The sequence below is a fragment of the Salvelinus alpinus genome, chromosome 20 (genome assembly GCF_045679555.1).
Source record: "Salvelinus alpinus chromosome 20, SLU_Salpinus.1, whole genome shotgun sequence".
Classification (NCBI taxonomy): domain Eukaryota; kingdom Metazoa; phylum Chordata; class Actinopteri; order Salmoniformes; family Salmonidae; genus Salvelinus; species Salvelinus alpinus.
This window is the reverse complement of record NC_092105.1, coordinates 28,608,763-28,738,347: the sequence shown is the minus strand read 5'-3', so window position 1 is coordinate 28,738,347 and position 129,585 is coordinate 28,608,763. Positions and strand designations below refer to the sequence as shown.

Here is a 129,585-nt window from a genome sequence, read left to right as displayed (position 1 = left end):
GAAGGAAATTGCTGACGTTAATTAAAAAAATACCTGTTCAGTTGCCTTTTGGATTATCCCAGTGTTAGAGGTTGGGTTTTTAACTTGTTCAGGATGCACATTTGAGGTACAAGTGACATGTTGTACCAGTACAGGGCTCTCTTTAACTAAGTAAAAGTAATTTGTTATTTTGAAAGTCAAGTATAAATCTATGTCTGTTGGTTAATGTTTTGTAGGCCTACACATTTTGGATCCATCTTTATTCCTTCTACGCACCACTTAAATAAATACCACCATTTTGCACCTGAATCCTGCTGATGCTTCCCACCCTGCAGACATAGACTGTAGGGTCCACTATCTTACATGATCAGAGACTTTAAAAATGATGTAAGTGATTTGTGCTGTTTAACTCAGAAGCAAATAGACCAACTGTATAGTTCTCCATGTCTATCACAACTCAGGATATGACTCAGATGCAGACACAGGAGGCAGATAGTACAGTTTTCAGATTATTTATTGTAAACACGGGGCAGGCAAAGGGCAGGTCGAGGACAGGCAGGGGTTTGTGATCAGGTCAGAGTCAGGCTGGTACAGGACGGCAGGCTGACTCAGGGTCAGGGCAGGCAGGGGTTCATAATCAGGTCAGAGTCAGGCTGGTACAGGACGGCAGGCTGACTCAGGGTCAGGGCAGGCAGGGGTTCGTAATCAGGACAGAGTCAGGCTGGTACAGGACAGCAGGCTGACTCGGGTTCAGGGCAGGCAGAGGTTCGTGATCAGGTCAAAGTCAGGCAGGTACAGGATGGCAGGCAGAATAGTCAGAACCTGGAAAACTAGGAAACAGAACTTGAGAAACAGGAAGACGGGAAAGCACGCTGGTAAGACCTGACCAGATAAGACGAACTGCCAACAGACAAAGAGAGAACACAGGTATAAATACACAGGGGATAATGGGGAAGATGGGCGACACCTGGAGGGGGGTGGAGACAAGCACAAAGACAGCTGAAACAGATCAGGGTGTCACAATGTCACTAAGATCTATTGGTTGTCTGAAGTCTCCATCAGCCCAAAATGAAAATACAGGCAGCATTGCCTACTCTGTTCTATCTTGTTTATTTATTGAGCACACAAAGCAAAGTCACACACTTTTGTTGTTACAAATGAACTAAAAGCCTAATTTCCCACATTTAAAGTTCAAAATAATAATGTTTGCAATTTGACTTTTGGTTTCAAAAGCAACTCAAACATAGAACAATGTAAGAATGAACTCCATAGTCACTGAATTATACCATGCATTATAGGGAAATAATGCACGCTCTGGAATGCCCTTCTAGCCTATCAGAATTGAGTATTCAACAATGCCATGATATAATTAAGCAATAAGGCTCGAGGGAGTGTGGTATATGGCCAATATACCATGGCTAAGGGCTGTTCTTAAGCACGACGCAACGGTAGAGTGCGTGGATACAGCCCTTAGCCATGGTATATTGGCCATTTACCACAAACCCCTGGAGGTGCCTTATTGCTATTATGAACAAATATAAATAAATAAATAGATTTATAGAATTACTCATTTGTAAAAGAGAAAGCATGGTTATCACATTGAAACCTACTTAATGGATCAGTTTCACAGACCCAGATTAAATAAATGGGCGGTTCCACACCAGGAATGCCCAAAAATGTTTTGGATATCTCAGATTGTTCAGGCAATTCTCACATATAAATCTCATTGGGAGGAAGGATGTTTGATACTCTTTAAAAAATTTGTATCAGAATCATTTTTTTTGAAAATCATGGTGAAAGTGGCTATTTTAGGTCCTTTTTAGACCTAAACATGCCTCTTGTGAGACGCTATCATCCATGAACCACATATGATACAGACAACATCTTGATGTCATTCTACCCCTTATAATGTGCTCTAAAATATAGATTATGTCTAGATGTCTGGAATAAAAAAATTGACATTAACATTAAAGATATTAATATCTCAAAAGTACTTTTTGATTTAGCTTAATTTTTTACATATTGTCTGGAACAATATACTCGTCAAACATGTGACATTTCCAGAGTGTGTGCTCTGCTACCTTTGACATTATGAGCCATTTTATAGATAGAAATTTACATTATAGGTTATTAAACAATCACATTCTGCAAATCACCAGCAGAGGGAGTTCCCTTTGAATCCATTTTCCCATTCACTGTTGTCGTGTCTTTGGCTATGCCGGATTAAGTGATATGACATGCTATTCTATGAAATCCTTTCTCCGTAATTAATATTACCTGATTGAGCTAATCATGTAAATGTAATTAACTAGAGAGTCGGGGCACCACAAAATAATATTTATAGAGCTGTCATCTTCCGAATAAACTCTTAAAGACCTAGTAATATTTTACATCAATAGCAGTCAATATTAATCGACACCTTATTTCAGTCTCATCTGAAAGTTGTAAATTCTTGGTTATCTTCACGAACCCTGGCTAACAAGTTGAATCAACAATACAAAATTGGGTTTAATTATTTATTTACTAAATACCTAACTAATCACACATAATGACATATACACAGAATGAATCATACCTTGATTACAAATTATGTCATAAAGGAAAACGTCCCTAGCGGGCGGAACAGATATGACAGCTGGTTACACAAAAGAAAAGGGGGCTGGGTTTGAGTGAAAGAGCGGGAAGACTTGAGGAACCAAGGGAGAAGCCATGCTATCGTAAATACAGTATCTTATGCATTCTAAATTACCGCCCATTTGGAAAAGGAAAGTGCATTAAATATTTACTCTGAGCTGCGCTTCGGTAGGTTGGTGGTAGATGGAAGGCCGTGTTGCCCAACCGAGTCCTTTGTCCTTTGAAGAATGTCTCTGCTGGTAAATTGGGTACGTTGTAGTAACGTCGTTGTGTGGTAGACGGGATACTCTGTCTGTTCTTTCCTAATTTACGTTTGCAGCTGCTGTTGCTAACTCAACGTCTAGGAGGTATCACGTCTGTAGTGAATAAGAGTTCAAGGTTCATACCATTCGCAACCAAAGCTCACGCTGATGTTGGCTTAGTTCTGTAGTTGACATATTAGTACTTTTAACGCAGAGGCTGCAGACCTCACGTACTTGGAACAGGAGGTTATATTTTCGTCAAGGCTTTATATAGTGGAGCGAGAAGGGTGTGTCTGAAAAGTTTATAAACCATGTCTCTTCACAGGGGCGGGCCAGGTTGAGCAGAGCCCTAACCTTATGAACACCCAAATCTCTCATTTGGAAGCTAAAATTAAATTTCATCTCTTCACCAATAATTTTATATTCAAACATTTAAATTGAACAACAATTCCATGTGACTCCGATAACTACAATGTGCAGACTTTCCACTGTAGAGTTTATGTCATCCTATCATTGATGAGTATTTCCCAGATGACAACCGAACTGACATCATATTCATTAAGTACCACCGCATATGTTCAATTGGTCTGATTACCAGAATATAGTTCATTTCCCCCCACCTTCTGATGTTCCCAGAATCTCTATGTTAACCAAGGGGTTTTCAAATTTCACATCAGTAGGGTAGAGAGAGGAAAAAAGGGGGGAAGAGGTATTTATGACTGTCATAAACCTACCCCCAGGCCAACATCATGACACTGTATTGGTGCTGCTCATAAAATAGATCATAACTTAAAAAGTATAATAGCACCCACTTTGTAAATTGGATGTACTAGTAGAGTATATTGTTCCAAACAATGTCTTAAAATTAACAAAATAAATACATGTGAAAAATTGTATTTCAGAACCTAGTCATGCTCCATATTTTAGAGCACATTCTAAGGTGTATAATGACATCAAGATGGTGTCTGTGTCGTGTACGGTTCAGTAATCATGGGGTCTTACAGGAGACATGTATAGGTCCAAAAAAGGCGTAAAATGGCCACTTTCATAATGATTTTCTCAAAAATGGTGTGCGATACAAATACATATAAAATATCTTTCCTCCCATTTAAGTTTCTATGTGAGAAATGGCAGAAAAATCAAGAACTAAACATTTAATTTCACAGACATACAAAATTCCAGATTTAACCCTTAGCCTGTGTTCTGTGATTCAATATTTCCAGAGGAAGATTATTAACCATAGTCCAGGAATAACTGATGCAATGTACTGAATATGAAGTCAAGGTGCCATTATAATATTGATCAAATCCGATATTAATGTGCGTCCATGAAGCTGGCCCTTTATCTTCATTTTTATCTTAACACAATGTCTTACAACTGCGATTGTTTCATCCTTTATCCACACAACCTCTATGACATTACAGCTTGTTGGGATTTGAGCCAAATATCAGCTGCCCTCTGTCTGAAAACAGACTGACCAATACCAAGGTGAACAGTGGTGACAAGCATGTAGAGAGAGACGACTGTGTGGAAAATATTCAAATTATTGTCAAAGTCTGTACTAAGTCAAATTTTGGAGCTGATGAAATCAGCGACAATCTACAGAACCCAAAGGAAGTAGAGAATTCCCTGCAGGATCCCAGTGATGGTGACCCTCATCTGACTCTTCAGTCAGGGAGAGGAGAAAGGGCTGCCGCTCTCTTTCATGACAAAGACATGCCTCCTTTGTGTAATAAAATAAAACCAAAATGTATTCATCACATGATTCCTAAACAAGAGGTGTACTTACAGGTCTTTCCTAACAATGCAAAGAGAAAGAAAACTGATAAATAATAGAAAAGTTAAACACATAACTGTTTAGCAGTCATATGGCTTGGAGGAAGATGATGACGGCCCCAGTAGATGATGATTTTGATGTTCCTCTTCACCCAGATGAAGCGCGCCAGCTGGGCTGGGACAATCTGGGTGTAGTAGAAAAAACCTGCCTAACAGAGGTTGAAATGCTGGGGGATAAAGTGTACCCCACTGTCAGAGAAGCAGCAAAGCAGAGCTCCAACTGTTCAGTGAAGGGGAATCAACACAAACATTTCACTGCAATAAGAGAGACCACGTAAACAGTTGTGCAGCAAACCAAGAATCCCAGGAGTATCTTTATAGGATGTTTCAGTCTCTCTCTGCCTCACGGTGGACAGAACAGAAAGCAAAAAACAAGTTGGCCAATATGTTGAGAATAGCGAGAGGCCTATTGACTGTGGCAAAGGCCAAGATATCCATTTTGATTTAGGCATGCTGCATGGAATATGTTTGCAGTGTTATCTTCTCTCTCAGCTTCCAGGTGCTCAAATGCTGAACACCTCACCAGTGCCAGGGATTTCAGGGTGTCTCACTCAGGCAACAAAAGAACAAAGTAAATGTAGCATAAACTCTTTACATTGCAACTTTTTATTGGGGCCTGCTGGACTACAACAACAATTCTGAAGGGATCTTGTCCAACTCACAGACTCACAGTTTTCTGAGGTATATCTATCAGGGAGGCATGGTATATCGTCCTTCATATCTTTATCAGACGATAATGGCTTAAAAATATAATATCATTACTGAATCACCTGGAATGAGTTATCCATCTTTTTAAACTTTTACAAAACTGATAGATGTCCAACTGAAGGAGTTATGATGGAAAAACAAATGAAGTACAGTGTAGCACATGCTGGGATATGGAAAACACCTTAAATGTACCGTAACCTGGTTTGCATCTCGGATAAAGATGGAAAACACAGGACCAAGTCAACAAGTAAACCAAAATGAAATTAAAAATAAATTAACACACTATATTACTCATTTGTAAAATGTTATATAGATTATCACATTATAGCTACATTATGGGCCAGATTAAATAAAGTGAACTAACTACCACTCTAAAGTATTCATCTCTAATGGACAGCAACGAGTAGCTGATGCCATTTTACATGATTGTAGTTTTGGGGTTTCTGATATTACTTTAATGTCATTCAACTGTATTTCAGATTTGCTGTTGTAGTCTCAGTACCATTCATCTCAGATACCCAGAACTAAAATATTACGTAATTGCGTCAGATGCTCAATTAAATTCTGGGGGAGACATGTTAGAAAATGTACTAACGAGACTAGCAAAGTCTCCAGCTCTCTAAACCGAAACTCTCAACCAGTTTCGGGCAAGTCTGCGGCCAAATGTCCTTTTCCCTTTAGAAATTAGAAAGACGCAAGCACCTGTAAAACCATGATTTGTTCAAATCATCAGTGACACAAAATCTTTATACCGGAACAAAGTTCATTGTTAGTCGACAGATGCTACTACCATTTATGTTACTTGTATATGTCCAAGAGAGATTACAGTACCACAGTGACAGTATCAGCCACACAACTTCAATGACCTTACAGCCTGTTGAGCTTTGAGCCAAATATCAGCTGCCCTCTGTCTGAAAACAGACTGACCGATACCAAGGTTAACAGTGGTGCCAAACATGTAGAGAGAGATGACAGTGTAGTAAATATTATAGTCGAATACTATATAGAAGTATATGCTGAAGAAAATTGTCAAGATCCAAAGAGCACAAAGGAAGTAGAGAATTCCCTGCAGGATCCCAGTGATGGTGACCCTCATCTGATGGTGCAGGCGGAGAGAGGAGGTGCTGCCGCTCTCTTTCATACTCTTCATGTGTCTATGCAGGTAGCACACTGTGACCCAGCTCGACCCCACCATCACACACAGACAAAAAAACATGTAGATCATTTTGGAATAGAAACACACCAGGTCAGTGTAATGCAGTCCATCTGTAGAGCCAGAAACAGTGTCATTTGTTGATGTGTAAGTGATGTTATCGTTTCCTTCGGTAATGGTGAAATTAACTTCTAATGCCAAGGCAAACAGAAAGAAAACTCTGTCGACAAACAGGCCCCAGTAAATTAGGATTTTGATGTTCCTCTTCACCCAGATGAAGAGAGCTCGCTGGGCTGGGACGATCTGGGTGTAGTAGAAGAAATTCAGCCAAACGGAGGTTGACATGCTGGTAAATGCAGCAAACGATACAAACGCATTAACAAACTGGGACTCTTTGCTTTTAGAGAGTAGCCACAAGCATTCCGCCGTGAATAGAGAGACCAGGAAAAGTGTGGTGCAGCAAACCAAGAATCCCAGGAGTAACTTCACAGGCTGTTTGAGTCCCTCTCTGCCTCGCGGTGGACAGAAGAGGCAAAAAGCAAAAAACAAGTTTGCCAATATGTTGAGAATAGCCAGAGGCCCATTGACTATGGTATAAGCCAATTCATCCATCACGATATAGGTAAACGACATTTCTGAAAATCAAGATGTTTATTGTATGTGTACAGGGAGTTACTCTGGGTGCTCAAGTGATGGAAAATAAACCCTGTCAATATCTGAGGGTATGAGGCACCAACAAGGAATACTAATTCAAATAGAACCTATTTACATTGTAAATATGTAAATGATTGGTCAGCAACAGAAACCAAAAAGGAAGGAATATTTGAATGTAGCATTGTATAAGCTTCCCGAATGGTTAAAACATAGCTAATTTGCTTTTGTTATGGTATATACGTGTCTTTATGATATGGAGCTGTGGACAGGAATAATCTGGGTGTAGTATAAAGAAATCATCCACATGGAAGTTGGAAGTAGATAAATCAAATCAAACTGCATTTGTCACATGCGCCGAACACAACAGCTGTAGACCTTGCAGTGAAATGCTTACTTACAAGCCCTTAACCATTAATTTAAGGTGTGGATCAACTTTAATATTGCGGATAGATTGTTGCTTCCATCAATGTAATTGTCTGTATCATTTACAATCCCCCATATATTTTTGGTGTAAATATATCTATATACATACAGTGAGGGAAAAAAGTATTTGATCCCCTGCTGATTTTGTTCGTTTGCCCACTGACATTGAAATGATCAGTCTGTAATTTTAATGGTAGGTTTATTTGAACAGTGAGAGACAGAATATCAACAAAAAAATCCAGAAAAACGCATGTCAAAAAATTTATAAATTGATTTGCATTTTAATGAGGGAAATAAGTATTTGACCCCTCTGCAAAACATGACTTAGTACTTGGTGGCAAAACCCTTGTTGGCAATCACAGAGGTCAGATGTTTCTTGTAGTTGGCCACAAGGTTTGCACACATCTCAGGAGGGATTTTGTCCCACTCCTCTTTGCAGATCTTCTTCAAGTCATTAAGGTTTCGAGGCTGACGTTTGGCAACTCGAACCTTCAGCTCCCTCCACAGATTTTCTATGGGATTAAGGTCTGGAGACTGGCTAGGCCACTCCAGGACCTTAATGTGCTTTTTCTTGAGCCACTCCTTTGTTGCCTTGGCCGTGTGTTTTGGGTCATTGTCATGCTGGAATACCCATCCACGACCCATTTTCAATACCCTGGCTGAGGGAAGGAGGTTTTCACCCAAGATTTGACGGTACATGGCCCCGTCCATCGTCCCTTTGATGCGGTGAAGTTGTCCTGTCCCCTTAGCAGAAAAACACCCCCAAAGCATAATGTTTCCACCTCCATGTTTGACGGTGGGGATGGTTTCTTGGGGTCATAGGCAGCATTCCTCCTCCTCCAAACACGACAAGTTGAGTTGATGCCAAAGAACTCCATTTTGGTCTCGTCTGACCACAACACGTTCACCCAGTTGTCCTCTGAATCATTCAGATGTTCATTGGCAAACTTCAGACGGGCATGTATATGTGCTTTCTTGAGCAGGGGGACCTTGCGGGCGCTGCAGGATTTCAGTCCTTCACGGCGTAGTGTGTTACCAATTGTTTTCTTGGTGACTATGGTCCCAGCTGCCTTGATATCATTGACAAGATCCTCCTGTGTAGTTCTGGGCTGATTCCTCACCATTCTCATGATCATTGCAACTCCACGAGGTGAGATCTTGCATGGAGCCCTAGGCCAAGGGAGATTGACAGTTCTTTTGTGTTTCTTCCATTTGCGAATAATCACACCAACTGTTGTCACCTTCTCACCAAGCTGCTTGGCAATGGTCTTGTAGCCCATTCCAGCCTTGTGTAGATCTACAATCTTGTCCCTGACATCCTTGGAGAGCTCTTTGGTCTTGGCCATGGTGGAGAGTTTGGAATCTGATTGATTGATTGCTTCTGTGGACAGGTGTCTTTTATACAGGTAAGAAACTGAGATTAGGAGCACTCCCTTTAAGAGTGTGCTCCTAATCTCAGCTCGTTACCTGTATGAAAGACACCTGGGAGCCAGAAATCTTTCTGATTGAGAGGGGGTCAAATACTTATTTCCCTCATTAAAATGCAAATCAATTTATAACATTTTTAACATGCGTTTTTCTGGATATTTTTGTTGTTATTCTGTCTCTCACTGTTCAAATAAACCTACCATTAAAATTATAGACTGATCATTTCTTTGTCAGTGGGCAAACGTACAAAATCAGCAGGGGATCAAATACTTTTTTCCCTCACTGTATATATACATAAACATATATGCATACGGCCGCTGCCAACATACTGACTCAACTCCAGCCACTTTAAAAATGGGAATTGATGGAAATTATGTAAAAATGTACCACTAGCCACTTTAAACAATGCCACTTAATATAATGTTTACATACCCTACATTACCCATCTCATATGTATATACTGTACTCTATATCATCTACTGCATCTTGCCATCTTTATGTAATACATGTACCACTAGCCACTTTAAACTATGCCACTTTATGTTTACATACCCTACAGTACTCATCTCATATGTATATACCGTACTCTATACCATCTACTGCATCTTGCCATGCCGTTCTGTACCACCACTCATTCATATATCTTTATGTACATATTCTTTATCCTTTTACACTTGTGTGTGTGTATAAGGTAGTAGTTGTGGAATTGTTAGGTTAGATTACTTGTTGGTTATTACTGCATTGTCGGAACTAGAAGCACAAGCATTTCGCTACACTCGCATTAACATCTGCTAACCATGTGTATGTGACTAATAAAATTTGATTTGATTTGATACACATAAATACATACCTTTATTACAATGCAGTTTTAAGAAAAATAAGTGTTAAAAAAGGTATCTATTTTTTACTTATTTTTTAAAGTTACAAATAAATAAAGAACAGCAGTAAAATAACAGTAGCGAGGCTATATACAGGGGGTACCGTTAGAGTCGATGTGCGGGGGCACCAGATTATTGAGGTAATATGTACATGTAGGTCGAGTTAAAGTGACTCTGCATAGATAATAAACAGAGAGTAGCAGCAGCGTAAAAGAGGTGGGGGGGGCAATGCAAATAGTCTGGGTTGCCATTTGATTAGCTGTTCAGGAGTCTTTTGGCTTGGGGGTAGAAGCTGTTAAGAAGCCTTTTGGACCTAGACTTGGTGCTCCGGTACCGCTTGCTGTGGGGTAACAGAGAGAACAGTCTATGTCTAGGGTGGCTGGAGTCTTTGGCAATTTTTAGAGGTCCTGGATGGCAGGAAGCTTGGCCCCAGTGATGTACTGGGCTGTACACACTACCCTCTGCAGTGCCTTGCGGTCAGAGGCCAAGCAGTTGCCACACCAGGCGGTGCTGCAAACAGTCAGTTGTTCACTTGTTCACTTCAGTGAAGAGAAGTGAACAAGTGCACACTTTGGGAGGAAGTAGCAGATAATTTGGACAAAGCTCATATCACTATGAGATGAACAACACATACAGTCTGTATTCATTAACAGTCTCTGAGTAGGAGTGCTGATCTAGGATCAGGTCCCCCCTGACCATATAATTGTATTCATTATAATCTAAAAACACTCCTATTCTGAGACGCTTTATAAATATGGGCCCTGAGCTTGAGTGTGATCATTCAAATACATCTTCCCAAAATGATCGCCTTTAAAGAGTCAGACAGGTAGTTGTACAGAACTTTATTTTAATAATTATTAAATACACGTCTGACTAAAACACCAGAGGTAAGAGACCATTCATATTAGAAGGAAGATACTGCATCTAAAAATAGCAGGCTTAATTACAAATAATAGTACATCTTTATACAAACAACAAGATCTGAAACTAGGCATGGTGATTGATCTGAATTCAGCCAAGATTCTCACTCACAAATATATACAAACAAACACACACCCTTTTGTGGTCCAAACTTCAGATGTTACTTCTTATAGAATAGGGTGGGGTATGAGTCCCTCTTACAATGCAAGATGTTGAAAATGTCTTCATACATTTCTAACAGTTGAAATATTCAATAAATAACAACTGTTCTACTGTTCAGACCAACAGACTGCAGCAGACTTGACCATCATTCAATCTGTCATATCAAACCCAAGAAGCTTCATCCTTGCGCCTTCTTCTCTCACCGGCTTACCCCGGCCGAGAGGAATTACGATGTGGGGGATCGTGAACTCCTAGCGGTTAAGATGGCATTGAAGGAATGGAGACACTGGCTCGAGGGGGCTTCTCAACCGTTTCAAGTGCTTACGGACCACAAAAATCTGGAGTATATCCAGCAGGCGAAGCGGTTGAACTCCAGACAAGCTCAATAGTCTCTTTTCTTCAGCCGATTTCAGTTTATCCTCACCTATAGACCCGGGTCGAAGAATCTCAAACCGGACGCCTTGTCACGAATCTACTCTCCTGCCATTCGAGAAGATACTGACATGACTGTCCTTCCGGCCGCTAAGATCGTGGCTCCGATCTCGTGGCAAGTGGAGGATACCGTGAAACAAGCCCAAGCCATCGAACCGGGCCCTGGAGGAGGTCCTGCCAATCGGTTGTTTGTTCCCAAGGCAGCAAGGTCCCAAGTCCTTCTGTGGGGGCACTCCTCTCGCCTCACCTGTCACCCGGGCGTAGGTCGCACCTTGGAGTTCATCCAGCGTAAGTTCTGGTGGCCCACCATAAAAGAAGACGTTGCCACTTTCGTCAAGGCCTGTTCCGTGTGCTGCCAGGGCAAATCTTCTCACCTCCGCCCTCAAGGACTCCTTCACCCTCTATCTATTCCCCACCGACCCTGGTCCCATATCTCATTGGACTTTATTACTGGCCTTCCTCCGTCCCATGGTAATACAACTATCCTAGTCATCATCGACAGGTTTTCTAAGGCGGCCAGGTTGATTCCCTTGACTAAGTTACCTTCTGCCAAGGAAACGGCTGAGTTGGTGATTAACCATGTGTTCCGAGTCTTCGGCATTCCGCAAGATATGGTTTCCGACAGAGGTCCCCAGTTCGCCTCAAGGTTTTGGAAGGCCTTCTGCCAACTCATAGGGGCCACTGCCAGTCTATCTTCAGGGTACCATCCGGAGTCCAATGGCCAAACCGAGAGGATGAATCAAGAGCTGGAAACCACCCTCAGATGTATGGTCTCCAACAACCCGTCCACATGGTCGTCCTTCATGGTTTGGGCCGAGTACGCGCACAACACCTTGTGCTCCTCCTCCACTGGTATGTCCCCGCACGAGTGTCAGTTTGGCTATGCTCCTCCATTGTTCCCGGACCAGGAGGCAGAAGTCAGTGTGCCTTCAGCCTCGAGGTTCATCAGACGCTGTCGGCTTACGTGGAAGAAGGCCCGTCTTAATCTTCTGCGTTCCTCACAGAGGTACCAACAACAAGCCAACAGACGTCGCCGTCCCGGGCCTACCCTGCGCCTCGGCCAGAGAGTATGGCTCTCAACCAAGAATTTACCGCTACGGGTGGAGTCTCGCAAACTGTCCCAGAAATTCATCGGTCCCTTTAAGGTTGCCAGAAGAGTGAACCCCGTTACTTTTCGCCTGCACTTACCCAGATCCCTTAAAATTAATCCCACGTTTCACATTTCTTTATTAAAACCTGTTGTTTTTTCTCCCCTTATCCCGGCAGGCAGACCTCCCCCTCCGCCCCGTATCATCGGAGGCCAGTCGGCTTATACCGTCCATCGGATACTGGATTCCCGCCGGGTGCAGCGGTCCTGGCAGTATCTGGTGGACTGGGAAGGCTACGGTCCCGAGGAGCGCTCCTGGGTTCCTGCCAAGGACATACTGGACCCTGACCTCATTCGTCAGTTCAGGGTCCTCCACCCTGAGAAGGCTGGTAGGAACGTCAGGAGCCGTTCCTAGGGGGGGGATTCTGTCAGGTTTTGGCCAGGACTGTTCAGGTTTTGTTCACTAGATGTCCCCCTTGCACCTTTTTTGTACCTTTTGTTTTTTCTTGCCCTAATTATTGTTTGCACCTGTAAGTCATTCCCTTGTTAGTATTTAAACCCTGTGTGTTCCTCAGTTCCTTGCTCAGTGTTTGTAAGTTAGCACCCAGCCCCAGCCCAAGCCTTGTTTTATATAGAGATTTCTCTTGTTGGATTTTCCAGAGGTTCTCTGGTTTAGTTCTGGTGTATTATTTGAGTAGTCTTTTGAGGTTTGTTTTTCCCTGCTGTTTTTTACCACTTTGTGGAGTTTCTTTTGTATTTTGGAGGATTTCCATTTTGTGCCTTTTGGCTTTATTTTTGGACATTGTGGATTTAGTTTCTTTGCCTGAAGATTTTGTTCTTTAATTAAACCACCATCTCTAGTACTGCTGTGTCTGCCTCATCTTCTGGGTTCTGACGATTATTAGTGACTGTTTCTCGCACCGGGTCCTGACATTATGTAATCAAAGTCTGTCATTCTCTGGATTGATGGTGCTTTCAAGACAACTGGGATCTCGGAAAAAAACAAGGTCAAATCATGACGTCAGTGATCTTCAGGTTGGAGCTCTAGAAAGATGCTCAAGTACCCGACTTGGTATTCCAAGTTGAATGACCGTTCAAAATGTATTTTCCCAGTCGGAGCCAGAGTTCCCAGTTGAACTCACTGAACTCTGAGATTTCCCAGTTCCAAGTTTCCAGTTGTTTTGAATGCAGCAGAAGTCATGCTGGTTTGAGAGCATGGCCAATGTATTCACTCTTTTAGGTGAATTATAGCTCCAATATTTTCATTACATGCCTGTACCAACGTTATCTTAGCCTATATTGTTGAGCAATTGACACTAAGAAAACTCACTACAATGCAAAACCCAAACTCACCTCTTTTACCAAACTAATTTGATCCAAATCAACCCGTGCTGCAGTTCTGACCTCCTCTGTCCTGCGTTTTGCCCAGTGTTGAAAGAGCCAGCTGTCTTATTCCCTTTCCTCGAGCTGACGTAATAACTGCGTCAAAAGAGTTTCCCTTTTCAAACAGCGAGCCCGTCCACAATGAATCAAAACATTTTGACAGTAAACAACTCCTTCACTTGTGCTGTATTCAACCTTTTCTGGCCCATAGTGTCACGTCTGCTCCCGCTCTTCCCTTCCCCTGGCGCTTGAGGGCGCCAGATTACCCTGCATCACACGCTCCTGCCATCATCACTCACACCTGCCTTCCCTCGTCACTCGCTTCAGCTTTATTGGACTCACCTGGACTCACTTATCACCTGTTATTTACTCCGCTATATTTGTCAGATCCCCAGCTCTGTTCCCCGCTGCTGCATTGTATTGTTTTTGTCTTTTGAATTTGTTTCTGACGCTGTTCCAGTCTCTGTCCGTTATAATTAAGTGTTTTACTCCCCGTACCTGCTTAGTCTCTCCAGCATCATTCCGCGTGACACATGGTATTGCATGTGAATGTTTAGCCTTTTATCCTTGGAAAAGAGACCCTTAAACCCAGACTTGGACCACATACCCACTTCACTGAAAATTGGACTAGTGATTGCTTTTCAACACTTGCAGTTAGCCACTGATTCCTTGTTGAATTTGCGATTTCCAACTTGTTGTTATGTCCAATGGCCAAAATACCAGCAACAGTGTGTGAAAACCTTGTGAAGACTTACAGAACACGTTTGACCTCTGTCATTGCCAACAAAGGGTATATAACAAAGTATTGAGATAAACTTTTGTTATTGTCACGCGGGACTAGGTTGGCGAAAGAACCAGACGCAGAGAGAGAGAGAGCCGCTTGGGAAAAAATATTCCTTATATTTATTCTTAAGGAAAAACTGAATAAGCCCGAACATCCAGGGCGTAAAGAGCAACACTTGCCAAACACCCAAAATACACACACGTAACAAAAAACAATCCCGCACAAAACAAGGGCGGGTCAAACTCCTAATTATAGGGAAGCTCATTACGAAACAAAAAACAGGTGCAACTAATAAGACAAAACAAGCAGACAAACGAAAAAGGGATCGGTAGCGGCTAGTAGGACGGTGACGACGACCGCTGAGCACCGCCCGAACAGGCAGGGGAGTCAACTTCGGCGGAAGTCGTGACATTACCCCCCTCCTGACGCGCGGCTCCCGCAGCGCGCCGCCACCGGCCTCGAGGACGACCCGGAAGGCGAGGTGCCGGGCGATCCGGGTGGAGGCGGTGGAAGTCTCTCAGTAAAGTAGGATCTAAAATGTCCCCCACCGGAACCCAGCATCTCTCCTCCGGACCGTACCCCTCCCAGTCCACGAGGTACTGTAGGCCCCTCACCCGGCGTCTCGAGTCCAGAATGGCACGTACAGTGTACGCCGGGGACCCCTCGATCTCCAGAGGGGGTGGAGGGACCTCAGGCACCTCACCATCTTGCAGGGGACCAGCCACCACCGGCCTGAGGAGAGACACATGAAACGAGGGGTTAATACGGTAATACCTAGGGAGTTGTAACCTATAACACACCTCGTTTATTCTCCTCAGGACTTTAAACGGCCCCACACACTGCGGCCCCAGCTTCCGACAGGGCAGGCGGAGAGGCAGGTTTCGGGTCGAGAGCCAGACCCTGTCCCCCGGTGTGAACACGGGGGCCTCACTGCGGTGCTGGTCAGCGCTCCTCTTCTGCCGTTGTCCTGCTAACTTTAGCGATTCCTGGACGGCTTTCCAGGTGTCCTTGGAGCGCTGTACCCATTCCTCTACCGCAGGAGCCTCGGTCTGACTCTGGTGCCATGGGGCCAGGACCGGCTGGTACCCTAACACACACTCAAACGGGGACATGTTCGTTGAGGAGTGGCGGAGGGAGTTCTGAGCGAGCTCAGCCCAAGGAACATACCTCGCCCACTCACCAGGCCGGTCCCGGCAATATGACCGCAGAAACCTGCCCACATCCTGGTTTACGCGCTCCACCTGCCCATTACTCTCGGGGTGAAAACCCGAGGTCAAGCTGACCGAGACCCCCAGTCTTTCCATAAACGCCCTCCAAACTCTGGACGTGAATTGGGGGCCCCGATCAGAAACGATATCCTCAGGCACCCCATAGTGCCGGAAGACATGGGTAAACAAGGCTTCCGCAGTCTGCAGGGCCGTAGGGAGACCGGGCAACGGGAGGAGACGGCAGGACTTGGAAAACCGATCCACAACGACCAAAATCGTAGTACTTCCCTGGGACGGGGGAAGATCGGTAAGAAAGTCCACCGATAAGTGTGTCCACGGCCGTTGTGGAACGGGGAGGGGCTGTAACTTCCCTCTAGGCAAGTGCCGAGGAGCCTTGCTCTGAGCACACACCGAGCAGGAGGAGACATAAAATCTCACGTCCTTAGCTAACGTGGGCCACCAGTATCTCCCTCTAAGACTCCGCACTGTCCTCTCGATGCCAGGATGACCCGAGGAGGGGAGAGTATGAGCCCAACGGATTAGCTTATCCCGGACCCCTCCCGGCACGTACTGAACCCCCGCTGGACAGTTAGGAGGGGTCTGCTCTAACCGTGAGGATCTCTCTATCTCCACGTCCACCTCCCATACCACAGGTGCCACGAGACATGACGGTGGAATGATGGGAGTTGGCTCAACGGACCGCTCCTCGGTATCATAGAGACGGGACAGCGCGTCGGCCTTGGTGTTTTGGGAGCCTGGTCGGTACGAGATGGTGAACTGAAACCGGGTGAAAAACATAGCCCATCTAGCTTGACGCGGATTTAGTCTCCTCGCCTCCCGGATGTACTCGAGATTACGATGGTCAGTCCAGATGAGAAAAGGGTGTTTCGCCCCCTCAAGCCAATGTCTCCACACCTTCAGAGCCTTGACTACAGCTAACAACTCCCGGTCCCCCACATCATAGTTTCGCTCCGCCGGACCGAGCTTCCTCGAAAAGAAGGCACAAGGGCGGAGCTTGGGTGGTTCGCCCGAGCGCTGGGACAGCACGGCCCCGACCCCCGCCTCGGACGCGTCCACCTCCACTATGAACGCTAAAGAGGGGTCCGGATGCGCCAACACGGGCGCATTGGTAAACAGCTCCTTCAGACGACTGAAAGCTCTGTCCGCCTCTGCTGACCAACGCAAGCGCACCGGTCCTCCCTTCAGCAGTGAGGTAATGGGAGCAGCCACCTGACCAAAACCCCGGATAAACCTCCGGTAGTAATTGGCAAACCCTAAAAACCGCTGCACCTCTTTCACCGTGGTCGGAGTCAGCCAATTACGCACGGCTGTAACGCGGTCATCCTCCATCACCACCCCGTAGGTGGAAATACGATAACCCAGGAAGGAAACGGCCTGTTTGAAGAACTCACATTTCTCCGCCTTGCAATACAGGTCATGCTCCAGGAGTCGCCCAAGTACCTTACGCACCAGAGACACATGCGCCGCGCGGGTGGCAGAGTAGATCAAGATGTCATCAATGTACACTACCACTCCCTGCCCGAGCAGATCTCGGAGAATCTCATCTACGAAGGATTGAAAGACAGCTGGAGCATTTTTTAACCCATATGGCATGACGCGGTACTCATAATGGCCAGATGTAGTACTAAATGCGGTTTTCCACTCATCTCCTCCCCGGATACGCACCAGATTATACGCACTCCTCAGGTCCAATTTTGTGAAGAAGCGTGCCCCGTGAAATGATTCCACCGCCGTAGCGATGAGAGGTAGTGGGTAACTAAACCCCACTGTGATGGAATTTAGACCTCGATAATCAATGCACGGGCGTAAACCGCCATCCTTCTTCTTCACAAAAAAGAAGCTCGAGGAGACAGGTGATGCGGAGGGCCGAATGTATCCCTGTCCCAGTGATTCAGTAACATATGTCTCCATAGCCGCTGTCTCCTCCTGGGCCAAAGGATACACGTGACTCCTAGGAAGTGCAGCGTTCTCCAGGAGGTTTATCGCGCAGTCCCCTCGTCGATGGGGTGGTAATTGGGTCGCCTTCCTTTTACTGAAGGCGATAGCCAAATCGGCATATTCAGAGGGAATGCGCACGGTGGAAACCTGGTCTGGACTCTCCACCGTAGTCGCACCAACGGCAACTCCTAAACACCTGCCTGAACACTCCTCTGACCACCCCTTAAGAGCCCCCTGTTTCCAGGAAATCACCGGGTTGTGCTGAGCTAGCCAGGGAATTCCCAATACCACTGGAAACGCAGGTGAGTCGATAAGGAACAGACTAATCTGCTCCTTATGACTACCCTGCGTTACCATGTCCAGTGGTACCGTGGCCTCCCTGACCATTCCTGACCCTAATGGTCGGCTATCTAAGGAGTGCACAGGGAAAGGTAGGTCTAACGACACAAGGGGAATCCCTAGCCTTAATGCGAGCCCCCGATCAATGAAATTCCCAGCTGCGCCTGAATCGACTAGCGCCTTATGCTGTAGAGAGGGAGAAAACCCGGGGAAATAGGTTAACACATACATATGACTAACAGGAAGCTCTGGGTAAGTCTGGTGCTGACTCACCTGGGGTGATCGAGTAGTGTTCCGCCTGCCCTCCCGACTCCCAGAAGAGTTCCTCCAGCACCGGTCGGCCGTGTGCCCTCGCCGACCACAACTGGTGCAGGAGGACACTCCTCCTCCGGTTCCCCTTGACGCTGCCCCCCCTAACTCCATAGGGATAGGAGCAGGAGGGCTGGGAGGTGGAAACGACAGGACCTGTTCCGAACGTCCGCGGGCAGCCAGCAGGTTGTCGAGACGGATGGCCATGTCAATAAGTTCGTCCAGCGTGAGTGTGGTGTCCCGACACGCTAGCTCCCTGCGGACGTCCTCCCGAAGGCTGCATCGGAAATGGTCTATTAAGGCCCTGTCGTTCCACCCTGCTCCTGCAGCCAAGGTCCTGAACTCCAGGGCAAAGTCCTGTACGCTCCTCGTCTCCTGACGCAGGTGGAACAGCCGTTCACCCGCCGCACGACCCTCTGGTGGGTGGTCAAACACAGCTCGGAATCGGCGGGTGAACTCAGGGTAATGATCCCTCGCCGAGTCTGGGCCATTCCACACTGCGTTGGCCCATTCAAGAGCTCGTCCAGTCAAACAGGAGACGAGGGCGCTCACGCTCTCCTCTCCGGAGGGAGTAGGACGAACGGTCGCCAGGTAAAGCTCCAGCTGGAGAAGAAACCCCTGACACCCGGCCGCCGTTCCATCATATTCCCGTGGGAGCGCCAGCCGAAGAGCCCCGGAACCGGATGCTGAAACAGGAACAGGAGGTGTTGGAGGAGGGGGTGCTAGAGATGAGGTGGGAAGGCCACTCCTCTCCCATCGATCCATCCTCTCCATCATTTGGTCCATAGCCGACCCAATTCTGTGGAGAACACTGGTGTGATGGAGGACCCTTTCCTCCATCGATGGGAGAGGAGACGCGGCTGCTCCTGCTGGTTCCATTTTGATGGTGCGGGATTCTGTCACGCGGGACTAGGTTGGCGAAAGAACCAGACGCAGAGAGAGAGAGAGCCGCTTGGGAAAAAATATTCCTTATATTTATTCTTAAGGAAAAACTGAATAAGCCCGAACATCCAGGGCGTAAAGAGCAACACTTGCCAAACACCCAAAATACACACACGTAACAAAAAACAATCCCGCACAAAACAAGGGCAGGTCAAACTCCTAATTATAGGGAAGCTCATTACGAAACAAAAAACAGGTGCAACTAATAAGACAAAACAAGCAGACAAACGAAAAAGGGATCGGTAGCGGCTAGTAGGACGGTGACGACGACCGCCGAGCACCTCCCGAACAGGCAGGGGAGTCAACTTCGGCGGAAGTCGTGACAGTTATTGACCAAATACTTATTTTCCACCACAATTTGCAAATAAATTCATTAAAAATCCTACAATGTGATTTTCTGGATTTTCTTTTCTCATTTTGTCTGTCATAGTTGAAGTGTACCTATGATGAAAATTACAGGCCTCTCTAATCTTTTCAAGTGGGAGAACTTGCACAATTGGTGGCTGACTAAATACTTTTTTGCCCCACTGTATATAAAAAAAATCTGAGTTTACATTGGCGCGTTGCGTTCACTAGTTCCAAAAACATCCAGTGATTTTGCATAGCCACATCAATTTTACAGAAATACTCATCATAAATGTTGATGAAAATACAATTGTTACACATGGAATTATAGATATACTTCTCCTTAATGCAACCGCTGTATCAGATTTCAAAAAAACTTTACGGAAAAAGCAAACCATGCAATAATCTGAGAACGGCGCTCAGAATTTATTTTTAATTATCCGCCATGTCGGAGTCAACAGAAATCAGAAATAACATTATAAATATTCCCTTACCTTTGATGATCTTCATCAGAATGCACTTCCAGGAATCCTAGTTCCACAATAAATGTTTGATTTGTTCGATAATGTCCATTATTTATGTCCAAGTAGCTACTTTTGTTAGGGCGTTTAGTACACAAATCGAAATGCTCGTGCAGGTCCAGCCGAACGTCAGACGGAAAGTTCAAAAAGTTATATTACAGGTCGTAGAAACATTTCAAACTAAGTGTTGAATCAATCTTTAGGATGTTTTTATCATAAATCTTCAATAACGTTCCAACCGGAGAATTCCATTGTCTGTAGAAAAGCCATGGAACGCAGGTCGCTATCATATGAAATGCGCGTGACCAGGACATGGCTCTCTGCCAGACCACTGACTCAAAGAGCTCTCATCCGGCCCCACATCACAGTAGAAGCCTCATTCAAGTTTCTAAAGACGGTTGACATCTAGTGGAAGCCTTAGGAAGTGCAACATAACCAATATCCCACTGTGTATTCAATAGGGGCTGGGTTGAAAATCGACCAATTTCAGATTTCCCACTTCCTGTTTGGATTTCTTCTCAGGTTTTTGCCTGCCATATGAGTTCTGTTATACTCACAGACATCATTCAAACAGTTTTAGAAACTTCAGAGTGTTTTCTATCCAATACTACTAATAATATGCATATATTAGCAACTGGGACTGAGGAGCAGGCCGTTTACTCTGCACACCTCTGGGCACCTTTCATCCAAGCTACTCAATACTGCCCCTGCAGCCATAAGAAGTTTTAACAAGTCACATAAGTTGCATGGACTCTGTGTGCAATAATAGTGTTTAACATTATTTTTGAATGACCACATCATCTCAGTACCCCACACATACAATTATCTGCAAGATCCGTCAGTCAAGCATAGAAACCCGGGTTGGGTTTCCCAAAAGCATCGTAGCACTAAGATCATCTTTCGTTCATTTAGATTCAACAGAATCTATTGGTAGATGGGGGGAAGAAAAGCAGGCATTGAATATCCCTTTGAGCATGGGGAAGTTATTAATTGCACTTTGGAAGGGGTATCAACACACCCAGTCACTACAAAGACACAGGCGTCTTTCCTAACTCATTGGCTGGAGAGGAAGGACAACCGCTCAGGGATTTCATCATGATGCCAATGGTGACTTTAAAACAGTTACAGAGTTTAATGGCTGTGATAGGAGAAAACTGAGGATGAATCAACAACACTGTAGTTACTCCACAATACTAACCTAAATGACAGACTGAATATATAAACTCAGCAAAAAAAGAAACGTCCCTTTTTCAGGACCCTGTCTTTCAAAGATAAATCGTAGAAATCCAAATATCTTCACAGATGTTCATTGTAAAGGGTTTAAACACTGTTTCCCATGCTTGTTCAATGAACCATAAACAAATAATGAACATGCACCTGTAGAACAGTCGTTAAGACAAGCTTACAGACAGTAGGCAATTAAGATCACAGTTATGAAAACTTAGGACACTAAAGAGGCCTTTCTACTGACTCTGAAAAACACCAAAAGAAAGATGCCCAGGGTCCGTGCTCATCTGTGTGAACGTGCCTCAGGCATGCTGCAAGGAGGCATGAAGACTGCAGATGTGGCCAGGGCAATAAATTGCAATGTCCGTACTGTGAGACGCCTAAGACAGCGCTACAGGGAGACAGGACGGACAGCTGATCGTCCTCGCAGTGGCAGACCACGTGTAACAACACCTGCACAGGATCGGTACAACCGAACATCACACCTGCGGGACAGGTACAGGATGGCAACAACAAATGCCCGAGTTACACCAGGAATGCACAATCCCTCTATCAGTGCTCAGACTGTCCGCAATTGGCTGAGAGAGGCTGGACTGAGGGCTTGTAGGCCTGTTGTAAGGCAGGTCCTCACCAGACATTACCGGCAACAACGTCGCCTATGGGCACAAACCCACCGTCGCTGGGCCAGACAGGACTGGCAAAAAGTGCTCTTCACTGACAAATCGCGGTTTTGTCTCACCGGGGTGATGTTCAGATTCGTGTTTTTCGTCGAAGGAATGAGCATTACACGAAGGCCTGTACTCTGGAGCCGGATCGGTGTGGAGGTGGAGGGTCCGTCATGGTCTGGGGCGGTGTGTCACAGCATCATTGGACTGAGGTTGTTGTCATTGCAGGCAATCTCAATGCTGTGCATTACAGGGAAGACATCCTCCTCCCTCATGTGGTACGCTTCCTACAGGCTCATCCTGACATGACCCTCCTTCATGACAATGCCACCAGCCATACTGCTCGTTCTGTGCGTGATTCCCTGCAAGACAGGAATGTCAGTGTTCTACCTTGGCCAGCGAAAAGCCCGGATCTCAATCCCATTGAGCACGTCTGGGACCTGTTGGATCGGAGGGTGAGGGCTAGGACCATTCCCCCCAGAAATGTCCAGGAACTCGCAGGTGCCTTGGTGGAAGAGTGGGGTAATATCTCACAGCAAGAACTGGCAAATCTGGTGTAGTCCATGAGGAGGAGATGCACTACAGTGCTTAATGCAGCTGGTGGCCACACCAGATACTGACTGTTACTTTTTATTTTGACCCCCCTTTGTTCAGGGACACATTTTAACATTTCTGTTAGTCACATGTCTGTGAAACTTGTTCAGCTTTTTTCTCAGTTGTTGAATCTTGTTATGTTCATACAAATATTTACACATGTTAAGTTTGCTGAAAATAGATGCAGTTGACAGTGAGAGGACGTTTCTTTTTTTGCTGAGTTTATATATAATTATTTTTTATTTAACCTTTATTTAACTAGGCAAGTCAGTTAATTAAGAATAATATCTTATTTACAATGACGGCCAACCACAAGTCAAAAGGCCTCCTGCGGGGACGGTGGCTGGGATTAAAAATTTAAAATATAGGACTTAACACACATCATGACAAGAGAGACACCACAACACTACATAAAGAGAGACCTAAGACAACAGCATGGCAGCAACACATGACAACAAAGCACGGTGCAACACAACATGACAACAACATGGAAGCAGCACAAAACATGGTACAAACATTATTGGGCACAGACAACAGCACAAAGGGCAAGAATGTAGAGACAACAATACATCACGTGAAAAAGCCACAACTGTCAGTAAGAGTGTCCATGATTGAGTCTTTGAATGAAGGAATGGAGAAAAACCTGTCCAGTTTGAGTGTTTGTTGCAGCTCGTCCCAGTCGCTAGTTGCAGCGAATTGAAAAGAGGAGCGACGCATTGATGTGTGTGCTTTAGGGACCTTTAACAGAATGTGACTGGCAGAATGGTTGTTGTATGTGGAGGATGAGGGCTGCAGTAGGTATCTCAGATAGGGGGGAGTGAGAGCTAAGAGGATTTTATAAAGAAGCATTAACCAGTGGGTCTTGCGATGAGTATACAGAGATGACCAGTTTACAGAGGAGTATAGAGTGCAGTGATGTGTCATATAAGGAGCGTTGGTGGCAAATCTGGTTGCTGAGTGGCCGTAAAGTACATCTAGCCACTTGAGAGCACCCTTACCTGCCGATCTATAAATCGTGTCTGTGTAATCTAGCATGGGTAGGATGGTCATCTGAATCAGGGTTCGTTTGGCAGCTGGGGTGAAAGAGGAGCGATTACGGTAGAGGAAACCAAGTCTATATTTAACCTTAGCCTGCAGCTTTGATATGTACTGAGAGAAGGACAATGTACCATCTAGCCATACTCCCAAGTACTTGTATGAGGTATACGACCTTAAGCTCTAAACCCTCAGAGGTAGTAATCACACCGGTCGGGAGAGGGATATTCTTCTTACCAAACCACATGACCTTTGTTTTGGAGGTGTTCAGAACTAGGTTAATGGCAGAAAAGCTTGCTGGATACTTAGAAAGCTTGGTTGTAGAGCCTTTAACACAACATCCGGGGAGGGGCCAGCTGAGTATAAAACTGTATCATCGGCATGTAAATGGATGAGAGATCTTCCTACTGCCTGAGCTATGTTGTTGATGTAAATTGAGAAGAGCGTTGGGCCTAGGATCAAGGCTTGGGGTACTCCCTTGATGACAGGCAGTGGCTGAGACAGCAGATGTTCTGACTTTATACACTGCACTCTTTGAGAGAGGTAGTTAGCAAACCAGGCTGAAGACCCCTCAGAGACACCAATACTCCTTAGCCGGCCCACAAGAATGGAATGGTCTACCATATGAAAAGCTTTGGCCAAGTCAATAAAAATAGCAGCACAATATTGCTTAGAAACAAGGGCAATGGTGACATCATTTAGGACCTTTAAGGTTGCAGTGACACATCCATAACCTGAGTGGTAACCAGAGTGCATACCAGAGAGAATACTATAGACATCAAGACAGCCAGTCAGTTGATTATTGACTAGTTTCTCCAACACTTTTGATAAACAGGGCAAAATAAAAATTGGCCTATAACAGTTAGAATCAGCTTGATCTCCCCCTTTAAATGAAGGATGCACTGTGGCTGCCTTCCAAGCAATGGGAACCTCCCCAGAGAGGAGAGACAGGTTAAAAGGTCAGAGATATGCTTGGCTATGTGAGCTGCAACCTTAAAGAAGAAAGGATCGAAACCTTCTGACTCAAATGTTTTTTGGGGTCAAGTTTAATGAGCTCCTTTAGCACCTCAGACTCAGTGACCGCCTGCTGGGAGATACTTTGTAGCGGGGCAGGGGGATAAAGGGGAGGGGCATCGATGCTAGTCGCATTAGAAGGGGTGGGAGATGAGGAAATGTTGGACGGGCAAGGAGGCATGGCTGAGTCAAATAGGAATCCTGACTTAATGAAGTGGTGATTAAAGAGCTCAGCCATGTGCTTTGTCAGTAACAACCACATCATCAACATTAAGGGACATGGGCAGCCCTTTCTCCAGGTCTTTAACCGTTTCCCAAAACTTCTTGGGGTTAGACCCACAGCGAGAGAACGGCTCCTTACAGTAACTCACTTTGGCCTTCAGCATAGCCTGAGCGCACTCATTTCTCATTTGCCTGAATGAGAGCCAGTCAGCCTGAGTCCGCATGTGCAGAGCCTTTCGCCAAATGGAATTCTTGAGGTGGAGTAACTCTACCAGATCACAGTCGACCCCAGGGGCTGAACCTGTTTTTAATTCAAATGTTCTTTATTCAGTGTGTTTGTTAACAATACCACTGAAAATATTAAAAAGAAGGTCCAAGAGTCTTCGACAGAGGGGGTCAAGCTGATTCTATACCAATTTACAGAGGCCAGGTTATGAATGAAGGATTGCTCATTGAAGTTTTTTAGCACAAATCTATGACAAATCAGGACATGTCGTTTCACTGAGCAGCCATTATGAACACAGATGTAAAACAGTTATCACTTAGGTCATTATAGAAAACACCAGACTGATACCTACAGTGGGGCAAAAAAGTATTTAGTCAGCCACCAATTGTGCAAGTTCTCCCACTTAAAAAGATGAGAGAGGCCTGTAATTTTCATCATAGGTACACTTCAACTATGACAGACAAAATGAGGAAAGAAAATCCAGAAAATCACATTGTATGATTTTTAATGAATTTATTTGCAAATTATGGTGGAAAATAAGTATTTGGTCACCTACAAACAAGCAAGATTTCTGGCTCTCACAGACCTGTAACTTCTTCTTTAAGAGGCTCCTCTGTCCTCTACTCGTTACCTGTATTAATGGCACCTGTTTGAACTTGTTATCAGTATAAAAGACACCTGTCCACAACCTCAAACAGTCACACTCCAAACTCCACTATGGCCAAGACCAAAGAGCTGTCAAAGGACACCAGAAACAAAATTGTAGACCTGCACCAGGCTGGGAAGACTGAATCTGCAATAGGTAAGCAGCTTGGTTTGAAGAAATCAACTGTGGGAGCAATTATTAGGAAATGGAAGACATACAAGACCACTGATAATCTCCCTCGATCTGGGGCTCCACGCAAGATCACACCCCGTGGGGTCAAAATGATCACAAGAACGGTGAGCAAAAATCCCAGAACCACACGAGGGGGACCTAGTGAATGACCTGCAGAGAGCTGGGACCAAAGTAACAAAGCCTACCATCAGTAACGCACTACGCCGCCAGGGACTCAAATCCTGCAGTGCCAGATGTGTCCCCCTGCTTAAGCCAGTACATGTCCAGGCCCGTCTGAAGTTTGCTAGAGACCATTTGGATGATCCAGAAGAAGATTGGGAGAATGTCATATGGTCAGATGAAACCAAAATAGAACTTTTGATAAAAACTCAACTCGTCGTGTTTGGAGGACAAAGAATGCTGAGTTGCATCCAAAGAACACCATACCTACTGTGAAGCATGGGGGTGGAAACATCATGCTTTGGGGCTGTTTTTCTGCAAAGGGACCAGGACGACTGATCCGTGTAATGGAAAAAATGAATGGGGCCATGTATCGTGAGATTTTGAGTGAAAACCTCCTTCCATCAGCAAGGGCATTGAAGATGAAACGTTGCTGGGTCTTTCAGCATGACAATGATCCCAAACACACCGCCCGGGCAACGAAGGAGTGGCTTCGTAAGTAGCATTTCAAGGTCCTGGAATGGCCTAGCCAGTCTCCAGATCTCAACCCCATAGAAAATCTTTGGAGGGAGTTGAAAGTCCGTGTTGTCCAGCAACAGCCCCAAAACATCACTGCTCTAGAGGAGATCTGCATGGAGGAATGGGCCAAAATACCAGCAACAGTGTGTGAAAACCTTGTGAAGACTTACAGAAAACGTTTGACCTCTGTCATTCCCAACAAAGGGTATATAACAAAGTATTGAGATAAACTTTTGTTATTGACCAAATACTTATTTTCCACCATAATTTGCAAATAAATTCATTAAAAATCCTACAATGTGATTTTCAGGATTTTTTTTTCTAATTTTGTCTGTCATAGTTGAAGTGTACCTATGATGAAAATTACAGGCCTCTCTCATCTATTTAAGTGGGAGAACTTGCACAATTGGTGGCTGACTAAATACTTTTTTGCCCCACTGTATAAGGATTATTAAATGAGCATAACATCAAAGAGTGTAGCCTTTTCTGGGTGTTTTGACTCATACCTTGTGGGATTGGTAATAATCTGAGACAGATTTAGGGAGTCCCATTGCTTTAGGACTTGGTCAGGTGATTTAAGCATGTCCCAGTTTAGGAAATTCAGACTTAGTGTAAGGGGCCCGGAAAGAGCTACGGGTGAGTAGGGTACAGGCCGGTGCTGATGGTGGACAACAGCACTTAGCAACAGACAACAAAGAGCTATTTAAAAGTTGAATGCTTAAAACCAGTAAATCAAATTGTTTGGGGACAGCCTTGGTGGAGACAACCGAGCACTGAAGGTGTTCCTTGGTAAAGATTGCCACTCCACCGCCTTTGGAAGATCTGTCTTGCTGAAAAGGTTATAACCAGGAAGGTTACATCAGTGTTTGAAACACTCTTTCTTAACCACGTTTCAGTAATGACCAACACATCTGGATTGAAGCTGTGAACCCACACTTTCAATTGATCAATTTTAGGTAATACGTTTCTTGTGTTAACGTGCGGAAAACCCAGGCTGTTACGAGAGCAGAAATCAGTGAAGCAGATATCCGTGCACAAGTCAGAATTGTGGCTAGCAACAGTAGATGGGCCAGTGTGTACATGCACATTTCCAGATATCATCAGCAGTAATACAATCAGGGCACGACAGATGACAGGGAGAGATCTGCAGTGTTGATTTTTTCAAGCCATTTGAATGTGCATCAGATGGCAAATAGATCATATTGTACAGCAATTTCATCAGGTAATATGAATACAAAGCCGTCGAGAGGTGGTTAGAATAGGATGGGAGGCCAAGAGTCTGTGTAACCAATAGAGAGTCAGAGTCCCGAGTGTGGGAACAAATAGTCTGTCCCACGGTTGGGTATAGAAGCCAGTTCATAGTCAACAAACCCCCCGGAGTCATGAGGGAGACAGCATAAAGCACATTCAAAAATATATGACTTGGGGCTTGCCATTGTAAGTTCAAAGAGTCACTCACCCCCAAAAGTGTGTGTGTGCTGAAGAAGAGCGAAAGCTTGGGAGAAAGGGGGGAGTGTGGCGGGGGTACCTGTACTAGGCCAGGGCAGAGGGTGAACAGATCGCCAGGTGGAATCCAAGTAGCAGTGCAGCAGGCAAGGGGAGTAGGTGTCACACCCACTTGGGAGAAGCTTTTTTTGGGAGGCAAATTACTTGTAGAAAATCCCAGCTAGCTAGTTATTTGCAATAAGGCACTTAAGTAAAACTGCAAAATAAAATGTAAAAGCAATTAAAGTTATGTTCTGATTAGAAAGCGTTGTGTTTTCTTGGATTTGAATTAAACATATCACTGAGTACCATTCTTTATATTTTCAAGCATGGTGGTGGCTGCATCATGTTATGGGTTTGCTTGTCATTGGCAACAACTAGAGAGTCTTTTAAGATAAAAAGAAACAGAATAGAGCTAAGCATTGACAAATTCACACTTCAGCAGAACTACAACCCAACACACAAGGCCAAATATAAACTGGAAATGCTTATCAAGACGACATTGAATGTTCCTGAGTGGCTTAGTCACAGTTTTGACTTAAATCGGCTTGGATATCTATGGTAAGACTTGAAAATGGCTGTCTAGCAATGATCAACAACCAACTTGACAGAGTTTTAGGAATACATTTAAAAAACGTGCAAATATTGTGCAATCCAGGTGTGTAAAGCTCTTAGAGACTTCCCCAGAAAGACTCACAGCTGTGATTCTAACATGTATTGACTCAGGGGTGTGAGTACTTATGTAAATTTGATATTTCTGTATTTACAAAAAAAAAAATAGCAACAGTTTCTAAAAACGTTTTTTTTCACTTTGTCATAAATGTGTATTGTGTGTAGACAGGTGAGAATAAACATTTTTAAATTTGGGCTGTTACACAACAAAGGGCATGAATACTTTCTGAAGGCACTGTATTTGAATTTTCTATAGAGTACCAGTCAAAAGTTAGGACACACCTACTCATTCAATGATTTTTCTTTTTTTTTACCATTTTCTACATTGTAGAATAATAATGAAGACATCACAACTATGAAATAACACATATGGAATCATGTAGTAACCAAAAAAGTGTTAAACAAATCGAAATATGTTTTAGATTTTAGATTCCTCAAAGTAGATACCCTTTGCCTTGATGACAGCTTTGCACACTCTTGGCATTCTCTCAACTAGCTTCACCTGGAATGCTTTTCCAACAGTCTTGAAGGAGTTCTCACATATGCTGAGCACTTGTTGGCTGCTTTTCCTTCACTCTGCGGTCCAACTCATCCCAAACCATCTCAATTGGGTTGAGGTCGGGTGATTGTGGAGGCCAGGTCATCTGATGCAGCAGTTCATGACTCTCCTTCTTGTTCAAATAGCCCTTACACAGCCTGGAGGTGTGTTTTGGGTCATTGTCCTGTTGAAAAACAAATCATAGTCCCACCAAGCGCAAACCAGATTAAATGGTGTATCGCTGCAGAATGCTGTGGTAGCAATGCTGGTTAAGTGTGCCTTGAATTCTAAATAAATCACTGACAGTATCACCAGAAAAGCCCCCCCACACCATCCCACCTCCTCCTCCATGCTTCACGGTGGGAACCACACAGGCGGAAATAATCTGTTCACCTATTCTGCGTCTCACAAAGACACGGCGGTTGGAACCAAAAGTCTCAAATTTGGACTCCTCCCACCAAGGGACAGTTTTCCACCGGTCTAATGTCCATTGCTTGTGTTTCCACGTCCACCGGACGTGCTACCTGTCCCAGACCTGCTGTTTTCAACTCTCTAGAGACCGCAGGAGCGGTAGAGATACTCTTAATGATTGGCTATGAAAAGCCAACTGACATTTACTCCTGATTATTATTTGACCATGCTGGTCATTTATGAACATTTGAACATCTTGGCCATGTTCTGTTATAATCTCCACCCGGCACAGCCAGAAGAGGACTGGCCACCCCTCATAGCCTGGTTCCTCTCTAGGTTTCTTCCTAGGTTTTGGCCTTTCTAGGGAGTTTTTCCTAGCCACCGTGCTTCTACACCTGCATTGCTTGCTGTTTGGGGTTTTAAGCTGGGTTTCTGTACAGCACTTCAAGATATTAGCTGATGTACGAAGGGCTATATAAAATAAACTTGATTGATTGAAACTTGATTTATTTCTTGGCCCAAGCAAGTCTCTTCTTATTATTGTTGTCCTTTAGTAGTAGTTTCTTAGCAGCAATTCGACCATGAAGGCCTGATTCACGTAGTCTCCCCTGAACAGTTGATGTTGAAATGTGTCTGTTACTTGAGCTCTGAAGCATTTATTTGGGCTGCAATTTCTGAGGCTGGTAACTCTAATGAACTTATTCAGCAGAGGTAAATCTGGGTCTTCCTTTCCTGTGGCGGTCCTCATGAGGGCCAGTTTCATCATAGCGCTTGATGGTTTTTGCGACTGCACTTGAAGAAACTTTCAAAGTTCTTGAAATTTTCCAGAATTGACTGACCTTCATGTCTTAAAGTAATGATGCACTGTCATTTCTCTTTGCTTACTTGAACTGTTCTTGCCATAATATGGACTTGGTCTTTTACTAAATAATGCTATCTTCATGTACCACCCCTACCTTGTCACAACACAACTGATTGGCTCAAACGCATTAAGAAGGAAAGAAATTCCACAAATAAACTTTTAACAAGGCACACCTGTTAATTGAAATGCATTCCAGGTGACAACCTCATGAAGCTGGTTGAGAGAATGCCAAGAGTGTGCAAAGCTGTTATCAAGGCAAAGGGTGGCTACTTTGAAGAATCTCAAATATAAAATATATTTTGATTGAACCCTTTTTTGGTTACTACATGATTCCATATGTTTTATTTCATAGTTTATGTCTTCGCTGTTATTCTACAATGTTGAAAATAGTCAAAATAAAGAAAACCCTGGAATGAGTAGGTGTGTCCAAACTTTTGACTGGTGCTGTATATATATTTATACTCCGTACTTTGGCATTGGTCATCCTAATATTTATATATTTCTTAATTATATTATTTTACTTTTAGATCTGTGTGTGTTGTTGTGAGTTGTTGGATATTACTGCACTGCTGATGCTAGGAACACAAGCATTTCGCTACACTCGCAATAACATCTGCTAAATATGTGTATGCGACCAATAACATTTGATTTGGATTGACTCATTCTCTCGATTCATGACATTATTCTGGCAAGCAAGTGTTTATTTAATCTACTAGGTCAACATATAACAGAAGGGAAGCTGCATGTATCTGATTATAGAAAAGTTGACTACCAAAATGTCTGAAATTATAAGCAGAAACCTATCTAAATCAGTCATAAAAAGTATTCTGCTGTTTGACTGTAGCCTACAGTGCTTCTTCTATATTAGCGGATTAGGATCGGGTGCGGGATTTAGATTTTATCACATAGATGTTTAGTAAGTGGGTCATTTGCATATGGGTTATTAGCCATTGTGGTCTGGTGCGGGTAATCAAACAGCTGACCACCACATCACTAATGTCCACAGATACACATGTACACACACACTTCCAGAACAGATAGACATGAATACACACATTATGAATACATGGTCACTTTTATAATGAAATGGATTGTTGCTTTTGACATTTAATCACATGAGCAGTTTCTGATGAAGGAAGAGTTCCCACTGGGCGGGGGTAGATACAGCGTGACCACCCACTTTTGAGAGCAAGGGAGAGGAGAGAGAAAATGCTGACAGCATGGCTTCTTGTAACGAACACATCTTATCTCCACACCCACATCTTGTTGACAAATCTGGTTCCAAGAGCGAACTACGCGAATACTTTGCTTACAAAACAGATGAGGGCCAGCCCACTGAAACAACTAAGCAAAAGGTGTTACAAAGCTAGGCAGGTTATCCGTTATACAAGTCAGTATTCGACGTCCATTCGTCTGAGACTTTTGTTTTAAAGGTGCACTATGTAGAAATCGCTCCGCCATTTCCTGTTTGCAAAAATTCGAATAGTTATTCTAATTTCAGTTTATGTGACAAAACAAGTAAGTATAGTGTAGAGAATCATTGTACCATCTAAACCGCTGTGATTCTTTTTTTCCATAACCAAAAATATTGTTAACAAAAAAACTAAACTTATGAACAGGAAGCATAGAAATAGCGCACTGTCACGGCTGTCGTAAGAACGGGACCAAGGCGCAGCGGATGTTGAGTTCCACATATTTAATTCAAAGAGAAACTTAAACAAAACAAAATATAACAAAATATAACAAAATATAACAAAATATAACAATAACCGAACACCTAAACGTGACTACGTGGTGCACATGCACAAACAATATCCCACAAACACAGGTGGGAAAAATAGCTACTTAAATATGATCCCCAATTAGAGACAATGATTACCAGCTGCCTCTAATTGGGAATCATACAAAACACCAACATAGAAAATATAAACTAGAACAAAACATAGAAATTATAAACTAGAAAACCCCCTAGTCACGCCCTGACCTACTACACCATAGAGAAACAAGGGCTCTCTATGGTCAGGGCGTGACACGCACTTCAAACAGATCTACCACTTCTTAGACTTGCTTTCAATGAGGAGATCTATAACTCATATATTTATGTGAATTTGGTCGGGTTGCCGAAAAGTTACATAATGCCTCTTTAAGCCTATTCCAAACCTTAACCCTTACCTTAGCCATTCACTGTTAATGCCTAAACTTAACCTTATACACTTTGAGATTTGACGTTTGGAACAACTTCTACATTTTATGTTTGAGAAACATCGAAGAACGTCTAATTCTGACGTGAGTCTGAGCACTTTTAGACAAATCAGGGCAGTGGAAAGGAGGATGCATTGCAAAACGACATAAAAAACTATTTTACACATGACGTTTGCATTGTAACGTTATTCTACTAGCAATTAAATTCAAATTATTTTTCAATGACAGTGACATGACCATATATTCAGCGTGACATTCATTTTAGCATTATAATATGAGTACAAACCAAAAGTAATGTGAAATGCAATCATAACTTAGCTATGACAGCAATATATTTAGACTACTTCCCAATTGTCTGGGCTTGCTAGCAGTAGCCACTAGTCAGCCAACAGCCCTGGGCGGAGCATTGCACCCTGGAAGTTGAAATACACTCTGGGAATCATAGTATGCTGTGTAAAGCCCATTGTATTTCCATGGTGTGTAGACTATTGCAATACAGAAGCTTCAAAAAATGACCTTTGAAACTAAACGTATTTAACTGTAATGAATAATTCATCATAGGTCTAAGGAATATCATTTGACCCAATATAATGGCCATGGAAATTCACCCAGATATGTATCAAATTAGATTTTGTATGCTCTGATTCTCAGATATGGTTTGGCATAAGGAAAATGTAAGACATTATTCTGTCATTAAATGTGGTGTTTAATTTTTGACAGAAATCGAATATAGAATAGAAGATCAAAAAGAAAGGAGGACCAAGGCACTCTTCGTATAATTAATTAAAATGCTTTTATTTGTAAGGCATGTTCAATGGAAACAAAGTTTTAAAACTAACTAACTAACAAAGTAAGCAATACTATACACATTAAAGAGTAAAATACTGTCGATATGTTATAAAAAAAATTCAGCTCAAAGCTAGAAGCATTAGAACGCCTAGAAAGGTATTTCTAACCTTAAATATGCTGGGCAAAGTGCCAAGAATAGGAGAGCCATCTATTCCATAGTACACGAGAACACAACATACATGGACAACAACAGTCTAAACATAGCTGAGGGCAATAGAGCAAAATGTCCACTAGATGACAGCAAATGGACCTATCACGACCCTACAGGAAAGGTGAGAAATCCATATCTTCATTTAAATCAGGGTACATAGTGGCCTGTATTTTGTAAATCACAAAACTTTCCCTTTGGTTTAGCTGTTTAAGACGGTCCCCTTTTCTAATTGAAGATCAAATTCATTGCCTACCCGTATGGCGTACTTGTGTTCCGCTAAGTGGTCTTGAAGGCATCTCTTTGTCCATCCAATGTAGAACACCCTGCACTGTGGACATTCCAATCTGTAGATGATAGGAATGGATTTGCATTTAACGAAATGCTTGACATTTAGAAGCTGTGTCAACAAAATACTTTTTCTGTGCAATGGTTGCACTGGTTACATTCAAAAGAGCCCTTGAGTTTGTGGTCTAGCCAAGTTTTTTTAGGCTAAGAGTGAACATTCCATATGGCCAATTCCAAATAGTCTCATCTTTCGTCCACTTAGTTTCCATGGAATGATGATCTTAAGATACCCAGCTGATGATCTTAACCCAGCCCAGGGAGGTTTTCCAATATCTCGCAAAGGGCACCTATTGGTAGATGGGTAAAAAAAGGAATAAAAGCAGGCATTGAATATCCCTTTGAGCGTGGTAAAGTTTTTAATTACACTTTGGATGGTGTATCAATACACCAAGTAACTATACAGGCGTCCTTCCTTCCCAGGGAGTTAATTTGCTATCTGGGGGTGTGCCCCGAACTCCAGGGGACCCCAAGAGCTTGTGTGTATGGTACGCCAGTGATCATAACACTGGCTAAGACAAAATAATATCACAAACATTCAACTAATAAAGAAAATGTGTTAAATGTTTGTGTGATACAGTGGGGCAAAAAAGTATTTAGTCAGCCACCAATTGTGCAAGTTCTCCCACTTAAAAAGATGAGAGAGGCCTGTAATTTTAATCATAGGTACACTTCAACTATGACAGACAAAATGAGAAAATGAGAAAAAAAAATGAGAAAAGAATTCATTAAAAATAAGATTTTTAATGAATTTATTTGCAAATTATGGTGGAAAATAAGTATTTGGTCAATAACAAAAGTTTATCTCAATACTTTGTTATATACCCTTTGTTGGCAATGACAGAGGTCAAACGTTTTCTGTAAGTCTTCACAAGGTTTTCACACACTGTTGCTGGTATTTTGGCCCATTCCATGCAGATCTCCTCTAGAGCAGTGATGTTTGGGGCTGTTGCTGGGCAACACGGACTTTCAACTCCCTCCAAAGATTTTCTATGGGGTTGAGATCTGGAGACTGGCTAGGCCACTCCAGGACCTTGAAATGCTTCTTACGGAGCCACTCCTTCGTTGCCCGGGCGGTGTGTTTGGGATCATTGTCATGCTGAAAGACCCAGCCACGTTCCATCTTCAATGCCCTTGCTGATGGAAGGAGGTTTTCACTCAAATCTCACGATACATGGCCCCATTCATTTTTTCCTTTACACGGATCAGTCGTCCTGGTCCCTTTGCAGAAAAACAGCCCCAAAGCATGATGTTTCCACCCCCATGCTTCACAGTAGGTATGGTGTTCTTTGGATGCAACTCAGCATTCTTTGTCCCCCAAACACGACGAGTTGAGTTTTTACCAAAAAGTTATATTTTGGTTTCATCTGACCATATGACATTCTCCCAATCTTCTTCTGGATCATCCAAATGCTCTCTAGCAAACTTCAGACGGGCCTGGACATGTACTGGCTTAAGCAGGGGGTCACGTCTGGCACTGCAGGATTTGAGTCCCTGGCGGCGTAGTGTGTTACTGATGGTAGGCTTTGTTACTTTGGTCCCAGCTCTCTGCAGGTCATTCACTAGGTCCCCCCGTGTGGTTCTGGGATTTTTGCTCACCGTTCTTGTGATCATTTTGCGTGGAGCCCCAGATCGAGGGAGATTATCAGTGGTCTTGTATGTCTTCCATTTCCTAATAATTGCTCCCACAGTTGATTTCTTCAAACCAAGCTGCTTACCTATTGCAGATTCAGTCTTCCCAGCCTGGTGCAGGTCTACAATTTTGTTTCTGGTGTCCTTTGACAGCTCTTTGGTCTTGGCCATAGTGGAGTTTGGAGTGGGACTGTTTGAGGTTGTGGACAGGTGTCTTTTATACTGATAACAAGTTCAAACAGGTGCCATTAATACAGGTAACGAGTGGAGGACAGAGGAGCCTCTTAAAGAAGAAGTTACAGGTCTGTGAGAGCCAGAAATCTTGCTTGTTTGTAGGTGACCAAATACTTATTTTCCACCATAATTTGCAAATAAATTCTTTAAAAATCCTACAATGTGATTTTCAGTTTTTTTTCTTCTCATTTTGTCTGTCATAGTGAAGTGTACCTATGATGAAAATTACAGGCCTCTCTCATCTTTTTAAGTGGGAGAACTTGCACAATTGGTGGCTGACTAAATACTTTTTTGCCCCACTGTATGTCCTGGCCAGTGATATGACATTTGAGATTGAAGGGAATTATTAATGTTAATTGAAGAAATAATACAGGTTCAGGTGCCTTTTGGATTAGATCTACTGTATAGTTCTCCACGTCCCTAAGATCAATTGGTTGTCTGAAGCCAACAATGAAAATACAGGCAACAACCTACTCTGTTCTATATTGTTTATTTATTGAGCACACAAAGGAAAGTCAAAGTCACACTTTTTTACAAATGAACCAAAAGCTATCACGTTTCAGGTATGACCCAAATGAAGACAGTGTCGAAGAAACAAAATTGTATTTCTAATACAGGGACAGGCAAATGACAGGTCAAAGGCAGGCAGGGGTCAGTAATCCAGAGAAGGTGCAAAGGGTCCAGAACGGCAGGCAGTCTCAGGGTCAGGGCCCAATAATCCAGTGAGGTGCGGCAAGGTATAGAATGGCAGGCAGGGTCAGGGCAGGCAGAAGGATCAAAACCGGGAAGGACTAGGAAACAAAGGGCTGTGTGACAGGGGTTTAACTCTGGACACATGAAAGGTGGGATGTATACGGAGGGTACCGGGCAACAGAAGACAAACAGCAGAGGGGCTAATGACTTTGGAGATGGGAAAAGGGCCGATTAACCGGGGAGGCAAGTTTGCGGGTTTCCACCCGGAGGGGCAGATCCCGAGTGGACAGCCATACCTTCTGCCTGAGATGATACCGGGGAGCCGGGGTCGGGTGGCGATCCGGTTGCCGGGGTCGGGTGGCAATCCGCTGGCTAAAGGTGGAGGGGTTGGCAGAGACCAGGCAGCGCAGAGTAGTCTCTATGTCCTGGTTGGCTCGCTCTGACTGGCTGTTGGACTGGGGGTGGAACCCGGAGGACAGGCTGGCCGACGACCCAATGAGGGTGCAGAACGCCTTCCAGAACTAGAACTGAGGACCCTGGTCAGAGACCATGTCTAATGGTAGTCCATGGATCTGGAAGACGTGCTGCACCATGAGCTGGGCCGTCTCTTTGGCAGAGGGGAGAGGAATGAAGTGGGCGGCTTTGGAAAACCGATCCACCACGGTCAGGATGGCGGTGTTGCCATCAGACAGGGGAAGACCTGTGACAAAGTCCAGGGAGATGTGAGACCAGGGACAGTGAGGGACAGGCAGAGGTTGGAGGAGACCAGCCAGAGCTTGCTGATGAGTTTTGTGCTGTGCACAGACCGTGCAAGCGGCGACAAATACGGAGACGTCAGAACTATGGTAGGCCACCAAAAGCGTTGTTGCACAAAAGCCTGGGTCCGACGGGAGCCCGGGTGGCATGCAAGCCTGTAGGAGTGGACCCACTCCAGGACCGAGGAGCGGACCGCGTCAGGAACGAGCAGCCGGTTATGACATCCAAAGCATCGGCCTCCACCACGAACTGGTGGGACGGGTCAGGATTAACCAAGATGGGAGCTGTAGTGAAGCGGTGTTTGAGATCGCGGAATGCCCGCTCACCAGCTCGGGACCACATGAACGGAACCTTGGGAACAATGAGTGCAGGCAGGTGGGAAGCCAGGGTGCTGTAGCCCTGGATAAAGCAGCAGTAAAAGTTGGCAAATCCCAGGAAACGTTGCAGCTGTACTCTGGACATAGAACAAGTAAAAAAATTACAAACGAACCAAAAGCACTAAAAGTCACATTTCATGCAAGATTTTTTAAACTAGTTCAAATTAATGTTTTCAATTCCTCTTTTGCATTCAAAGGTAGCTCAAACATAGAACATGTCAGAATGAACTTTATAGCCATTGAATTATATCGTGCATTATAGGGAAATAATACATCTTCTAGATTCCCTTCTAGCCAATCAGAATCAAGTGTTCAACAATGCCATGGTATAAATGGTACTGAGTGTACAAAGTATTAAGAACACTTGCTCTTTCCATGACATAGACTGAACAGGTGAATCCTGTTAAATTGTTAAATCCACTTCAATCAGTGTAGATTAAGGAGAGGAGACAGGTTAACTTCTTCGGGCTAGGGGGCAGTATTCGGAAGTTTGGATGAATGAGGTGCCCAAAGTACACTGCCTGTTACTCAGGGCCAGAAGCTAGTATATGCATATAATAGTATGGTGGTATTGGATAGAAAACACTCTAAAGTTTCCAAAACTGTTAAAACAATGTCTGTGAGTATAACAGAACTGATATGGCAGGCGAAAACCCGAGGACAATCCATACTGAATTTTTTTGTATTTCAATGGCTGGGAATGGGAATATAAAACGAAGACCTCCCAGATTGCAGTTCCTAGGGCTTCCACTAGATGACAACAGTCTTTATAAAGAGTTTCAGGCTTGTTTTTAGAAATATGACCTAGAATCTGTTGTTTTTCTAAGTGGCTCCCATTTTGGCTGTAGTGTTTGTTGCGCGTTCCGGTGAGGGCGTGCACTTCGTTATTTATCTCCGGTAATGGTCTCCGGTATTCTCCGTCTTAAATTTTATAATTTATTTACATATTAGGGTTCCTGAGGATTGATTAGGAATGTTGTTTGATATGTTTGGAAGAAGTTTATGGTAACTTACGGGATTCATTTGTATGCATTTTGAACGAGGGAAACCGGTGAATTACTGAGTCAAGCGCTCCAATGAAATGGCATTTTGGGGATATAAAGAAGGACTTTATCGAACAAAATGACCATTTGTTATGTAGCTGGGACTCTTGTGATTGCAACCAGATGAAGATCTTCAAAGGTAAGTGATGTATTTTATCGCTATTTCTGACTTTCGTGATGCCTCTGCTTGGTTGGAAATCTATGTAATGCTTTTGTGTGCGTGGCGCTGTCCTCAGATAATCGCATGGTGTGCTTTCGCCGTAAAGCCTTTTTGAAATCTGACAAAGTGCCACGATCATCGTAATGATGAGACCAAGGCGCAGCGTGAGTAGAGTTCCACATAATTTTAATAAAGAGAAACACCCCTAACAAAACAACAAACAACTAAACGAAACGTGAAGCTACTGGTATGCACTCAGGAAACTCAATGTAGACATACAATACACCTAGATGACAACACCCCTAGACATACAAAAACCCTAGACATACAAAAACCCTAGACATACAAACTAGCATACCCACCCTAGTCACACCCTGACCTACCCAAAATATATAGAAAAACAGAGATATCTAAGGTCAGGGCGTGACAGTACCCCCCCAAAGGTGCGGACTCCCGGCCGCAAACCTGAACCTATAGGGGACGGTCCGGATGGGCATCTACCCTTGGTGGCGGCTCTGGTTCTGGACGCAGCTCTGGAAGCTCCGGACCGTGGATCGTCGCCGGAAGCTCCGGACCGTGGGTCGTCTCTGGAGGCCCTGGACCGTGGATCGGCGCCGGAGGCTCCGGAACGTGGATCATCGCCGGAGGAACCGGACCGTAGATCGTCGCAGGAGGCTCTAGACTGAGAACCCCTGCTGAAGGCTCTGGACCGCCGACCGTCGCTGGAGGCTCTGGACCGCCGACCGTTGCTGGAGGCTCTGGACCGCCGACCGTCGCTGGAGGCTTCGTCGCTGGAGGCACCGGACTGGGGACCGTCGCTGGAGGCTCCGGACCGGGGACCGTCGCTGGAGGCTCCGGACCGTGGACCGTCTCAGGAGGTTCCGGACCGTAGACCGTCTCAGGAGGTTCCGGACCGTAGACCGTCGTTGGAGGTTCCGGACCGTGGCCCGTCGTTGGAGGTTCCGGACTGTGGCCCGTCGTTGGAGGTTCCGGACTGTGGCCCGTCCCCGGAGGTTCCGGACTGTGAAACGTCGCCGGAGGTTCCGGACTGTGAAACGTCGCCGGAGGTTCCGGACTGTGAAACGTCGCCGGAAGCTCTGGACTGGGAAACGTCGCCGGAAGCTCTAGACTGTGAACTGTCGCCGGAAGCTCTGGACTGGGAACTGTCGCCGGAAGCTCTGGACTGGGAACTGGCGCCGGAAGTTCTGGACTGGGAACTGTCGCCGGAAGCTCTGGACTGGGAACTGTCACTGGAAGCTCTGGACTGTGGAGGCGCACTGGAGGCTTGATGCGTGGGACCGGTACCGGTGGCACCGGGCTGATGACACGCACCTCAGGGTGAGTGCGAGGAAGAGGCACAGGACGTACTGGACTGTGGATGCGCACTGGAGGCCTGATGCGTGGGACCGGTACAGGTGGCACCGGGCTGATGACACGCACCTCAGGGCGAGTGCGGGGAAGAGGCACAGGACGTACTGGACTGTGGATGCGCACTGGAGGCCTGATGCGTGGGACCGGTACAGGTGGTACCGGGCTGATGACACGCACCTCAGGGCGAGTGCGGGGAAGAGGCACAGGACGTACTGGACTGTGGATGCGCACTGGAGGCCTGATGCGTGGGACCGGTACAGGTGGCACCGGGATGATGACACGCACCTCAGGGCGAGTGCGGGGAAGAGGCACAGGTGGTACTGGACTGTGGATGCGCACTGGAGATCTGGAGCGTAGAGCTGGCACAATGCGTCCTGGCTGGATGCTCACTTTAGCTCGATAAGTGCGGACCGCTGGCACAGGACGCAATGGGCTGTGAAGGCGTACTGGCGATACAGTACGTAGAGTCGGCACAGGATATCCTGGTCCGAAGAGGTGTACTGGAGACCAGGAGCGCTGAGCCGGCACAACCCGTCCTGGCTGGATGCCCATTCTAGCGTGGGAAATGCGGGGAGCTGGAATAGAGCGCACCGGGCTATGAATGCGCACTGGAGACACCGTGCGCATCACTGCATAACACGGTGCCTGACCAGTCACACGCTCCCCACGGGAAGCACAGGGAGTTGGCTCAGGTCTAAACCCTACCTCCTCCAATCTCCCCGTGTGCCCCCACCAAAAAGTCTTTGGAGCTGCATCTCGGGTTTCCGTGCTAGCCGTCTCCCCTCGCATCGTCTCCGTTCCTCTTTTGCTGCCTCTATTTCCTCCTTCGGACAGCGATACTCCCCAGCCCTTGTCCAGGGTCCTGCTCCATCCACGATTTCTTCCCAAGTCCAGGATACTTCTTCCTCCTGGGCACGCTGCTTGGTCCTTTGTTGGTGGGATCTTCTGTCACGATCGTCGTAATGAGACCAAGGCGCAGCGTGAGTAGAGTTCCACATAATTTTAATAAAGAGAAACACCCCTAACAAAACAACAAACAACTAAACGAAACGTGAAGCTACTGGTATGCACTCAGGCAACTCAATGTAGACATACAATACACCTAGATGACAACACCCCTAGACATACAAAAACCCTAGACATACAAAAACCCTAGACATACAAACTAGCCTACCCACCCTAGTCACACCCTGACCTACCCAGAATATATAGAAAAACAGAGATATCTAAGGTCAGGGTGTGACACAAAGGGCTGGATTAAAAAGAAGTGAAGCTTTTAACTGATTTCCATGAGTGTTTAATATTTCGATTTCTGTAATTTGAATTTCGAGCTCTGCAATTTCATCGGATGTTGTCGAAGTGGGACACTAGCGTCCCAATGGCGAATTTAAAGAAGTTAAAGAAGGATTTTTAAACCCTGAGACAACTGAGACATGGATTATGTATGTGTGCCATTCAGAGGGTGAATGGGTAAGACAAAATATGTGTTTTTCATGCTGAACAGTTTCCCGTGTGTATCAAGAATGGTCAAGCACCCAAAGGACATCCAGCCAATTTGACACAAAATGTGGGAAGCATTGTTGTCAACATGGGCCAGCATCCATGTGGGACACTTTAAACACCTTATAGAGTCCATGCCCTGACAAATTGAGGCTCTTCTGAGGGCAAAGGGGGGTGCAACTCAATATCAGGAATGTGTTCCTAATGTTTTGGACACTCAGTGTATAAGTCAATTTGCAGCAAGGAAATGCATGGTTATCTTCAAATTTGCTAAACAGATTATATGTGTTGATAGTCCATGGAAGAAGGATGACGATGAAAAACCAAAGAAATATCACACGTCTGAGGTATGAAAACATGTTCAAAGGTACATAACCTGTTTCAAATCAGATCAAATTGTATTGGTCACATACACATGGTTAGCAGATGTTATTGCGATGGCCTTGAGATAGAAGCTGTTTTTCAGTTTCTCAGTTTCTCTGTCCCAGCTTTGATGCACCTGTACTGACCTCCCCTTCTGGATGGTAGCGGGGTGAACAGGCAGTGTTCGGGTGGTTGTTGTCGTCCTTGATGATCTTTTTGGCATTCCTGTGACATTGGGTGCTGTAGGTGTCCTGGAGGGAAGGTAGTTTTCCCCCGGTGAGGCATTGTGCAGACCGCACCACCCTCTGGAGAGCCTTGCGTTTGTGTGCGGTGCAGTTGCAGTACCAGGCGGTGATACAGCCCGACATGCTAAAAGTTTGTGAGGGTTTTAGGTGACAAACCACATTTCTTCAGCCTCCTGAGGTTGAAGAGGCGCTGTTGCGCCTTCTTCACCACTGTCTGTGTGGGTGGACCATTTCAGTTTGTCCGTGATGTGTAAACCGAGGAACTTAAAACTTTCCACCTTCTCCACTTTGCATCTCTGATATAGGCGGAAATCACAATGTAGAAACATGGACCAAAAACTGTAAAAAAATAAAAATATATAAAAAAATGAACAATAATATATATATATTGTGGCAGACCAGGGGGTTGGGTCAAAACGTTTACACAGATCAGACACGGACAGAGTAGGATTAGCTCAGTTTCAAAGGTGTTTATTAAAATAATAGTTCAAAAGAAAATAATAGGTCTCCCCCATGAGACCTTCTCCGGGATAACGTCTTCTTGGCTCCGGGTCTTGCTGTATCCTGTGGGGATCAAAAACTGAACTCACTCCGGTTACCTCTGCAACTGTCCCCAACTATACGGGAGTCCTTCCTTCCCCCACTCTCTCCCCTGTGCGCTGCCCTTCTGGCAGCTTTATGGGACTTGTACAGCTGGTGAGCAATCAGCCCTTAATTACTCACCAACTCCCAATCAGCCACAAATAGTCCTGGCCGGAGAGCCCGTCGAGACCTGGCACGTCCAGCAGATGGAGCCATCGCCTCGTGATGTATACTCCGTCTGTCACCAGGCCTCGACAAGTCTTCCCCTGGTGGCTGACCTGCTGTACGCAACAATATATAAATAGATACATCTATTAATACAGAAACATTTGAAGAAAAGAGAAAGGGTAATTATCACATTAAAGCCTACTCAATGGACCAGTTTCACAGACCCAGATTAAATGGGCGATTCCATGTTTTAGCTATCTCAGATTGTTCTGGCAAATCTCACATAGAAACTTAATTGGGAGAAAGGATGTTTGATATGCTTTTTACATTTGTATCAGAATCTATTTTTGCGAAAATCATGATGAAAGTTTCCATTTTAGGCCCTTTTTAGACCTATATCTTCTTATGGATCCCTTCGCGCGCCAATCCCATTAGCGGGATCGATTTGACAACACCCAGTGAAATTGCAGAGCGCCAAATTCAAAAACAGAAATACTCATAATAAGAATTCATAAAGCATACAAGTGTTATACATCGGTTTAAAGATCGGTTTAAACTTCTTGTTAATCCAGCCAAGGTGTCAGATTTCAAAAAGGCTTTACGGCGAAAGCAAACCATGCGATTATCTGAGGACAGCTCCCAGCATACCAACACATGAAAATCAGATTTCAACCAGGCAGGTGCTACACAAAAGTCAGAAATAACTATTTAATTGATGCCTTACCTTTGAAGATCTTCTTCTGTTGGCACTCCAAAATGTCCCATAAACATCACAAATGGTCTTTTTGTTCAATAAATTGTTTCTTTATATCCCCAAAATGTCAATTTATTTGGCGCGTTTGATTCAGAAAAACACCGGTTCCAACTCGCCGAACATGCCTACAAAGTATCTAATAAGTTACCTGTAAACTTTGTCCAAACATTTCAAACAACTTTCCTAATCCAATTTTAGGTATTTTAAAACGTAAATAATCAATACAATTTAAGACGGAATATACTGTGTTCAATTGAGGATAAAATGTAAGTGGAGCAAGTTCCAGGTCAGAAAGGAAAGGGCTACTTCTTAATTTCTCAAAGGAAAAACATCAACCAATTTCTAAAGACTGTTGACATCTAGTGGAAGCCATAGGAACTGAAAGCATATTTCTATTAAAAAGGGATTGCCATAGAAAACTAATGGAAAACAGATTGAGCTAAAAAAAAATCCTGGATGGAATGTGCTCGGGGCTTCGCCTGCAAAATCAGTTCTGTTATACTCACAGACATTATTCAAACAGTTTTAGAAACTTCAGGGTGTTTTCTATCAAAATCCACTAATAATATGCATATCCTAGCTTCTGGGCCTGAGTAGCAGGCAGTTTACTTTGGACACGCTTTTCATCCGGACGTGAAAATACTGCCCCCTAGCCCAAAGAGGATAATATATTCCTCTTGTAAGACGCTACGATCCATGAACAGCACATGATACAGACAATGTATTGGTGTCATTATACTCTTTATAGTGTGCTCTAAAATAGGGAGTATGTCTAGATTATGAAGTAAAAAATCACATACATTTATTCAACATCAAATATATTAATATCACAAAAGTACTTTTTGATTTAGCTTCTTTTTCGACAATATTGTTTGGAACGATTTACCCATGTCAAATTTCCAGAGTGGATGCTCTGCTAGGTTTGTCTATATGAGCCATTTTATATGAAGAAAGGTACATTATATGTTTTTAACCAATCACATTTAACAAAGAGTATTACACTTTTTATTGGGGCCTGCTGGACTACAAACAACAATTCTGAAGGGATCTTGTCCAACTCACAGATTTACGGTTTTCTGAAGTATATCTATTAGGGAGGCATGGTATATCGTCCTTCATATCGGTATCAGACAATAATGGCTAGAAAAACATCATATCAGTATTGAATCACCTGGAATGAGTTAACCATCTTTATAATCTTTATCTGCAAAACGGACAGATGCCCAGCTGAAGGAGTTTAATATTGGAGAAAAACAAGAAGGTACAGTGTAGCACATGCCTGGGATATGGAAAACACCTTAAATGTACCGTAACCAGGTTTGCATCTCGGATACAAATGGAAAACACAGGGCCAAGTCAACAAGTAAAAGGAAAAAAAAGGAAAAATAAATGAACACAGTATACTTACTACTCATTTGTAAAACAGAAAACAGATTATCACATTATAGCTACATTATGGAACAGTTTCACAGACCCAGATTAAATAAAGGGAACTACTTATCCCTTCAATGTTAATCTCTAGTGGACAGACGTACAAAATGAGTAGCTGACGCCATTTTAGTTCTGGGTTGAGCACATGTTCTAACTAGACTAGAGATGTCTCCACCCCTCTAAACTGATACTCTCAGACAGTTTTGGGCAACTCTGCAGCCAAATATCCCCTTCCCTTTCGAAATTGGAAAGATTTGACCACCTGCAAATTGGTGATTTGAGATTACAGGACCACAGTGACTTTTTGATTTAGCTTCTTTTTCGACAGTATTGTTTGGAACGATTTACCCATGTCACATTTCCAGAGTGGATGCTCTGCTAGGTTTGTCTATATGAGCCATTTTATATGTAGAAAGGTACATTATATGTTTTTAACAAATCACTTTTAACAAATCTCCAGCAGAGGGAGTTCCCTTTGAATAAATGTTTCCATTCACTGTATTGGTGGTGCTAATAAAGTTGATCATAAATTAAAAAGTAGTAGAGCATCCACTTTGTAAATGTGATGTACTTGTAGAGTATATTATCTTAAAATGATATAAATAAATAAATTAATGTGATTTTATTTTAATCTAAACATACTACATGTTTTAGAGAACACTATAAGGAGTATATTATTGACTCCAAGATGGTGTCTGTGTCATGTATGGATAAGAAATTATAGGGTTTTACATGATAGGTCTAAAAAGGGCGTAAAAAATGCCACTTTCATCGTGATTTTAAACATGATGGTTTGTGACACAATTGTATATCAAACATCCTTCTATGTGAGAATTAGCAGAACAATCTGATACAAAATTATTTTGGGGCCTTCCTGGCATTGAATTGCAGAAAAGGTGCAGGTTTTACTCTGGTTATAAACCAAGAACTAAACATTTCATTTCATGGACATGCAAAATCCTACATTTGACCTTTAGCCTATGGTCTGTGATTCAATATTTCCAGATGAAGATTATTAACCATAATCAAGGAATTATTGAGGCAATGTCTATGAAGTCAAGGTGTCATTATGATATTCAATAAATCCATTATAGTCCTGGGGTAGATAGACTTAATCTGTGTCCATGAAGCTGGCCCTTCATCTTCCTTTTTAACTAAATACAGCATGACATGACATCTAAATCTAACAATGCATATGGGTCAATGTCATACAACTGTGATGGTTTCATCCTTCATCCACCCAACTTCAATGTCCTTCCAGCCTTCTGGGCTTTGAGACAAATAAGCTGCCCTCTGTCTGAAAACAGACTGACAAAAACCAGGTTTACCGCTCTCTTTCATGATGAAGATTATTTTCACTTAAATACATGTCTCCTTTGTGTAATACAGTCCATTTGAACCAGAAACAGTGTCATTCATTGAGGTGTGCTGTTAGTGCTGTTATTTCCAGAGACATTGATGAGAAAAACTACTGAAATATTAACAGCAGCATCAAACAAAATTAACGGCTTTCGACAAACAGGTCCCAGTAGATGATGATTTTGATGTTCCTCTTCACCCAGATGAAGAGCGCTCGCTGGGCTGGGACAATCTGGGATTAGTAGAAAAAATTCAGTTTCCAGGTGTTAACATGCTGAACACTCCTGTCACACCCTGATCTATTTCACCTGTCTTTGTGCTTGTCTCCACTCCCTTCCTCATCTTCCTCATTATTCATAATCTTCCTCATTATCCCCAGTGTATTTATACCTGTGTTCTCTGTTTGTTTATTGCCAGTTCTTCTTGTCTTGTCAGGTTTAACCAGCGTGTTTTCCCATCTCCCTGCTTTCTGAAGTTCTGTTTCATAGTTTCCCCGGTTCTGACCATTCTGCCTGTCCTGCCTGCCTGCTGTTCTGTACCTTATTGACTCTGCCCTGGATTACGGACCTCTGCCTGCCTTTGACCTGTCTTTTACCTGCCCCCTGTTTGGGTCAATAAACATCTGTGACTCTAGCTGTCTGCATCTGGGTCTTGGCCCTGTCCGTCGGACGGGGCCACAGTGTTTCCCGACTCCTGTCTCAGCCTTCAGTGTTTATTCTGCGATAGTTTATGTGTCGGGGGGCTAGGGTCAGTCTGTTATGTCTGGAGCATTTCTCCTGTCTTATCCGAAGTCCTGTGTGAATTTAACTATGTTCCCTCTAATTCTCTCTCCCTCTCCTTCCTGGAGGACCTGAGCCCTGGGACCATGCCTCAGGAATACCTGGCCTGAATTAAAAATATATGTATTATTTAACCTTTATTTAACTAGGCAAGTCAGTTAAGAACAAATTGTTATTTAAAATGAGGGCCACTCATCTGCATGGGTGCAGAGTTTTGTCCTTCTTCTTCACAAAGAAGAACCCTGCGCCCGTGCATCGACTACCGGGGCCTCAAAGATGTCACGGTGAAGAACCGCTACCCACTACCACTCATCACCTCTGCCTTCGAGCTGCTCCAGGGGGCCACCGTTTTCTCCAAGTTGAACCTGCAGAACACCTACCAACTGGTGCGGATACGAGAAGGGGACGAGTGGAAGATTACCTTCAACACGGCTAGCGGCCACTACGAATACCTGGTCATGCCATTTGGATTTCCCACGCCCCTGCTGTGTTCCAAGCCCTGGTTAGTTATGTTCTCTGCGACATGTTGAACCGGTTCATTTTCGTCTTCTGATGACAACCTAATTTTCTCCCACTCAGCCATAGAACACGTGCTCCACATCTGACATGTCCTCCAGCACCTCCTGGAGAACCAGCTTTTTGTGAAAAATGAGAAATGCGAATTCCATCGCTCCACCATCCCCTTCCTTGGTTACATCATCGCTGCAGAGAATGTACAGATGGACCCCGGGAAGGTGAGAGCGGTGGTGGATTGGCCTCAGCTTACGTCCAGAGTGCAGCTGCAACGTTTCCTGGGATTTGCCAAATTCTATCACCTCTTTATCCGGGGTTACATCACCCTGGCTTCCCCCCTGTCTGCACTCACCTCTCCCAAGGTTCTGTTCACATGGTCCCCTGCTGCTGACCGGGCATTCCAGGACCTCAAGCACCGCTTCACCACTGCTCCCATATTGGTTCAACATGACCCGTCCCGTCAGTTCGTGGTGGAGGCCGATGCTTCGGATGTCGGAGTGGGGGCTGTCCTGTCCCAGCGTTCTGCCCTGGACCTCAAGTTACATCCCTGTGCCTTCTTCTCCCATCGCCTCAACGCCATGGAGAGGAACTACAATGTGGGAATCGTGAGCTTCTCTCAGTGAAGATGGCTTTGGAGGAGTGGAGACACTGTTTGGAGGGGGCGGAACATCCGTTCATTGTGGGGACTGACCAGAAGAACCTTGAATATCTCCGCACTGCCAAGAGTCTCAATTCCAGGCAAGCTAGGTGGGCCCTGCTTTTCACCAGGTTTAACTTCTCCCTCTCCTACCGACCAGGATCCAAGAACATCAATCCGGATGCGCTGTCACGCCGCTATAGCCCCGCTGCTATATCTTCAAACCCCGAGACCATCCTTCCCACCTTGTGTCTGGCGACGGCACTCAGCTGGGGAACAGTGAAGCATGTCCGTGAGGTGCAGAGTTCCCAGTCGGGGGGGGGGGGCAGATAACTGGATGTTGGTGCCTGGCGCTGTTCGCTCGTCGGTCCTGGAGTGGTTGGTCTACTATAGTCCCCGGTTGGTCTACTATAGTCCCTGATGTCTCCGCGTTCGTCGCCGCCTGCACGGTCTGCGTGCAGAACAAGACTCCTCGGCAAGCTCCGGCTGATCTTCTTCAACCAATGCCTGTCCCTCACCATCCATGGTCTCACATCTCCCTGGACTTCGTCACATGTCTTCCCCTGTCTGATGGCAACACGGCCATCCTGACAGTAGTGGACCGGTTTTCCAAAGCCGCCCACTTCATTCTTCTCCCCAAGCTACCCTCTGCCAAAGAGACCACCCAGCTCATGATGCAGCATGTCTCCCGGATCCATGGACTCCTGGTGGACATGGTCTCCGGCCGGGGACCTCAGTTCTCGTCTCTGTTCTGGAAGGCGTTCTGCACGCTCATTGGGTCGTCGGCCAGCCTGTCCACCGGGTTCCACCCCAGTCCAACGGACAGTTGGAGCAAGCCAATCAATACCTGGAGACAACTCTTTGCTGCCTTGTCTCCACCAACCCCACCACCTGGAGCCAGCAACTTGTGTGGATTGAATATGCCTTCAACACCCTCCCTTGCTCTGCCACTGGGCTCTCGCCTTCGAGTGTTCCCTGGGGTATCAGGCCCCGCTCTTTCCAGAACAAGAGGAAGAGGTCGGCATACCCTTGGCCCAGATGTTTGTCCGCCGCTGTCGCCGTACCTGGAAGAGAGCCCGGTCGGCTCTTCTCAAGACCACCTCCAGGTACAGTAAATCTAACAAGGTATAAGGGGCATTGTCATACAACTGTGGTTGTTTAATTTTTTATCCCACAACTTCAATGACATTACAGCCTGCTGGACTTGGAGCCAAATATCAGCTGCTCTCTGTCTGAAAACAGACTGACCAATACCCAAGTTTACAGTGGTGACAAACATGTAGAGAGAGACGACTGTGTGGAAAGTTTGCAAATGATTGTCAAAGTCTGTATTAGGTTTCCAGCTGAAGAAATCAGCCAGGATCCACAGAGCTCAAAGAAAGTAAAGCATTCCCTGCAGGATCCTAGTGATGGTGTCCCTCATCTGACTTGCGGGGAGAGGAGGAGGAGCTGCACTTCTCTTTCGTGCTCTTCATGTGTCTTCGAAGGAAGCACCCTGTGGCCTAGCTCGACCCCACCATCTTACGCAGAGACCAGTAAAGACTAAGATAATTTTCACATATAGACATGCCTCCTTTGTGTAATAAAGTCTATTTCAGCCAGAAGCAATGCCATTCGTTGAGGTGCAAGTGCTGTTGGTGCTGTTATTTCCAGAGACATTGGTGAGAAAAACATCTGAAAGAGAAACCGCAGCATCAAACAAAAATAACGGGCTGTCAACAAACAGGCCCTAGTAGATGATGAGTTTGATGTTTCAGCTCCTCTGAAAATATAGTTTACCAAGCTACAAATGACTTCACACTGGAAGAAGTTATAATACACTGAAGCTACACTTAAGAAAAATATAGTTTACTTAACTAAAGTTACTTTGAAAAAGTATTTCACTATATCCAAACTATTTCATGAAAAATTACATCTAAATATGACATGTCTTGTAATGCAAGTTGCAAGAACAGATCACTCTGTACTCAGACGTTAACAGAATGTGTAATTTATCCTGTTAAACACAAAAATTGTGTTTCGAGGTAAAATTAGGCAGGTCTAAAATAAAATTCCTGCTTACTTCACCCATATTTGATTTTTGCAAAAAAAGTAGTGTGTAGTTCCAGTAGTTAGCTACACCGCTACATGGAACAAGTAATTAACATGACCTAGATTGGAATTTATTTCAACTACCACTAAGTTACTGACACATGTAGTTTAATTACTAACATGTAGTTCACTATTCCCCAACACTGCCAGGTAAACAGTTGTGCAACAAACCAATAATCCCAGTAGTATCTCTACAGGCTGTTTCAGTCTCTCTCTGCCTCGTGGTGGACAGAACAGAAAAGACAAAAATCAAAAAACAAGGGCAAGACATCCATCTTGATATAGGAATGCTGCATTTCTGACAAGCCAGAGGAATATGTTCGCAGTGATATCTTCTCTCTCAGCTTCCAGGTGCTCAAATGCTCAACACCTCACCAGTGCCAGGGATTTCAGGGTGTCTCACTCAGGCAACAAAAGAACAAAGTAAGTGTAGCATAACCTATTTACATCGTAGATACAGAAATTAATGAGCTGTAACAAACTAAAAAAGAAACAATGTAAATGTAGAACATTACATGAGCTTCATAAGGCATTATTAAAATGAGCTTACAGTGCCTTCAGAAAATATGAATACCCCTTGACTTATTCTACATTTTGTTCTTATAGCCTGAATTCAAAATGGATTAAATATATTTATTTTTCTCACCCATCTACACACAATACCCCATTATGACAAAGTGAAAACGTGTTTTTTTAAATATTTTAGCAAATTTGAAAATTAAATACAGAAATATCTTGTTTACATAAGTTTTTACACCCCTGAGTCAATACTTTATAGAAGCACCTTTGGTAGAGATTACAGCTGTGAGTCTTTTGGGGTAAGTGTAAGTACTTTCCACACCTGGATTATGCAACATTTTCCCATTATTGTTTTCAAAATTCTTCAAGCACTGTCAAATTGGTTGTTGATCATTGTTAGACAACGATTTTCAGGTCAAAACTGTAACTTGACCCACACTCAACATCTTCTTGGTAAGCATCTCCCGTGTAGATTTGGCCTTAGGTTTTAGGTTATTGTCCTGCTGAAAGGTGAATTTTTCTCCCAGTGTCTGGTGGAATGTAGACTGAACCAGGTTTCCTCTAGGATTTTGCCTGTGCTATGCTCCATGCCTCTTATTTTGTGTCCTGAAAAACTCTCCAGTCCTTAACGATTACAAGCATATCCATAACAATAAGCTTGAAAATATATAGTGGTACTCAGTAATGTGTTGTATAGAATTTTCCCTAAACATAATACTTTGTATTTCTATCTTACATATAATTGTATGTAGGAACAGAGAGCAGGGTAGTTCCAAAAGACGTGGATTTTTAATGTTCCAAATAACCAGAGAGACGGTACAGAAATTAGGTAGTCATTCAAAAATTATGTTAAATACTATTATTGCCCACAGAGTGAATCCATGCAACTTATCTGTCACGAATCCCGCCGAAGATGGTGCCTCTTCCTGTTCGGGCGGCGCTCGGCGGTCGTCGTCGCCGGCCTACTAGCTGCCACCGATCCCCTTTTCTGTTTCATTTAGTTGTGTCTGATTTGTTGCACCTGTTTCGTGTTTAGGTTTGGTTGTGGGCTATTTAAACCCAGTTGGCCCGCCGGCTTTTGTGCGGGCTTGTTTTTCTGTTTGTGGTGTTCGTTAATTCTTGTGGTGTCTGTTCCTGTTCAGTTTCGTCCTGTTTGTTGGACTGGGACTTTAAGCTCCCTTGTGTGTGTGGCGTGACCGTCTCTCTGGTTATTTGGAACATTAAAAATCCACGTCTTTTGGAACTACCCTGCTCTCTGTTCCTGGCTCCTTCACTCACCACTTTTGAAGTCCTGACATTATCATGTGACTTGTTAAGGAACATTTTACTCCCGAGCTTATTTAGGCTTGCATAACAAAGGGGTTGTATACTTATTGACTCAAGACAGTTCAGCTTTTCATTTTTTATTCATTTGTAAACATAAAAAAAATATATATATATTTTGACATTATGGGATATTGTGTGTAGACCAATGACAGAACATCTAATTTTAATATATTTTAAATTGAGACTTTAACACAACAAAATGTGGAAAAAGTCAAAAACATCATATCAGTATTGAATCACCTGGAATGAGTTAACCATCTTTATAATCTTTATCTGCAAAGCTGACAGATTTTGATGACGGAAAAACACAAATTAGGTACAGTGTAGCACATGCTGGGACATTGAAAACACCTTAAATGTATCGTAACCTGGTTTGCATCTCGGGAAAAAGATGGAAAACACAGGGCCAAGTCAACCAAAATGAAAAATATAGTAACACACTATATTACTAATTTGTAAAAGAGAACAGGTTACAGTATCTATCACATTATGGGCCAGTTTCACAGACCAAGGTTAAATACAGTCATATAAATAAAATGTTCATGTAACGCTCGTCTTCCTCCTCCTCTGAAGAGGAGCAAGGATCGGACCAAAACGCAGCGTGGGTTGAATACATACTTATTTATTATTATAAACGAAGATGGAAAAAACACTTAAACAAACTACAAAATAATAAACAACGTTAACAGACCTGAACTTGAGAACACAAAACATGAACGCACGAACAGGAACAAAATGAACGAACGAACGAAACGAAACAGTACCGTGTGGTGAAACAAACACAGACACAGCAACAATCACCCACAAACAAACAGTGAGAACAGCCTACCTTAATATGGTTCTCAATCAGAGGAAACGTAAAACACCTGCCCCTGATTGAGAACCATATCAGGCTAATACAATGAACCCAACATAGAAACACATAACATAGAATGCCCACCCAGCTCACGTCCTGACCAACTAAACAAGGCTAAACAAAGGAAATAAGGTCAGGAACGTGACAGTTCATCTCTCATGGACAGACGTTATCATGACACAAGGTGACCCAGATGCAGACACAGGAGGCAGATGTTTGGAGTCTTACAATATTTATTAATCCAATAGGGGGAGGCAAGAGAATGGTTGTGGACAGGCAAAAGGGTAAAAACCAGTTCAGAGTCCAAAAGATACCGAAGGGCAGGCAGAATCAAGGTCAGGGCAGGCAGGATGATCAGGCAGGCGGGAAAGTAGTCCAGAGTCAGGCGGGGGTCAAAACCGGGAGGACAATCAAAAAGAGAACGGGAAAAACACGCTGGTTGACTTGACTGACTGGCACAGAGAGACAGGAAACACCGGGATAATACACTGGGGAGAATAAGCGACACCTGGAGACAATCACAAGGACAAATGAAACAAATCAGGGCGTTACAGTAACCCCCCCAGGGACGTCACCTGGCGTCCTACCTGGGTGCATACCTGGTTGAATGGGGTGTCGGTGGAAATCGCCGATGAGGGCCGGGTCCAAGATGTCTTTAGCAGGGACCCAGAACCTCTCCTCCCGGCCATAACCCTCCCAGTCAACCAGGTATAGGAAACCCCTGCTCCATGGTCAAACCTTCAGGAGGCGTCTCACAGTATACGCTTGCTGGCCATCAATAACCCGGGGGGAGGGGTGAGCCTGGAGACTTAAGACAGAAGGACAATGAGACACAGGCTAAATTCTGGACACATGGAAAGTAGGGTGAATACAGAGGGTACGGGGTAACACAAGATGGACAGCAGTGGAACTAAGGACTCTAGAGATGGGAAAAGGATCAATTAAACAGGGAGACAGTTTGCGGGACTCTACCTGAATGGGCAGGTCCCGATTGGAAAGCCATACCCTCTGCCCAATGTGGTAGCGGGGAGCAGAAGTCCGGCGACGGTCCACTTGTAGGCAATACCTGGAGTTGATCTTGAGAAGTGCTGCCCGAATTTTGTCCAGGTACGTCGACAGTGGCGGACAAACATCTGGGCCGAGGGTACGCTGACCTCTTGTTCTGGGAAGAATGGATGCTGATACCCTATGGAGCACTCAAAAGGGGAGAGTCCCGTGGCCGAACAGGGAAGGTGTTCCGTGCATACTCCACCCAGACCAGTTGTTGGCTCCAGGTAGTGGGATTAGTTGAGACCAGGCACCACAGGGTGGTTTCCAGGTCTTGGTTGGCTCACTCCGACTGACCTTTGGTTTGGGGATTGAATCCAGATGACAGGCTGGCCGACGACCCAATAATGGTGCAGAATACCTTCCAGAACTGAGGACCCTGATCGGAGACCATGTCTACTGAGAGTCCATGGATCCGGAAGACATGCTGCATGATAAGCTGGGCTGTCTCCTTGGCAGAAGGTAGTTTGGGGAGAGGGATGAAATGGGTGGCCTTGGAGAACCGGTCGACTACCGTCAGAATGACAGTGTTGCCATCAGACGGAGGGAGCCCAGTGACAAAGTCCAGAGATATGAGCCCAGGGACGATGAGGAACTGGTAGTGGCTGCAGGAGGCCAGAAGGAGCTTGCCGTGGAGTCTTGTTTTGAGCACACAGAGACGTCAGGGACCATTGTGGGCCACCAGAAACATTGTCGAAGGAAGGCTAGTGTATGATGGCACCCTGGATGACAGGTCAGTCTGGAGGAATGAGCCCATTCCAGGACCCGGGACCGGACTGGGTTAGGGACAAACAGACGGTTAGCCGGGCCCCCTTCAGGTCCAGGCAGGGAGCGTTGCGCCTCGCGAACCAGGTTCTCAATACCCCAATCCACAGTGGCATCAAGGCATGAGGTAGGTAGAATGGTTTCGGAAGTTGAGGGTGTGGCAGAGGAACTGTATAGGCGGGAGAGAGCATCAGGCTTCACATTTTTAGACCCTGGACGGTAGGAAATGGTTGAAAGTTGAATCTGTTAAAACAGGAAGGCCCACTGGGCCTGCCTTGAGTTGAGGCGCTTGGCTGAACGGAGATATTCAATGTTTTTATGGTCTGGTCCAGACCAGGAATGTCTGTTCTTTCTCCACTCCTCCAATGCCATCTTCACTGCCAGGAGTTCTCAATTGCCAACATCGTAGTTCCTCTCAGCAGGATTGAGACGATGGGACAGGAAGGCACAGGGACGAAGCTTCTGGTCCTGGGTAGATCGCTGGGACAGGTTGGCCCCACTCCAACATCTGAAGCGTCCACTTCCACCACATATTGACACGAGGGGTCCGGATGGATGAGGATGGGTACTGTAGGGAACCGATTCTTCAGGTCCACAAAGGCTTTGTCGACAGCTGGAAACCATTTGAACGGTACTTTGGGGGAGGTGAGTGCCAGGAGGGGGGGTCGCCAGGGTGCTGTAATCCCGAATTAAATGGCGATAGAAGTTTGCAAAACCAAGAAACAGTTGCAACTGCACACTGGACGTTGGTTGAGGCCAATCCACCACTGCTTTCACCTTTCCAGGATCCATCTGAGCATTGCCCTCAGCATGAGCGGTGGAAGTCACACCTCAGCTTTCACGAACAATTGGTTCTCCAGGAGGCGCTGAAGGACCTGTCTGACATGGAGAACATGTTCTTGGGCAGATCGGGAAAAAAACAGGATGTCGTCCAGGTAGACGAACAAACCGGTTTAGCGTGTCCCGAAGAACATCATTGACCAAAGCCTGGAAAACAGCGGGGGCATTGGTGAGTCCAAATGGCATGACCTGGTATTCATAATGTCCACTTGCTGTGTTGAAGGCTGTCTTCCACTCATCCCCCTCACGTATCCGAACCAGGTGGTAGGTATTCCGAAGGTCCAACTTGGAAAACATGGTAGCCCCCTGGTGAGGTTCAAACGCCGAGAGGAGAGGTAGGGGGTAGCGATTTTTGACAGTGATATTGTTAACTCCCCAGTAGTAAATGCACGGGCGCAGGGTCTTGTCCTTCTCCTCAAAGAAAAACCCTGTGCCGGCAGGAGATGCAGACGGACTCTTCTATGTACTCCTCCATAATGGTCTCAGGTCCGGACAGAGAGTACAACCGACCCCGAGGTGGTATAGTGCCTGGGAGAAGATCAATGGCACAATCATAAGGATGGTGAGGGGGAAGGGAAGTAGCACATGCCTTGCTAAACACTTTCAGGAGGTCATGGTATTCCGTGGGGATAGCAGAGACATCCACAGTCTTGCTAACCTCCTGAGGAAGACTAGGGGAAGGCTGTGCTGCTTTAAGGCAGTGGGAATGGCAAAATGGGCTCCAACCCAGGATGGAGCTTGTGGTCCAGTCAATCACAGGATTGTGCTTTAGGAGCCAGGAAAATCCCTGAACAACCGGAACATGGGGAGATGCAATGAGGAGGAACTGTATAGTCTCACTGTGGTTACCCGAAACCCGTAACATAATTGAACAGGCACAGTACTATGGGCGACTTCCCCTATAGAGCGGCCGTACAGTGCCCTAGCATCCATGGGGACAGAGAGAGGCTGAGTGGGAATACCAAGCTCTGAAGCAATAGTGGAATCCATAAAACTCTCATCAGCCATAGAGGAAATGAGCACTCAAAGAGACTGATTGGTCTCCCCACAGCACAAGCACAAAAAAAGGTGTGCGGGTGATGGGAATTAGGGAAATCCCAGTCTGACTCACCATAGTACTGGTACCCACTAGGGACAAGGGTTTTCTAATAGGGCAGGTAGCTATAAAATGTCCTACCCCTCCATAGTACAGACAACAGTTATTATTTATCCTCCGTGAGCGCTCCCAAACTGATAGCCTAGTTCTTCCCAACTGCATAGGTTCAGGAGTATCCAACTCACCCGTCATAGATTCACGGGAGAGCTCGGGTGGCTTCGACTACTCTCGGAAGAGCTGCCTTCGGAAACTTCCTGATTCCATAGGAGGTGAACGCGGCATATCGGGTGCACGAGTGTGCCCGAGACCAGACCTCTCACCCTTTCATTCCCTTAGGCGTCCATCAATTTTAATGGTTAACTTCTTATGGGAAGGTGGGATGGTAGCGTCGAACTTAGCCAACATCCGTTGAAATTGCAGAGCGCGAAATTCAAAAATACCAAATTCAAATACTTAACATTCTTGAAAATATATGTGTTATACATCAAAATAAACTTTAACTTCTTGTTAACTTCTAGTTGCACACAATCCCGGATCCGGGAGCACCCCCATCAGTAAAAAAGCTGACTAGCATAGCCTAGCATAGCGTCACAAGTAAATACTAGCATCTAAATATCATTAAATCACAAGTCCAAGACACCAGATGAAAGATACACATCTTGTGAATCCAGCCATCATTTCTGATTTTTTAATGTTTTACAGGGAAGACACAATATGTAAATCTATTAGCTAACCACGATAGCAAAAGACACAACTTTTTTTTCCCACCATTTTTTTCCTGCATAGGTAGCTATCACAATTTCGACCAAATAAAGATATAAATAGCCACTAACCAAGAAACAACTTCATCAGATGACAGTCTGATAACATATTTATTGTATAGCATATGTTTTGTTCGAAAAATGTGCATATTTCAGGTATAAATCATAGTTTACCATTGCAGCCACCATCACAACTCTCACCAAAGCAACTAGAATAACTACAGAGACCAACGTGAATTACCTAAATACTCATCATAAAACATTTATGAAAAATACACAGCGTACAGCAAATGAAAGACAAAGATCTTGTGAATCCAGCCAATATTTCAGATTTTTTAAGTGTTTTACAGCGAAAACACAATATAGCATTATATTAGCTTACTACAATAGCGAACCACACAACAGCATTGATTCAAGCCAACAATAGCGATAACGAATAAACCAGCAAAAGATATTAATTTTTTCACTAACCTTCTCAAACTTCTTCAGATGACAGTCCTATAATATCATATTACACAATACATATAGAGTTTGTTCGAAAATGTGCATATTTAGCGGCACAAATCGTGGTTATACAATGAGAAAAGTAGCCAAGCTGCCAACAATATGTCAGAAGAAATCTTGGGAGAGGCACCTAATCTAATCAGTAACTAATCATAAACTTGACAAAGAAATACAGGTTGGACAGCAAATGAAAGATACATTAGTTCTTAATGCAACCGCTGTGTTAGATTTTTAAAATTAACGTTACTACGACATACAGCGTGCGTTAAAGCCAGACCGCATCGAAATCAATGGCGGAATAGGAGTTTTACATTTTTCAACAGAACAACGAATTAACATCATAAATAGTTCTTACTTTTTGATGAGCTTCCATCAGAATCTTGGGCAAGTTGTCCTTTGTCCAAAATAATCGTTGCTCGGTTGTAGATTGTCGCCTTCAACTTTCGAATTAGCTGTAAACATTAGCCATGTGGCGAAGACGTGCCCAACTCCCTATTGCGCAGCACAAAGAAATTTCGAAAATCGCAATATACTCACATAAACTGAAATAACTCGGTTTAAAATAACTACGTTATGATGTTTCTAACACCTATATCGAATAAAATCAGAGCCGGATATATCTAAGGGCTATAACGGGAGCTTTCTAGAACGCCATCCTGAGGTCTGTCTTGCGTCATGGCGAACGAAGGAAAGAGAGGACATCACGTTCCGAGCCTATTTATAAGGCCTCAGATCTGCCTAACAACTCCATTCCAATTCTCACTATTTGCTGACATCCAGGGGAAGGCGTATGCAGTGCATCTCAACCAATAGAAGACAGGCAAATTAATAAACCGACCTCAGAACAGCCTGCATGATTTCAGACTTCTCACTTCCTCACAGGAAAATTGCTCAAACTCGAGTTCTGTTTATCTCACAGATATAATTCAAACGGTTTTAGAAACTAAAGAGTGTTTTCTATCCAATAGTAATAATAATATGCATATTGTACGAGCAAGAATTGAGTACGAGGCAGTTTAATTTGGGAACGAAAGCAAACCATGCGATTATCTGAGGACAGCGCCCCGCATACAAACACATGAAAATCATATTTCAACCAGGCAGGTGCGCCACAAAAGCCAGAAATAGCGATATAATTAATGCCTTACCTTTGAAGATCTTCTTCTGTTGGCACTCCAAAATGTCCCAGAAACATCACAAATGGTCCTTTTGTTTGATAATGTCCTTCTTTATGTCCCAGAAATGTCAATTTATTTGGCGCGTTTGATTCAGAAACACACCGGTTTCAACTCGCCCAACATGCCTAAAAAGTATCTAATAAATTACCTGTAAACTTGGTCGAAACATTTCAAACAACATTCCTAATCCAACCTCAGGTACCCTAAAACGTAAATAATTGATAAAATTTAAGACGGAATAAACTGTTTCCAATACCGGATAACGTGATAGCCCACAATGTGAAGCCCACAACGTGAAGCGCGCTCCAATTCACGCGCATCAAAACAGTAGAGTCCACCTGGAGTGACACTTACAATGAATAGCACTACCTCTTCATTTCTCAAAAGAAAAACATCGAACAATTTCTAAAGACTGTTGACATCTAGTGGAAGCCGCGGACGTTCAGATCGGGGTCTGTTAGTTCCATCCCCACGCACCCCCTCTCCTATCCCCATGGAGCTGGGAGGGGCGGTGCGCAGGGAGACCAGAGGGGGTTCCAGCTCGTGCACCATCTGTGGCCGCAGAGGTCACACTGCCGGTCGGTGCTGGGTTGGTTCCTCTAGGTATCGATGCAGCAGGCAGGGCGCTCTGGCGTCACCCCAAGTGAGCCGGCACCATTCTCACCCTCTGTTGCACATATGTTTGTGTATGTCACTTTCCCTGAGTTTTCCCCGCATTCCCAGCATAAGGCACTCGTCGATTCAGGCGCGGCTGGGAATTTTATTGAATAAGCGTTTGCCCATAGTTTAGGGATCCCCATTGTTCCTGTGGCTGTGCCCTTCCCCGTTCACGCATTAGATAGTCGACCATTAGGGTCAGGGTTGATTAGGGAGGTCACTGCTCCTCTGGGCATGGTATGTTAATCCTAACCTGCTGTGGTGCACCAAAAATAACAAACGTAGCGGCACTACTGTCTAATTGGTTTGTCTATTGTCTTCTGGAGAATTAACATTGCTTTGTGTTTATGTACCACGAGATGTCTGTGCTTTTATAGGATGGCTGTTTATACATACAAACTAATAGACAGAAAGTATTCAAACCCCTTGACTTTTTCCACATTTTACTGTTTTACAGCCAGAATTTAAATTAGATTAAAATTAGATGTATATGTCACTGGCCTGCCTACACATGATACCTCGTAATGTCAATGTGGAATTATGTTTCAAATGTGTTTTACTAACAAAAAAAACATTATGAAAAGCTGAAATGTCTTGAGTCAATAAGTATTCAACTCTTTGTTATGGCAAGCCTAAAAAAAAGTTCAGGCATAAAAATGTGCTTAACAAGTCACAGAAGTTGCATGGACTCACAGTGTCTAATAGTTTTGAACATGCTTTTTTAAGATCCCTCAGTCAAGCATAGATTCAACCACAAGGACCTTGGCTGGGTTTCCCAAAAGCATCATAGCACTAAGATCATCTTTTATCCATTTAGTTTCAATGAAATTAAGATGATCTTCGTGCTACGATGCTTTTGGGAAACCCAGCCCAGGATGGTTTTCCAATGTCTCGCAAAGAAAGGCACCTATTGGTAGATGGGTAAAAAAAAAGCAGACACTGAATATCCTTTTGAGCATGGTGAAGTTTTCAATTAGACTTTGGATGGTGTATCAATACACCCATCATAACACTGGCTAAGACAAAATAATATCACACAAACATTCAACTAATAAAGAACATTTGTTAATTGTTTGTGTGATATTATTATTTCCTAGTAGCATTATTCGCGTTAATTTAAGAAATACCTGTTTAGGTGCCTTTTGAATTAGACCTACTGTATAGCTCTCCATGTCTTTTGAATTAGACCTACTGTATAGCTCTCCATGTCTTTTGGATTAGACCTACTGTATAGCTCTCCATGTCTTTTGAATTAGACCTACTGTATAGCTCTCCATGTCTTTTGGATTAGACCTACTGTATAGCTCTCCATGTCACTAAGATCTACTGGTTGTCTGAAGTCTCCATCAGCCCAAAAGGAAAATACAGGCAACATGACCTACTCTGTTCTATATTATTTATTTATAGAGCACACAAAGCAAAGTCACTAAGTCACACTGAACCAAAAGCAAAATTTCATGCAATTAAAGTCATACTTTTTTTATTAAGTTAAATCTGTTACAAATTCACCAAAAACACAATTTCACACAATAAAAGGTACACTGCATGCACGTTCAAATTTTAATAATTCAAAGTTTAATAATATATATATTATTTTTAAATCAAAAGCAGCTCAAACATAGAACATGTAAGAATTAACTCTATAGCCATTTATACCGTACATTATAGGGAAATAATGCATGTTCTAGAATTCCCTTCTAGCCAATCAGAATCAAGTATTCAACAATGCCATGGTAAAATTGGTACTGAGTGTACAAAGCATTAGAACACCTGCTCTTTCCATGAAATTGACTGACCATAATCAAGGAATAATTTAGGCAATGTCAAAGACGTCAAGGTGTCACTGTAATATTCAATAAATCCAATATAGTCCTGGGGTAGATGGACTGAATCTGTGTCTGTCACGTTCCTGACCTGTTTTCCTTTGTTTTGTATTTATTTTAGTTGGTCAGGGCGTGAGTTGGGTGGGTTGTCTATGGTTGATTTTCTATGTTGGGATTTGTGTTCGGCCTGGTATGATTCTCAATCAGAGACAGCTGTCAATCGTTGTCCCTGATTGAGAATCATACTTAGGCAGCCAGGGTTTCACTTGTGTTTTGTGGGTGTTTGTTCCTGTGGAGGTTGTTGTTGCCACACAGGACGGTTTCGGTTTTGTCACGTTGGTTGTTTTTGTATTTTGAAGTGTTTTGTTGACTTTCATTAAAAGAATGAACACTAACCACTCTGCGTTTTGGTCCACACCTTCTGTCAGCGAGGACAGCCGTAACAGAAACACCCACCACAGACGGACCAAGCGGAGTGGAGAAGGGCAGCGACAGCAGCAGAGACAGACAGAGGAATGGACATGGGAAGACGTCTTGAAGGGCAAGGGTTGCTACACATGGGAGGAGATCCTGGCTGGAAAGGATCGCCTCCCATGGGAACAGCTTGAGGCAGCGAGGAGAGCAGAGGCAACCGGAGAGAGGAACCGGAGGTATGAGGGTACGCGGCTAGCACGGAAGCCCGAGATGCTCACCCAAAAATTTCTTGGGGGGGAGCTAAAGGGGAGTGTGGTGAAGCCGGGTTGGATACCTGAGCCAACTCCCCGGGCTTACCGTGGAGTGAGAGGGCGTCGTACTGGTCAGACACCGTGTTATGCGGTGGAGCGCACGGTGTCCCCGGTACGCGTGCTTAGCCCAGTGCGGGCTATTCCACCTTGCCGCACTGGTAGGAATAGGTTGGGCATCGAGCCAGGTGCCATGAAGCCGGCCCAACATATCTGGCCTCCAGTACGTCTCCTCGGGCCGGCGTACATGGCACCAGCCGTACAGGTGGTGTCCCCGGTTCGCATGCATAGCCCAGTGCGGGCTATTCCACCTCACCGCACGGGCAGGGCTACGGGGACCATTCAACCTGGTAAGGTTGGGGAGGCTCGGTGCTCAAGAGCGCGTGTCCTCCTTCACGGTCCGGTATATCCGGCGCCACCTTCCTGCCCCAGCCCAGTACCATCAGTGCCTACGTTACGCACCAGGCTTCCAGTGCGTCTCCAGAGCCCTGTTCCTCCTCCACGCACTCTCCCTGTGGTGCGTGTCTCCAGCCCAGTGCCTCCAGTTCCGGCACCACGCACCAAGCCACCTGTGCGTCTCCAGAGCCCTGTACGCACTGTTCCTTCTCCCCGCACTCGCCCTGAGGTGCGTGCCCTCAGCCCGGTACCACCAGTGCCGGTACCACGCACTAGGCCTACAGTGCGCCTCATTCGGCCAGAGCTGCCCATCTGCCAAGCGCCATCTGAGCCATCCGTCTGCCCAGTGCCATCTGAGCCATCCGTCTGCCCAGTGCCATCTGAGCCATCCGTCTGCCCAGTGCCATCTGAGCCATCCGTCTACACAGCGCCATCTGAGCCATCCGTCTGCCCAGCGCCATCTGAGCCATCCGTCTACCCAGCGCCATCTGAGCCATCCGTCTGCACAGCTCCATCTGAGCCAAGCGTCTGTCCCGTGCCATTAGAGTCGCCCGTCTGTCCCGAGCCGTCAGAGCCGTTCGTCAGTCAGGAGCCGCTAGAGCCATTCGTCAGTCAGGATCTGCCAGAGCCGCCAACCAGACAGGATCTGCCAGAGCCGCCAACCAGACAGGATCTGCCAGAGCCGCCAACCAGACAGGATCTGCCAGAGCCGCCAACCAGACAGGATCTGCCAGAGCCGCCAACCAGACAGGATCTGCCAGAGCCGCCAGTCAGCCAGGGTCCGCCAGTCAGCCAGGGTCCGCCAGAGCCGCCAGTCAGCCAGGGTCCGCCAGAGCCGCCAGTCAGCCAGGATCCGCCAGAGCCAGCCAGCCAGGATCCGCCAGAGCCAGTCAGCCAGGATCCGCCAGAGCCAGTCAGCCAGGATCCGCCAGAGCCAGTCAGCCAGGATCCGCCAGAGCCAGCCAGCAAGGATCCGCCAGAGCCAGCCAGCCAGGATCCGCCAGAGCCAGCCAGCCAGGATCCGCCAGAGCCAGCCAGCCAGGATCCGTCAGAGCCAGGATCCGCCAGAGCCAGCCAGCCAGGATCCGCCCCTCAGTCCGGTGCTGCCCCTCAGTCCGTTACTGCCCTTTGGAATAGTGGGATTGACATGGAGGGTGGATATTGGGAGGAGGCCACGGAAGCGGGGGTTGACTATGGTGGGGTGGGGACCACGACCAGCGCCAGAGCCGCCACCGTGGACAGACGCCCACCCAGACCCTCCCCTAGACTTTGTGCTGGTGCGCCCGGAGTTCGCACCTTAAGGGGGGGGTTCTGTCACGTTCCTGACCTGTTTTCCTTTGTTTTGTATTTATTTTAGTTGGTCAGGGCGTGAGTTGGGTGGGTTGTCTATGGTTGATTTTCTATGTTGGGATTTTGTGTTCGGCCTGGTATGATTCTCAATCAGAGACAGCTGTCAATCGTTGTCCCTGATTGAGAATCATACTTAGGCAGCCAGGGTTTCACTTGTGTTTTGTGGGTGTTTGTTCCTGTGGAGGTTGTTGTTGCCACACAGGACGGTTTCGGTTTTGTCACGTTGGTTGTTTTTGTATTTTGAAGTGTTTTGTTGACTTTCATTAAAAGAATGAACACTAACCACTCTGCGTTTTGGTCCACACCTTCTGTCAGCGAGGACAGCCGTAACAGTGTCCATGAAATTTGCCCATAATCTTCCTTTTTAACTAAATACAGCATGACATGACATCTAAATCTAACAATGCATATGGGTCAATGTCATACAACTGTGATGGTTTCATCCTTCATCCACCCAACTTCAATGACCTTGCAGCCTGAAGGCTTTGATACAAATATAAGCTGCTCTCTGTCTGAAAACAGACTGACCAACACCCAGGTTTACAGTGTTGACAAAAATGCAGAGATGACTGTGTGGAAAATATTGAACTTATTGTCAAAGTCTCTACTAGGGGAAGGCTTCCAGCGGAAGACATCAGCGAAGATCCACAGAGCAAAAAGGAAGTGATGGTGGCCCTCACCTGACTCTGTAGTCGAGGAGGGGAAAAGAGTCTGCCACTGTCTTTCATGACTAAGGCCATTTTCATAGAAATACATGTCTCCTTTGTGTAATACAGTCCATTTGAACCAGAAACAGTGTCATTCATTGAGGTGTGCTGTTAGTGCTGTTATTTCCAGAGACATTGATGAGAAAAACTACTGAAATATTAACAGCAGCATCAAACAAAATTAACGGCTTTCGACAAACAGGTCCCAGTAGATGATGATTTTGATGTTCCTCTTCACCCAGATGAAGAGCGCTCGCTGGGCTGGGACAATCTGGGTGTAGTAGAAATTCAGTTTCCAGGTGTTAAAATACTGAACACCCCACCAGAGCCAGGGATTTCAGGAATGTCTCTCTCAGCCAACAAGAAAACTAAATAAATGTAGCATAACCTTTTTAAATTATATATACAGAAATGAATGAGCTTTAACAAATTAAAATTAAAACAATGTAAATGTAGAACTTTACATAAGCTTTATAAAGCCCTATTAAAATGAGGTTATATGCCATCATTGGTCTGAGTCCTCTTTGCATTCACATCGATATGTTTAGAAATTAACCAAGATCTTTTTCCAACATTCACTCAGTGCACTCTGGGTTTTTACAAAGTGCAGGACAAGCCATTCCATCAGAAGGTGCTATCAGACAGCTAGATACATACTTACATTTTGGAAGCTAAAAGATTGCATTTGGTTAAAAGAAAAAACAATAATTGTAATCAGAAGATACTATTATCATGTATATATTATTAATAACAGAATAAATAGCAGAATAATAACTGCAGATACAATAATGCTACTGCTCCTTTAAGAGCTCAAATTGATTTTGTATGCTATGTTGTGATTCTCACCAAATATGTTGTCTTCTCACGCTATTCAAACCCCACTATCGAGTAAACACTTTATGAAACTCTCTTAGCCTATAGATCACATATTGCAAACAAATAATCTGAACAAAAAATCAACACATATATTGACATTTCTGTGGATCCTTAACAGTCGCAAATCAATATCTAAAAACAGCATACGTTTGTTCCGCGAACCTGTACAACATCATCTCTCTTTTGTGTCACCATTGTGAGGGTGTATGGCGGGGAAAACAGTGTTGTAGTAGTCTAGTGTGTGTTGCGGTAATGGGAATAATGACAAGCGCAGGGGGCGGCAGGTAGCCTAGTGGTTAGAACGTTCGGCCAGAAACTGAAAGGTTTGCTGGATCGAATTCCTGAGCTGACAAGTTAAAAATCTGTTGTTCTGAACAAGGCAGTTAACCCACTGTTTCCCGGTAGGCCATTGTAAATAAGAATTTGTTCTTAACTGACTTGATTAGTTAAATAAAAGCCACTTGGGGAGCTTCTTCTTCTTTGTTTTTTAAATGGTGGTTGGCAATCACCGCCACCAATTGGACTGGAGTGTAAATCCATTACAGTTTGTAAAACAAAGAAAAAAAAAGTACACTTCTGACTAAACCTACACTCATTAAAAACCTACTACCCCATTCCACTACTTTTACCCTGTCTGCTCCTACACCATGCCAATGGCCTGGGAGGACAGGCCACCACCAAAAAACACACTATAACTATTCTGAAGTCAAATCTCGTACACCCGAGTAATTCTCTGCAGCTGCCACCACAACATCTATTTTCTGTGATTTATGTTCCATTTCTGTGGTAGTTTAAAAAAAAATTGTATTATTAGGATCCCCATTAGCCAACGCCAATGGTGATTATGACCATTGCTATAAACCATTGCTATAAACTGTAAGGGGCCAACATTTATGAAGCATATATCCCTCGTTGGCCTATCCCTCTATGCTAACACAGATCTCCTACTCACACGGATCCCCTCAGAATCCCTCAACCTTGGCCCATCCTCCTCTAGTTTCTTCTCTGACTCATCACATGACACCCTCGCACAGGGCAATTCCGATCCTAAGCAACATGGGGACTCTTACAATTGACAAACACAACTTTTCCCACCAAAACTACACATTCCTCTATCCCTGGGGAGCTTCATGTTCACATAAAAAGTCTGCAGGCAAATGTCCCCTTCCTTTTAGAAATTCGAAAGATGTGAGCGCCTGTGAAATCGTGATTTGTCCAAATGATCAGTGATGAAAAATCTGCATACCAGAACAAAGTTCCTTGTTAGTTGTTGCATGCCAGAGTCTGTCGACAGATGCTACTACCATTTATGTTACTTGTATATGTCCAAGAGAGATTACAGTACCACAGTGACAGTATCATCCACACAACTTCAATGACCTTACTGCCTGTTGAGCTTTGAGCCAAATATCAGCTGCCCTCTGTCTGAAAACAGACTGACCGATACCAAGGTTAACAGTGGTGCCAAACATGTAGAGAGAGATGACAGTGTTGAAAAAAGTATAGTTGAAGACCACAGAGAAATTGATGCTGAAGAAAGAAATGAAGATCCACAGAGCACAAAGGAAGTAGAGAATTCCCTGCAGGATCCCAGTGATGGTGACCCTCATCTGATGGTGCAGGCGGGGAGAGGAGAAGGGGCTGCCGCTCTCTTTCATACTCTTCATGTGTCTACGCAGGTAGCACACTGTGACCCAGCTCGACCCCACCATCACACACAGACAAAAAAACATGTAGATAACTTTGCAATAGAAACACACCAGGTCAGTGTAATACAGTCCATCTGTAGAGCCAGAAACAGTGTCGTTTGTTGATGTGTAAGTGATGTTATCGTTTCCCTCAACATTTTTGAGACAATAAACTATTGATGTACTAACAGCCAAGTCAAACAGAAAGAAAACTCTGTCGACAAACAGGCCCCAGTAAATGATGATTTTGATGTTCCTCTTCACCCAGATGAAGAGATCTCGCTGGGCTGGGACGATCTGGGTGTAGTAGAAGAAATTCAGCCAAACAGAGGTTGACATGCTGGTAAATGCAGTGAACAACACTAACATATCAACATACTGGATCTCTTCGCTGTAAGTGAGTAGCCACACGCATTCCACCGTGATAAGAGAGACCAGGAAAAGTGTGGTGCAGAAAACCAAGAATCCCAGGAGTAACTTCACAGGCTGTTTGAGTCCCTCTCTGCCTCGCGGTGGACAGAAGAGGCAAAAAGCAAAAAACAAGTTGGCCAATATGTTGAGAATAGCCAGAGGCCCGTTGACTATGATATAAGTCAATTCATCCATCACAATATAGGTAAACGACATTTCTGAAAATCCAGAGGTTTATTGTATGTTTACAGGGAGTTACTCTGGGTGCTCAAGTGATGGAAAAGAAACCGTCAATATCTGAGGGTATGAGGTGTCTGAGGCAACATTGAAATCAAATTCAAATACAACCAATGCACATTGTAAATATGTAAATGATTGGTCAGCAACAGAAACCAAAAAGGAATATATGAATGTAGCACTGTATAAGCTTCCTGTATGGTTAAAAACAAACTACTTTCCATTTTCTGTGGTATAGATGTGTCTTTATGATATGGACCTGTGGACAGGAATATTCTGGGTGTAGTATAAAGTAATCATCCACATGGAAGATGAAAGTAAATCAAATGCTCAGTATGGGTGATTCCCAATACAATCTCCTTTCTCCTGGAGTGTGTACTCTTTCACCACTTCTTGGATTGGTAGAGACATGGGCTACTGGGAGTTTCCACCCTATTTCTTATACCTGTCATTTCCTTTAAATCAGTGAACAAGTGCACACTTTGGGAGGAAGTAGCAGATATTTGGGACATAGGCCATATCACTATGAGATGAACAACAGGATCAGGACCCCCCATGGCCATTTAATCATATTCATTATAATCAAAATGCAGAACTGATCCTAGATCAGCACTCCTACTCTGATACACGTCGAGAATAAGTTTGAGTGTGATCATGCAAATACAATTTCCCAGAATGATCACTTTTAAAGAGTCGGACAGGCAGTTTTACAGAACTTTATCTTATTTATTATTAAATACATGTCTGACTAAAACGCCAGAGGTAAGAGACCATTCATGTTAGAAGAAAGACAACAAATACATAAAAGGAAACTCCATCTATTTGTAATTAAGTCTGCTGTTTTTAAAGTACATCTTTATGCAAACAATCAACGAGATCTGAAACTTGGCATGGTGATTGATCTGAATTCATCCAAGATTCTCACTCACACACACACACACCCTTTTGTGGTCCAAACTTCAGATGTTACTTCTTATAGAATAGGGTGGGGTATGAGTCCCTCTTACAATGCAAGATGTTGAAAATGTCTTCATACATTTCTAACAGTTGAAATATTCAATAAATAACAACTGTTCTACTGTTCAGACCAACAGACTGCAGCAGACCTTGACCATCATTCAATCTGTCATATCAAACCACTTTGGTGCATCTATTCCTCATCTGACAAACACATAGCATTTTTGACATGTTTTCCATCTCATATGCAGTTAAATATCTTCACAATGTAACAATACTTCACACACACAAAACACGTTTGGCAGCTTTGTCTTTTCAACCTGTATTTTCAGTGAAATAAAATAAGATAATGTTAATCTACAATTCACAGCAGTTGGCAAATGGGTGTCCACACATACACATGTGTGCACACACACGCGCACACACACAAACACGCTCACTTTGCGGAACAGACATTTATCCACACATTATGAATTCATGGGAACTTTTATAATTTATGGATTATTGCTTTTGACAAATAATCAAATCATATGATCAAAATCACTGTGAAGTGTTTTTGTTGCAGTCGATCTTCAGTCCACCCACAGTCCAGTGCAGTGGATGCAAATTTACCTTCAGACCTAGCCCCAGTGCCAGCCCTTTTACTGAACCCTACCCAGGCAGAGGTAGCCTGCGTGCCAGTGTGTTTGTGCTACCATGCCAACTACTTATCACTCATTGCCACGTTTGGCTTGACAAGGACAGCAATGGATGGAGTATGCAACAGCACAAATAGATCTGGGACCAGGCTAAAGCCTAATTTACACCTTCCGCTTCTGAGCTGTCTGCTAGGTCTGCCGAACGAAATGGTGCACATTTCCGCACTGACAAATCTCCTCGTCCGCAGGACCTTTTTCCAAGGAGGTGCGCAGATGCGGACCTTGTGTGGATGGGAGCGGACGTTCGAGTGAAGTGGAAGTGTAAATTAGGAGGCAGAGGTGGAGTAGCTGGGCGTCAGAAGTAGTCCCGGCGTCGTGAGTCATCGCTGATGAAGGAAGGGTTCCACTGAGCGGGGTAGATGCAGGAGTGGCGGGAGCCCGGCAGGCTGGAGAACGGGTAGAGGCCGTTATGCTCCAGGTCAGAGTTACGCAAAGCAGGCTGCAACACAGGAAAATTAGATGAGGTGGTCAATGTCAACAGCGGAGGAAGGAGAGAGAGAGAGAGAGAGAGGTGTATGCTAATCCTAACCTGCTGCGGTGGAGCAAAATTACAAAAGTAGTGGCCCTTCTGTCTAATTGGTTTGTCTATTGTTTTCTGGAGAAATATCATATGTTTGTCTTATTACAAACTACCTGGTTTGGGTCCTGGATGCTGATCAGACAATATACTATGGGTATGACGGAGTGCCTGGACACAGCCCTTAACCATATTATATTGGCCATATTTCACAAACCCCAGAGGTGCATTATTGCTATTATAAACTATTTACAAACGTAATTTGAGCAGTAAAAATAAATGTTTTGTCATACCTGTGGTATACGGTCTGATATACCACGGCTATAGTAGTAGTTTCTATATGTACTGAGTAGTAGTTTCTATACGTACAGAGTAGCAGTTTCTATACGTACTGAGTAGCAGTTTCTATACGTACAGAGTAGCAGTTTCTATACGTACAGAGTAGCAGTTTCTATACGTACAGAGTAGCAGTTTCTATACGTACAGAGTAGCAGTTTCTATACGTACTGAGTAGCAGTTTCTATACGTACAGAGTAGCAGTTTCTATACGTACTGAGTAGCAGTTTCTATACGTACAGAGTAGCAGTTCCTATACGTACTGAGTAGTAGTTTCTATACGTACAGAGTAGCAGTTTCTATACGTACTGAGTAGTAGTTGCTATACGTACAGAGTAGTAGTTTCTATACGTACAGAGTAGTAGTTGCTATACGTACAGAGTAGTAGATGTCTGTCATCTGTAGCAGGTTCTATACGTACAGAGTAGTAGATGTCTGTCATCTGTAGCAGGTTCTATACGTACAGAGTAGTAGATGTCTGTCATCTGTAGCAGGTTCTATACGTACAGAGTAGTAGATGTCTGTCATCTGTAGCAGGTTCTATACGTACAGAGTAGTAGATGTCTGTCATCTGTAGCAGGTTCTATACGTACAGAGTAGTAGATGTCTGTCATCTGTAGCAGGTTCTATACGTACAGAGTAGTAGATGTCTGTCATCTGCAGCAGGTTCTATACGTACAGAGTAGTAGATGTCTGTCATCTGCAGCAGGTTCTATACGTACAGAGTAGTAGATACTATACGTACAGAGTAGTAGATGTCTGTCATCTGTAGCAGGTTCTATACGTACAGAGTAGTAGATGTCTGTCATCTGTAGCAGGTTCTATACGTACAGAGTAGTAGATGTCTGTCATCTGTAGCAGGTTCTATACGTACAGAGTAGTAGATGTCTGTCATCTGTAGCAGGTTCTATACGTACAGAGTAGTAGATGTCTGTCATCTGTAGCAGGTTCTATACGTACAGAGTAGTAGATGTCTGTCATCTGCAGCAGGTTCTATACGTACAGAGTAGTAGATACTATACGTACAGAGTAGTAGATGTCTGTCATCTGTAGCAGGTTCTATACGTACAGAGTAGTAGATGTCTGTCATCTGTAGCAGGTTCTATACGTACAGAGTAGTAGATACTATACGTACAGAGTAGTAGATGTCTGTCATCTGTAGCAGGTTCTATACGTACAGAGTAGTAGATGTCTGTCATCTGTAGCAGGTTCTATACGTACAGAGTAGTAGATGTCTGTCATCTGTAGCAGGTTCTATACGTACAGAGTAGTAGATGTCTGTCATCTGTAGCAGGTTCTATACGTACAGAGTAGTAGATGTCTGTCATCTGTAGCAGGTTCTATACGTACAGAGTAGTAGATGTCTGTCATCTGCAGCAGGTTCTATATGTACAGAGTAGTAGATGTCTGTCATCTGTAGCAGGTTCTATACGTACAGAGTAGTAGATGTCTGTCATCTGTAGCAGGTTCTATACGTACAGAGTAGTAGATGTCTGTCATCTGCAGCAGGTTCTATACGTACAGAGTAGTAGATGTCTGTCATCTGTAGCAGGTTCTATACGTACAGAGTAGTAGATGTCTGTCATCTGCAGCAGGTTCTATACGTACAGAGTAGTAGATGTCTGTCATCTGTAGCAGGTTCTATACGTACAGAGTAGTAGATGTCTGTCATCTGTAGCAGGTTCTATACGTACAGAGTAGTAGATGTCTGTCATCTGTAGCAGGTTCTATACGTACAGAGTAGTAGATGTCTGTCATCTGTAGCAGGTTCTATACGTACAGAGTAGTAGATGTCTGTCATCTGTAGCAGGTTCTATACGTACAGAGTAGTAGATGTCTGTCATCTGTAGCAGGTTCTATACGTACAGAGTAGTAGATGTCTGTCATCTGTAGCAGGTTCTATACGTACAGAGTAGTAGATGTCTGTCATCTGTAGCAGGTTCTATACGTACAGAGTAGTAGATGTCTGTCATCTGTAGCAGGTTCTATACGTACAGAGTAGTAGATGTCTGTCATCTGTAGCAGGTTCTATACGTACAGAGTAGTAGATGTCTGTCATCTGTAGCAGGTTCTATACGTACAGAGTAGTAGATGTCTGTCATCTGTAGCAGGTTCTATACGTACAGAGTAGTAGATGTCTGTCATCTGTAGCAGGTTCTATACGTACAGAGTAGTAGATGTCTGTCATCTGTAGCAGGTTCTATACGTACAGAGTAGTAGATGTCTGTCATCTGTAGCAGGTTCTATACGTACAGAGTAGTAGATGTCTGTCATCTGTAGCAGGTTCTATACGTACAGAGTAGTAGATGTCTGTCATCTGTAGCAGGTTCTATACGTACAGAGTAGTAGATGTCTGTCATCTGTAGCAGGTTCTATACGTACAGAGTAGTAGATGTCTGTCATCTGTAGCAGGTTCTATACGTACAGAGTAGTAGATGTCTGTCATCTGTAGCAGGTTCTATACGTACAGAGTAGTAGATGTCTGTCATCTGTAGCAGGTTCTATACGTACAGAGTAGTAGATGTCTGTCATCTGTAGCAGGTTCTATACGTACAGAGTAGTAGATGTCTGTCATCTGCAGCAGGTTCTATATGTACAGAGTAGTAGATGTCTGTCATCTGCAGCAGGTTCTATACGTACAGAGTAGTAGATGTCTGTCATCTGCAGCAGGCTCTATACGTACAGAGTAGTAGATGTCTGTCATCTGCAGCAGGTTCTATACGTACAGAGTAGTAGATGTCTGTCATCTGTAGCAGGTTCTATACGTACAGAGTAGTAGATGTCTGTCATCTGCAGCAGGTTCTATACGTACAGAGTAGTAGATGTCTGTCATCTGCAGCAGGTTCTATACGTACAGAGTAGTAGATGTCTGTCATCTGCAGCAGGTTCTATACGTACAGAGTAGTAGATGTCTGTCATCTGCAGCAGGTTCTATACGTACAGAGTAGTAGATGTCTGTCATCTGTAGCAGGTTCTATACGTACAGAGTAGTAGATGTCTGTCATCTGTAGCAGGTTCTATACGTACAGAGTAGTAGATGTCTGTCATCTGTAGCAGGTTCTATACGTACAGAGTAGTAGATGTCTGTCATCTGCAGCAGGTTCTTGGTGCTACCGTTGTCCTGCAACTCGATGGTTTCCCTCCCCCACTCAATAGAAACACGGTTACTCTTCGGGAACTCTGCGTACGGCGACATCTGAAAATCTCCGCTTTTGAAAATAATCTTATTGATGTCATTCTTGTCTTTCCTGTAAAGAGATAGACAGACAAATATTAGTTCAATGGCAGCACATTGACTGAGTTTAGTAAAACATTTGCATGTTATTATTGCGTTATTACATCATTATTAACGCTTATGTTATTTCCAAATTGTGTGGACAATAAAGTTTTCTAATTGAGATATTATTAGTTTGATAAATATAATACAACATGGACTGAGAATAAGGAATTAGGTTTTGTAATTCTATTATTGTGTTATTAGATGGTAATAACAACAGTACTAGTGTCATTGAGTCTTACTTGCACCAGGTGACAATGAGAGCGATGATGAGAATAAGGAGTAGGCCACCCCCTGCTGGCGATACCACCACAGCTATCAGCTTGTAGACTAGTAGAAACACAAAACATTATGAATAAACTGGAGGTCTGAGTGGTATACTACAAAGCAAGTTAGATCTACTCAGACTTTTTTATTTTTTTACAGCTAGCCAGCTTCACATTCCAGCTCAGGTTTCATCCGTACTACGACGGTGGATATTGCTCGTCCGTCTGCCGCTAACTCTAGCAGGCTTGTAACTGCACGTGCATGTCCTACATTGCTAGTCGAACGCCAAACTCTTCATTGAGACAATGCTGGAACATCAATCCATGGGCGAGTCAGTGCCACATTTTAATTTGTGCCGAAATCAAAATGACAGACCAGTGATTTTTCAAATTCAGCAGTTTATGGTGTGAAATAGGATTTTAGAAGAGTTGTCTTTTTTTATTACTTATCGTTAACACTGGCAGTTTGACTGTTAAACTCACGGGAACACTAACAATGGCTGCCAGTCTTGACATGAATGGAAACTGTAATCTATGGATTTTTAACTTTAGACCGTCCCCTCGCCCATACCCGGGCGCGAACCAGGGACCTTCTGCACACATCAACAACGGTCGCCCACGAAGCATCGTTACCCATCGCTCCACAAAGGCCGCAGCCCTTGCAGAGCAAGGTGCAACACTACTTCTAGGTTTCAGAGCAAGTGACGTAACTGATTGAAACGCTAGTAGCGCGTACCCGCTAACTAGCTAGCCATTTCACATCCGTTACACTCACCCCCCTTTCAACCTCCTCCTTTTCCGCAGCAACCAGTGATCCGGGTCAACAGCATCAATGTAACAGTATAACTTTAAACCGTCCCCTCGCCCATACCCGGGCGCGAACCAGGGACCCTCTGCACACATCAACAACTGACACCCACGAAGCGTCGTTACCCATCGCTCCACAAAAGCCGCGGCCCTTGCAGAGCAAGGTGCAACACTACTTCTAGGTTTCAGAGCAAGTGACGTAACTGATTGAAACGCTAGTAGCGCGTACCCGCTAACTAGCTAGCCATTTCACATCCGTTACATATGGTTGGTTGCGGCTGTCAGTTTGCCTTTCGCAAATTTCAAAATACAATCCTATGAAAAACAAAGATTGGAAAGAAAACACTGTCGTTACTACTTTATTTTAACTTTATTTAACTAAATTTGTAATGTGATAGGTATTTTTTACACAAAAAAAATATACATTTGATTAATAAAATAATCAGTCTTCTTCCTCAAATGCAAGGGATGATGGCACAATCTTTACGAGAGTATCTGATTTCATTGGTCCTAAACTCATGGCTCAGACACCTCAGGATAAATGGAGTTAGCTTGTCCCAGAGCAGGTTAGTTCTGAAGGATTCGATGCCATAAAAATGCACCTGGCTAAAAGGTGATAACGGTAATCCCGAGATGAACTCGCTAATTCGCAGTATAGGGCTCTGGCGCTTCATTGACTGCATAAAATGACTGCATAATTTTTTTTTTGCCCACACTACAGATGGCTGTATCGGTCTGCTTATACAGGGTTGGTAAAAGCCCAGTGCACTACTTTTGTGAAGAAAAAACAAAATAAAATTCTTGATAAAATATTTTTTTTCATTCAGATTCTTTAGGGGATGCTGCAGCACCCTAGGCACCACAACCTCCCGTGACTATGGTTCATCTGACTCTGGGGAAGAAGATACATCCTGAAGGATACCTTTAAATGATTATGTTGTCTTGATTCTCAATTGTATCTTTTTCCTCACACTTTTTAAATTATTATTTTTGTTATTAAACTCTCCTACTTACAATTTCCACAGTTGAATCCTCCAAATCCAAATGTGCACCTGAAAGATATAAACAACCAAATAAAAGACCAAAGCATGGAATTAACAGAATGGTCCATGGATTAGAGCTCTCATTGCTTACCTGACACAGGTTCCATTGACCCGTTTCAGTCCATCACCACATTCTGTAAGATAAGGAATGTTATTTTAAAATCATTTCAAAACAAGAACGTTTCAGTTATATAATGCATTTTCTTTTCAATACGATGCTTGCTACAATGAAATAAAAAGAATTAAGTGAATTTTACAGAAGATTGACCCAGGTTCATATTCACTTGGCACCAAACGGAAAAAAAGACTGAAACGGGAGAGGGGGGGGCTACTTGAACATGTCAATAGGAAAAACGCTATGTTGTGCTCTAACGTCTGCTCGCTCCATCCTTCCATGCCCCACCTATGCAGGACTGAGACCCATCTTCTCCCTCCACCCTCTCCCAGACCCAGGCCCCACCTATGCAGGACTGAGGCCTATCCTCTCCCTCCACCAGACCCAGGCCCCACCTATGCAGGACTGAGACCTATCCTCTCCCTCCACCCTCTCCCAGACCCAGGCTTCACCTATGCAGGACTGAGACCTATCTTCTCCCTCCACCCTCTCCCAGACCCAGGCCCCACCTATGCAGGACTGAGACCTATCTTCTCCCTCCACCCTCTCCCAGACCCAGGCTTCACCTATGCAGGACTGATCCTCAGGATTGAGTTTGAAGTACCCTGGTTGACACTGGCAGAAGGCTGTCCCATTGGAGTCGGTACAAAAAGAATGCTCAGGGTGACACTGGGTATTCTGGGCCAGACACAGACTCTCAACTAAGGGACAGAGAGAGGAGAGAGGTGTGGTAAGGATGGTTGTAACAGGGTCAGGTATGACATTTTAAACATGCTAATGTCGTTCATTGACTTCCATTGTTTTATGGTTAGGAAATGCCTAAGTTAGCAGATGGTGGCAGTGGCTGCGTACACAAACCCAAAGCGTGGATTGCATTATGTCCTTGTCCCCACAGACTGCTTACAAGGTAACCAAACAAATAAGTCATTTTTAAATTAGGATGAACTATCCCTTTAAGACTGGGGTTACGGGGAAAGAGGTGAGGATGGGAGGGAGAGAGTGCTGTACCATGATAGGAAAGTTGGTGAGTGACCACCACTCGGCAGTGTCCAGCGGTGCTGTTACAGTTGTTCAGAGACATCTGTATGATGTGGTAGACCTCAGAGCTGGTCACATCAGTAGAGATGGAGAACATGTTGACAGCAGAGATACGAACCCCGTCCTCTCCTCTGGAACACACACATGTCACAGCAAACTTGATTTGAAGTCCATTTAAAATCACAACACACGAAGGTCATGCTGAAAGCGTCAGAGTTTTTGTTCTATTGAACAATAAAGGCATTTTAAATATGTGGTCCTGATTATTTTTTTTTACGAAACTTTACAGACAAAATACACAAGAACCAAGAGAGTATGGCTTGTTGTCATGCATTCAGAGTAAATTGATAAGTGCAAAACCAATCTTACGGGGGAAGAAGAAACTCACTTTTTACTCAAAGAAGAGCGCCGGTAACCACGCAGAATTGATAGTGAGGCATTCAGCTGTAAAATAAAATAATAAAAACTATTATTAATAATCATCATATAATACATAAACTATACCTTCCTTGCATTCATAATACATCTATTATCATGTTTGAACAGGTTTGCTGCCTCACTACAACAGACCCACAATACACAATAGTATACTGTATATCAGTGATTGTAATTTCTCTCTCCCCACTAGGGTTGCAAAACTCCCAGTAATTTAGCAAATGTACACATTTCTTGAAATATTCTAAACTGACTGGTTACAGGGAATATTCAGGGTTATACACAGGGAATATTCCCTCCCTTTGCAACCCTACTCCCCACCATGTCCCTGTGCTCCTTACCAGCTGGTTGATCTCTCTCTGGATCTCACGCAGTGTGGCGCTCCTGGAGAGCAGGGGGACGTTGAAACTGAACGTGCCCAGGAAGGTTTTTGCTGTGGAGGAAAACAGACACTGTGGTTAACTAAGGTTCAAGACAGTCTGTAAAGTTTACAGCCATTTTTTTTTATCTAATGAAATATAGGTAACCTGCTTGATATTGAATAAATACCTCAAAAAGTTTAGTAATGTCTTATCTTATCATAACCTACTAACATGACCTACACCATAACGTAACCTACACCATAACTTAATAACATAACTGACACCATAACCTAACCTATACCATAACATATACAATAATCTAATAACATAACCTATACCATAACGTAACCTACACCATAACTTAATAACATAACTGACACCATAACCTAACCTATACCACAACCTAACCTATACCATAACATATACCATAATCTAATAACATAACCTATACCATAACATATACTATAATCTAATAACATAACCTAATAACATAACCTATACCATAACATAACCTATACCATAATCTAATAACATACACCATAATCTAACCTATACCACAACCTAACAACATAACCTAATAACATACACCATAATCTAACCTATACCACAACCTAACGACATAACCTATACCATAACCTAATAACATACACCATAATCTAATAACATAACTTATACCATAACCTAATAACATAACCTATACCATATTCTAATACCATAACATAACATAACCTATACCATATACCATAACCTAATAACATACACCATAATCTAATAACATAACTTATACCATAACCTAATAACATAACCTATACCATAATCTAACCTATACCACAACCTAACGACATAACCTATACCATAACCTAATAACATACACCATAATCTAATAACATAACTTATACCATAACCTAATAACATAACCTATACCATATTCTAATACCATAACATAACCTATACCATATACCATAACCTAATAACATAATCTAATAACATAACCTATACCATAATCTAATAACATAACCTATACCATAATCTAATAACATAACATAACCTATACCATAACATAACCTAATAACATAACCTATAACATAACCTAATAACATTACCTATACCATAACCTATACCATAAGCTAATAACATAACCTGTACCATAACCTAATAACATAACCTATACCATAACCTAATAACCTATACCATAACCTAATAACATTACCCCAGTATCTCTACATGCACATTCATCTTCTGCAGATCTATCACTCCAGTGTTTAATTGCTAAATTGTAATTATTTCGCCATTATGGCCTATTTATTGCGTTACCTCCCTTATCTTCCCTCATTTGCACACACTGTATATAGACCCCCTCTATAAAGTGATTGCAACCTAATAACATAACATATACCACAACCTAATCTATAAGGCCCTGAGTATTGTTTATATTTTCATTGTTATGTGATATGAGACTTTGTAAATAAAGTATTGATATGTACAGTATGTTTAGCTATAAGATTTATAGTGCAACTGTCTTACTTTATTAGAACCCAAACTGGTCCTGTATGTCTCAGTTGGTAGAGCATGGCGCCACCACCAGGGTTGTGGGTTTGATTCCCATTCATAAAATGTATGCACCCACGACTGTAAGTCGCTTTGGATAAAAACGTCTGCTAAATGGCATATATTATTATTATGTATTATTATACTGTATATTAAATAAGAACCTAAATATTGTATATATTTTTATTGTCATAGGAGCCTTCATAAACAAAGGCTGTACTGTTTGTTTAGCCGTACCTCGCGTGCAGTCTCTTCCGTGCTCCATGTCCAGACCCAGGCGACACTCACAGCTGAAGGAGCCCCTGGTGTTAACACACGTAGAGTCACTGGGACAGGGGCCACTCTCACACTCATCCACATCTGAACCAACACAGACAGAGGACAGAGGAGAGAGAGCAGGTCAACACAATATAAAGCTGACTATGCATGCACCCCGCTCCCCCCCACAAAGACTATACCATTCAATACCATTAGCAATATATAGACTTCACAAATAGCTCACATACAGTATGGCTGGGAATTGTAGGTTGAGCTCACCCTCATTGCAGGTAGGTCCTGTCCATGATGACAGACAGTCACAGGTGAACCCAGTCACTCCATAGGGTAGACACTCACCTCCATTCAGACAGGGGCTGGGCTCACAGGCACTACCTAAAGAAGAGGGCAGGATTCAGAATGACGTACTGTATCTCATATCAATGAGGTTCATAGTTTCTGTTGTTCCAAACAGTCATTAGGTTTTGGGATCTTCATTTCACCTTTCCAGCTCAATTCAAGGCAAAACTAACTTTAGAAGAATCAAAGCATTGAAAGATATACTGTGTTGACAAACCTGGTGTCTGCGGTGTAGATCTGATGTCCATTGGAGCGGTGGTCACTTCTATCTCAGTGGTCCCCCTGTCAGTGTGTTTCCCTGTTGTGTGTAGTTCCACTGTGTTTCTGGTGGGGACGCTGTAACTGTAGGAGGCTGCAGTGGTGGTGATGCTGTGAGCCGTGCTGGTCTCCAGGTGCAAGGTGGTGACGTCGGGGGAGCTCACCCCCGTTGAGGGCCCTTGGGTCTGAGTCTGAGTGGTGCCCGGGGGCTGGGGGGTGGAAGCAGAGCTCTGGAGACCCAGGGTAGTCTCCGTGGTAGTGGTGGTAGGGATGATGGTGGGCTGAGTCTGGGCCTCAATGGAAGTGGCGGTACTGGGCTGAACCATCCTCGTCGTAGCAAGAGGAGGGGTCGGTGTGGTGCTGGTTGCCATGGTAACAATGTAGGGCTCCTCCTCGATGACCTGTGACTTTATCGTCACGGTAACAGGTGTGGTGGACACCAGGACCTCTGTGGCCACCGCCGGCCGCTGAGTCTTGGGGATGAAGGGAGGCTGGGTGGCGAGGAACCGAGACAGGAAGTCATCCAGGGCAGTGGCACTGTCTCGTAGTGTTGGGGGAGCAGTGGTTAGACCCAGGCCTAGGATAGTATTGTCCTCTGTGTGGAGCGAAGGGACCCCCTCTGTCTCACCATGCCCCCCCCGGGTGCTAGGGGGACCTGTGGAGGACTTGGTGGAGGTCTCAGACCCAGTGACCAGGATGGAGGGAGAATCTCTATCTGTTTCTCCTCCCTGAGAGGTGTTGGGGTGGCTGGGACCTTCTTCTGACGACAGCACAGGGGGCTGTGATGAAGCAGATAACCCCTCTTCTGTCTGGGATGTCCTGCCTCTGGAGGGCTGACTAGAGTCTGTTGTGTCTGTGTCCTGTCTGCTATGGTTATCAACCACCCTGAGCAGAGGGGTGGAGTTGGGGGTTCCCTCTGAAACTAGAGAGGTGAGGTCCTGTTGGGTCACATTGAGAGGTCCAGTCAGTGGGTTGGTCCCTCTGGAGGCGAAACCACCAGACCACTCTGTTTAGAAAGAAATAGAAGAGGTAGAGGAGGAGATATATTTATTTGTCCATTTACTACATGAGAAATGGAAATTATACTTTTGCATATCCCATTCTCCCCAGTAGGCATATAAATACGGCACATATACAGTGGGGCAAAAAAGTATTTAGTCAGCCACCAATTGTGCAAGTTCTCCCACTTAAAAAGATGAGAGAGGCCTTTAATTTTCATCATAGGTACACTTCAACTATGACAGACAAAATGAGAAAAGAAAATCCAGAAAATCACATTGTAGGATTTTTTATGAATTTATTTGCATATTTATGGTGGAAAATAAGTATTTGGTCACCTACAAACAAGCAAGATTTCTGGCTCTCACAGACCTGTAACTTCTTCTTTAAGAGGCTCCTCTGTCCTCCACTCGTTACCTGTATTAATGGCACCTGTTTGAACTTGTTATCAGTATAAAAGACACCTGTCCATAACCTCAAACAGTCACACTCCAAACTCCACTATGGCCAAGACCAAAGAGCTGTCAAAGGACACCAGAAACAAAATTGTAGACCTGCACCAGGCTGGGAAGACTGAATCTGCAATAGGTAAGCAGCTTGGTTTGAAGAAATCAACTGTGGGAGCAATTATTAGGAAATGGAAGACATACAAGACCACTGATAATCTCCCTCGATCTGGGGCTCCACGCAAGATCTCACCCCGTGGGATCAAAATGATCACAAGAACGGTGAGCAAAAATCCCAGAACCACACGGGGGGACCTAGTGAATGACCTGCAGAGAGCTGGGACCAAAGTAACAAAGCCTACCATCAGTAACACACTATGCCGCCAGTGACTCAAATCCTGCAGTGCCAGACGTGTCCCCCTGCTTAAGCCAGTACATGTCCAGGCCCGTCTGAAGTTTGCTAGAGAGCATTTGGATGATCCAGAAGAAGATTGGGAGGATGCCATATGGTCAGATGAAACCAAACTAGAACTTTTTGGTAAAAACTCAACTCGTCGTGTTTGGAGGACAAAGAATGCTGAGTTGCATCCAAAGAACACCATACCTACTGTGAAGCATGGGGGTGGAAACATCATGCTTTGGGGCTGTTTTTCTGCAAAAGGACCAGGACGACTGATCCGTGTAAAGGAAAGAATGAATGGGGCCATGTATCGTGAAATTTTGAGTGAAAAACTCCTTCCATCAGCAAGGGCATTGAAGATGGAACATGGCTGGGTCTTTCAGCATGACAATGATCCCAAACACACCGCCCGGGCAACGAAGGAGTGGCTTCGTAAGAAGCATTTCAAGGTCCTGGAGTGGCCTAGCCAGTCTCCAGATCTCAACCCCATAGAAAATCTTTGGAGGGAGTTGAAAGTCCGTGTTGCCCAGCAACAGCCCCAAAACATCACTGCTCTAGAGGAGATCTGCATGGAGGAATGGGCCAAAATACCAGCAACAGTGTGTGAAAACCTTGTGAAGACTTACAGAAAACGTTTGACCTCTGTCATTGCCAACAAAGGGTACATAACAAAGTATTGAGATAAACTTTTGTTATTGACCAAATACTTATTTTCCACCATAATTTGCAAATAAATTCATTAAAAATCCTACAATGTGATTTTCTTTTCTCATTTTGTTTGTCATAGTTGAAGTGTACCTATGATGAAAATTACAGGCATCTCTCATCTTTTTAAGTGGGAGAACTTGCACAATTGGTGGCTGACTAAATACTTTTTTGCCCCACTGTATATACACAGACATACATATACACAGTGAGGGAGTTTGAGGGCTGTTTACCCTGTGAGGAGTTGGTGTGGTGGTAAGAGTCAGACCCAGATGTAGCATCATGCCCATGCTCAGGTCCTGTGAAGGGTATCCTGATGGTGACGGCCCCAGCCCCGGCTCCAGTGCGGCCAGTCGGGAGGTCCCAGGTGGAGGCCCGGGACTGGGAGGAGGAGTTGGAGTCCTCAGAGTACATGGAGGTGTTGTTGGAGGTCACAGACAGTAAAGTCCTCTCTCCCGCTCGACTCACAGTGGAGGAGATGTAGGTGCTGTCAGTTTGGACGGGAAGAGCCACGGTTCCTAGGTCTATCAACTGGTCCTGTCTGAGAGTGGCTGTTGACTGCCCATGCCCGAGACCCACGGTGCCTCGGTTTGTCGACTGGTCCTCTCCGAGACCAGCGGTGCCTCGGTTCGTCGACTGGTCCTCTCCGAGACCCGCGGTGCCTCGGTTCGTCGACTGGTCCTCTCCGAGACCCGAGGTGCCTCGGTTCGTCGACTGGTCCTCTCCGAGACCCGCGGTGCCTCGGTTCGTCGTCTGGTCCTCTCCGAGACCCGCGGTGCCTCGGTTCGTCGACTGGTCCTCTCCGAGACCCGCGGTGCCTCGGTTCGTCGACTGGTCCTCTCCGAGACCCGCGGTGCCTCGGTTCGTCGACAGGTCCTCTCCGAGTCCCGCGGTGCCTCGGTTCGTCGACTGGTCCTCTCCGAGTCCCGCGGTGCCTCGGTTCGTCGACTGGTCCTCTCCGAGTCCCGCGGTGCCTCGGTTCGTCGACTGGTCCTCTCCGAGACCCGCGGTGCCTCGGTTCGTCGACTGGTCCTCTCCGAGACCCGCGGTGCCTCGGTTCGTCGACTGGTCCTCTCCGAGTCCCGCGGTGCCTCGGTTCGTCGACTGGTCCTCTCCAAGACCCGAGGTGCCTCGGTTCGTCGACTGGTCCTCTCCGAGACCCACGGTGCCTCGGTTCGTCAACTGGTCCTTTCTGAGACCCACGGTGCCTCGGTTCGTCAACTGGTCCTGCCTGAGACTGCTGTCAGCATCAGGGCTGTCCTGAGGCAGTCTGGCTTGTGTCACAGACACAGACCTGAGGTCCACTCGAATCCCAGGGTAGGTCTCTAGTAGGTGGTCTGGTGCTAGTCTGGTCTGGTCCTCCCAATGTGTGGTAGCCTCTGTGGACACTACAATGGTAGAGCTCATCTGCTCTTTCGACAAACTAAGGGTTCCTTCTGATGCCCCGCGGGTTGAGACCGTGGAGAGATGCACGTTTTGTTCAGTGGCTGTGAATAATAAATAAATACAATTAAGGATGATAGGTATGAGTTTTCTGTATTCAAGAAAATCAGCGTGTCACATGGGCCTACATAATGAGTTGGGGAGAAAGACACCCAAAACCAAAATGTAAATGTCTGCAATGTGCACATCAAGCCACCAGATGGCCCCAGAGTGGTCTTGTCTGAAAGGGAAGACGTTGCCAGGAGTTGCTACCTGTGGATGTAATGATTTTGCGTGGAGAACAATTGGCAGCCCAGCCTGTCTACCCTGACAAAAGCCTGGGCCCTAAGAATGGAGGTGCACTCAGGCCTTTGGGACCTTGCCATTTCCTTCCTAATCCTGATCTAGCAGAAGCCATAGACGTTAAAATACAGTCACACAGCAGATGTTGGTTGGGTCCATATTGAGGCAGAGTTGGCTCTCTGGCTCATAGTTTGTATAAGCTTTATGAAAACAGTTCATGTCTCATTAAAGTCACATTAATATGACATTTCATTGGTAAGTCCATTGCTGATTTTTTTTGTTGCCAATGATGTTTCTGTTTGTAAAGATACATATACCTACCTATGACTAGACCTCCTGCTACTAAGATATGGCAGTTCTAGGCCTACACATGCAGACACAATATGTAAGCTATTTAATGGTAACAAAACAGACACCCCGGGTGAGGAGTGTTCCTGTCCGTATCACCACTACTACTAGGGCCTACAAACTCCACCTAAGCCTAAAGCTTGGTTTATAGTTGGTCTGGGACCTGAAATCTCCGCCTATCTACTCTGCGGCAGCCTGTTGACAGCCTGCCTGTCTGTAGGGAAGGCCTGTGCCTGGCACTTCTCCACTGACTCAACACTGCTGCTGGAGGGCTTTGGAACAATAACCTACTGCCAGTGCCAAGGAAGAGCTGAGCGCTGTCGGTGCTGGATAACATCCTGAATGTAACACACAGCAATGACACACTCAGACAGTCAAACTGTCAGACAGTCAGTACGCAGATAGAGGGAAGAAGAGTTCAGCAATGGTATAGTCAGTCCACAGAGAGAGGCCTAGGATGCATCCCAAATAGCACACTATTCCCTATATAGGGCACTACTTTTGACTGGAGCCGTATGGCAGGCCCAATGAGTTAGCTTGTGTGTGTTTAGTTTTTTTCTTTCTAAATCAGCGCCATCATTTGTGTTGCGCCCAGTTCATGACGATGATGAAATGGGTTCTGTAACCAAATTACACCCTTGGCTGTTCTATAAAGGTCCAGACTCAGACCTTTTGACAGAGACTGTAGCACACTTATATAGTGGATGTGAAAGTTGCCCCAAAGCATGTTGGCTGGAGTACATCTGTAAAGAAAATCACAACTTCCCTGAGATCTGAAGCCAACCTCTGCTGGATAAGACAGTTGGCTTTGAGTTGTGTAGTGTGTGTTGTTTTGCAGAAGATCGCTGGTTCGCGCCCTGCTCGGGGCAGAACAGAAAGCACTCTGTTACGTTTATATACAGAGACAGACTATTCACCTTCTCAAGAAGCGGACCTCGACCCCTGTGCAGATTGAGGTACCATTCCAGTAAAGGCTTTGTGACAGCTGTTGCCACCAATCCGATGTAGTGATTGAGAAGGGAAAACGGTGCTTGAACCAGAGCACCTGCAGTTCACAGCCAAGCACACTGCCCCCTGTGCCATAAAGGTTCAGACCTCTTGGTAGTGGCCGTAGTAACCTTTCTTACAAGGAGGATATAATAGCTCTACTCTCTAAAGAAGTCTGGGCAAATAATTACCGGAAAGATTCTACACTTTCTCCACATTTACTCACTGACAATACCTCATACGAATTTATGGAGGTAAACAACACTTCCAAAACTCTGGCTGAGTGCTGAAACAAGAGTCAACAAAGACATTCATTGGTTTGAAAGGTAAACCTTAGTTGTTCAATACAGCGTGCATTTTTCTAATCTACTGTTAGGCTATTAGTTGCCAAGCACATTTTAGTATATTGTTTCAAATGATCACTATGAATTATACTAAACAAAAATATAAACACAACATGTAAAGTGTTGGCCCCATGTTTGATGAGCTGAAATAAAAAATCCCAGAAATGTTCCATACGAACAAAAAGCTTATTTCTCTCCAATTTTGTGCACAAATTTGTTTATATCCCTGTCAGTTTGCATTTCTTCTTTGCCAAGATAATCCATCCACCTGACAGGTGTGGCATATAAAGAAGCTGATTAAACAGCATAATTATTACACAGGTGCACCTTGTGCTGGGGACAATAAAAGGCCACACTAAAACGTGCAGTCACAACACAAATCCACAGATGTTTTGAAGGAGTGTGCAATTGGCAAGCTGACTGCTGGAATGTACACCAGATCTATTGCCAGAGAATTGAATGTTAATTTCTCTACCATTAGCCACCTCCAACATCGTTTTATAGAATTTGGCAGTAAGTCCAACTGGCCTCACAACCGCAGACCAAGTGTAACCATGCCAGCCCAGGACCTTGTTCTGGGTTTTTCAACCTCAATGCTGTTATTTAATTTAGTCTAAATATACCCCGGAATATTGATCAAGAAGCCTATAAACGTGCAATAAATAGTCCGTTATAGTTTACTTTTATATACAATGATTAAATCACGACTGAGATTTAAATAGCCTCTGACAACAAAAAACACCGATACTTAAGATATTGTCACCGCGGGCGATCCGTGCCACATACAGGGATGGGACAGTGTGTAGAACTATTGACCCGTTTGCGAATTCCAAGGGACGTACCCTCTTCCATATGTCTGTAGGTGCCTATCTTACTACCCCTTACCTAATTTGTCTTCACTCAATGTCCGGGTCTCACTGTCATCAGAATGCCGGACTCGGTGGGATTGTTCTGTTCCAGTTGATGGTGATGATACCTCCCTAAAGTCTTTAGAAGTTCCCGAAGTAGTAAACAAGTATTTTGGTAAGGCAGTTATTTCTTCAGAGTTCGTAACGCTGGGAGAAAAGTATCCCCTCGTTACCAGTGTCCTATCCATATCGTTGCTGCTGGAGGTGTATGTCCACGCATTGATGGGCCTCAGAACGATCAAGAGGACCACAAGAGAAAGACGGGCTAGGACTACGTGACTCAAAGAACACGTTTCCATAATCAAAACGACACGAAATCGGCGGAAGGCAGGAGTATATTCCAAACAAGAAGCGGCGAGTCACCCACAGCCAACATTGGAACGTGTGTTCTTCAGTAATTTCTTATTTTAAAAAATCACATCGGAGACCCTAAACACCTATTGATCCGATGACGGGCAATAAATTCGAAAACTATAAAGTGGTGATGGAAAAAATACATGTTATCACATCCGAGGTGCCTAGCTCCTCCCACACACTTCAGCTATAGTAGTTTCCACCCAATTCCCAGTTGGCCGTCCGCGGACTAGCCTATTGTTACACTCAACTAGACTTCAGAATATCACGAATCTCTGATTCTGTTCCTTTATATTGATTTCTTCAATGTAAGATACAATAGTAAACTCGACATGCATGCCACAAGTGTGGAGTTGAGACCTCAAAGATGAAATATCGACTTGATGTTACAAAGTTGCAAGTCACAAAATTGCAAATCAGCTGAAAATGTTGCACCACCCTCATCAACATACAAGCAGATGAAGCCAGACATTTTAATCAGAGGTCAAACATAGATTGGAAGAAAATAACATGTATTGTTTATATATTCAATGATAATGGACACAATAAATAGAGAATAACCATTTGAGCACATCATTGAGAGGAATGCATTGCTCAAACATGTAATGCATTGCCACAGTCACAGAGACCTGTACAAATCCAGATGTCATAGAGTAGGACTACTGATTTCAGCTTGACTGCTTATAATCTGTCTATAAATTCTAGAATGAGACATTACTTCAGCCTGGTCCCAAATCTTTTTGTGCTGTTTTGCTAACTCCTATGGTCATTGTAACAAGTTGGCAAGACAGCCCAAACAAATATTGGACCAGGCTACTATGGTCTGTGATGGGACCAGCCATCCAGAGTTGTGGTGATTAGTTAAGTTGTAGGTGCGCCATCCTGTCTGGTTCGATAAAGGAAGACTGGTGGTAGCGGTCCCGAGAGGCAAAGTCCAGGTTTTCCTCTGTCAGCTGCCTGGTTTCCATGCCGACTCCTGACAGAGAGGGTGTCACGATAATCTGGTCCCGAGGAAGCTCACCCCTGAAGGAAAGGACATTAGAATAATTAGAATAGAATGTGCAGGCTCGATGGTCTGGGAGTCTAGGTGCATGTATGCCTCCCCAGAGACCGGAGTTCAATCCCGTTCAATCAATTATCTACATATTTGGCCTTAAAGGTAGACTCATCGATATGACGTAGATACATAAAGTAAACAGCATAGTGGGTTAATTTTCAATACAACTAAGAGGGTTGAAGCGTGAGGCTCAAGTTCTTTGCTGTTTTGGTTCCGTAGCTACCATGTTGTGAAAAGCGTAACGAGAACTTGTGCATATGCTCAGACACTATTTTGTGACTGTGAGAGCGAAGTCTTGCATCTCGCTCATCTCAATATCTGCAGTGATGCTCTAGGCAACGTCATTTCGCTGCGTCTGCCTTTAAAGACATCGCCAAACATCAAACTAGAAAGCTGAATACATGATGAATGATGTTCATTTTACACAAGTTTTTGTGATGCTGTATACCTTCCTAGGTTGCTCAGGGTTGTCCTAATCCATCTGAAAAAGCTGAAACGGGCTGCCACTCCTGTAAATACACACAAAAGAAACATTGTAATAAATATGATACATCAATTACTAGCTGATATTATAAACCATATTTCAAAAACAAAACATCTAAGTTCAATGTATTCAATAAGCTAAAGCTTGCCACTCCAGAATAAAAATATATTCCTCTGATATACAATAGGAGATATTCGTATGACCTGTAAAATATGAAAACCATTTTACTAACCATGACATGTGTGGTGTGCATGTGTGATCTACATTATGCATCTGTCAAAGTCTTGAGTTAGGGGAGCAAAGCAGGGTATTGTATGGAGGGGAGATTGTATATCACAGAGTTGCAGAATCCTCTAACTAAGTTATTCTAACTATCCTGCTGAACAGCTGTGTGGCTGAGAGACTGTAACTGAAGGCTTCAGCAGTGACTGACACATACTTTCTTGTATTAGAAATGCACAGAGATGTGTGAATGTGACAGTTGTTGACATAGATGGATAGTCACCTATTGGAAGTCCAGGGCTTGCTTTTCCAATGTAGAGGAAGAGGACCAAGGCGACTATTATATTGGCCAAGGCGTAGACCCACTGAATAACAAACATGATCAGGATGGAACATAATGCCTGCACAGGGGGGAAAACATAAGTAATCAAGAAAATACATTTAGATACAATATGGCAGAAATGTTATACTGCATGTTTTACTGGCTTACTTACACCAATCAGTGCAATCCAGTGGTTGCAGAATTTGGCATAGAAGGAATCAGGCATCGGTTGGATTTCTGATCCCTGGTAGTCTGGTTTACAGTCAGAACCTGTCATCATATTTACAGAAATGAATGAAGTATAAACAGCAGGTAGACACAATCCAGACATTCAATAACCTATTTCACTATTACATCACTATGTTAACAGTGTACTGTATGAAGGAGGTAAATGGTTGCAAATTAGGTAGAGAATGTGTAAAATGCCCACACACACAGGGAGTGATGAAGTTGACTGAATCAGAGCTGTGCACCATGTGCCCAATGGTACCACTAACAAATGTCAAAAGTGAACAAAAATTCTAAGTCGAAGTATTCCTCACCAGTGTTTTCTCTCTGTGGCCCTGGAGGGTCAAGCTCTATGGGGTTACGACCGGGAAGGAGGGCCTTGTCCTGTATCACTTCCTCAGGGTCTGGGCAGGGCTCTCCAGGTCTTTCCTTGGGGAAGATACACTCTCCTGGACCTGGGGGAGCCGGATCAACCCCTCCCTCTCCTTCTCCATCTTCATCTCCCTCACTAGGGAAGGCATTGCTGTTAAGGTCTAGCCCAAAGCTGTCCATCAGAGTCTTCTTGGCAGGGGCTTTCACCCTCCTGATCCTGCCTCTCAGGCCTGGCATGGACACCTTCTCTGTGGCCTTGTCCTTTTCTGTCTCCTCCTGTTCACCAGCATTGGGCAGGGGAAAGATCTGGTCCATATCCCTAGTAAACTCTAACAGGGTCCCCTTCCCCGGGCTCGCAACATCCCCCTCTGTACCATAACCCTGGTGGGTTGTGGGGGGAAAAGTATTGTTTTGTGATGTATTGTACTGACCTGAATATTTGTTTTTTTGTTTTTGCTTTTTCTTGCATCAATTTTGATTGACACTTGATTTACTCTTGATTGAACTTAAACGACTGAACTCAACATTTAACAGAATTTAGAAAAATGTATTGACTAATGAAAAAAACCTGGTGGGTGCTGGTCATGAGGGGCTTGGACGTATGGTTTGTGAAGGATGAGGCTCCAGTCCCAGGCCTCTTGGCAGGACCAACCCTCTTCTCTCTGGGCTGGAGGTTATAGGTCATCGCCACGCTGAAGTAAGAGTAGTCAAAGTCAGCTTTGATTCAAGATGTCTAGGGTCTGGTTCCAGCACACATGCACGCCCAATGCACACACACGCACCTGAAGTAGGAGTAGTCAATGAAGCTGTAGGTGAGCATGAAGTTGATGGTGACGATGGAGGCCAGGACGTTGACCTGTCCGATGAAGATGAAAGCCATGGTCAGCAGGCTAGTCAAGACTATGGCTGCCACCGGAGTCTTATTAGGACCTTTCTGTTGGAGACAGACAGAGAGGACAACGAGAGAGATAGAGGGGGAGATAGAGCGAGATAAAAAGAGGAAGATATGCTATGCTCTGCTGAGAAGCTCTAATTTCAACAAAAGAGACAAACCGGTTGTTTAAAAAAGTTGCTGTGGTCTCAGACTCAGCCTGCTCTGACTAGAACTACAACCATGCTGCCTGAACCACCACTGGTACTCTCTCTCTCTCTCTCCCTTTCTGGCAGTGTTCCAGGCCAATCTGGGCCAGCCCCGTCCATCTCCCTTCCCTCCCTTCCTGGGTTTCTGAGGCTTTGATTCAGGGCAAGATGTCTAGGGCCTGGTTCCAGCGAACACGAACAGTACAGGCCAGGCAATACTGAGGGGCGTGGGGGCCGAGGAAAGGAAGGGGGGTAGTGTGCTGTGTTTCATAAGCCACGACCAACCGTTAGGCTACACTCAGGCAGCATCTCAAATGGCACCCTATTCTCTATATAGTGCACTACATTTAACCAGAACCTATAGGGCTCTGGTCAAAAGTAGTGAACCTTATAGGAAATGGGGTGACATTTGGGATGCTCCATCTGTTCTCTTTCTCTCTGTGAGGTTAGTTTACTCAACTGACCACTCTAAAATCAGGCCCTTTTCTCACCGTTTCCCATGGAACCCACCCATCGTACCGGTATCACCCCCCCACCCACTGGAGACAGACTATATTGTGTTTGATGTTTCTGATTTAGCCAAGGGAGAAACATGTCAGTTCAAGTTATGTGATAAACTGTTTATAGCAGCACAATGTCTTTTTTGGCTTAGGTTAGTCCTGTGGCACTGTTCACCTGAGAAAGATTATCAGGAGCTGTATCAACAGTCTAAGAGTAGGAGTGCTGATTTAGGATCAGGTCCACCCAATCTATGTCACCTTATTCATTGTGATCAAAAATCCGAGATCAGCACTCCTACTCTGAGATGCTTAATACATAGAGCCCCTGATCCATTTCTCTTAATTTTGGATTCATGGATCATCCATCCATCCTGCCAGGCAAACCCACCCCTTGTCCCAGGAAGGCGAGGGCTGGGATGACCCTCTCCTGGGCGATGACCTGGAGGATCCTGGGTGCTCCGTACAGACCGCCCATGCAGGAGGCCAGCGAGGAGATGTAGAGGCCCAGGAGAAACAAGAAACCCACCAAGGAGACCTGGGAAGTTGGAACAAAACGAGGAGGGAAAGAGGCCCCATGATGAATACACCCAGTTAAGTTCTCCTCAACTTAGTCCTTGTGAAAATAGGTTTGAAGCAGGAAAAAAACAAGGACATAATGTAGGCATTTTTGCAATTAGAACAATTTCCTATACACATTTGGTAGCACTTTACTAGTTAAAAGATGGCGCTAACAGATACGGCAGCTCTGCTTCTAGCTCCTAAGCAACTTTGTACAAGCATTTCGCTACACCCGCAATAACATCTGCTAAATATGTGTGTGACCAATACAATTCGATTTACCTGCAGGCTTTAAATAAAGTGTTACCATGAGTAAACATATATTTTTTAATCACAAATAAATCTGTTTGCAAAGTACTTGGTGTACAAAATGTGTGTGCTGTATATTTTCGCTGAGCTCCATAGTATTTCTGCTGTACCATATGCTGTAGATAACGTGTACACATATGCAACAGATAGCCCATTCCTCTCAATCCCCCCTAGACCACCCACTAATCCAACCCCCCACCCTCACCACAGACAGCTGAGCTGCACCCCCTGTACAGTGTATCAACTCTAACCCCCAAGCGCCCACACCCTCCCAGCACCTCCCCCTGCTAGCTGGTGTAGGGACAGCTGTGACTGGGGAGAGTGTGGAGGTGGGAGGGTATTGACCTCAGCAGTACAATGTTTCTCTCATTTCTGTAATCTCTGTCATTCTGTGTGTGAGTACGTGTGTGCGCGTTGGGGGGAGGGGGGCTCTGCGGCAGAGCTTTTCTCAAATTTCTGTCATTCTCAGCTGTACAAATGGGGTTCAGAGAACATACTGTTGTCGCTCTAGAAAGGGGCCCACTGGGACCACTGAGATTAAACAATTTCACATCCTTATCATCATCATCATCATCATCATCACTAGCCTGGTCTCAGGTCTGTGTGCTATCCAATGACAATAATTAGCATAGAAGTTAGCGAGACAGCATAAACAGATATGTGATCAGGCTACTTCATTACACATATAATAACAGATTCCCACTATGCCTATCACACAGTTAGGATATACGGGAACACACAGACAATTCTTGTGTAGCCTATGTCTGTGTACATGTTCAAAATGTTGAAGAATGTGTGGGAAGCATGAACTACGTTGGACATGAATACTTCTGAACTTGATCATCAATAGGAAAGAGAGTAAGCTCTTCAAAAAGGAAATAATCACTATGGTCACAATGAGGAAAGGATGGACAGAGAGTTTACCTTTTCTGCTATTAAGAAGTCGAAGTGCAGTGCCTCTCTGGTGCAGATGGCTCCCAGCAGGAATACAAAGACCAGATACAGGAACCACCTGTAGTGGCCAACAATACCACCAGCAGTTTTTCATCAGTTAGATGGAAGATCACACATCGCACTATAAATAAGAAATGATGTCACAAGATCCTAAATATTTCATGGCATGTTGGGATTGGTGTGGGAATAAAGATTAAATTGTATAATGTTTATCGAATCCCCAGCAAAAAAAAAGCTGAGGAACAAGTCTGGAACACCTCAATGTAATAAGTGCTGGTAGTAACAACAGACACGTACGAGGTACAGACGGCAGCCAGTGTTCCCACAGGGATGTTGTGTTCCGGTCTCTGCAGATCTGAGCTCATGTTGAAGCCTGCCATCACACCTACGCACCAGGGACAGGACTATATAATTATAACTGTCATATTATAACTATTATAATCACATGTATACAAATTGTCACTGTGGAAGCTCAGACCTACCATGACGGCAATGGCTAGAAAAGGGGCATTGTTAATGACCATTGAACAGCAAGACACCTTAGAGATTGTGCATTTAAAGCATTGTTCATAGTCAGTCCTTTGAACCACTAGAATGTGAGTCAATCAACAGTCGTTAGACCTAGAGCAGGGACTGTGCAATGACTGTGATATGTGATTTTGTAACTTATCTTAGTTGAATGCAGACACTCTTATCTAGAGTGACTTATACTAAGTCACTCTGGATAAGAGTGTCTGCTAAATGACCAAACTGTAAACATGTAAGCAGCTGTAAACATGGTTATAGTAGTTCACCTGTAGCAGCGGGGAAGAACACTCCAAATACAGTGAAGAATCCTTCTCCTGTCGTGTAGTCTGGTAGAGTGTTCTTACGTAGCAGCTCCTCGGAGTACCCTACGAAGCCATGCTCTGAAACAACAAAACATCCACAAAGGCCAAGGTTTAACAGAGATTCAGCATAAAGTTAAGTCTCTTATTTGTGTGGACATTGTGATCTGATCTTTACATTCATTAAGTTTTCATAATGCTCTTAGGTATTTTAACTCCTGCCCAATTCCCTGATTGAGTACATAACTTCTGGTAGCATTTTACGGAAGGCCTGCTGATTATTATTAAGGCTCATACATGCTCATAACAGGTTATAAAGCATCCTTACTGCAGGCTTTAAAAGGGCAGGTTTCACAATATATTTCCACAATTCTAACAACATAGATTGATGATATTACATTTAAAATGGACCTTATACAAGTTTATTAAAAAAACTATAATTATACACTTCCATTTTCGCAATTTACCAACAATACATTTCGGCTTTGACGTCAAGAAGGGAACGGCCTGGTGGTGGGGCAGTGCACTACAACCACTGTTTATCGGCATGCATGTTTGGCCTGAAATTCGAGAAGAGGGGAAGAAAGTGGGGACGCTTAGCGAGGATGCGGTGGGCAGACTGGGTCAGGGGAACCCCTGCCTGGTTCTTAAGTCACAGGCAGGGCTCACTTTGTCAAAAAAGATTAATGGGTACCAATAGTGGAAGAGTCGATTCACCATGAAGCTCAGGGAAACAAATGGTCCTGTGCCACAGTCAATGAAGTCTCCAAGTCCACTGACCTCACCGGTGTTACTACAGCACGACGGCAGGTGGCTTCGGTGATGGAAGTGAATCGGGTAAGTAGGTACTAAAGTGCCCAAAGAGATTTGTCATGTCGCAAGTAGATGATTTTTAAAAAACACTAAGATAGTCATGCAAAACAAACTGGCCCACTCACACAGAACTAGCATGGTGTTTGGGGATGGAATAAGCTAAATACCAATTGGATTAAATGTAAAAAAATATACACTGCTCAAAAAAATAAAGGGAACACTTAAACAACACAATGTAACTCCAAGTCAATCACACTTCTGTGAAATCAAACTGTCCACTTAGGAAGCAACACTGATTGACAATAAATGTCACATGCTGTTGTGCAAATGGAATAGACAAAAGGTGGAAATTATAGGCAATTAGCAAGACACCCCCAATAAAGGAGTGGTTCTGCAGGTGGTGACCACAGACCACTTCTCAGTTCCTATGCTTCCTGGCTGATGTTTTGGTCACTTTTGAATGCTGGCGGTGCTTTCACTTTAGTGGTAGCATGAGACAGAGTCTACAACCCACACAAGTGGCTCAGGTAGTGCAGCTCATCCAGGATGGCACATCAATGCGAGCTGTGGCAAGAAGGTTTGCTGTGTCTGTCAGCGTAGTGTCCAGAGCATGGAGGCGCTACCAGGAGACAGGCCAGTACATCAGGAGACGTGGAGGAGGCCGTAGGAGGGCAACAACCCAGCAGCAGGACCGCTACCTCCGCCACTTGTGTGAAAAATACTCTGATGTCCGTCTTTTTACTTTTTTCTGACATTTTTCTACCTGGCTGGCTGATCGGTCTAGCTGCACACACACATTTACACAACACATGCTGCAACGTTTTGAAATTTTAACATAGTTTGTTTCATATTGGCAGGCTTCCAACAATAGCTGAATTTGCAAAGCTAGCGAGCACCAATTCCGTTTCTGTGGTGTTTGCTATAATCTTTGCTACCTGGTTAAAGGTGAAAAAAATAAAAAATTCACTAGCGACAATTTAGCTTTTGCAACGAGACCATTAAATATATTTAAGACAATGGTATAAGAGAGTGTAGTTCTGTTCAGTTTGGACTTCAGTTTATCGCTAACCTTATCACAGGGACTTTGAAGCACTACAGCTGCATGCTAATTTTGGAATATACTGACGATAGCAAATATTCCATCTTTGACGACGCCACATAAATGGAATAGGTACTAGCTAGCTTGATAGTTAATGTTTGCTTTAGTTTGCGCGCTAGCTCTGCAAATTCAGCTAGTGTGTGAACCCTGCAACATTAAAAAAATATATACATTGCTAAGGCGCGATTGACTGGATTACCTCACGTCAGTTACGTACACTGAGTGCCTTTCGGACAGTAGATACGAACCCTCTATTACCTTGCAAGCTAAAGAACTGGCAGTGGATCAAACCATTGTGAGGCAAAGGGCGGGGGGGTCACAATCTTGTGAAACTTAAAAACGCGCTATTAAGTGTCTATAATCAGCACAAGTGCTTTCATTGCGTATTATTAATATTATTGAAATTACATAGTTATGTTTACAGTGATATATTGGGGGGGACAAATCATATTTTTCCCAGGATGGGGGGGTCGTGTCCCCCCCGTCCCCCCTGGGATTTCCGCCTATGAAATAAGTACCAAAAAAAAGTTCTCAAATCAGTTAAACAGAGCATACTAATTATAAATGTATATTATACAGTGGCTTGCGAAAGTATTCACCCCCTTGGCATTTTTTCTATTTTGTTTCCTTACAACCTGGAGTTAAAATAGATTTTGGGGGGGTTTGTATCATTTGATTTACACAACATGCCTACCACTTTGAAGATGCAAAGTATTTTTCTTGTGAAACAAACAAGAAATAAGACCAAAAAAACTGAAAACTTGAGCGTGCATAACTATTCACCCACCCAAAGTCAATACTTTGTAGAGACACCTTTTGCAGCAATTACAGCTGCAGGTCTCTTGGGGTATGTCTCTATAAGCTTGGCACATCTAGCCACTGGGATTTTTTCCCATTCTTCAAGGCAAACCACTCGAGTGTTGCTTTAGCAGTATGCTTAGGGTCATTGTCCTGCTGGAAGGTGAACCTCTGTCCCTCTGGAAGACTGAAACAGGTTTCCCTCAAGAATTTCCCCGTATTTAGCGCCATCCATCATTCCTTCAATTCTGAGAAGTTTCTCAGTACCTGCCGATGAAAAACATCCCCACAGCATGATGCTGCCACCACCATGATTCACTGTGGGGATAGTGTTCTCGGGGTGATGAGAGGTGTTGGGTTTGCACCAGACATAGCATTTTCCTTGATGGCCAAAAAGCTCAATTTTAGTCTCATCTGGCCAGAGTACCTTCTTCCATATGTTTGGGGAGTCTCCCACATGCCTTTTGGCGAACACTTTAAGCAATGGCTTTTGTTCTGGCCACTCTTCCGTAGAGCCCAGCTCTGTGGAGTGTACGGCTTAAAGTGGTCCTATGGACAGATACTCCAATCTCCGCTGTAGAGCTTTGCAGCTCCTTCAGGGTTGTCTTTGGTCTCTTTGTTGCCTTTCTGATTAATGCCCTCCTTGCCTGGTCCGTGAGTTTTGGTGGGCGGCCCTCTCTTGGCAGGTTTGTCTTACCCTGATGAAGACAGCTTGGCTGTCGAAACGTTGGACATTACATTTTTGCATCTGAGCTCCTAGAGTGTACTCCTTTATTTTCAGGTTTGTTGTGGTGCCATATTCTTTCAATTTTTTAATAATGGATTTAACGGTGCTCTGTGGGATGTTCAAAGTTTCTGATATTTTTGTATAACCCAACCCTGATCTGTACTTCTCCACAACTTTGTCCCTGACCTGTTTGGAGAGCTCCTTGGTCTTCATGGTGCCGCTTGCTTGGTGGTGCCCCTTGCTTAGTGGTGTTGCAGCATCTGGGGCCTTTCAGAACAGGTGTGTATATACTGAGATCATGTGACAGATCATGTGACACTTAAATAAAGTCCACCTGTGGGTAATCTAACTAATTATGTGACTTCTGAAGGAAATTGGTTGCACGAGATCTTATTTAGGGGCTTCATAGAAAAGGGGGTGAATACATATGCACACACCACTTTTCAGGTAAATTTTGTTTTAGAATTTTTGGAAACAAGATAATTATTTCATTTCACCAATTTGGACTATTTTGTGTATGTCCATAGCATGAAATCCAAATAAAAATCCATTTAAATTACAGGTTGTAATGCAATAAAATAGGAAAAATGCCAAGGGGGATGAATACTTTTGCAAGGCACAGTATACTCAATATACAAGAAAAAAACATGTTTGATTATGTGTGTGTGTACATGTGAATGTGAGAGTTAGGCTACATGGAGGAGACTACTGGGTAGTTTGGTTCACCAGGGTGACCTCTAGTCTATGTTGGAAGTTATTGAAGGATGATGATGTTTTGGCAATGTGAAGATAGGAATTCCAGAGTATGGAACCTCTGTATCTGATAGGGAATTGACTGTGTGAGGCATGCATGGATTTGGGAATTAACCTAGAATAATCCATTGAAGGGTTTAGGTAGGCTGTCTGAGAGGTGGGGGAGAGAGTAATAAAGAGATATAGTACGGGAGAGAGAAGACCGTAATAGAAAGAGAGTAAGAGAGAGAGAAACTAATAGAGAAAGTGAGAGAGAAACTAATAGAGAAACTAATAGAGAAAGAGAGAGAAACTAATAGAGAAAGTGAGAGAGAAACTAATAGAGAAAGAGAAACTAAAAGAGAAAGAGAAACTAATAGAGAAAGAGAGAGAGAAACTAAGAGAACGTGAGAGAGAAACTAAGAGAAAGTGAGAGAGAAACTAAAAGAGAAAGTGAGAGAGAAACTAAAAGAGAAAGTGAGAGAGAAACTAAAAGAGAAAGATAAACTAATAGAGAAAGTGAGAGAGAAACTAAAAGAGAGAGAGAGAAACTAAAAGAGAAAGAGAGAAACTAATAGAGAAAGTGAGAGAGAAACTAAAAGAGAAACTAATAGAGAAAGTGAGAGAGAAACTAAAAGAGAAAGAGAAACTAAAAGAGAAAGAGATCGAGAAAGTGAAATAGAGAAACAAAGAGAGCGAGAGAAACGAGAGAGAGAAAGAAAGAAGAGAGAGAGAAACGAGAGAAAGAAAGAAGAGAGAGCAAGAAACTAATAGAGAAATAGAGAGAGAGAGAAAGAGTGAGTAAGAGAGAGAGAGAGCGAGAAAGAGTGAGAGAGACTATTTGCACACAATATTTTGGAAATTTGTGGGTGTAATGTTTACTGTTCATTTTTATTGTTTATTTAACTTTTGTTTATTATCTACTTGACTTGCTTTGGCAATGTTAACATATATGTTTCCCATGCCAATAAAGCCCTTAACTTGAAAAATTGAATTGAGAGAAAGAGAGCGTAAGAAAGAGAAAGAGAGAGAGAGAGGCACCTCATGTTCTCTCATTCTAACACTGCAGCAACACCACAGAACGAACCAACACCGACCTCGCTTTTGGCAACTATAATAACAAGGTCAGATTTTTAAACAAAACGATACTAGCCAAATTGCTGTACATTACATAACCAATTGAGACCTCTCTCTATCCAAACAATGATAATGTTATTGTGGTACAACAGAACAGACAGGCCCAGACAGGATGTCTCCCAAACAGCACTTTATTCCCTATAGCCCCATAGGGTTCTTGTCAAAAGTAGTGCACCATATAGGGAATAGGGTGCCATTTGGGACACAGCCCCAGTGTCCACAACCCTTATATAACATCATGGTGTTAACACACACCAACTTCACCCGACACAACTCTACCAACTCCTCTAACTCACCCACACTGACCAAAGGTAAAACAATTTTAAAAAGCATGCATGCGTGCTGACTAGAGAATGGTGTCATGACCATAGAGATCCTATAATTCACTTTTCTATTTATTTAATTGGATATGACCCACAACCAGGACACTATTCATTGGGAAGAGCCCCTGATCTTCTGATTGGAGGACCCTTCATAATATCACAGGAAGTGATGACTTGGTGCTTGGTCTCAAGAGCAGCTCTCTCAAATTTGGATTCCGGCCTTTTCTCTTTTTCATTGTCCAAAAATGTGGGTGAGCCCGGTTAACACCCTACCACCCAAACCACGAAACACATTATGGAACTTCCTGTCTGTTCAATCTGGAAAAGAGTTCAAATGAAGATCAGGAGGGACAAGTGAAAGGGGGGGAGAAGAGAGAGGAGAGAGAGGGGCAGATGGTGTTTTGTGATGAAGTGACAACACCTTTGGTTACAGGAATTATACCCTTACATTCTCCTGCTTAAATAAATGAACACATGCATGATTCACAGACTCTAAAATGTGAGGACAGAGGATAATTATTATATTAGTTATGAAGAGGAAGATTACTTTATCGTCCAGTTTCCACACTACTGTGACTCCTGTATTTTTTCTACCCGAGAGTCAGACCACGCTACTGCAGTCAGGAATGACTTGTCAGACTACATTAAACAGTTACATGAACAGAGGAAGGAGGTTAATATTACTTCACAAATCCACACGTATTCTCTTTTAAAGGGTTAGATGTATTTCCATTTGACTCACATAATGACTTTCCCACACAGAGCACAGGTCAGTGTCAGGATAACGATGCAGAAATGTTAGAGATTTAGAAGATGTTTCAAATGTATTTATATTTCACTACAAAGTTATGGCACTGCTGGGAGTGGCATAGAGCTTCTGGATTCTCCCACGAGGAACTGTTAATCATTCCTTTACCTCTCAGACCTCTATACTGCCTTAGCTGTCTGACGTTAAGAGTACAGTCACAGTCAGTAAGGCTCTATAAAGGCAGGTAGATGAGGTCAAGAAAACTGCAACCATCTGGCTGTTAGTAGTGTAATAAGCAGTAACCAATCCTTTACTACAACATTTCCGTAACAAGACAACCTATCTAAATGAGAAAATGTGTCATTCTTGAAACCTGCTGTATTTGACACTTCAGTTTCAGAATTTCATCTACTTCATCTATGACCAGAAATACATACATATAAAAGACAGCATTAACCATTGAGACCACCGTAACCCTATGTCGACCAGCCTAGCTGGCCTTCTACTAAAATCACCAGTCTGATAGTCTGATCTAAAGTGTTATCAAACTATAAACACATTTGCCTTTTTAAAGGAGATGCCAGCCAAACCAGGCCGTACATCCCCCAACCAAGGGTGTATCCAAAATAGCACCCTATCCACTATAGAGTGCACAACTTTTGACCAGAGCTCTAATGGCCCTGGTCAAAAGTAGTGTACCATTTATGAAATAGGTTGCCATTTCATACGCAGTCCTATTCTCCTAGACTGGAGGACAGGGTGGCTCCGTGCCAAAGCATGAGATCACCTCAAAACACAGCAGCAACTTATTAGGAAAGACCTGGGCATCAGTTTCACTAGGCCATAACTACAAGATGTGATCCCTATGGCAGCTCTGGCGTGCGTCCCAAATGTCACCCTATTCCCATAGGTCTCTGGTCAAAAGTACTGCACTGTGCAGGGAATAGGTAGCCATTTGGGATCCAGACCCGGGCTCTGGGTTCTGACTGAGAAAGAGAGGATCATTAGGGATGAGAGGTTTGGACTGGAAAGGAGAGACATGGTGTGCAAAAGTCTGGGGTAAGGTTTAAGGTTTCAGCTTCCTGAACTAAACCAACCCCCATCACCACCACTACCACCATTTACATAGTGTTCTTTGTGGTTTGTTGAGAGAAAGAAAGGAGAAACCCCCAGCTCCTACTGGAACACTGTATTTGCATCCCAAATTGCACGCTATTCTCTTATACAGGGGTTCTCAAACTTCTTGGGTCCAATGACACCTTTTGTGATTGCAAATATATCAGGGACCCCCTCGTAATTAGAACACAAATACAAATAGTTAAGAACATAAATTGTACATGATTATTATTACATTGTATTACACACTTTAATCTGTTAGTAATATTCATAAAAAAAGAAGAGCAAAAAAATGTAGAACAATAATAAATCTGACCGTAGACCGCCTGCAGTAACTCTGCGGACCCCACTTTGATAACCCCTGCCCCAATCAGTGCACTACTTTTGTCAAAAGTAGTGAACTACACAGGGAGTAGGGTGCCATTGGAAACGCAGACTGTTCTCTTCCCTTGGACTGGACAGGAAGTGGATAATCAGTGAGAACGGGAAGAGCAGGGATCAATTTCCGGTTGAAGGCCGGGGAAAGCAAAAAATTCTGGCTAAACCACGCCCATCATACCCTCATCATGAAAAAACATTCTGGGTAAACATTACACAAGACTGCTGCCTGAGTCAATCAAACTTGCCTCATCACTGATTACTGTATGCATTCAATCTTTCAGATCAATGCAGAAACAAAGTGCTCCTTTTTCTTTATTTTCTTGAATAATCACCAGTTGAAGTGTCCTGTGGTCAGTTGGGGTCAGTTGAAGTCCCTCAGTCAAGCACCTGATTCATTTTCTCTACTGTATGCATTGTCTACTACACTAACACACACACACAGTCTTGAAATGTCAAACTATGATGGGGAGCCTATAAGGTTCTCTACAGCCAAAAACATTTCTGTTTTTATTTAACCAAGGGGAAGAACTAGGTATGTTTATATGCTACTGCTACTGCATAAGAGTATGACGAGTATGAAGTAAGAGGTGCAGTACATTTGCAACTAAGCTAGAGGGCTGAGAGATGGCTAATGATGAACTCTGAGGTCTACAGTAAATACAGTGCAGAGAAAGCTTGTGGTTATCCTCTAGGCTATATTATGCCACAGTGACACCTACTGGACAAAATTGTTAATTGAACCTGTGATTTAAGCCGGTGGTTCTCAAACCTCTCCTCGGAGACCCAATGTAGTTTAACTATTCCAGAACTAGCACACCTGATTTAATTAGTCAAACAAATGATCAAGCCCATAAATAGGTGAATCAAGCGAGCTAGTTCAGGGCTACAACAAAATTGTGAAATGTCTGGGGATCCCCAAGAAGAGGTTTGAGAACCACTGATCTAGGCTAAAAAATAACAACTCCTCACACCACCACTGTGCTACTCCTGGCACTAAAGTCCCTTCTAACAGTGCTACACACACACTTCTGTCAGTTCACTATACACTACAGTCCAGAAGATTTTGTCAAGCAGAACACATCAGCAGGCCTACTATAGGCTATGCCATGTACACACCTGGGTCGAGGTGGGAAAACGTCCCGATAACGAAGTCCAGCGTTGAGACAGCCAGCACGGCCAGTAGTATCAGCTGGAGACGGACGATCCATTTGACCCCGGCGAGGTTAATACCCGAAAGACCGAGCAGGACAGCCACAGACATCCCTCTAACAGCCCACTCACTCTGCAGGCTCAGGAGCTGAGCGATAGACTCTGAGAACCCTGTGATGTACATGGCTCCAGCCACACACTGTTGAAATCAAAACACACGCAGAAGACATACATGAGATCTTGTATGTAAACATATTGATTCTTATTTTATTTATTTAGCTATATAATCTTTGTTTTAAAAGGTGAGTTGACTGAAGGTAAGTTGTCCTTTACCACAATGCAAAGGGTTGCAGGAGGATGAAGGGGGAATGAAAACATGTACACACACATGGTGTTTCTCACCTGGCCGAAAACATACAGGAGCCCCACGGTCCCACCTACTCTTCCTCCCAGGACAGTAGAGATCATGGAGTATACTCCACCACTACCGACCCCACAGCGCTCGCAGACGCCGATGCCTGACATCACTGTTACCAGGGCAACGATAACCACCACGGATACCAGGAGCATACCTAGCAATACACCTAGGTTCCCCTTACATCATCAAGAGAAAAAACAAAGTCATACAATATATGGAACAGGTCCTTGTATGTCTAGATCAGCCCAGCACTAACACTACTGATTCAACAAATCAATGAATCACTATGCCCTTGACTAGTTGAATCAGGTGTTTTAGTGCTGGAATATAGAACCAACATGTGCACACCGTAGGGCAGAGATACTCAAGTACTATTTCAGAAGGTCCAGTCACACAAATTTCCTAGGTGGCAAATGTCCGAATGGATATTGTCATTTATCGGCATAGTAACAAACCCCCAAATCGCAACCCATGCAAACCCAAACTGTTCAAACTGTTCACACCCCTCTTGATGGAGGAGAGGCAGTTTTAATGCTCAGCTACATTCTCAATGCTGGCAGTTTTAGCATGCCTGCAATTCTACACATTTTGCCAAGTCTTGTGTGTACATATGATACCAGGGGTTGAAGCCCGACAGTTCTATTATACACTTTTGGGGGGGGTCAGGACCAGCGGTCTATATTGACCCGGCTCTGGGTTCGGATCCAACCTGTGGTCCGCCTGTTCAGTATGCAGACCCCTAGGTGAGCAAACTCTTGCCTACAGCTACCTGCCCTGGGACTACAGTTGAAAACTAGCTAGCTGGCCAAATCTGGTAAATGTACATAAATGTTGATTGGTGTGCATTGTCCCTGTCAAATAAATGTATTGAATGAAATGAAATGAAATTCCAACTCACCACCAGCCACCCAGTGCGGAGGAACAACACCACACCAAAGATGTTGATCATACAGGTAGTAAAGACTCCGTCCCACGTCCCAAACAGGACAGGCTCCCACACAAACAGCTTCACCCTCCACCATGGCTGAGAGAGATGCTGCGACCCCTGCAGTTTAGAATAGACGACATTTCCCGATTTTTACCAGACCTGCACAACTTTTATAGTCTGGTCCAGTAGGGATGGTGGGGCAAAAAAATATATATATTGTTTTTGATGCATGCCAGCAAAGCCACTACACAACACTAAACAATCAATGAATTGCACTATAACAGTGACAAACAGTGCCCACAAACTGTTAAGCCCTACATAAAGCTGTCCCAACAGCAGAGCTTTCTTTTCAGCACCATGGAGTGAATCCTTACCATTGCTACACCTGGCTATCAGTGGAGCCTTGTCTGGCAGCGAAACAGTTCATTCAGCCTCATTTACTGACATAAAAAAACATGGCTGACTTGCTTAAACAAATGTGGTTTCTACTGACAATTGAGATGTACAAACTATGGCATAATGGGACGACGAGCAGATAAGAGGCAATCCGTAACTTCGATTAAGACATTAATGAGCGAGCTAGGACGAACGTAGTCAATATAACTATTTTTTCAGCACTTTTTAAATGTACAGTGACATAATTCATAACATGTGCTGTTCTTACAGTATTCTCCCTGTACACCAAGTCAGAACTGTAGGATAAATAAAGGCGGCATATAAGCAGACAATGAAAGCTCTTACAATATTCGATTGTTACATTTCTCTAAAACAGGCTATAGGCTACATGTGCACCACCAAGTCAAAACAGTAGGCAAAACGATGAGGGGGAATGGGAAGTAATTATTAGGGTGAGGCACATGGGCTATTAACAGCTTACTACACTTAGTATTACTTCCTTAGCTACGGTATACATATCTCCCTGGCATATTGCATCATTAATGCAACAGCATACAATACATGTTTGGACTCACCTTGTTGTACTGTGCTCACTTGAACAGGAAGGTGGCGCGACGGTCCTTGTGGACAAATTTTGTCATCAAACTTTGACATCAAAGTCTGGCATTCTCTTGAATTTTTTGGCACTTTCAAGACAACTGGGAACTCGGGAAAAAAACAAGATTGAATCATGACGTCAGTGATCTTCAGGTCGGAGCTCTAGAAATAGGCCGACTTGGAATTCTGGGTTGGATGGCCATTCAAAACGTATGTTTTTTACGACTTCCCAGTTGTATTGAACTCACTGAAGTTTGGGATTTCCCAGTTCAGAGTTTCTAGTTGTTTTGAACATGGCAGAAGTCATGCTGGATTGACAGCATGGCCAATGCATTCAACCTTTTCTGGTCCATGGTGTTGAATGTATTTCCAAGATGGCGTAGCATTCAGACGCCTTTGTCTTTGTCTTGTCTCGTCCCATGTATCTTTTTATATATTTTTCTTCGCATTCTTTTTAATATTTTTCCTAAACCTCAACTTCAAAATACTCTCCTGCAACCCGCCTCACCCAATGTGGTGTGGATCTGTTGTTTTTCTCTAAAGTATTTCTATTTACCTCTGAACCGGAATACCTCAACTGAAGCTAGCTAGCTAACTAGCTACCAGCTATCAGTCAGCTAACCTTTAGCTCGGAAAGCTCTCGCCAGTTCGTACAACGCGTTTCAAACAAGAGCATACCGGACCAATTTTTCTCTCCATATCCCCGGATTCCTACCGCAAACTCTGAACCCTTTCATCTGGATCATGGCAGCTAGCTAACTGCAACCCGGGTTGACTACTCCTGGCTAACGTTTCCGTCCCGTAGCAAGCACCAACTAGCCTGGGGCTAGCTCATGCTAGACCCATCTCCCGGCTAGGGCTCCTGGGCTACTCCTGAAGCCCACTCCTCGGCTACAATATCCGGACCCCTTCTACTGCCGGTACGGGGCACGAAACCCCGCCGATCCATCACAACTGGAATACCGACATAATCTGCCCGAGGATCCCAACAGGCCCGACGTCCCCTGAAGGCCCATTCTGCTAACCGTGGCCTGCTAGCTATCTAGAGCATATTGGACTGTTAGCTGATCCACCGGCCAGTTTCTTGGACCAATATACCCATTTTGCCAATTGGACTTGGACCCCTCTGCTACTTGGAACCCAACTAATTCCACGACTGGTCTATCGACGTCACCGCACGAGGAGGCAAAAACAGACTTTTCCCCAATCGCGACGTCCCTCTAAGGCCCTTATGCTAGCTTGCTAGCCCCGGCTTGCTAACTGCTAGCTTGCTAGCACCGGCCTGCTAACTGTCTGAATCGACGTGTCCCTAGCCAGCCCAACCACTCACTGGACCCATACGATCACATGGCTACGCATGCCTCTCCCTAATATCAATATGCCTTGTCCATTACTGTCCTGGTTAATGATTACTGTCTTATTTCACTGTAGAGCCTATAGCCCTGCTCAATATGCCTTAACCAACCATGTTGTTCCACCTCCCACATATGCGATGACATCACCTGGTTTAAACGTCTCTAGAGACTATATCTCTCTCTTCATCACTCAATGCCTAGGTTTACCTCCAATGTACTCTCTTCCTACCATACCTTGGTCTGTACATTATGCCTTGAATCTATGCTATCGTGCCCAGAAACCTGCTCCCTTTATTCTCTGTTCCGAACGTGCTAGACGGACAGTTCTTATAGCCTTTAGCCGTACCCTTATCCTACTTCTCCTCTGGTGATGTAGAGGTTAATCCAGGACCTGCAGTGCCTAGCTCCACTCCTACTCCCCAGGTGCTCTCATTTGTTGACTTCTGTAACAGTAAAAGCCTTGGTTTTATGCATGTTAACATTAGAAGCCTACTCCCTAAGTTAGCTTTATTCACTGCTTTAGCACATTCTGCCAACCCGGATGTCTTAGCCGTGTCTGAATCCTGGCTTAGGAAAACCACCAAAAACCCAGAAATGTCCATCCCTAACTATAACATTTTCCGCCAAGATAGAACTGCCAAAGGGGGCAGTGTTGCAATCTACTGCAGAGATAGCCTGCAGAGTTCTATCTTACTATCCAGGTCTGTACCAAAACAATTCGAGCTTCTACTTCTAAAAATTCACCTTTCAAGAAACAAGTCTCTCACCGTTGCCGCTTGCTATAGACCACCCTCTGCCCCCAGCTGTGCCCTGGACACCATATGTGAATTGATTGCCCCCCCATCTATCTTCTGAGCTCGTGCTGCTAGGTAACCTAAAACTGGGACATGCTTAACACCCCGGCCATCCTACAATCTAAGCTTGTTGCCCTCAATCTCACACAAATTATCAATAAACCTACTAGGTACAACCCCAAATCCGTAAACACGGGCACCCTCATAGATATCATCCTAACTAACTCGCCCTCCAAATACACCTCTTTTGTTTTCAACCAAGATCTATGCGATCACTGCCTCATTGCCTGCATCCGTAATGGGTCTGCGGTCAAACGACCACCCCTCATCACTGTCAAACGCTCCTTAAAACACTTCTGCGAGCAGGCCTTTCTAATTGACCTGGCCGGGGTATCCTGGAATGACATTGACCTCATCCCGTCAGTAGAGGATGCCTGGTTATTCTTTAAAAGTGCCTTCCTCACCATCTTAAATAAGCAAGCTCCATTCAAAAAATGTAGAACTAGGAATAGATATAGCCCTTGGTTCACTCCAGACCTGTCTGCCCTTGTCCAGCACAAAAACATCCTGTGGCGTTCTGCATTAGCATCGAATAGCCCCCGTGATATGCAACTTTTTAGGGAAGTTAGGAACCAATATACACAGGCAGTTAGGAAAGCTAAGGCTAGCTTTTTCAAACAGAAATTTGCTTCCTGTAGTACAAACTCAAAAAAGTTCCAGGACACTAAAGTCCATGGAGAATAAGAGCACCTCCTCCCAGCTGCCCACTGCACTGAGGCTAGGAAACACTGTCACTACCGATAAATCCACAATAATTGAGAATTTCAATAAGCATTTTTCTACGGATGGCCATGCTTTCCACCTGGTTAACCCTACCGCGGTCAACAGCCCTGCGCTCCCCACAGCAAATCGCCCAGACCTCCCCCACTTCTCCTTCACCCAAATCCAGATAGCTGATGTTCTGAAAGAGCTGCAAAATATGGACCCCTACAAATCAGCCGGGCTAGACAATCTGGACCCTCTCTTTCTAAAATTATCTTCTGAAATTATTGCAACCCCTATTACTAGCTTGTTCAACCTCTCTTTCGTATCGTCTGAGATTCCCATAGATTGGAAAGCTGCCGCACTCATCCCCCTCTTTAAAGGGGGAGACACTCTAGACCCAAACTGTTACAGACCTTTATCTATTCTACCCTGCCTTTAAGGTCTTTGAAAGCCAAGTTAACAAACAAATTACAGACCATTTCGAATCTTACCGTACCTTCTCCACTATGCAATCTGGTTTCAGAGCTGGTAATAGGTGCACCTCAGCCACGCTCAAGGTCCTAAACGATATCATAACCGCCATCGATAAGAGACATTACTGTGCAGCCGTATTCATCGACGTGGCTAAGGCCTTCGACTCTGTCAATCACAACATTCTTATTGGCAGACTCAACAGCCTTGGTTTCTCAAATGATTGCCTCGCTTCGTTCACCATCTACTTCTCCGATAGAGTTCAGTATGTCAAATCGGAGGGCCTGTTGTCCGGACCTCTGGCAGTCTCTATGGGGGTGCCACAGGGTTCAATTCTCGGGCCGACTCTGTTCTCTGTATACATCAATGATGCCGCTATTGCTTCAGGTGATTAATTTAATCCACCTCTATGCAGACGACAACATTCTGTATACCTCTGGCCCTTCGTTGGACACTGTTAACTAACCTCCAGATGAGCTTCAATGCCATACAACTCTCCTTCCGTGGCCTCCAACTGCTCTTAAATGCAAGTAAAACTAAATGCATGCTCTTCAACCGATCGCTGCCCGCACCTGCCCGCCCGTCCAGCATCACTACTCTGGACGGTTCTGACTTAGAATATGTGGACGACTACAAATACCTAGGTGTCTGGTTAGACTGTAAACTCTCCTTCCAGACTCACATTAAACATCTCCAATCCAAAATTAAATCTATAATCGGCTTCCTATTTTAGTTTGTCTCCCGGGTGTGGCGAGCCTTCTGTGACCGACTGTGGGTCGCCCTCAGCCTCTCCTCCGGGTACCATCCTCAGACCAACTGGTAGACGGAACACCTGAACCAAGAAATAGGGAAGTACGTCTGCCAACAATGTTCTGCCTCTGCACAAGGCTGGAGTCGGTATATGGCCTGGGCCGAATACGCTCAGAACTCCCTCATGTTTTCATCCCTCCGCCTTACTCTGTTTTAGTGTGTACTTGGTTACCAACCCCCCATGTTTCCCTGGGAGGCGGAGCCTGATACTGTCCCAGCTGTCATTGACTGGTTTCGGCGTAGTGAGCGGGAATGGGAGCCCGCTTACGGCATCTGCAGGAAGCCTCTAATACCCAGTAACGCTTTGCCAACAGACGCCGCCGACCAATGCCACGCTTTCACCCCGGACAGCATGTGTGGCTCTCTACCAGAGACATACGGCTCCGCCTCCCCTGCAAAAAGTTATGTTCTTGCTTCATTGGTCCCTTCAAGATAACCCATCGCATCAACCCTATCACGTACCACCTCCAGTTACTTCTGCGAAAGCTTAATAAACACCTGCTGCAATCTGCATGTGAATCCACACCTTTTTCCTCCCTGATTATTCATTACAGGCCAACTACATATCTCAAATGTCCTAATATTAAGTACCTTGCTTATATTTCCAACAGGAGTATAGCCTATCTGGGTGGCATGAAAATAAACAACGGGGAAAAGCGTCCTCCATTTGCTATTTAAGTGCATAGATGACATGTATTTTGTTCCCGCTGCCCATATTTCGATACAGGTGCGTGATAATGGTCCATTCTAAATCAAAACAAATGTCGCACATATATTATTTAGTTTATGTAGACAAAATTAAATCAAGAATAGTCTGATCGGTGACAATATTAGCCTATCACTTGTGAATGATATATTATCACTTTTGAATGATGCCCAGCATCACAATACCTTTTTGCGACTTGTTCGAATCATTGTCGCACACCTCATGTAGCCTAGCCCATAGGCCTATGTTTTAATAAGGTTTGTATCATACCTAAAGTGGTGAAATAACTACTTACAATTAAGCACATTATGCTAATGGAACATTCACGCTTATAGCCTACTACCATTGCTGCACTTATAATGTGAAGAAATAGCCTAATTGTATCAACATTTTAAGCTAAACGTTCTGCTTTGTTGCGTCAGCCAAATTGACTAAAAAAGTTTTTTTGATGCTAGTGGTTGTATTAATTTGGGATCTACCGCATGCCACAACTGTCCCAGACTATGTTTGTAATAATTATTTCTCGCAAAGAATAGGTCAACTTTTGTACTATGGGGGATAGTAGATTGACATAGGATAGAGCTTTTGCTGTTCGTTAGGCCTACTCATCTTGTTGGCTGACGAAAAGTAAATGTGGACAGTTCTCACAATATGCACCTCGAAATTAGATAAGGACTCGCGCAGTTGCATCCCGATGTGTCTGTCTTAACTTGTAGCCTGTGAGAAAGACCCGATCATGTGACAGAGAGTGATAGAGTGTGATAGAGAGATGCTTCGGATTGCGTAGCACACTCAGGGAGAACGTCACAACGCAGCACTCCGATCGCAAAAGGCATGGATTTGTTAGGGTGCATTACTGCCACAAAGGGGATGCCATCGTGAAATTCTAGGAATTATCAAGTGCTTGTCAAATTGTGAATGAGAGACTATTAGAGTGTGTACAGCCTGCGCAAAAAAACAAAGCAGAAATCATTCCTTTCAAGCAACTTTATTCAAATCATCATTAGAGTTGCATCATGCAGCCTTACAATGTATTAAAAATCAAAACATATAGCCCAAAAATTGTAGAACAACTAAAGTTAAATTAATAAATTAAGCATAAAGGAGTACCTATTTTTTAGTAAACCACTCAACACAGAATAGCCGCATTCCCTCAAATCGTTTGGAGAAAATATGTATTTTATTAATCTTTGTTCAATTGTATTCTCCATCAAACAGGCAAAGCGTCAATACAGGACTAAGATTGAATCGTACTACACCGGCTCCAATGCTCGTCGGATGTGGCAGTGTTTGTAAACTAATACAGTCTACAAAAGGGAAGCACAGCCACGAGCTGCCCAGTGACATGAACCCACCAAACGAGCTAAATTACTTCTATGCTCGCTTCGAGGTGAGGAACACTGAAACATGCATGAGAGCACCAGCTGTTCCGGAAAATTGTGTGATCACGCTCTCCGTAGCCGATGTGAGCAAGACCTTTAAACAGGTCAACATTCACAAGGCCGCAGGGCCAGACGGATTACTAGGACGTGTACCTCGAGCATGCGCTGATCAACTGGCAAGTGACATCACTGACATCTTCAACCTCTCATAGACTGGATCTGTAATACCAACATGTTTAAAGCAGACATCCATAGTTCCTGTGCCCAAGAAAACTAAGGTAACCTGCCTAAATGTCTACCGTCCCGTAGCACTCACGTCTGTAGCCATGAAGTGCTTTGAAAGGCTGATAATGGCTCACATCAACATCATTATCCAAGAAACACTAGACCCACTCCAATTTGCATACCGCCCCAACAGATCTACAGATGATGCAATCTCTATTGCACTTAACACCGCCCTTTCCCACCTGGACAAAAGGAACACCTATGTGAGAATGCTATTCATTGACTACAGCTCAGCGTTCCACACCCTAATGCCCTCAAAGCTCATCACTAAGTTAAGGACCCTGGGACTTAACACCTCCCTCTGCAACTGGATCCTGGACTTACTGACGGGCCGCCCCCAGGTGGTAAGGGTAGGGAACAACACATCCGACACGCTGATCCTCAACACAGGGGCCCCTCAGTGGTGCGTGCTCAGTCCCTTCCTGTACTCCCAGTTCACTCATGACAGCACGGCCAGGCACGACTCCAACACCATTATCAAGTTTGCCGATGACACAACAGTGCTAGACCTGATCACCGACAACGATGAGACAGCCTATAGGGAGGAGGTCTGAGACCTGGTCGTGTGCTGCCAGGACAGCAACCTATCCCTCAACGTTATCAAGACAAAGCAGATGATTGTGGACTACAGGAAAAGGACGACCGAGCACGCCCGCATTCTCATCGACGGGGTTGTAGTAGAACAGGTTGAGAGCTTCAAGTTCCTTGGTGTCCACATCACCAACAAACTATCATGGTTCAAACACACTAAGACAGTCGTGAAGAGGGCATGACAAAGACTATTCCCCCTCAGGAGACTGAAAGAATTTGGCATGGGTCCTCAGATCCTGAAAAGGTTCTACAGCTGCACCATTGAGAGCATCCTGACTGGTTGCATCACTGCCTGGTATGGCAACTGCTTCGCCTCCGACCGCAAGGTACTACAGAGGGTAGTGCGTACGGCCCAGTACATCATTGGGGCCAAGCTTCCTGCCATCCAGGACCTCTATATCAGGCGGTGTCAGAGGAAGGCCCTAAATTGTCAAAGACTGCAGACACCCTAGTCATAGACTGTTCTCTCTGCTACCATACGGCAAGCGGTACCGGAGCGCCACGTCGAGGTCCAAAAGGCTTCTTAACAGCTTGCTTCTACCCCAAAGCCATAAGACTCCTGAACACCTAATCAAATGGCTACCCAGAGCCCTCTTTTACGCTGCTGCTACTCTGTTTATAATCTATGCATAGTCACTTTAACTCTACCTACATGTACATATTACCTCAATTACCTCAACTAACCGGTGCCCCTGCACATAGACTTTGTACCGGTACCCCCTGTATATAGCCTCACTTGTTATTTTACTGCTGCTGTTTAATTATTTGTTACTTTTATTTTCCACTTAACAATTATAATTTTTAATTTTTCTTAACTTCTTAAAGCATTGTTGGTTAAGGGCTTGTAAGTAAGCATTTCACTAAGTATTCACCGAATACACCTGTTGTATTCGGCGCATGTGACAAATAAAATTTGATTTGAACATAATATAAAATAATGCCACTGAACTATAAGCAAATCTTGTCTGCTAAATTAATTAGTGTAGCCCACAGCCATATGGCGTAGCCACATCAAGACCTAGCATAAGGACAACTCAGAGTATGCTATTCTTTTCATCTGAAATAGACAATATTGTCTGTCTCCATATAATGCTTCTTTAGACCTGTCTAAAATAAAATAAAATAAAAAATGGATTTATTGTGAAGGTGTAGGCTATATAAAATGGATTTATTAGACTTTTTAAAATAGCTGGTAGGCTATGTGTGGAAGCCAGAAGATGCTAAATATGTTTATGTTGATTAACAGTCAATTACCGTGAGACCGACAGTTATGTGCTTGACAATCACCGGCTGACGAAATGTGACCACCACAGCACTAAATGTTCCGCAACTGATTCCTTCCAAACCACTCATTGTTGAATTTGCGATTTCCAACTTGTTGTGTAATGTTTATGGTCATTGGCCAATGAGCACCGATACAGTGCCAGTAGGATTTGCCAGTAGATTGTCAACGTGATTCATGATGATAGCAAATTTCAATTTACAAAAACTAAAATTACTGCACTTTCGTCTTTTGAGCTTCTAGTCATGAAATCTATGCAGCCTACTCAATCACTTTTTATAGCTACTGTTTACAGGCCTCCTGGGCCGTATACAGCATTCCTCATTGAGTTCCCTGAATTCCTATCGGACCTTGTAGTCATGGCAGATAATATTCACATTTTTGGTGACTTCAATATTCACATGGAAAAGTCCACAGACCCACTCCAAAAGGCTTTCGAAACCATCATCGACTCAGTGGGTTTTGTCCAACATGTCTCCGGACCTACTCACTGCCACAGTCATACTCTGGACCTAAATATTGTGGATCTTAATGTTTTTCCTCATAATCCTCGACTATCGGACAACCAATTTATTACGTTTGCAATCACAACAAATAATCTGCATAGACGCCAACCAAGGATCATCAAAAAACCTTAGTGCTGTTTTTGATACCATCGATCACCACATTCTTTTGGAGAGATTGGAAACCCAAATTTGTCTACACCGTCAAGTTCTGGCCTGGTTTAGATCTCATCTGTTGGAAAAATATCAGTTTGTCTCTGTGGATGGTTTGTCCTCTGACAAATCAACTGTAAATTTCACTGCTATGCGGATGACACACAGCTGTACATTTCGATGAAACATGGTGAAGCCCCAATATTGCCCTCCCTAGAAGCCTGTGTTTCAGACATAAGGAAGTAGATGGCTGCAACTGTTTTACTTTTAAACTCAGACAAAGCAGAGATGCTAGTTCTAGGTCCCAAGAAACAAAGAGATCTTCTGACAATTAATCTGGATGGTTGTACAGTAGTCTCAAATAAAACTGTGAAGGACCTCGGCATTACTGTGGACCCTGATCTCTCTTTTGACAAACATATCAAGACTATTTCAAGGACAGCTTTTTTCCATCTTTGTAACATTTCAAAAATAAGACACTTTCTGTCCAAAAATGTGGCAGAAAAATTAATCCAGGCTTTTGTCACTTCCAGATTAGACTACTGCAATGCTCTACCTTCCAGCTACCCGGATAAAGCATTAAATAAATTTCAGTTAGTGCTAAACACGGCTGCTAGAATCTTGACTAGATTCAATTTTATTTTTTATTAAAAAAAAAAAAAATCATATTACTCTAGTGCTAGCCTCTCTACACTGGCTTCCTGTAAAGGCTAGGGCTGGTTTCAAGGTTTTTCTGCTAACCTACAAAGCATTACATGGGCTTGCTCCTACCTATCTCTCCGATTTGGTCCTGCCATACATACCTACACGTACGTTACTGTCCCAAACACCTGGAGGAAGGGCGTTCTCCTATAGAGTTCCATTTTTATGGAATGGTCTGCCTATCCTTGTGAGAGACGCAGATTCGGTCTGGGACCATGCCTCAGGACTACCTGGCCTGATGACTCCTTGCTGTCCCCAGTCCACCTGGTCGTGCTGCTGCTCCAGTTTCAACTGTTCTGCCTGCGGCTATGGAACCCTGTTCTGTTCACCGGACATGCTACCTTGTCCCGGACCTGCTGTTTTAAACTCTCTCTCTCTACAGCACCTGCTGTCTCTAACTCTGAATGTGGCTATGAAAAGCCAACTGACATGTACTCCTGAGGTGCTGACCTGCTGCTGCATTATTATTTGACCCTGCTGGTCATCTATGAACGTTTGAACATCTTGACCATGTACTGTTATAATCTCAAACCGGCACAGCCAGAAGAGGACTGGCTACCCCTCAGAGCCTGGTTCCTCTCTAGGTTTCTTGGTTCCAGCCTTGGTTCCAGCCTTTCTATGGAGTTTTTCCAAGCCACCGTGCTTCTACATCTGCATTGCTTGCTATTTGGGGTTTTAGGATGGTTTTCTGTATAGAACTTTGTGACATCGGCTAATGTAAAAAGGGCTTTATAAATAAATGTGATTGATTGATCGACTGAGCCAGGCTCAGAAACATCTGCATTTTGGAGATGCCTTAAGAAAGCAAAAAAGAGACCATGTTCGTATGCGGCTTTATTAACTGGGTCGGCACTGGTCTGGTCCCAGATCTGTTTGTGTTTTCTTTCCAACTCAACGCCATAACAATGACCATGAGATTTCACAAGACAGCACAAACATATATTGGACCAGGCTCCAACTATGTCATCAAAGAAGACTTCCTCATACCATCAGGGCAGGCAGCATTTGTAACCTACCTGAGCGTCCTCATGGAACAGATCCTGGACAGGTGTGGTTTTACTGCCGCTGGCCCTCATAGACTCCCTAGCCTTCAGAAGTTCTGTCACATCCCCCACGTTAGACCTGTGGAGCATCCAGCCGAATGGCAACGCTTCCATAACCGCTTTGACCAAACCTCTGCCTGCACGCACTCCAGTTTAGTACCCTGGAGTGGATGGATACATAAAGTACATCAAAGTTTAAAACTGAGTGACTCACCTTGAAACAAGGTCAATGTGCATTGTATATTCATTAACCCCCAAAGTATACAAAATCAAAGGGCAAGATTGTCTGAAATGCTTGATTTTCAGACAAACTTCTATCTATAGGGCATAGTGATTCAGAAATAAGCTATACAATTATGTATCCTTATTTGATGGGAAAAATCATGAGCTTATTTAAATGTGGAGATACAAAGGTAGCCTAATCATTGCGTTACCTTCCCTAGAGCCAAATAGAGGTGTGACAACCAAACAGCCACCCGGATGCAGGCAGTAGGTGGGATTATGCAACAGCACGAGCCTGACTTGCCTGGATCATGGTAGGGTAGTGTAGTTGAATTCGACGATACATTTTTTTCTCGAATTACCGATACATTCCTTGACATAAAATGTATTCACTGGGGCAACATGTAATTTAGTCTGTAAGGAAAACGATTGCATTTTCACGACAGAAAATCACGTCCGTTATATTAAATGTGTTGTTTTTTCACGATTATGCATATAGGCTATATTGTTGTCAATCGGAAATAGGAACAGTTCAATAAACGCAGATCTAAAAAATGTAATCTCAAATCGTCCTTATTTCAGCAAATCTGATGTTGGATCCGTGAAAAATCGGCACAATGATATTTCTTGACCTACCTCAAAAATGAACTCCCATCAACTGAAGTCCTCAAAAACAGCCTGTTCCAAATATCGAGTTTCTCATTCTAAAATCTTAATACAATAAAAGTACATTAAAGATCATATAAATGATTAATGTTGTGATAAAAAATAATCCAACCGTATGGTTTACCCTCACACTCTGTCTGCACCATAAGCGTAGTATTGCAACGTGTTCGACTAACGTCAGCAGGTAAATGTTTGTTTTGTCCAATGCCACTTTATAGGTGTGTTGCTCTGCTCCAAAAAGATACAGCTACGCCATTTGTTAGTTTTGGCCAACCTTCAAAGGTGCATTTGGCAGCAATCCAATTGAAATACCAAGGTGAATTCACAAGTGTTAGACTATTTGTGTATTTTATATGCCCTATGATGGAAAAAGAGCCTAATCAATTACCTTTAATTATGAAGTTTATATTACTAAGAAACTGTAGGCCTGCTGTACTGAGAATGTTCATCATGTCCTTCCAAATAAAAAAATACATTGAAAAATCAGATCTTACATCTAATAGTAATTTACTGAAATAAATCAGCTACAATTAAAGCAGTACATTACATATTTATATATATAAAAAAACAGATCACTCGAATGGACAACTTAAAAGAGTATGCAAATCAACATCTGGCTTTTGATCAACCACCTGTGAAATTGAATAATTCAATACTTTATAACTTGACTAACAATTGTTTTTTATGCTTCCTTTAGTTCAATGATCCAATATGAAAATCTGAGTCAAAATAACTCTCAAAATTAAGATTTTGTCCTCAATTGCCCAAGCTCAACATATTCACAATCAAACAATTACCTAATATTAAACTGAGAACCGTCTGCAATAATGACTGTATATGACTTACATACATCAGAATAACCTTTTTACAAGTGACACATTGCATTTTCAAAAATAGAACAAAATATTTGTCAAAATATTTTAACATTGATATTTTTCCCCCCCACATTGATGAAACAAGTTTCATTTTTCACCAGCTTATACAAGGACACTTACGGTCAGTTTATGGATAGGGGGTTACTGTAAGTGGTGGAACTGTCCCCAAAATTGGTTGCTTTTTTCACAACAATAAACAGAAATATGTTCAGTTCCCTCTGTATGCGGTTGAAGGTGCTGCTTTTGGGGTCTAAAAATTATAGGTATTATATACACACAGAGTATACGAAACATTAGGAATACCTGCTCTTTCCATGACATAGACTGACCAGGTGAATACTTTGATCTCTTATTGATGTCACCTGTTACATCCACTTCAACTGTGGGAAGCACTTGTGTCCATGGGCCAGTGTCAACATGGGCCAGCATCCCTGTGGAACGCTTGACACCTTGTAGTCTATGCCCCATTGAATTGAGGCTGTTGAGGGCAAAACTCAATATTAGGAAGGTGTTCCTAATGTTTTGTACACTCTGTCTCTAAGGCTGTGATTACACAGGCAGCCCAATTCTGATCTTCTGCCCAAGTATGTGCAATAGAGCAGATTTGATTGATCAAAAGACCAATTAGTAGAAAAATAGAGTTGGGATGCCTGTGTAAACACAGTCTTAGATAGTCATGGAGAAATAAACATGCATACACTATGCTTTTGAAAGTGCTTTCTTTCACTAGTGTACAGTAGGTCTCATTGAACACTAAAACCATACAATCAGATGATAATTTAACAAAATGAAAATCATTTTTTGGAACCACCTAATGATTGATTCATTTAAATGTCAACATTTCAACTATATGCCACATGACAATGAATAATCAATTTATTAATTTAGGAGGATGATACTCCAGGTATTCTTAAAACTGACAGTCCAGTCCACAATACTGTAACTACTAGATCATGTAAGGATGGGTGGACTTCATTACTGCAGGTCAAATCATAGCTGTGGTCCGAGGCTATTCAAATCACTACTGAGAGAAATTCCAAAAATGGGTGGCAAAAAGCTATGGTTTCACAGAACATGAAGTAGCTGTGTATTGACAAACAATAAATTTCTTTGGCAACCTAATGAAAAGAAAGAGGTTCCATAAAACATTATAGACCAGTCTCCACTCATGTAGCTATTACACCAGGTTGTCCAGAACAGAAAATACACAACTTACTTATAGCAGAGAGACCAACTTTCTATACATTGTACAGAGGGAATGTTTACAGAGTAAAGTTTTATAGCTGTTGAAACCAGAACAAGGGTACTGTAACACCTAACATTAAATCTAATCTCTTAACCTATTGTAGAAATGTAACAAGTTAGAGAAGCTAGCATTTGATGTAAAACAATGTTGACAAGATAGATTTAAATCGCTAGCATGTTAACTAAACAATTTAACTTTAAAGACACATTAACAATAAAGCGCAAAGGAGAGACATCATGCAAGACAAAAATGACTAAGGGAATATAAAAAGAAAACTCATTTCATTTTGTCAAGGTACATTTCAAATGTGGCTGTTGTGTTTCGCTTCACATGCAACAATTATTCTGATTCAATATATACCATAGAAACCCTTTTATGTAACCTCTGCCTAACTATTCAGAAAGTTATGCATTGTAATAGTAATACCTATAAAGAAATAGACAATTTACTTAATTAAAATGTAATTTTGCAAGTCAAAGCTTGATGTTCAGAACTTTATGGGGCATTAAAAGCCATCCTAACAATTTTACTAAGGTGAAAGCACACAGAGAAACCCCTAATAATAAATAACCAGTATATTGCAAAAAAAAGTTTGATTTAAAATATCTGTGCCCTGAAGGTAGGAAATCGGAAGCGATGCCAGTGGTCAGTCTTTGCTGAAATACCAAGAGGGCTAAAATGTGTGAAAGGGAAGCGCTTATAAAAGAGGGGAAAGTTGCACTTCCATTTAAAAATAAAGTTACCATTAACCTTGAATTGTATGTTTCAGAAAGTGCAGATGGAGCTACAGTAGTTTATTGACTTGACAGTCACCAAGATTGACTATGAACCATACGGTGGAGGCTAGAAATACTTCAAAAAGCACAGAACTAATAAAATATACAGTTGATGTCGTAAGTTTACATACACTTAGGTTGGAGTCATCAAAACTCGTTTTTCAACCACTCCACAAATTTCTTGTTAACAAAGTTTTGGCAAGTCGGTTAGGACATCTACTTCGTGCATGACACAAGTACATTTTTCCAACAATTGTTTATAGACAGATTATTTCACTGTATCACAATTCCAGTGGGTCAGAAGTTTACAAAATTCCAGAAAATGATGTCATGGGTTTAGAAGCTTCTGATAAATCATGTAAATTAGCCTGAGTCAATTGAAGGTGTAGCTGTGGATGTATTTCAAGGCCTACCTTCAAACTCAGTGCCTCTTTGCTTGACATCATGGGAAAATCAAAAGAAATCAACCAAGATCTCAGCAATTTTTTTTGTAGACCTCCACAAGTCTGGTTCATCCTTGGGAGCAATTTCCAAATGCCTGAAGGTACCACATTCATCTGTACAAACAACAGTACGCAATTATAAACACCATGGGACCACACAGCCGTCATACCGCTCAGGAAGGAGACACGTTCTGTCTCCTAGAGATGAACGTACTTTGGTGTGATCAGTGCAAATCAATCCCAGAACAGCAGCAAAGGATCTTGTGAATATGCTGGAGGAAACAGGTACAAAAGTATCTATATCCACAGTAAAACAAGTCCTATATCGACGTAACCTGAAAGGCCGCTCAGCAAGGAAGAAGCCACTGCTCCAAAACTGCCATAAAAAAGCCAGACTACGGTTTGCAACTGCACATGGGATAGATGACATCACGAGGAAAGGAAAATTATGTGGATATATTGAAGCAACATCTCAAGACATCAGTCAGGAACTTAAAGCTTGGTCGAAAATGGGTCTTCCAAATGGACAATGACCCCAAGCATACTTCCAAAGTTGTGGCAAAATGGCTTAGAGACAACAAAGTCAAGGTTTTGGAGTGGCCATCACAAAGCCCTGACCTCAATCCTATAGAAAAATTGTGGACAGAACTGAAAAAGCGTGTGTGAGCAAGGAGGCCTACAAACCTGACTCAGTTACACCAGCTCTGTCAGGAGGAATGGGCCAAAATCCACCCAACTTATTGTGGGAAGCATGTGGAAGGCTACCCGAAACGTTTGACCCAAGTTAAACCATTTAAAAGCAATGCTGCCAAATATGAATTGAGTGTATGTAAACTTCTGACCGACTGGGAATGTGATGAAATAAATAAAAGCGGAAATAAATCACTCTCTACTATTATTCTGACATATCACATTCTTAAAATAAAGTGGTGATCCTAACTGACCTAAGATAGGGAATTTTTACTAGGATTAAATGTCAGGAATTGTGAAAAACTGAGTTTAAATGTATTTGGCTAAGGTGCATGTAAACTTCCGACTTCAACTGTATTTTCCAGGACAGGAGCCTAAATAAAACGGAGCAATCGTTTGAATCTCTTACAGCTACATGTGTTAATGTACGATATAAAGTAGTGCTGAATGGGCAATTATCTTACAATGATTGACATACATTTTCCCATAATGAAGTGTGTGCAAAACGTTTATTTTATATATATTCAAATACTTATTTCCCATTCCACTCATGAACTAAAAATAAATTGATGTGGAGATTTTACATTTAGATTTTTTTTCGTCCTGTGGTCTTAACCTGGTACTGGGAAACCGTCCCGAAGAGTACCAACCCTTCGAGAATTTCAAGTATCCTATGACTGTTTAGATTAATACATAAGCAATGACCCATGATTTGTTTCCTGATAAGTGCATGCATCAAATATGTGTAACATTTTTATGACCAATACCAAAGCATTTCGGTTTTCATTTGAACCATAATCTAAACTCTAAAATGACCTGAATGAGGTTATCAACACATGACCTCACTTAAGGTCCATTGTGCAAACAATTTAATATTAAGAAAAATCAAATGTTTAGATTTGTCTTAGCCATTATAACAACCTATTAAGTTCTGGTTCTGGTGATTGATGATGAATTATATACTTGATTCCACACCATCAACCATACAAACTCATACATTTCTTTCAGGGGTAGAGCTTAGAATAACATGACTTCAAATTAAGGTTGATCAAATGAAAATCTTGTGATCATCATAAGATCAAATCAAAACTATATATTTCAGGCTATACACCATGAGGATACCCACTCTTACCATGGTGTTAACTTGAAAACAGGAGTCTAGCAAGCAACTATACATAATCAACAAGTGGACAACTCTACATTCAGCAGTTATATAGCAGGACTGTTATGCCAACATGTCACATGGTAACAGGGTCCCTTCATATGGTCTCAGAGATCTAGGACCAGCCCCTCCTGTCCATACATTATGATCGAAAAGGCAAAACTGACTCTAGACCAGCACCATTACCACAGTTAAAACAATGAGCCAGATATATAAATAATTGTGAAGCATCCGGTTGGTGTTTCCACTCACTATGGGGATGTAAGGAAGCTCAGTGGCCGGCAGTGGGAAAAGATGGAGCGAGAACGATTTTGGCAGACATTCTACAAATTTTCTCATTGATTAAACATTTGATCTCTATACAGTTCTGTTTCCAAAACTAGAATCTCCAACAGATTAGACTGCGTTTTGTAGACTTCACCCTTCGCCAAAGTTTTTTTTAAATTGCGTTTGTTACGAGTGCAAGGGCGAATTGAGTTATAGCACACGCGTACTTCAGTGTAGGCATTCCCGAACGTAAATATGCAAATAAATGCTAGAACAGGCCAATAGGATCTCACTAGCTCGTGCTTGGCTCTGCCCACCTCCTTGCTTGTTCTGCCCACTATGATTAATTTGTGCCCATTGGAAACTACAGGCTCTGGTCTATCTTGGGTTAGTTAAAATCTTTCCTATTACTCTGAGACACTTTATAAATACAGGCACAGATACCTAGTTAGAGTTAAAGCAATAAAAAGGTGGAAGAAACATGATTGAAGTCAAGCAGAAAATGAAATTGGAGACAAAAATAGAGTGACTATGCAATCAAATCCATTTCACTACTGGGCTGATCTGAACACTTGTGTCCATTCTCATGATGTGTCATTATCACAATGTATGAAATCAACATTTGAAGCATAGTTATTGGACAATTGCCTTTTTGGATGGCAATTTGAGAATTCAGTGTGGGAAAATGACACTTAATTTCCACGCTGTAAAACAGTATATCGGTAGATTTAAAACTAAGTTTTGCCCCCCCCCCCCCCCAAAAAAAACTGAACCAAACACCAAAAAACATAGGTCGGGCTGTAGTTTCTTCCCCAACAACCCAATTTAATGTTTTGCTTCATATACATTATTTTATTTATGTTTTCACGATTCGCAAAATTGACCCCTTTAATATAACAGAAAATTATATATTTTTAAATCATTAAATGCTTTGAGCAACACCCACCTTTGCAGTGTAACCTATTTTGGCAGGACAGAGGATATGGGTATAAAGTGCCTTTTAAAATTATCGTAGAATAATGTAAATATTATCCTCAACCAAACGTTTGACTGCTTGTAGCATCAGGGGAAGAGTTCAATTGAGACCTTGTCTCAATGGGGAATTCAGAGAAGTCTGTTCCGTGACTTCGCAGACTGACTTGTCCATTGGCAATAGTAAATTGGGAGATGATTCCAGAACGTGAGGTCTGGAACTGCGACGGGAAGTTCTGATCGAAGGTGCTGATTTGATAAGTCTGATGCAACCCTTGAGCATCAGTCTTTTTCGAGGACGCAACTCCCTCCAGAAAATCTTCGGTTGGCGACACGGCCGAGGTAGTGGTTTCATCCCCCGAAAATGAGAAAGAGTGCTGGGAGTCCCCTACAAGGAGTCCAAAATGGGGTTTCTCCAAGGTAGACCTTAGTGGAGAGTTCATCCCTGACCTACCAGTACCAGTGGTAAACCTGCTGGGGGAAGGGTACTGCTTCTCTGTGGAGAACAGAGGCTGGTTGGAAAGGCTGGGGCTCTCGGTGACAAAGGTAAGACTCTGGCTGCTCAGGTAGCTATCGTTCTGGCTGGTCCTCTCCAGTGCTTGCTGGAGGAACTTGGAGTACTCGTGCAGGAGGCTAGATTTCTCTGCTGATGGGGCTTGAGAGTTACCTCCCAAGCTTTCTACCGGGCTGCCCTCAGACACATCGGAGGAGTTGATGGAGATGCTGGATGTCACCTCAGTGTCGGCCACACTGAAGGAGATATCTGGCTGCACGTTGGCCTTGTTTGAGTAGTGGTCCAGGAGAGTCTGGAGAACCTCATCCGGGAGCACGTTCTTGTCGTGATTGGACTTGAGCTCGACGCTCAACGGCTGGGGTTCCAAGATGGTGGCGGGAACGGTTTCGTCTATGACGCCGGCCACTGCGACTTGTGTAGCGGAAGGCTGGGACGCGATGCTGCTTACATTAACAGCGTAATCTCGGTTGTCGTTGTTGGCCATAGCGACCTGCTGGAGATACCTCTTCTTTTTCAGGAACTGCACGGCATCGTCGTAGTGTGTGCTGCTGGATGCTGGTTTCGTCTGCCCTCCTGGTAGAGCGTCTACTGGCTCCAGGTCAGAGTTGGCCACATCCACGTCCAGAAGACCTTGTTTGTCAACAATCTCAAACGTGTATCTGGTGACTTTGCAGTCTTCGAAAGAGGACAAAGGGGACAAACTCTCAGGTGGTTCAGGTTCAGTTGGTTGCTTCAGACTCCTCTTGGGGACCTTCTTGAGGACCAGCTTGGGAGGATGAATCTCCTCAGAGGAGAGATTCTCCCCACCCAGCCCCAACTGCCGCCCACTAGATGAGTCAGGAAGTGCCACAGAATAATCTGCCATCACATACTCGTCTTTGACCACCTTGGAGGTAACCACATAGAGAGGTAGACATTCAATTTTGCTCGGTCTTTGCTCCACCTCCCTATCCATGTCGCTAAGAGAAGCGACTGTGGCAACGTTTTCAGTGGCAGCAGCTGAGAGAGCACATTGAGACTTGTCTGAGGTCTTCAGGCGTTTCTTCTTGGGCAGTGAGCACTCCTTGGCAGGGAAGGAGAAGCTCAGAGATTCTGTGTCGCTCAGGAGTCCTCCATCTTTCCCCGCTGCTGCTGTCTTTTGGGCTTTCCTCTCACGGCACATACGCCTGTGCTTTAGAACCCGGTCTGTTCTGGAAAAGTACTGTCGGAAACAAGAATGGGTTTGTGGCATACAAGGACAGTAGTACATTTTTTATTTATTTATTTTTTTAAATAGCTTCTGCATGCTTTATAAACCAGAGGTGTTTGTGCAGTCTTGTCAAGCCCAACTCTTAAGTTCATTGTCATTTGCTTTGATAACATAAATAACCAACCTGGTGGCAGTAGTCACATTGATAGGGCTTCTCTCCACTGTGGGTCCTTCTGTGCCTCTCCATGTGGTATTTCTGAATGAACCTCATGCCACACTCCTCACAGCGGAAGGGCTTCTCACCTAATAGAAAGTCAAATGGACAGGTTATTCTGTGAGCTAGTAACATCAACATTCAACAGGTGAGATCTTTGACCAATCATTGGCTACCATAGTTCAATCATAGCTTCATGGGGCATTCTCTTACCAGTGTGTATCTTCTCATGTCTCTGGAGAAGGTATTTCTGTATGAAGCGCATATCACACTGGCTGCACTGAAATGGCTTCTCACCTGAAACCAAGCAACAGTAAGTTACCATATTTTCTGGTGTTTATTCAATGGGAAATTGTGTTAGCCTACTTATTATGCAGACAATGCAACTAACAATAATTGTTGTGATCATTTAATGCTAATCAACAGACTTGACCGTCATAAAATACATTATACCAGTGTGGATGAAGACGTGTCTTTGTAGATGGTAGTTTGTTCGAAAGGCTGCATTGCAGTGCCCACATACATGACACTTTGGACTCTGGAGACCCAATGATCCATCCTCATTGATGGTGAGAATCTAACAAAAAGTGGAATGATACATGGAAAGACAAGAACAAAAGGTCAGTCAATTATTTCACAACTAAAGCAGGGCCTTTACCCAGATAAAAACATTTGGTAGTTTTCAGGTGACAATATAAATCTTTAATCTGGACCTAACATGTGATTATGACCTAGTGTCAAGCAAATATATAACCTTGGCAGGAGAGCGCTGTTTTCTCTTCTTCTTGTGACACTCTGTTGTGAGGTCCATGGGCTGTTTTCTCTCTTTCTTTCCCAGCATCAGTGGATCCGAAGACAGCTTCAACTCTTGTTTGATGCTCACCTGCAAAACATTGTTTAATCACTTCACATGAATTAATTTCACCGATTATAGTCAGAATGACAACGCTCTCAATGGGTGACTCCCAAGTCTTCAAAAAGGAGGCAGCGAGAAGAAAAAGCAAAGACTTGAGATTCACCCAATGTCATGGTTTACACTACAGTGCATGTATTGCAAGACTGGCAATAAGAATGTATGCATGATATGTACTCACAGGCATGTGGAGCGTGCATGGCAGCTTGTGTGAGAGTCTCTGCATCATTCCCTCTACCCGGTCATTCTTCACAGTCTCCTCATGTACCATCAGTTCATCAGTTGCAATCAGGTCATGAGACACTATTGAAACCCCTGTCAGGTCATCATCCTCTTCATCATCATCAGCTAACAGGGGGTGGTGGGCTAACCCCCTCTCGCCCAGGGTCATGACGACCAGACCCCCTCCACCTATTCCCACCCTCTCATCCACTACCCCACTACACTTTAGCAGCATCCCCTCCAGCTTGTCATCAATGTTCATCCTAGCTACGTGTCTGTGGTGTCAAGAGAGGGCAGAAGTATTAGCTAGGTAAAGACAAACAAAACACCACTATTTAGCTTTGGTAGCAATAGGCTAACGTTAATAATAAATCACTACAAATGCTTGCTAGCTACAATTTAGTGGGGCCATCATTGAGTAATCTGAGGTTTAGCTGATAACGTAGTTAGCTACCTAAAGATGATCAACCAACCAAATAACGTTAGCCAACACAAACCCGTTTACTCATAATAGCACATCGACCTGCCCAAAATTAACGTCAGCAATAAAACTAGGCTTTTTGACCATACTATAGCTAACTAACGTTAATATTTCATCATCTGTCGCTAGTGGTCAACTGGATAGATTAGCTAGTTAACTAACTAGATTAACGTACTTGAACTACCTAAATATGTAACTAGGTGTTATTATTGAAAACTTTAGTTAGCTAGACAACTTTCGTTAGACAATTTTCGCTAGTTAGCTAAACAAGTAACAACTGCGTTAGTTAGCTAGAAAACTACCGGTAGTGTGGACAAGCGTTAGCTAGCTAACGTAGTTTGCAGTATATAATTAGCTAGCTAGCTGTGAATGGCAAACGTTAGCAAGCTAGCTAGCTATGCCTGATCAGAACCAACAACAACCAGAACTAACAGATAGCTAGCAAGACCTCAAGTCAAATCAAGATTTAGCTTCACTCAAGACAAGTCAAATCGAGACGTAGTTTACGTTAGCTCAAAAGCACGGCAGACCAAACTGTTCACAACTGACATAACGTTAGCTAGCTATTAGCATTAGTTAGCTAGCCTAGCTAACTTACGTAACGTTAGCCTGCTTACCTACTTTATGGTCTAATAAGGTCGTTCAACAGTCATGGTTTATATGGGAAAAGTGTATCCGCTGTGTGATATACGCCGCGACAGAAAAGAAAAATCACCGCATCTGGCCCAACTGCAGCGCATGGGGACTGTACCGTAGTTGTTTGGCTTTGTGATAGCTCTGCGGCTCACCTGTGGTGAAGCACTACTGTGTGTTCTGCTTTGCAGCCCTTATTCTGCATCTCTTCTGCGCTCACACTGGATTAGGATATGATGACAGAAGAAAATCAAGACTATGCTACGAGCTACTTGTTCACCAAACATGAAGTTTCATGCGTCCAACAAACACTTAAAAATAAGAAATGCTGTCGTATTATACGTCCTCGTTAACAAAAAACAAAACATTTAAGTTAACTAGTTAGCCAAATAATTAATGTATAATGCATTCGGAAAGTATTCAGACCCCTTGACTTTTTCCACATTTTGTTACGTTACAGCCTTATTCTACAATTGATTAAATACATGTTTTGCCCTCACCAATCTACACACAATACCCCATAATGACAAAGCAAGAATAGGTTTTTAGAAATGTTTTAAAATGTATTACATATAAAAAACAGAAATACCTTATTTACATAATTATTCAGACCCTTTGCTATTAGACTTGAAATTGAGCTCAGGTGCATCTTGTTTCCATTTAGCATCCTTGAGCTGTTTCTACAACTTGATTGGAGTCCAGGGGCCTGT

The 129,585-nt window shown here is 43.7% G+C and overlaps 3 protein-coding genes across 9 annotated transcripts; all 3 read right to left on the bottom strand.

Moving 5' to 3' along the window:
- Window positions 1–69,490: 69,490 nt before the first annotated feature.
- Window positions 69,491–88,576, bottom strand: heg1 (heart development protein with EGF-like domains 1). Its single transcript, XM_071355232.1, has 14 exons — window positions 87,897–88,576; window positions 83,841–85,094; window positions 81,017–82,063; window positions 80,722–80,835; window positions 80,422–80,544; window positions 78,616–78,707; window positions 78,228–78,283; window positions 77,810–77,970; window positions 77,368–77,502; window positions 76,778–76,820; window positions 76,658–76,695; window positions 74,813–74,900; window positions 74,364–74,541; window positions 69,491–70,879 (listed from the first exon to the last, which is right to left on the bottom strand). Exons 1-14 carry the CDS (start codon window positions 88,216–88,218, stop codon window positions 70,736–70,738), a joined length of 3,795 nt encoding a protein of 1,264 aa, XP_071211333.1. The 5' UTR covers window positions 88,219–88,576; the 3' UTR covers window positions 69,491–70,735.
- Window positions 88,577–88,694: 118 nt separating this feature from the next.
- On the bottom strand, window positions 88,695–118,652 carry slc12a8 (solute carrier family 12 member 8). 5 transcript variants are annotated; one of them, XM_071355237.1, is made up of 16 exons: window positions 118,249–118,652; window positions 117,364–117,551; window positions 105,526–105,672; window positions 104,612–104,803; window positions 104,177–104,408; window positions 95,154–95,267; window positions 94,657–94,744; window positions 94,330–94,417; window positions 92,927–93,073; window positions 91,741–91,892; window positions 91,527–91,650; window positions 90,901–91,339; window positions 90,531–90,628; window positions 90,320–90,437; window positions 89,779–89,839; window positions 88,695–89,296 (listed from the first exon to the last, which is right to left on the bottom strand). In XM_071355237.1, exons 2-16 carry the CDS (start codon window positions 117,502–117,504, stop codon window positions 89,131–89,133), a joined length of 2,307 nt encoding a protein of 768 aa, XP_071211338.1. In that variant the 5' UTR covers window positions 117,505–117,551; window positions 118,249–118,652; the 3' UTR covers window positions 88,695–89,130. The 5 variants fall into 5 exon arrangements, with proteins under 5 accessions (XP_071211338.1, XP_071211340.1, XP_071211339.1 ...); XM_071355239.1 differs by having other exon boundaries at window positions 90,901–91,234; XM_071355238.1 differs by having other exon boundaries at window positions 91,741–91,814.
- Window positions 118,653–118,768: 116 nt separating this feature from the next.
- Window positions 118,769–129,110, bottom strand: LOC139546628 (zinc finger protein 148-like). Of its 3 annotated transcripts, none has more exons than XM_071355234.1 (7): window positions 128,860–129,110; window positions 127,721–128,036; window positions 127,381–127,509; window positions 127,080–127,203; window positions 126,840–126,923; window positions 126,597–126,715; window positions 118,769–126,424 (listed from the first exon to the last, which is right to left on the bottom strand). In XM_071355234.1, exons 2-7 carry the CDS (start codon window positions 128,021–128,023, stop codon window positions 124,772–124,774), a joined length of 2,412 nt encoding a protein of 803 aa, XP_071211335.1. In that variant the 5' UTR covers window positions 128,024–128,036; window positions 128,860–129,110; the 3' UTR covers window positions 118,769–124,771. The 3 variants fall into 3 exon arrangements, with proteins under 3 accessions (XP_071211335.1, XP_071211336.1, XP_071211334.1); XM_071355235.1 differs by having other exon boundaries at window positions 128,864–129,110; XM_071355233.1 differs by having other exon boundaries at window positions 127,721–129,109.
- Between the last annotated feature and the right edge of the window lie 475 nt (window positions 129,111–129,585).

What these genes read in the sequence shown, in the direction of transcription:
- heg1 (XM_071355232.1), bottom strand. Translation starts at nt 88,218, where the DNA reads ATGGAAACGTGTTCTTTGAGTCACGTAGTCCTAGCCCGTCTTTCTCTT. An exon ending in CGGAAGAGACTGCACGCGAG is followed by an intron (nt 78,708 to 80,421) that starts GTACGGCTAAAC and finishes TTTCCTCCACAG; the next exon opens with CAAAAACCTTCCTGGGCACG. An exon ending in TGAGGATCAGTCCTGCATAG is followed by an intron (nt 76,821 to 77,367) that starts GTGAAGCCTGGG and finishes CTTATCTTACAG; the next exon opens with AATGTGGTGATGGACTGAAA.
- slc12a8 (XM_071355237.1), bottom strand. Translation starts at nt 117,504, where the DNA reads ATGGAAGCGTTGCCATTCGGCTGGATGCTCCACAGGTCTAACGTGGGG. An exon ending in GTTTTCCCACCTCGACCCAG is followed by an intron (nt 95,268 to 104,176) that starts GTGTGTACATGG and finishes TTGTTGTTTCAG; the next exon opens with AGCATGGCTTCGTAGGGTAC. An exon ending in ACTGGATTGCACTGATTGGT is followed by an intron (nt 90,438 to 90,530) that starts GTAAGTAAGCCA and finishes CCCCCTGTGCAG; the next exon opens with GCATTATGTTCCATCCTGAT.
- LOC139546628 (XM_071355234.1), bottom strand. Translation starts at nt 128,023, where the DNA reads ATGAACATTGATGACAAGCTGGAGGGGATGCTGCTAAAGTGTAGTGGG. An exon ending in CATGCACGCTCCACATGCCT is followed by an intron (nt 127,510 to 127,720) that starts GTGAGTACATAT and finishes AATGTTTTGCAG; the next exon opens with GTGAGCATCAAACAAGAGTT. An exon ending in AACAGCGCTCTCCTGCCAAG is followed by an intron (nt 127,204 to 127,380) that starts GTTATATATTTG and finishes ACTTTTTGTTAG; the next exon opens with ATTCTCACCATCAATGAGGA.